Genomic DNA, 116,424 nt, shown 5'->3' with positions numbered 1-116,424 from the left:
TCTTCCAGGATATTTTATATTTTTTGGTTTTACATTTAAGTCTTTATTGTGAGTTGATTTTTGTATATGGTATAAGAAAGGGTCCAACTTCAGTCTTCTGCATATGGCTAGCCAGTTATCCCAGCACAATTTATTGAATAGGGATTCTTTTCCCCATTGCTTGTTTTTGTCAGCTTTGTCAAAGATCAGATGGTTGTAGCTGTCTGGCCTTATTTCTGGCCTCTCTATTATGTTCCATTGGACTATGTGCCTGTTTTTTTTACCAGTTCCATGCTGTTTTGGTTACTGTAGCCCTGTAGTATAGTTTGAAGTCAGGTAGCATGATGCCTCCAGCTTTGTTCTTTTTGCTTAGGATTACCTTGACTATTCAGGCACTCTTTTGGTTCCATATGAATTTTTAAATAGTTTTTTCTAGTCCTGTGAAGAATTTCATTGGTAGTTTGATAGGAATAGCATTGAATCTACACATTGCTTTGGGCAGTATAGCCATTTTAATGATATTGATTCTTCCTATCCATGAGCATGGAATGTTTTTCCATTTGTTTGTGTCATCACTGATTTGTTTGAGCAGTGTTTTGTAATTCTCATTGTAGGGGTCTTTCACCTTCCTGGTGAGCTGTATTCCTAGGTATTCTATTCTTTTTGTGGTGATTGTGAATGGGATTGCCTTCCTGATTTGGCTTTCAGCTTGTCTGCTGTTGGTGTACAGAAATGCTAGTGATTTTTATACATTGATTTTGTATTGTGAAACTTTGCTGAAGTCGTCTATCAGCTGAAGGAGCTTTTGGGCTGAGACCATGGGGTTATCTAGGTATAGAATTATGTCATCTGCAAACAGGGATAGTTTGACTTCCTCTCTTCCTATTTGAATGCCTTTGTTTCTTTCTCTTGCCTGATTGCTCTGTCTAGGACTTTCAATACTATGTTGAATAGGAGTGGTGAAGGTGAGCATCCTTGTTTCGTGCTTGTTTTCCAGGGGAATGCTCCCAGCATTTGCCCATTGACTATGATGTTGGCTGTGGGTTTTTCATGGATGGCTCTTATTGTTTTGAGGCATGTTCCTTTGATGCCTAGTTTATGGAGAATTTTTAACGTGAAGCATGTTGAATTTTATCAAAAGCCTTTTCTGCATCTATTGAGATAATAATGTGGCTTTTGTCTTTAGTTATGTTTATTTGATGAATCACATTTATTAATTTATGTATGTCGAATCAACCTTGCATTCCAGAGATGGTGCCTACTTCATCCTGGTGGATTAGCTGTTTGATGTGTTGCTGGATTTGGTTTGCAAGTATCTGTTGAGGATTTTTGCATTGATATTTATCAAAGATATTGGTCCTAAAGTTTTCTTTTTTGCTGTGTCTCTGCCAGGTTTTGGTATGAGGATAATGATGGCCTCATAGAGTGAGTTGGGGAGGCCTCCTTCCTCAATTTTTTGGAATAGTTTCAGTAGGAATAGAACCAGCTCTCCATTTTACATCTGGTAGAATTTGGCTGTGAATTCTTCTGGTCCTGGGCTTTTTTTAGTTGGTAGGCTATTTATTACTGACTCAATTTTGGAGCTCATTATTGGTCTGTTCAGGGAATCCATTTCTTCCTGGTTCTGTCTTGGGAGGGTGTATATGTCCAGAAACTGATCCTTCTCTTTTAGGTTTTCTAGTTTGTGTGCATAGAGGTATTTATAGTCATTTCTGATGTTTATTTTTATTTCTGTAGGGTCAGTGGTAACATCTCTTTCATTATTTCTAATGTATGTTTATTTGGGTCTTCTCTCTTTTCTTCTTTATTAATCTAGCTCTAGTGACCTATCTATCTTATTAATTTTTTCAACAAAGCAACTCAGATTTGTTGATCTTTTGAATGGCTTTTCCTGTCTTGATTTCCTTCAATTCAGCTCTGGTTTTGGTTATTTCTTGTTTTTGGCTAGCTTTAGGGCTGATTTGTTCTTGCTTCTCTAATTCTTTCAGTTGTGATGTTAGGTTAACTTGAGATCTTTCTAACTTTGATGTGGCCATTTAGTGCTGTGAATTTCCCTATTAACACTGCCTTAGCTGTGTCCCAGAGATTCTGGTATGTTGCATCTTTGTTCTTATTAGTTTCAAAGAACTTCTTGATTTCTGCCTTAATTTCATTATTCACCCAAAAGTCATTCAGCAGCATATAAGAAAAACCATAGAAAGTACCCAAAATATATAAATACAGACATAAGCAAATGGAAAATTGCATCACATTTTAAGTAGAAAAAAATATTATTAACATCAGTTGTGCTTAAGGTAATTTATTAATTTAATTTTGCTTCAATACAGATACAATTAGGTATTAGAGGTAGGCATGTTATTGGGGAAAAAAAATCTTATAGAGGCAAACACAAATAAGCCAAGAAATTTCTAAGGAAAAAAAATAATATTGGCCATCCCTGTGAGACATCTTGATTGATGAAAACACTGATAGAACATTGGAACTAAAAATTCAGACACAGACCAACGTTAAACGACAGAAATTTATTGCTCACCGTTGTTGAGGCCGGAAAGTTCAAAATCAATGCATCAGCAAATTTGGTGTCTGACGAGAGCCCTATTTCTCATAGATGATAGCTTCTAGGTGTGTCCTCACATGGCAGGAGGGGCAAGGGCACTCCCTTCAACCTCCTGCACAAGGACACTAATTCCATTAATGAAGATGGTGCCCTCCTGGCTTATTCTCTTCCCCAAAGATCCCATACCTCATACTGTTACATGGGGGGGATAAGTTTCCATATATAAATTTAGAGATTTGGGAAGACAAATATTCAGACCACAGCAAAGAGTTAATAAGCAATAAAAATTACAGTGGAGATGACATTCATTAATACTTGGAGTTTGGGAATTTGATGTTCCTATCACAAAGGTTAAAACAACAATGTATTCTTTACAACCTGTAACAAAATGAAGCTCCAATAAAAGGTAAATCTGTATAGCAAAAAAAAAAAAAATCAGTTTTGGTAAGGTTAATGCTAACGGGTTGTACCAGGAATTTTGAGGTTTCTGAGGATAGGCAGGGCCCCAGAGTTCCCTCCTATGACATTTTTCCTGAAGTTTCTCACACTCTTCCTCAAACTGAAAGTGAATAAAATATTTTCTGTTTTATTATTTAAGAAATTAAACAAAAAGAAGGCCAGTTATGCATGATACTCAAACAATTATTCGGTCAATAGTTCTCTGTTGAGGAAGGGCACAGAACCTCACACCCACAGACACATGATGTTTTATGAGACAGGAGACATCTCCCTGAGCCAGAGCCCCACCTTTTACAGCTGACCAGAGGTTTCCACAAGCATGCACTGCTCTGCAGCCCTGCCACAGAGGCTTAACCCTGAGAATCTGACCTCAGAAGGTAACTGATTACCATGTGCCACAACACTGTGCTCTACAGAGATTCTGCCCTCTCTTTATTTTTATATTTTTAGTTTTTGTGGGTACACAGTAGGTGTATATATTTATGGGTTACATGAGAGATTTTGATACAGGCATGCAATATGTAATAATCACACCAGGATAAATGAGGTATCCATCCCCTCAAGCATTTATCCTTCCTGTTACCGGCAATCCAATTATACTCTTTTAGTTGTTTTTAAATGTACAATTAACCTTTTTTTTACTATTGTCACCCTGTGGTGCTAGCAAATAAGATTAGGTCTTATTCATTCTATGTTTTGTACGCATTAACCCTCCCCACTTCCATCCCCATCCCTCCACTACTCTCCCCAGCTTCTGGTAACCATCATTCTACTCTCTGTCTCCATGAGTTCAATTGTTTCCATTTTTAGCTGCCACAAATAAGTGAGAAAATGTGGTTTGTCTTTCTGTGCCTGGCTTATTTCATTTAACATAATGATCTCCAGTTCCATCCATTTTCTTGCAAATGGCAGGATCTCATATTTCATGGCTAAATAGTATTCCAATGTGTATATGTACCACATTTTCTTTATCCATTTATCTGTTGATGGACATTTAGGTTGTTTCCAAATCTTGACTATTGTGAATAGTGTTGCAATAAACGTGGCAGTGCAAATATCTCTTCAATATACTGATTTCCTTTCTTTGGGGTATATTCCTAGGAGTAGGGTTGCTGGATCATAAAGTAGCTCTATTTTTAGTTTTTTGAGGATCCTCCAAACTGTTCTCCATAGTGGCTGTACTAATTTACATTTCCACCAACAGTGTACAAGTATTCCCTTTTCTCCACATCCTCACCAGCATTTGAATTCTGTCTTTTTTTCTTTTTTTTTTTTTTTTTGAGATGGAGTCTCACGCTGTCACCCAGGCTGGAGTGTAATGGTGCTATCTCTGCTTACTGCAACCGCTGCCTCCTGAATTCAAGTGATTGTTTTCAGTTTGCAGCCCCAAAGATGATGTCCTCATTCAAATAGTCCGTAGTTTTCAATATGGAAGACCAAACAGCTAGAAAGTAGTCAATGACACAAAACTCTTGAGTTCTGACCACTGAGTGGAGTGACCACTCCTGCTTCAAGTTCCACATGGCTGGCACTGAGGTTAAACAGCCACAGCAGCCCAGTGGAACCTTGAAGTGTCATTTTTCCCTAACCCATTAGAAAACTAGGACTAGGCATTTAGTAAATACTCAGTGAAATGTGTGTTGTGGGGGAGGGTCCCATAGAGCCAGCAGCATTGCTTTGGACAATGGAGGGGGGCAAAAAATTCCCACCAAAGACGAATCCTAATTTTTCCTTTAGAGCTGTTTCTGTTCCAGTCCAATTTCCTTCTAGATTATGTTATTTCTATTTACCAAGTGGCATTCTGAGATCATTTATAGAGTTCAAATTGACCCATCTCAAAATTGAAATATAAAGCTATATTTCAGGAAATATAAAGCTATATTTCAGGAAATATAAAGCTATATTTCAGGAAATATAGTACCTTTCAGGAAAGGTCCCAGCCCTAAGTTTGGCAGGAGCCCCTGACTTTAAGCAAGCTCAAAGCTGATTAGAAATCAGTGTAACTAGTAGTGTTATGGTTGCTATGAGTTCAAAATCCCAAAGAATAAAAATACAAAAATTAGCTGGGTATGGTGGCGTGTGCCTGTAATCCCAACTACTCGGGAGGCTGAGGCAGGAGAATCGCTGAGGTGGAGGTTGCAGTGGGTCGAGATCATGCCACTGCACTCCAGCCTGGGTGACAGAGCGAGACTCTGTCTCACAAAAAAAAAAAAAAAAAGAAAAAAGAAAAGAACAGAAGAAAGAAAGGGAAGGGACGTGAAGGGAAGGGAAAGAAAGAAAAGAAAAAGAAAAAGAAAAGAAAGAAAAGAAAGGAAAGAAAAGAAAGGAAAGAAAAAACATCTCTGCCCAGGAAGGGAGGGGCAGCTCAGGCTCCTAACCTAGGCAAGAGGGTGCACCAAATGCCTGAAAATATGCCCGGGCAAGGAGCAGAGAAACCAACACTGCAACAAGGCCTTTGCAAGGAAGGGAGAGGTGGCTCAAGCTCTTAATCTGGGGGAGTGAGTATGCCAGAAGCCAAGAGACAAGTCCGTCTATGAGCAGAGAGAGTGCCGCTGCATCATGTTCTCTGCATGGGAACGGACAGGCAGCCCAGAACTCACAACCCAGGTGAGAGGGTGCACCAAATGCCTGCAGACATGCCTCGGCCAAGAGCAGAGAAGATGCCTCTGCACCAAGCTCTTCGCACAGGAAGGGAGTGGTGGCCCATGCTCCCGATCCAGGTGAGCAGGAGTGGGCTCTGTCTCCCTCCCCGTCCTCAGAACCAGCTGGACTCACTCCCCTGACTGACCAAGGGGGCAGGCTGGGGCGCCCAGAAATGCCATACATAGACTGGTCCCAGGTTGCAAAGCCACCTCTGGCCATAAATATCACCACCTGAGAGCAACCATGGCTTCAGCAAATCTCCTCCCTTTCCAGTCCTGTAATGAAAGAAAGCGCGATTCCGGTGCCTATAGCGGAAGTACACGCCACACTTGCTGCTCAATTCGGCCTATGGAGGTCCTTCTCCTGCTCCAGAACAAGTGCTTTAATCTTTCTCACCAGAGACCTAAACACCTGCGGCAGCTGCTGCTGCCCAGCCACCAAACAATGACTGCCTTGACATGAGCCAGAATTGAAAATGGCATCCTCCTCTTGGTCCTAGGTCTGGGAAAATGCCTGCAGCTTTTCCCAGTGCCTTTCCCTCTCAGAGTCTCCCAACCTCTCCCCAAATTCGCTCCAGGGCTTGGGAGAAACAAGATGCTCTTCCATGTCCTGGGTTCCATATATCCCCGGTGAAAACGTGAGTTACTGAGACACTCTGTCCCTTCACATACTAGGGATTCACTCACTTTTCTCAGATGAATGCCACCACCCAAGCTGCTTGCCCACCTTCCCTTCCCCAGGATCTGAAGTTATCTATGCTTCTCTGGTGAACTCTCATGTTCCTGCTCGAATAAAAGCTCAGTGTTCATCTCTATGGACTATTTTGCTATTTCCGACATGGAAGACAAAAAAACAACTAGTGTTCCTAATAGCCCCATCATGAATACTACTCATATGCATTTACAGTGGCATGATTAAATTCATTGCTTGATGTTCAGGTGATGCCATTACTTTAGAGGGCAAAAACCTCAACCAACCTAATAATTCTATCACCTACCTAATGAATGAACCACAATAACATACAGATAAGTTTCCAAACATGTGGAATTCAAAATCTACATACGAAATAAGTTACACTATATGATTTCATATATATAAGCTACAAAACAGGTGAAAGTACAGGTAAGCTATACTGTTAGGAGTCAGAGTCGTGGTTACTCCTAGAGGTAGTGACTGGGAAGGGCACAAGGAGGTGGCTGGGGTCTGACGATGTTCTGTTTTGCAACCTAAGACATGCATACAGAGTTGGGTTCAGTTTGTTAAAATTTCATTTAGTTGTGCACTTATGGCCTGTGCAAGTATTCCAACTTTTTTAAAAAATACATATCAATTAAAACACAAAGACAGAACATAAATGGATTAGTGATTTTTGTTGTTGTTGTTTGAGACAGGGTTTCTGAGACAGAGTGAAACACACAGAGCGAACACACAGCCTTGGCCTCTTGGGCTCAAGTGATCCTCCTACCTCAGCCTCCTGAGTAGCTGGGACTTCAGGCATGTGGCACCATGCCTGGCTAAGTTTTTAATTTTTTGTAGAGACTAGGTCTCGCTGTGTTGCCCAGGCTGGTCTCAAACTCCCTAGCTGAAGCAATCCTCCTGCCTCGGCCTCCCAAAGTGCTGGGATTACAAGCGTGAGCCACCTCACCTGACTTGATTAGTAATTTAATGCCTTAATGTTGTCAAAGTGGAGGTTGAAACTATTAAATAACTTTATACCATGATTAATATATATTAATATTATATTATTAAATTATAGTATATCTATATATTAATATAGATTAATAACCTCTGTGTTAAAAACTAAGATATGCTTGTATATAACTCCTAAATAACAGATATTAACTGTGATTTTTAAAAATCTATATATAACATAGAAGACGTTAAAATTGGAAGAATCAGAAAAGATGATGGGTATTCAGAAGAATACAGAAAGTTGGTATATCCAATGCCAAATATAGCCTTTAAAATATTAAACATAAATAGCTAAATTATTCCTGTCAAAGTCAAATATTATTTGACTATATTCAATTGGATATTCCTTCAAGAGATACAACTAAAACATAAAAATAATCTTTATATATATTTATGTTTTAGTTATATCTCTTGAAAGAGTAGAAAAATTAGAAGATATATGTAATTTTAACCAATTAAAATTAAAGCAGAAAAATTAAAGGTACATTATATATGATTTTAACCAATTAATCAGTGAGGATGGTGATATATCAGATAAAAAAGACAGTACAGTTAAAGTAGTTTAACATTGTTATAATTAATATTATTTTTACATTTCTTAAAGCATAATTTTCCAATATTATTGCTTGATGAATAACAAACATAGTCTGATTATCCCCACACAGTTAGACATATGTAGGTGTTTTTCTGTATGTATCACCAATCCCTTGCAACGTCAGTTTCACAACTGTGCTTATAATTCTGTGGGGGATGAGTAAACAACTGAACATTGTGCAAAAATACACAACATACATATATATGATAAAATTAGCGGATTTTGTATTCTGTGTCAGGCAAATCAGAACCTGGAGACACCAGAGTCACAGTTGATGGAAACAAAAATGCTGAGAGCTGGGGAACACACAGCACTCAGGGCAGAAATGTTCACCAGCCACTGCCCAAGAGGATTAAAAAGAGCTAAAAATTGACAAAAGGAAAAGAGAATGTAAAAGCATACATAGATGCTCCCCAGGACCAGGATGGCTTAGGTGACTCTGGACTCAGGGGAGAACCTGAACAGCCAGTGGGTCCCATGAATGTGTTGGACCTGCAGCTTGTGCTGGCACAGGATGAAAACCACGGAGCCTCTGGCCCAAGCCGTGATTCCCAAATCCAAAACATCAAGGAATCAGAACAGCACTGCACACAGTGAGTGGGCAATTTTGACATGAATCATGGCATAACAGTAGCCATTATCTGTTTTCCTTGTGATGGCTACATTGAGTTATAGCCAGACACATAAAGAGGAAAATTATTTATTAGTGTGTTTAGGATCCAGCACGAGAGAATCAAGTGTCCAATGAGCTTGGGAACTATTATTCTAAGCTCTGCCCTACTGGAGTTCCTGGGGAAATAGCGATGGCCTGGAAGACACTCAGGAGGCAAGTGCTGCCAGGAGGAACACCCCTGCCCAGTCTCTGAAGGAAGAATAGAAGTTCACATGAAAAATCGTTGAAGTTGTTCAAACCAAAGATATCATTGTCTGCCAGATTTCTTTAGAGGGAATGACCAAAGAGTTGGGTACAATCAGGTGCGTGAGAATCAAATCTGTGCACCTTAACCTGCACCCAGTGAGGAAAAGGGAGACATAATGATAAAGAAGAGTTTCCCAGGCTTTGCAGAGTCAAATATGTCAGTCTGTCTTCGCTAAACAATCCATCGTGGTTGAGTATCATTGAGCAAAGTGATTCCTGCACCTGCAGATTATTCAGGTGATTATGACATGACCTCTAAGACAGGGTGTTCCAGAGAAACAAAACCAATTTAAATTGTTTAAATTTAAATAACTCAAATCATTGAGTTAATAAATTAATTTAACTTACTTTAAATACATACACGCAATTTATTTAAGTATAGATATTAATACTTAATAAATGTTTATTCGTTTTAAGAAATTGGCTCATGTAACTATAGAGGCTGAGAATTCCCATTATCTGCTGCCTTCAAGTCAGAAATGCGGGACACCCAATGGTGTCGCTTGAAGGTTTGAGAACCAGGAGTGCTGAGGGCAATAGAAGATCCCTTCAGGAGTCGCCCCAGGTAAGAGACCCCAAAGAGTGACCTCACTTCCTTGACAATAGACCCCAACAGAACTTGGAACACTGGAAACCAGGCACCCACATTCTAGAAACAGTCTCTCCCCAGCTCACTTGGCTGAAGATACTAAAGAGAACTAGATGTTATCTAGTGTTATCCTGCTGATCCCAATTTCCTATAGTTCTGGCACCAGAAAATCCTGAATGATAGGTTTTTCTGAAGCTGCTGACATCGGGTCAGCCCTCAACACCATCACCTTTGGCCATGTTCAGGAGGTACTCAAAGGTAACACTGGCAGCCAAGAGCAGACCAATCAATGTCTGGCCACCACCCTAATCGCACCTGGACAGTCACACCCCACCTCCCTATGTGTGTTCGTGCAGTGGGGGTGATGTCATGTGGGTCTAGCCTGTCCTGAGCAGAACCAGGTGTTGGGTTGTCAGAAACCCAGTGACCCATCACATTCACTCCTCAGATCATGGCTCAAAAGTCTGCAGAGCAGAGACAAGAGATTGACAAAGAGGTGTTGATGAGGTCATGTATTCCATTTCCCTAGGTGAAAGGCAGGTGCACCACACTGTGAACAAGGACTAGTGCTGGACTGGAGTGAGTGCAGGAGCAAAAGGTTCTCTAAGCTGGGCACAATGGCTCACGCCTGTAATCCCAGCACTTTGGGAGGCCGAGGCGGGCGGGTCACCTGAGGTCGGGAGTTTGAGACCAGCCTGGCTAATGTGGTGAAACCCTGTCTCTACTAAAAATACAAAAAAATTAGCCAGGCATGGTGGCGGGTGCCTGTAATCCCAGCTACTTGGGAGGCTGAAGCAGGAGAATTGCTTGAACTCGGGAAGCAGAAGTTGCAGTGAGCTGAGACCGAGCCATTGCACTCCAGCCTGGGCAACAAGAAAGAAAATCCATCTCAAAAAAAAAAAAAAAGTTCTCTAATCCAGAGCCTGGAGGGGGCTGGGGAAGGCCTTCTGCTGAGACACTACTGTAAATAGCTTTATTCCATACACACACACACTCACACCCACGCACACGTGGGTGAAAAAATATGTAAACCTTGATATATAGATGTAGATGTAGATATTAATTCTATTAGTTCTGTTTCTCTGTCTTCTTGAGTATGGCCATCCTAGTGGGTGTGAACTAACACTTCGTTGTGGTTTTGATTTGAATTTCCCTAATGAATAAGAATTCTGAATATCTTTTCACGTGCTCATTAGCCATTTATGTTTTATTCTTATATCCTCATGTGTTCTTATCACCAATAATTAAAACATTCTCTGGTAAAATATTTTTCTAAGTTAATTTACTTATAAAAATTACAAAGGCATGAAGTGATTTACTCAATGAATGCTGTTATCTCATTTAATTTTTCATGTCATATTATGAGCTGATTGTCTCATTGGCATGTCCTGTATTTCTGAAATGAATCCTTCTCAATCATTTTGTGTACCCGTATATTAATTATACATGCAAATCCATGACTTACACTTGCTTAGTTTTAAGTTTTGACATAATGTATGTATTAGGTATCTTATTATTTAACAGAAATCACTTTTTCCTCTAAGTTTTCTAATTTATTAGCATAAAGTTGTTTGTCTTAGAATGTAGACTTTTTAAACATCTCCATGAAGTTTTAAATACTGTTTTTTTAATATTAAGTATATCTTTTCACATTTTTATTAACATTGCAGTAAGCTCTATTTTATCATTAATTTTTTTATATCCCATGTAATACTTATTCCAAATTTTTTACTTACATTATACTTTATGATAACACATTATTTAGGCTAAGCTTCTTTTATTTTTTTGAGACAGTGTCTTGCTCTGTCGGCCAGGCTGGAGAGCAGTGGTGCGATCTGGGCTCACTGCAACCTCCACTTCCTGGGTTCAAGCGATTCTCCTGTCTCAGCCTCCCAAGTGGCTGGGATTACAGGTGCCTACCACCATGCCTGGCTAATTTTTGTATTTTTTGTAGAGATGGCATTTCACCCTGTTGGCCAGGCTGGTCTCAAACTCCTGACCTCAGGTAATCCGCCCACCTCAGCCTCCAAAATTGCTGGTATTACAGGCATGAGCCACCTCTCCTGACCAAGCTGAAGCTTCTTTTTTTAATTTAATTTCAGAGTTTGACATCAAAAACACATATTGTCAGGCATCTTCTATTGCAGTATTTGAATTTGCAGCCATCTAATTTTCTCTACTTTTGAACAAATACAGTGCACAACTTGAATATGAAGAATTTTTATTGTCTTTTCATCTGAAAAGTTCTAAATATTAATTAGGAATATTGCTCAGTTTTTAGGTTTAGTATTTTAAATTGCTTCATAAACTATTTCAAAATATTATTATTTAATAGTAGCAAGGTTAATCTCTACGATTAAAATATTTTACATTCGTTAAGGCTCCCTCTGTGATTACACTATTTCAGTCATTCCATACTGCTGAGTAATGTGATACATAGCCCAGGTTCGATATATGTCCATTGGACGAAACTTCTGCATTGTATTTTTCAAATATTTGAATTTTCAAGACATGTTACCTGCTTTACCTAACAGTAATGAGAAAATATCTGTGGAAATTTTTCGCTTCAGCCACATGATTAGCCTGTTTGTATTATGATAGTTTCAAATTGGCTCCTTTGAATATTTCAAGGCAGCAATTACCACCAACTCGCTAGAAAAATGGAAGCACAAGCCTCCCCAGAGTCCCTGGCGTTGGCTCCTCCAAGGACAGTGACTGGTTCCGCCAGATTCACTTCCCAGAGGTCACCCTGATGCCTATTTCTTCTGAACAGGCTAATTGGGATTATTGCTAATACCGCATATTCTACCCTCACAGGGTCCTAAAAACTAGGCAGTTTTCTTGATGAGTCTCATATTCATCAGCTGTGAGTCGAATTCTAATGAAAATCTCTTTCTAGAGTCCTGTGCTCATTTCGCTCCACCCAGACCACTACGTCCATTTTTACCTTAAAATATTTGAAATGGATGACTCTCCTCCCACAAAAAATTCACAGATTTCACAGAACTAACTTTCTTTTTAGAATTTAAGGTAAAATGCCACCCACCGTGGAAGCAGCTGGGTGAGGAGCGCAGCTGCAGTCCTGGGGGACAGGAGCGCAGAGCCAGTTAGAGAGGGGCTGCGGCCAAGCGGGAGGCCCAGACAAGGCGACCAAAGGGCCAGTTTTCAGTGTATGAATCTTTGAGTGAAGCCTCAGCCCAAATGAGAAGAAATCTGCAAACAATAACTACTGACAGTGAGTCTGCAGAGTCATCTGAATGCATAACATGGAATGTTTTCAAACCAGAAGTAGCAGAATGTGTGACTCCATTGATGAGGAGTGACTACCGGCTATAGGCCCTGGGTCAAGACAATTTTTATACCTTCCTGGTGATTCAGAAAGGTGTCTCTGTAAAACCAGAAGCAAAGAAAGGAAACAATCTGAATTTTCTTTTTTTTTTTTTTTTTTTGAGACGGAGTCTTGCTCTGTCGCCCAGGCTGGGATGCAGTGGTATGATCTTGACTCACTGCAACCTCCACTTCCCAGGTTCAAGCGAATTTTCTGTCTCAGCCTTCTGAGTATCTGGGATTACAGATGCCCACCACGTCACCTGACTAATTTTTGTATTTTAGTAGAGACGGATTTTCGCCATGTTGGCCAGGCTGGTCTCAAACTCCTGACCTCAAGTGATCTGACCGCCGCGGCCTCCCAAAGTGCTGAGATTATAGGCGTGAGCCACCACACCCAGCCATTATTGCAAATTTCTATATTTTCTCTGTCCAATCTTCTGTAATTTATTTTGTCCTGTTATTACAGGAAAGGGGTCCCGATCCAGACCCCGAGAGAGGTTTCTTGGATATCACACAAGAAAGAATTCAGGGTGAGTCCACAGTGTAAAGCAAAAGCAAGTTCATTAAGAAAGCAAGTTTATTAAGGAAGTTTATTATGGTAAAAGGACAACTACTCCTTAGACCGAGCAGGGCATTCCTGAGAGTAAGAGGAGGAAGGCGTCAGCCCTAGGTACAATGTTTGTATACGTACAGGATAAAAAAAGATCTTGGGGAGATGTGCTCTGCTACAAGGACTTGTGATAAAGGATTAATTTTCTTAATTACTATATTTTGCAAGAATCAATATTATTATCTTTAAAGCAAAATTAGGAATGCCTTTGTTCTCCAGATATCAGCATATCCGGACACTCCCAAGTCTGGATCTGTTTAGTAAACATTATTTGTTCCCTTAACCATGAACATGTAGAGGCCAGCCTCATTTTCCTAGCCCTCACTCAAAATGGAGTCACTCTGGTTTGAACGCCTCTGACGCTGTGCTTGTGTTTCTTTTATTTTGAATTACAAAAAAGAAGTATGATGGCAGCTCATTCACCCTTTCGTGATTATTCCAGTGAGACGTTACTGTTCTGCTCTGGAGAAGATACTGTCAGATAATGTCCCGCATTTCCATCAGCTGGCATGCATGCCTTTGGACTTGGACAGGGTTCTTTGGATTGTAGCTGAATTTTCAATGTTTAGTCAATATGGATCTGATCTCTGCATGATCTTTTTTGTGAATGCCAACACCATTTTGTAACTTTTTTCCATTCTAAACATTTTTCTTTTCACTGCCAACCCTCTGCCTTGTGATTGTATGGGAAATCAAGGACCTGCTATTATTTGTTAATTTGCCATCATTTATGTATATATTGAAAGGTACGAAACCCACAAGCACAATGATCATTTTTATTTGTTTGAAACTTCAGCAGAATAGATATCTGCATGCTTTATGAAGTTGTTTCGACAGCAGCCCCTGGGATGCCAGAAATTAGCATTTCTTTGCTGCCATGGGCTGATGATACTGCTGCCATTAGAGAAAATTTAGCTGTGGCACCAAGTCACAGCATTTTCATAGAAAAAAATTATTTGTAGCTTATTTTAGAAGTAGGAACATTTGGTCTATTCGACTAGACTTGCAATTTTAAAAAAAGTTTGCATTCATTAAAGAAAAAATGAATTTAAGGTAAAATGACAAAACCTGGTCTTTAACATCCTGAAGAATCTGATACATTATTTTCCCTCCAACTCCATCCCAGGCCTGGTAGTAGAACTGCTATTTTTCCTTCTTACCTTTTAGAAAAGTATGCATCTAGATTTTATTCAAAAATAGAAGAAAAAATAGTAGAATCATATAAATAGCAAAAATTTGAAACTCAAAATATTAAGCATAAATTACAAAAACATATAAACAACAGAATATGTGGGATAAATACCAAATTTGATACAATTACTCTGGATTAAAAGGCTGAACGTTCAGGTGAAGGAGCAGAGAATGCTCCTTCAAAACCAAAAGAGAGAAAATCTTCGTATAAGAAGCGTGAACATAGGATCTACACATCAGAAAAATTATAGAAGGACAGAATTATTTTTAAATAATCAAAAACTAGTCTCATTAAAATAAAGTATAATCATCAAGGACAAAAAGAAAATTCTACAACTTGAAAATGGGAAAAAAATGAAGATTAATTCAAAACAGAAAAGGGCGTGAACTATGACTTTCTTCTCACTTTCTTCATTGATCATCACTTAAAGCTTCTTTATTTCATTAAACTTTTCTTACACTGTTGTGCCCAGTTAATTCCATGACATTCTTTATTAATTGGTTTAAAGTTGCATTGTTACAAATTATTAGAGGCCCATATTTAATGAATAATTTGCCTCTAAACTTCTCCATTGCAACATTAACAAAATGAAAATTATGAAAGCACTTTGAAAAACATTTCATCTGTAACTGTCGTTTATGATACATGAAAAATCCTTGAAGGGCAAAGACAGATTCTGAGTCTTACACACACTTTGCAATTGACTGCCAATTGTGGTGCTTAACCTTCTGCAGGAAGAAATCAACAAATGGCCATTCATTGTACAGTAAGAAGACAATCCACATAAGTCGAAAAACTATCTGATCAGCTTAGGAAACTGTGGATTCCTTCCACAGCAAGCAGAGCCCAGCCTGGGTATCCTGGGATGGCTGCTCATGAGCACAAAGGGGCTGACCGTGGGAAAACAGGCAGTGATCAGTGCCGAGGTGTTCAACAGCCACCAACTGGGATTAGGAAAAAGACGTGTAAAGATGGAGGAGAGCGAGTAAAATAACACAAGGTGCTCACCAGGACCAGGACACTTTGAGTGACTCTGGACTCAGAGGAGGATCTGGGGGAGAGGTTGGTCCCATGAATGTGCTGCACCTGCTGCTTGCGCCTGTGCAGGATAAAAACCATGGAGCCACTGGCCAAGGCCATGAGCCCCAAACACAAAACATCAAGGGATGATAACAAGACAATATGTAATGACTGTAGAATTCTGCTCCTACCTCTTCCAGAACAATACTTATAATCATTTGTCTTTGTGCTATTTATGCTGTTCCACTTGCCAGTCACATGTAGAGGAACAGTAATATTTACCAGCGTGTTCAGAATCCAGCACAGGACCAGGATGTTGAAGGACCCCATGTATCTGGGAGCATGTAGTTTAAGCTGCGCCCACCTGAATTCGCTGGGGCTGCTGGTGATGACCTGTAAGACACTCAGGAGGCAGGTGTTGCCAATGCACACAGCCCTGCCCACTCTGTGAACATAAAACACAAGTTTGCATCCAATATCACTGAGGGAATCTTTCAACCCAAAAGCAGCCATTGTTTGTGGGATTCCTTTAGAGAGTATATAACCAAGGAGTTGGCTATGGTCAGATGCTTGAGAATCAGATGTGTGGACCATAACATACCTCTGGTGAAACAAAAGAAACTATAGTGGTAAAGAAGAAAGAAATTCCCCAGGAATCCGACCATGATCTGAGATAAGATCATGCCTATTGCAAAATCCCTGGAGGCCATTTGTCATTTTTCAGTGTCTGATAATTACATTCAAAGTGAGAGAACACTGTGTGGAAACATAAAGTCTGTTTGACTTTTGCAAATAAAATCCACTATTGTCCACTTATGGTTGTTTCCAACTCAAACATTTTCTTATTAGACCCTATTTTTTTATTTTTTTATTTTTAATACCTAGTTATTTTATATTTTATTTTATTTTATCTATTTTTGTATTTTATTTTATTTTATTTTATTTATTTTATTTTATTTTTTATTTTATTTTATTTTTAGATAGAGTCTCGCTCTGTTGCCAGGCTGGAGTGCAGTGGCATGATCTCAGCTCACTGCAAGCTCCGCCTCCCAGGTTCAAGGAATTTCCCTGCCTCAGCCTCCTGAGTAGCTGGGACTACAGGCACATGCCACCACACCCAGCTACATTTTTTTGTATTTTAGTAGAGACAGGGTTTCACCATGTTGGCCAGGATGGTCTTGATCTCCTGACCTCGTGATCCGCCCACCTTGGACTCCCAAAGTTCTGGGATTACAGGCGTAAGCCACCATCCCCGACCAGACCTTGTTTTTTAAATAAGATTTTTGCTCTAAAGAGAAGAACATATACGTCCCCACAAGAAGAGTACTATATTAGTGTTTTACATATAATTTTTACAATAATTCTGTGGTATAAGTGCTTTATTATTTCCATTTTACAGGTAAGGAGCTCTTACACAAGGAAGCTTAATGACTTTTCTAAAGTAACCTCTTTGTAAGAGGCAGAATCAAAATTGGACAATGTGTTTAATCACTGTGTGTCTTACCCTTGGACATAGCTATGCTTTTCTGATGTTTCACACATTTTGTGTTGTATATCTTGACACTTTCTTTAAACCTGGTTATAGTTTTTTCTTCATTTTTGATTGTGGCAATTTCTCATTTAAATCTAATTGCTTATTTCATGAGCAAATATCACCTATAATGATTCAGAAATCCAAGTAGAATATAGATGCACTGATTTAGTATAATCCTAAAAGAATAATCATACAAGAACAAATGAAATTTATTGAATGCTTAAATGATTTCATGTTGAAATTAAAAAAGAAGATTCTTTCTCATCTTAACCAAGAAGGATACAGAAATGACTGCTGCTAAGCAAGGCGACAAGGGACATGGGTAGGAGATAAAACATTATAAAGAGAACCAGGTTGTCATTAATTACAGAGAAATTTAGTATTTGTTTATGAATACAAAAATATCAAATGAAATTATTTCAGGCCGGGCATTGTGGCTCTCACCTGTAATCCCAACACTTTGGGAGGCCAAGGTGGGTGGATCACTTGAGGTCAGGAGTTCGAGACCAGCCTGGCCAACATGGTGAAACTCCGTCTCTACTAAAAATACAAAAATTAGCCAGGCATGGTGATGCATGCACCTGTGATCCCAGCTACTTGGGATGCGGAGGCAGGACACTCGCTTGAACCCCGGAGGCGGAGGCTGCAGTGAACCAAAATCCCACCACTGTACTCCAGCATGGGAGACAGAGAAAGACTCCATCTCAAAAAAAAAGAATAATTATTGTAATGTCAGAATTGTTACATATATCAAAATATAAGCCTATTATTTAAAAGGAAAACTCGAGGTAGGGAAAATTATTCCCTGAATTAAGTGTTACTAAGATGAGTATTGAGCCTCAGAATGGCTTTATAACATTTTTGAAGACAGAGTAAATATTACCAAATAATTTACTTCAGAAAACTACTGAAGTCCATGACTTTTGTTCTAATATGAAAACCTAAGGTCATCAAGATACCTTTCCTTGACCGCTCCTCCCCTGACTTCATGAAAGAATATGGGCTTTTCATCATTCTCAGAGACCAGATGTTTCCTGTCACCACACATCACAGTCTCCATTAGGTACTTTATATGTCCAGAGTAGGTTAAAGCCCTACGTTTAATACTTCCTCCCCTTGCAGGTGCTCTCTCATAGATCAAAATGTAACACACCCACCAGGTGCTTCCCTGCTGCTGGGCTGTGGAACCCAGTGACTGTCAGGACAGCCAGCGAGTGTGTGGAGGGTGGTGGCCAGGTCCGAGATACGGGCTCGGGATCCTGTGACCTCACCGCCCCACAGAACTGCAATTATACATTACCTGTGGCAACAATGACAGTACACACTTGGGGAATTGAAAATATTTTTGAAAAACTTTGTCCCAGTTACAATTACCTGTTTTGGGTAATTGACAACTTCCCTGCAGCACCTCCAGAGAGATGACAGTGCCTGGAGAGGCTCTGCTTTTCCATGATCCTTTGAGGCAGACAGGGGCTCTCCTGGAGGGAGCAGAAAATGCAGAGTCTGAGACAGAAGGGGATGACAGTGAAGCACGGTGGGTGCTGGATTCTGTGCCTCCTGGGATGTGTTTTTGCTGAAACTCTCATTTTCTTTTACTCCCCAAATTATTTAAGTGAACAATCATTCAACTATAAATAGACAAATGGGATCACACAAGTAACTTGAGAAGGATTTGTCAACAGATTACAGTGCCAGGAAGAATGTGAGGATCAACATTGGCAAAAGAGAGACATCTGTGTAATTCAATGCAAGTTGATACGCACATGTAGATTGCATATATACATATGTGTGTGTGTGTGTTTGGAATATATGTTTTATCAAAATGTGACTCAATAGAGATAGACTCTAAACTGAGCAATATTCATAGAAGAAACAAATACATTTAATAAGGAATTTCCTCACACACACAAGCACCAAGTTTATGTAGTTGAGAGGGAAATTCTACCGATAAAGTAATCAATAAACTAATGCTACTTAAACTACTCGAGTTATAGAGAAGTCAGTCTTTCCTGAAATCGTTTTTAGGAAGGGTATATAAAGGTGACACCAGAATCTTGCCTAGATTTAGCCATATAGAATACTATAGACAAGGCCGGGCGCGGTGGCTCATGCCTGTAATCCCAGCACTTTGGGGGGCCGAGGCGGGTGGATCACGAGGTCAGGAAATCAAGACCATCCTGGCTAACACGGTGAAACCCCGTCTCTACTAAAAATACAAAAAATTATCCAGTTGTGGTGGCGGGCGCCTGTAGTCCCAGCAACTTGGGAGGCTGAGGCAGGAGAATGGCATGAACCCGGGAGGCGGAGCTTGCAGTGAGCGCCACTGCACTCCAGCCTGGGCAAGAGTGAGACTCCGTTTCAAAAAAAAAAAAAAAAAGAGTACTATAGACAAACAGGACATATACATTTAAGAGTAAAAATATTAAATATTAGAAACCATTGCATCAGTATATTGCTGCATAATTAATCACCGTTTATGTTTCAAAGGGAAGTATGACTCAATATTAAGAAATTCATTGATGAAATTAATCACATTAATAGAATGAATGAGAATGTCATGTGACTATGTTCATCAATGCAAAAAAATTGGCAGAATTCTACAGAAAATTATGTTTAATAAATTTAGTAAGAAATTGGTGTAAAAGATTTCTGAAAAACATGAAAATAGACTTATACAAATGAAAAATAATGACACCAAATATTTGGGTAAGAAAATTCAATAATATTGAGAAGTCAATAATCTTTGAAGAAATGTGTATGTTGAGTTTGACCCAAATGTAATACCATGGGCTTGTGTTCTGAAGATCTTAAAAATGTATTGCTATGAAAAATAAACAAAAAATTCCATGGACAATATGAAATTAGAAAAAAAAAAAAAGGCCAGGCACAATGGCTCATGCCTGTAATCCCAACACTCTGGGAGGCTGACATGGGCAGATCACCTGAGGTCAGGAGTTCAAGACCAGCCTGTCCAACATGGTGAAACCCCATCTCTGCTAAAAATAAAAAATTAGCCAGGTATGGTGGCACATGCCTGTAGTCCCAGCTACTTGGGAGGCTGAGGCAGGAGAATCACTTGAACCCTGGAGGCGAAGGTTTCAGTGAGCCAAGATCACGTTGCTGCACTCCAGCCTGGGCAACAGAGAGAAACTCCGTCTCAAAAAAAAAAAACAAAAACAAAAACAAAAGAGTGAATTCACCCTGTTATAAATTGTTAAAATGTGGGAATTAAAATAGCGTACTGTTGATTCATGAATAGAAATAGAAATGAGCGGAATAGAAGTTTTAAGACAGAATAAAATATATGAAAATGTCACTGATAAGACAGCAGTGACAAAAGTAGAAATGTGGACTTGGGGTGTCTGAGCCTTTGTCTCCCCATGTGTTTTGTTGCACAAACAGAGATGGTGTTTCCACAAGTGGAGGGAGGATATTCAACCTTTGAATAGAGTAGCTTTGGCTATTGTCTGATGAATAGCATTTTTCCTGGCTCAGTATACATTGTAACCTGTTCTAAGAGCCCACAGCCTGTTTTCTGGTGAGCTGAGATGTGGCTGCCTTCAGTAATACTTTATTGCCTACATCTGACCCACTTTCTCCGGGTCCCTTAAAAACAGTCACATACTGTTTTAGTAATTCCTTCAGTTGATGATGTGTGTGGCCTGAAACTATCTGAGGACCCCTCCTATCCAGGCCCACAGGGGATAACAGTCTGTGAACAGTCCAGGGAAAGACCCACTGCTTGGAGATGCTGGAACAGGCTACCCCAATGTGTTTTACTCTTCACCTATACTCCAAATTGGCACAAGCAGAAGTTGCCACAGTCCATTAGAAGGGAAAAAAACAAATTTGGAAAGAATAAACATCCTTGGTTATGAGACACAAAGATGATCTTCAGAAGATATGCTAAAATGAAACAAATAGATGGTCTATGCCTTGAGTGAAACTTTATTTGTGAGAAATTTTCTCCAAATAATGAAGAAATTTGTGGAACACACCAAAAGGCAGAACCAGAAGAAAGGCTGAGGATGACCAGAAGTACCAGCAACCTTGGAATGTGCTGCCAGTTGTCACCTAGGTAGCTAATATATGTAATTAAAACTGCTAGATATAACAAAAACAATTATGTATCTAGAGTGTATAAAAAGCAAAGTATGTTTTGGGTGAATATAGTTGTAAAGGCATGAAATGTGTGTTTTTAGAGAAAAAGCAATTTTGTCTAGTTAAATGTTACTTAAAGATTGTTTCAAATTGAAGAAATAAAAAAAGATAAAGCAGTGAATATAAAAAGTTGTAAAGAAAAAGAGAATAGCCGGGCATGGTAGTTCATGCCTGTAATCCCAGCACTTTGGGAGGCCGAGGCGGGCAGATCACCTAAGGTCAAGAATTGGAGATCAGCCTGACCAACATGGTGAAACCCCGTATCTACTAAAAATACAAAATTAGCCGGGAGTGGTGGTGCATGCCTGTAATCCCAGCTACTTGGGAGGCTGAGGCAGGAGAATTGCTTGAACCCAAGAGGCAGAGCTTGCAGTGAGCTGAGATCGTGCCATTGCACTCCAGCCTAGGTGACAAGAGCAAAACTCCATCTCAAAAAAGAAAACGAGAATAGAAAAAATTGTGAGAGATTGTAAAAGGTTATGAAAAACCGTAGTCAAAAGCTGACTGAGATTGGAAGAATTTGTTATATGTTTATTTGTTTATGATTTATTTGTATATTATTATTTGTTTATATGTTGTTAGTTTATTATTAAAGTTAGCTTTGTATTGGTAACACACTAATATAAAAGATTTTTTCTTTTGAACAACACTTTCATGTAACATTAGTAAGAGACAATAAAATATTTTTGCATACTCTTCTAATAATCTGCAAAAAAAAAAAAGATGGCACAAGACAGGGATGCCCTCTCTCACCACTCCTATTCAACATAGTGTTGGAAGTTCTGGCCAGGGCAATTAGGCAGGAGAAGGAAATAAAGGGTATTCAATTAGGAAAAGAGGAAGTCAAATTGTCCCTGTTTGCAGATGACATGATTGTATATCTTGAAAACCCCATCATCTCAGCCCAAAATCTCCTTAAGCTGATAAGCAACTTCAGCAAAGTCTCAGGATGCAAAATCAATGTACAAAAATCACAAGCATTCTTATACACCAATAACAGACAAACAGAGAGCCAAATCATGAGTGAACTCCCATTCACAATGGCTTCAAAGAGAATAAAATACCTAGGAATCCAACTTACAAGGGATGTGAAGGACCTCTTCAAGGAGAACTACAAACCACTGCTCAATGAAATAAAAGAGAATACAAACAAATGGAAGAACATTCCTTGCTCATGGGTAGGAAGAATCAATATCGTGAAAATGGCCATACTGCCCAAGGTAATTTATAGATTCAATGCCATCCCCATCAAGCTACCAATGACTTTCTTCACAGAATTGGAAAAAACTACTTTAAAGTTCATATGGAACCAAAAAAGAGCCTGCATCACCAAGTCAATCCTAAGCCAAAAGAACAAAGCTGGAGGCATCACGCCACCTGACTTCAAACTATACTGCAAGGCTACAGTAACCAAAACAGCATGGTACTGGTACTGAAACAGAAATATAGATCAATGGAACAGAACAGAGCCCTCAGAAATAATGCTGCATATCTACAACCATCTGATCTTTGACAAATCTGACAAAAACAAGAAATGGGGAAAGGATTCCCTGTTTAATAAATGGTGCTGGGAAAACTGGCTAGCCATATGTAGAAAGCTGAAACTGGATCACTTCCTTACACCTTATACAAAAATTAATTCAAGATGGATTAAAGACTTAAATGTTAGACCTAAAACCATAAAAACCCTAGAAGAAAACCTAGGCAATACCATTCAGGACATAGGCATGGGCAAGGACTTCATGTCTAAAACACCAAAAGCAATGGCAACAAAAACCAAAATTGACAAATGGGATCTAATTAAACTAAAGAGCTTCTGCACAGCAAAAGAAACTACCATGAGAGTGAACAGGCAACCTACAAAATGGGAGAAAATTTTCACAACCTACTCATCTGGCAAAGGGCTAATATCCAGAATCTACAATGAACTCAAACAAATTTACAAGAAAAAAACAAACAGCCCCATCAAAAAGTGGGTGAAGGATATGAACAGACACTTCTCAAAAGAAGACATTTATGCAGCCAAAAAACACATGAAAAAATGCTCATCATCACTGGCCATCAGAGAAATGCAAATCAAAACCACAATGAGATACCATCTCACACCAGTTAGAATGCCAATCATTAAAAAGTCGGGAAACAACAGGTGCTGGAGAGGATGTGGAGAAATAGGAACACTTTTACACTGTTGGTGGGACTGTAAACTAGTTCAACCATTGTGGAAGTCAGTGTGGCAATTCTCAGGGATCTAGAACTAGAAATACCATTTGACCCTGCCATCCCATTACTGGGTGTATACCCGAAGGATTATAAATCATACTGCTATAAAGACACATGCACACGTATGTTTATTGTGGCACTATTCACAATAGCAAAGACTTGGAACCAACCCAGATGTCCAACAACGATAGACTGGATTAAGAAAATGTGGCACATATACACCATGGAATACTATGCAGCCATAAAAAATTATGAGTTCGTGTCCTTTGTAAGGACATGGATGAAACTGGAAACTCATTCTCAGCAAACTATCGCAAGGACAAAAAACCAAACACTGCATGTTCTCACTCATAGGTGGGAATTGAACAATGAGAACATATGGACACAGGAAGGGGAACATCACACTCTGGGGACTGTTGTGGGGTGGGGGAAGGGGGGAGGGATAGCATTAGGAGATATACCTAGTGCTAAATGACGAGTTAATGGGTGCAGCACACCAACATGGCACATGTATACATATGTAACAAACCTGCACATTGTGCACATGTACCCTAAAACTTAAAGTATAATAATAATAAAATTTAAAAAAAAATTGCAAGGTTGTCAATCCCTACCCTCTTCTTCTCTTGCCTCCTTTTTTTTTTCCCTCCTTTTCCTGCAAATTGTGCATTTACCCTGTTTGGAAAAGTTTAAGTCTTTGCCAATCATGATCAGCTTAGATTGTGTAGTCCAACCGCAGCCAACAGGCAGAAGGACACAGAAACAGGAACTGCTTTAGGGATACAAATCCCTTCTCTCCTTTGTTCGGTGTGCTCTTGCAATTGTGATGGATGTAAGCAGCACCCTTCTGCAGAAGTAAAGTTGCCTTGCTGAGAAAAAAAAAAAAAGGAAGGAAGGAAGAAAGAGGAGAGACAGATTCTGTCTCATGCTGTCTTTATTAGGTCTTTCAACTGTTCAGAAAACTGAGTCTCCTCTCTATTAAAAACAGGTTTCTGCTTTTTAAAACCTTTTAATTATCACTTTGTCTAAATGGAATGACTATTATTTTACAGTGACCTGTTATTCTATTTTGACCTAGTGTTTTAAACCTTTAATATATTTCACATCCTTCCCAAAAATCACATTTTAAATTTAAAGTTAAGTCTTTTGGACCTTAAATTAACTCTGGGATGTTATAGAAGTTCCTTGAAGCATCCAAAAGAGAGATAATAAAGAGGCTTATTTGCTATTTTAAATTATGTGGAAAACTTTATCTAATAAGATATAATGTTTAACCTTATTCTAGTTATATTTTATGGATATATTATTAATATATGTCCCAAATTTGTATGAGATTTCTAAACTTCTGATTCCTAACATATGTTTTGGTAGTTTATAAGTCATAATTGTGGTTACTATGTAAAATAATTGTAGGCCACAGAAATAATCGAATTTTCTTATCTATTGTGTCTTTACGACTATTTTAAGTCATTTTGACAGCTAATAGCTTAAGCCTTATGAACTTTCTGAAAAGTCTTCACAAGCCAGTAAAATCTTAGAATATATAGTGTCTTCAAGGAGGTTCATGGGAGGATAGAAAGGACCCTGATACGCACTCTTGAATACAAGTTTCTGATAATTTTAGAGTCATTTCATTTGGACCAGACAAGAAGTCCCAGAACTCTAATGAAGAGATTTGACTACGTTATAAAACTGCTAACCCAAGCAGGAAGAGAATTAATTGAATATCAAGGAAATACTTTGCCAGATTTTCATATTAAATCAGCCAGTATTGAAATCATTTACTTACACAATTTGAATGAACTTCATGATCTAAGTCAAATGGTAACCTACTTAATAAACAGTGCAATATACTTCCTTTGGGGAAACAAAAGTGGCATTTAAGAGAATATGAATTCAGTGTTAAGTGTGGACTCATGGAGAGCGTGGACAGCTGCCCAGTCTTTCCTGAGTCCTTAAAGCTTCCCTTATTATAGCTCTACACTCCAGGACTATTCCATGGAAGAAATAAAATAATCCAAAACAAATATATATGTCCAATGTTTGATATGTTAAACCCATAATCCTGAGAAAACAATCAAAACTTTAGATACATTTCTGCTACCTTTGGGCCATTTGAACACTTATAGAGGAATGTCATTCAATTGTCATTTTCAATGTGTGTTTTCCGGCTGTATAAAGGGTTTTCCATGAAAGAAGGCTGATGCTACAACAGTAGCAAAAAGGTCCATAGGAAATGTGTTTCTCTCATGGGACATTTCTGGAGAAATCTCTAGTGATAGAAGTACTCATTTCACTGGACAGGTTGTAGAACAGATAAGCTATTACTGAGCCAATAGCACTAGTCAGAGCTAACTGAATTAATTGGATTGCCTTGGTCACAGATATTGCAGATTAATGACAATCAGATCCACTTCCATTGGAAAACATAAGTTGACCCCTTATGAAATACTCACTGGAAGGCCTGTGCCCCTAATAATAGAACCTCATGTATCTTTCATTCCTAAACTCTGATATGACTAAATGCTGCAAAACTTTAATGTATTATGCCAGACTGTTTTCACCAGGCAAAGGAAACTTCCGTGAGCCACTGGCTGAGGACAATCAAGCCCTTCACAATCTAAAACCTAGACATTGGGTCTTCTGAAAACATCAGAGAAAGGCTGTCTTTGCCACCAGTCTGTAACAAAACTTGGGACCTTGAATCTTGGCTCCATAATCTCACAACTCAGAAGAACACTTCTTGGAGCTGCACACCCAGTAGAGAACTAAGGTAAAGCTAACCAGGGAAGTTTCTCTCCAGAAGCAGATGATATTGTAGATGTGGACAGCTTTCTCAAGATCATAGATCAAGACTTCTCTGCTATCAGAAGACTCTTGCCTCTGTTAATTTTTTCCTTCCTTATGCTTCTATGAACATTAGGACTGTAAAAGGGGCTTTGTGTAAACTCATATGGCATACTGTTATTTGTGGGATTTTTTTTTTTTTTTTTTGAGATGGAGTCTCACTCTGTCACCCAGGCTGGAGTGCAGTGGCGCAATCTCGGCTCACTGCAACCTCTGCCTCCTGGGTTCACGCCATTCTCCTGCTTCAGCCTCCTGAGTAGCTGGGACTACAGGTGCCCGCCACCACGCCCGGCTAATTTTTTGTATTTTTTTTAGTAGAGATGGGGTTTCACCGTGTTAGCCAGGATGGTCTCGATCTCTTGACCTCGTGATCCACCCACCTCAGCCTCCCAAAGTGCTGGGATTACAGGCATGAGCCACCGTGCCTGGCTATTTGTGGGATATTTTGTTTTCTGTTGTGTTTTCTCTTTTTTTGAGATAGAGTCCCACTCTGTCACACACGGTGGAGTGCAGTGGTGCGATCTTGGCTCACTGCAACCTCTACCTCCCAGTTTCAAGCGATTCTCTGGCCTCAGCCTTCCAAACAGCTGGGATTACAGGGGCACACCACCATGCCCAGCTAATTTTTGTATTTTTAGTAGAGACAGGCTTTCACCATGTTGGTCAGGCTGGTCTCGAACTCCTGACCTTGCAATCCAACAGCCTCGGCCTCCCAAAGTGCTGGGATTACAGACGTGAGCCACCGCACTCAGCCTTGTTTTGTATTTGAGACAGAGTCTTGCTCTGTTGCCCAGGCTGGAGTTACAGTGGCGTGATCTCGGCTCACTACAACCTCTGACATCTGGGTTCAAGCAATTCTCCTGCCTCAACCTCCCAAGTAGCTGGGATTACAGGCACCCACCACCACACCCAGCTGATTTTTTGTATTTTCAGTAGAGACAGGGTTTCACCATGTTGGCCAGGCTGGTCTCAAACTCCTGACCTCAGGTGATCCACCCGCCTCAGCCTCCCAAAGTGCTGGGACTACAGGCCTGAGCCACTGCACACAGCCTATTTGTGGGGTATTTTGAAGCCAATTTTATACATGGGCAACCTTATGCCTTGAGGGATAAAAGATAAAGGGCCAATGTGGATGAGGAATTTTAATGGTAGCTTTGTTGCTCTGTAATCAGTCAGAGACAGAACGTTGGTTCACTTCTGTTAACCTACAGCATAGGGTGAAGAGAATATTGCCAGGAGGCCTTCACCCTTGTCAATGGGCATCATTTCTTAGGTCTCTTTTTCTATGGTTTGGAGTAAATATAAATGAGGCAATGATTAGACCTTTGTCCCTCATAGTGGGCTCTGTAGCAGCTTCTACTGCAAAGGCTTTTGTTGTACAGCAGTCTTCTTCAAGTTCCCTTGCTATAGTTGTGCTAGATAATAGAATAACTCTAGATGACCCAATAGCTGAACACGGAAGAATCTGCACATGGTTGAATACATAGGTATTAGAGAGATTTAGTTGTAGGGAATTAACAAACAGCCTGCTGGGTTAAAACAAGTACTCTATCTAGCTCACTCCTTGATCTATTTTATTTTAATTGGTTTGGTTTGGACCCTGGCTAAGGAGCATACTCCAAACTCTTGGTATTATCCTCTGGATACTCACAACAGTAGTCTCCCAAGTATTCTGTATTCTCTCAAAAGTATTAAATGTTTGTGTGCAGTCATCTATGGAATGGCAAATGATCTCTTTGACTGGAATGACAAAAACTCAAAGAAATGTATGATTGTTGTTTGAAATGCTTGTTCCCTGGTGCTATAAAGAAATAACACTTGAACATAAATTTAATTTACTCAGCAAGGCCATTTTTACTTCCTGCAGAAAGGGTACACTTGCCAGCAGTTTTGCCATGAGAGTACACTGAACAAAGGAGACAGGGTTATTTATAACCTGATGTGTCCACCCTACTGCTGTTTCTGGTTTCCATTGGCTGGAATGGGGCCTTACATTCTGTATTTGTCCCAATTGGCTAGCAAATTAGAACTTTTTAGAAGAGGCAAAGGCAGAGGAGAACAAAGGAAGGAGGAAGTAACTTGGGGAATACTGAGAAAGGTAAAAACACCTTCAAATAAGGAAGAGGAACAGGTTATGACCTAATGCTTGGTTGAACCAGTATAAGCATGCCAGGGCAAATATTTAGGCTAAATTGTGGGAGCTAAGAACATAAAGTACATTGATTTCTTTATCATGGCTAGCAGATATTTAAGAATGTTAGCACAGGTCTTTGAATAAATTTTGCTTCTAAGAGAAGTTACTATTTTTTCCTAATTAAATGGGGAGGAAAATCTTTGAAGAGGAACTTCTACTTTACTTTTTACAATCATGAAAACACACAATCTATGAATGATTTGCTGAGACCAGAAGCCCAACATGATAGTAACTCAGAGTAGCAATAAAGCCCTAAGTTTTGGTCACACACAAAATTGAGAGGTTGACCAAAAGAGGAGATTGTTAAATTAAGTTTAGCCTAAAGCTGTCTTCTTATATATTTTAAGTTTGGCCTAAAAAGTTCTCTCTACCTAGTTAACTGTAACTTACCTGGATGTATAGACAGACTATGGCCTGCTCTTGTACCAATCGTTGAGCTTTGTCCTATCAAAGACGGCCAATTGTTCACATCATGTTCAAATAAGATAAATGCCAAGCTATACCCAAAGCAGCTGTTTCTGCACCTCACTTCTGTACTTTTTTCTGTATGTCACTTTCTTGATTCTGTCCATAAATCCTCTCTGACCACACAGCAGCATGGAGTTTTTCTGAACCTATTCTGGTTAAGGGAGCTGCCTGGTTTTCAAGTCATTCTTTGCTCAATTAAATCCTGTTCAACTTAATTTGCCTAAAGTTTTTTTTAAAAACAAGACCACAATGAACATGAGCTTGGAATACCTTAGGTGGGAGGAACATGGTAGGTGATGTTGTTGGGAGGATGAGGTGAGGCCAGAATGGGGTTTTAGGGCCAGAGAGGGACCTGTCTGTGAGGCTGATGAGGGTGCTATTAGTTACTGTGCCTGTTATATGGGGACAGGGTTATTACCCCTACCAAACATAAGAAAAGAGGAAAAGCAGGAGGAAAAGCCAAGTACATGGCTTCTATTCTTCATTCTTACACTGTCCAGAATAACCAGCAATGTCCGGTGAAGAAGTGGCTCAAGTGCACACAGCAGTCTTCTAAATACTGACCAAAACAAATTAGGTTTAAAAATCATCTACATTTTTCTCCATCACAAAGTTTTTATCAAGTTAATTTTTAAAATTGTGTTTGATTTTTAAAAACCTTTTAAATATATAAACATTACTTTCAAAATTCTGGTTGGTTAAATGCCAAGACCAGCTCAGTCAGGGAGACCCTAACCCAGTGGTGTTAGAGGAATTAAAGACACACACACAGAAATATAGCATGTGGAGTGGGAAATCAGGGGACTCACAGCCTTCAGAGCTGACAGCCCTGAACAGAGATTTACCCACATATTTATTGACAGCAAGCCAGTGATAAACATTGTTCCTATAGATTATAGATTAACTAAAAGTATTCCTTATCGGAAACAAAGGGATGGGCTGAAACAAAGGGAAAGGCTCTGGCTAGTTATCTGCAGCAGGAACATGTCCTTAAGGCACAGATCACTCATGCCATTGTTTGTGGTTTAGGAATGACTTTAAGCGGTTTTCCACCCTGGATGGGCCAGGTGGTCCTTGCCTTTATTCTGGTGAACCCACAACCTTCAGCATGGGCGTCATGGCCATCACAAACAAATCACAGTGCTGCAGATTTTGTTTATGGCCACTTTTGGGGCCAGTTTATGGCCAGATTTGGGGGATGTCCCCAGCATTTTCCCCTTCTTGTTTTTGCAGGGCAATAAAAGCAAAGATGGCTTTATCACGGTGAGCTACTTCTCGCAGGAGTCAGGATCCACATCTGCAGACTACACAAAGACAAACAACACAGATTAAAAGCACAATCACCATTGAAATCACAGAGCCTCCAAGTGTCTTTATCTATTTTAATGGGTTAATAGCTGCTAATCCATCTGCAGCTCCTTAGAGCACTCCAGTTCCTGGCATTAAGGTCAGGTGTGCCTGGGATGCTTTAAATATTTGTTCTTTTAATTTTGCAATATCCAAAGACAAATTTGTAGAGTGTCCTTCTAGATGCTTTTTATTCTTTCCCAAATTTTGATCTTACTAAGAACCATTAATAGTTTCCACAAATCCTTATGTTTAGCTCCTATAGCGGGCCATATCGTTTGAGGTTGAGGTGCCACTATACTGCCATGTTTCCATATAATAGGAACTCTTGCTGTACTTCTTACCATTTCTACCATCTGACCATTTTGTTTAGACCAGTTGAACATAGTGTGGCCATGGCACACTATGCTCCAACACTATGCTCCAATCCAGTGATCATAACATTGGAGTAATATTTCTAGAGTGGGGGCAACACAAAGTATATCATCCATATAATGAATAATGTAACACTGTGAAAATTTTTTACAAGTAGGTTCAGTTGCTTGCCCTACATAAGCCTGGCAAAATTTTGGACTGTTTAACATGCCTTATGGCAACACTTTCCAGTGAAAATGCTTAGCAGGCTGCAGGTTGTTAACTGCAGGAATCATAAATGCAAATCGTCCACAGTCTTGCTCAGCTAAAGGAATAGTAAAGAAACAGCCTTTTAAATCTATAACTATTAAAGACCAATTTTTTGGAATCGTAGCAGAAGAAGGCATTCCTGGCTGTAATGCTCCCATAGTTTGTATAGCTGAATTAATGGCGCTTAAGTCAGTTAACATTCTCCATTTACCTGATTTTTTCTTAATTACAAAAACTGGAGAATTCCAAGGGGAAAATGTTGGAGCTATGTGTCCTTTTTCTAATTGTTCAGTAACTAAGCCCTCTAAAGCCTCCAGTTTCTCTTAGCAGCCATTGTTCTATCCAAATTGGCTTATCTGTTAACCATTTTAAAGGTATAGGTTCTGGAGGCTTAACAATGGCCGCCATCAAAAATGATATCCTAAACCTTGGTGGGAACTTTGTCTTTCTGCTTGAAGTGGTTCCTTCAAATCTTGCAAATTTTTTACTAGTCCCATAGCAGGGACATACCCCATTTCATGCATCATATGTTGACTTTGAGGGCTGTATAATTGCTCTGGAATTAGAACTTGTGCTCCCCATTGTTGTAATAAATCTCTCCCCCATAAATTTATAGGTACAGAAGTTATAATTTGTTCAATAGTCCCAGGTAGTCCATCAGGCCCCTCACAATGCAAAATATAACTACTTTGATATACTTCAGGGGCTTCACCAAATCCAACTATGTTAAATTTAGCGAGTTGAATTGGCCACACGGATGGCCAGTGCTGCAGAGAAATGATTGAAATGTCCACTCCAGTATCTATCAAACCTTTAAATTTCTTTCCTTGGATAGTTATTTCACAGGTAGGATGTTTATCAGTAATTTGATCCACCTAATAAGCTGCTTTGCCTTGTTTATTTGTGCTTCCAAATCCTTCTGCCCATTTAATTTCACTTTTCCTCATTTCTACATATGGCACAATCGGGAGTTGTGCTATACACTCTCCTGGCTCTGCTTTCCAGGGAACAGAAGTAGATATAACAATTTGAATTTCCCCATTGTAATCTGAATCAATGACTCCTGTTTGTACTTGCACTCCTTTTAAATTTAAACTAGACTTGCCTAGAAGTAATCCTGTCATCCCTGCTGGCAAGGGTCCACAGACCCCTGTTGGAACTTTTTGTAGGGATTCCCCAGGCAGAAGGCTCACAGCTTTTGTGCAGCATAAATCTACTGCGGCACTCCCGGCTGTGGCAGGTGACAGACATTGTACAGGTGTTAGGGAATGGCCTGAGCTGGAAATTCCCCAGTTTGGAACGGGGCCCAGGACCAGCCCCTCATGCCTTTTTCCGAAGTTAAAAGGAAAAGGCTCAAATGTAGCTGTAATATCTCCCTGTTGATCTGGGGGGTGTATTCTAACAGGGAACTGCCAAGCCTCTATATCACTCTCTCATCTAGCTTTCTGAATTCCTGCCTGAATAGAACTGAGAGCAGTCGCTCAAGGTGCTGCTCGAACAGTCACTGGGGCAACTACTTTTCACCCAGTGCCCACCAGAAAAGAGAGATCTGGGGGGTCAGGCCACTCTTTTTCTTCAAAATAATGAGGGGGTGTAGAAGGGCAGGGATGAACCTCTCTCTCCTTTGCTGCTTTAGCTTTAGCTGGCAAACAAACCTGCTCTGTCATCTCTTCTGATACTTCGTTATACTTTCCTTCCTCCTCATCATGAGTGTTCCAAGGTGGAACAAACCAGAGCCCACACTTGTCCCATTGTTACCCTGATGCTTCCAAGCTCCCCTTCTTACTCACCATGGGGATTGCTTAAGAGTACTCGGGTGTCCTCCAACTTAGTTCCACGTTCTCCAACCCTCGCTCCAGTGATCCTTCGACCTGCGTTCGAGTCCCCACATTGGGTGCCACTTGCCAAGACCAGCTTGGTCAGGGAGACCCTAACCCAGCAGCGCTAGAGGAATTAAAGACACACACCCACAAATATAGCATGTGGAGTGGGAAATCAGGGGACTCACAGCCTTCAGAGCTGAGAGCCCTGAACAGAGGGTTACCCAAATATTTATTGACAGCAAGCCAGTGATAAGCATTGTTTCTATAGATTATAGATTAACTAAAAGTATTCCATACGCAAATAAAGGGATGGGCCGAAACAAAGGGATGGGCTCTGGCTAGTTATCTGCAGCAGGAACATGTCCTTAAGGCACAGATCACTCATGCCATTGTTTGTGGTTTAGGAATGCCTTTAAGCAGTTTCCCACCCTGGGTGGACCAGGTGTTCCTCGCCCTCATTCCGGTGAACCCACAACCTTCAGCATGGGTGTCATGGCCATCACGAACATGTCACAGTGCTGCAGAAATTTTGTTTATGGTCGGTTTGGGGGCCAGTTTATGGCCAGATTTGGGGGCCTATCCTCAGCAGTTAAACAATTATGTGAAGTTCACAAAGTATAGGGGAAGTTCCAAGAAAGTGCCAGAGCCGGAGCTACTCCTAGAGTGTGCTTTGGGGCTGCTGTCTCATCCTCAGGGTGTCCCCAAATCCTCCAGCCTGGACGCTGCCTCCAGGGTCCACCCTTGTGGGAGTTCCTACTGAGACCTCCCTCACCAGAGCCCAAAAAGAGCCAAGCCAAGCTCAGCCGGCAGTGGCTGCTCACCCCGGATTATCTGTCTGCTCTGCCGTCAGGTACACCACTGCTGCCTACTCTCAACCAAGTCTACCCTACAAAGAGACATGGGTGGCACATGCCCGATCATGCCTTTGGGAACAACTCCCCTTCATCTCACCTGTCTCCAGGTCCCCACATCCCTTGAAGCTTGGTTTCCTTGATCAGGATTAGGGGTTTTCAGTGTGGCAGGGACTCTTGATAGTTGCAGAATGGCATCTATGAGGCCAAACCATGTCTGAATTGACACTCCATATACCTACATACTGGCCATGTGGTTTGGCAACTTTGTGAGCCTCAGTTTCCAAGTGAGTAATATCCCTGTAATTAAAAGTTCTCACAACTTAAAGTTCTTGTTAATTGTCCATGTCACGATTACAGGCTAAATTATGGTTCTATTCAGCTGACCATGAGATGAGGAGATCATCCTTGACTATCGTGGTAGGTGCAACAAAATCACAAGCGTCGTTAGAAGTGAAAGGATGCAGGATAGAGTCAGCCTGATGTGATGTGAGAAAGACTGGACCTGGTGGTCATCGCTGGCTTTTGAGCTGGAAAGGGACCAGGAGTGAAAGAATGTGGGTTCTTCTATAGACTAGAAGAGGAAAGAAAAAGAACTCTTTTCCAGAGACTCCAAGGGGAACACAGCCTAGAGGACAACTTAATTTTAGCCTAGTGAGTCTAATTTCAGATTTCTGATCTCTAAGTCCATAAGATCATAAATTTGTTTATTTATTTATTTTGAGACAAGGTCTTGCTCTATCACCCAGGCTGGAGTGCAGTGGTGTGATCTTGGCTAACTGCAACCTCTGCCTCCCAAGTTCAAGCAACTTTCCCACCTCTGCCTCCGGAGTAGGTGGGACTACAGGCGCCCACCACCACACCTGACTAATTTTTGTATTTTTAGTACAGATGGGGTTTTACCATGTTGGCCAGGCTGGTCTTGAACTCCTGGCCTCAGGTGATCTCCCTGCCACGGCCTCCCAAAGTGCTGGGATTACAGGCGTGAGCCATCCGCCCAGACCATAAGGTAATAAATTGATGATGTTTTAAGCCACCAAGTTTGTGGTCATATCATGGGAAACCACCTCACAGATAATGGAAAGATGTTCACCTTCACTTACCATGAAAGTCATGGAAAAAAATAGCTCATCTTTTTTTTTTCTTTTTTGCCTACTAGGTTAGCATTAATTAAAGAATTTTAAAAACGAATTAAAAAAAAAAAACTTAATATCCTTGAGCCAGTCAGTGGAAAAAAAATGATACCATGGTTCCTTACTGGAGAAAGAAAAAAAAATTAGCTCAAACACTTAAGGTGGTAATTTGGAAATACACGTAACTATTTTACTTTACTACAAGTCAGAGGACTTGTCCTCTGACCCAATATACTAATGGCTAGAAATGTACAGTCCTCTATTTCCCAAAGTCTGCCAAACAACATGTACAGAATTTTTTTAAAGCAGCTTTATTGAGGTAAAATGGAATACCAATAACCGCATATATTCAACGTGCAAAATGTGATGAAGTTGAATACCTCTTGAAGCCATCACCAGAATCAACAGCGTGACCTTCCCATGACCCCCAGAGGTGTCCTCAGGCTCCGGAATCGGAATCTCCTTAATTTGCATCGGGCGGTTGGGGGTGTGCGGCCCTCCCGGAAAGCGCAGCCCGGGGCACCCAGGAAGGGAGGGCAGCGCGCCGGCATCCCCGCGGGGCGGCAGTGGAGGAGCGGGGGTCTGGGCGGGTCCGAGCCAGCGCGGCCCCGGGGCGTGTCCCAGTCTGTGCAGCGCTGGTGCGCCCGGCGGCTGCGGGCTGGTTGTGTCTGTCGCCAGTTCCTCTTGCGGGAACTTGGGGGCGGCTGGGCAAGGGGTGGCTCCACAGGCGGCTGGTCCCAGGTGAGCTGCGGCCGGAGCTCCTGGGGCACCCGGGGCTGTCCGGGGACGGGGCCTGGGCCGTGGGTACCTCATGACCTCCGAGGGGACACGCCGGGGGCGCGGCCTGGGCCCGGCTGCTCCTGGGCTCTGGCCAGGAAGTCACAGAGTGGGAACTCCCGAGAGTCGCTGGCCCTGGTGACAGCGTCCTGGCTGCAGGACTTTGGGGCGATGGGCTCTGGGGGCGCCTTGGGGCGCGGCCCGGGGCATGCTGGAGTTCCCACAGATCAGTTAAAGGGCGGCCGGGAGGCATCGAGTTCCGTGAATTGTACAGTTCACTTAAATTGTCACATAACGTCACGTCTTCGCTCCTTTGCTCTCAAATGGATACCCCCCCACACACACACACACACACCCTTGTTTTTCTTATACAGGGGTGTGCTTCTGAGGTGGAAGTGTTTGCAGCTTTGCTTTGGCAAACCTTCTGAACCTGACCTTCCTAGTGGGATTGCACTCACATCTAGGAACAGAAAACCAGGCCTAGGGAGGCCACGCTTCCTTCCAGGAGCGGCCCCGCAGCCCCCACCTTGCCTTGGGACAGCAGCCTTTGCGCAGCCTTGGGAGCCCAGAAAGGCCACAGCCGCAGGACAGGATGGCAGCCCAGGAATGCGCTCGTCTTGCTCTCAAATCCTGGGACTTCGCCTACCCATTGTAATCTTGACATCGTTGTATTTTACCATCTAGATTTTTGAAACTCTTGTTTTTGGACTTCAAAGGGTTTTTTTAATCAAACCAAAAAATTTTAAATAGATTTGATAAAAATCTTGTGATGGAAAATGGCATGATAATTCTCAACCCTAATGGACTTCTGGCCCTGTTTAGAAGAGGATGTGCGCACCTGAGTCACTCCTAGCCAGGCTCACTAACTGCCCAGGACCGCCGGCGACAAGGGAAGGAAGGCATACACTTGGCTCCCTGCTCCCTTTAGAAAAATGACACTGAGAAGCAAAGTCCTCTGCCTTGCAGACTTTGAGACTCAGATATTATTATTATTATCATTATTATTATTATTATTATTATTGAGATGGAGCCTCTCTTTGGGCTCACTGCAACCTCTGCCTCCTGTGCTCAAGCGATACTTTTGCCTCAGCCTCCTGAGTAACGGGGATTTTAGGCACAAGCCACCACGCCCAGCTAATTCTTGTATTTTTAGTAGAGACAGGGTTTCACCATGTTGATCAGGCTGGTCTCAAATTCCTGACCTCAAATGATCCACACACCTCCGCTTCCCAAAGTGCTGGGATTACAGGTGTGAGTTACCATGCCCGGCGAGGCTCAGATTTTAATAACAGAATTTCCATGGCTGGATGATGTCACACAGGACTTACTTTTAAACTTTGTTGGAAAAAAATTAATATGAGTCCTATAAGTAAAACAGAGCCCTAAAGGAGCAGGTCCACACTCCTGTTGTTTTGGCTCTGGAGTATGACGGTTGCTACCAATGATAGCTACACAGACATTTGAAGGTTTTGCCTTCTTTTAGGTAAACTCAAGGAAGATGATCTGTAAATGATCAATGTCACACTTCTGCTTCTTTAGTGGAACTTAGGCAGATAGCAGTGGGAGCTCCAGGAGAGAATTCCGCGTGGTTATTTATACTCCTCTTGTCTAAATCACCCCACTACCTTCTGGAGGCACCACAACAGCCTCTCTACTGGTTCCCTGATGCTATCTGCATCTACAATCTGTTTCCTTACTGTAGCCAGATCAGGTTTTTTTAACATGATATTTCGTTGTTTAGAACTGTTCCGCAGTTTTTGTTGATGAATAAATTCCAACATACCCTGGCTTTAGAATAGCTTAACAGTTAGGAGTGGGGAGTGGGGGGCTCAGAAATCAGGGCATCTGAGCAGATCCCATGTTCACTGAGCTGTGTGAGAAGTCACGTTACTTCTCGTTGTTTGCCTCTTCAGTTTGTCTAACTAAAAAAAAAAAAAAAAAGAAAAAGAAAAAGAAAAAAAAAAACAGGAAAATCACAAATTTCCCAATCCATTTCTTTCTTTTTTTCTTTTCTTTTTTTGTTTTGTTTTGTTTTGAGATGCCCAAGCTGAAGTGCAGTGACGCTTGGTCACCCAGGCTGGAGTGTAGTGGTGCAATCTCAGCTCACTGCTCCAACCTCCGCCTCAGGGGTTCCAGCGATTCTCCTGCCTCAGTCTCCTGAGTAGCTGGGATTTAAAACACCCACCAATACACCTAGCTAATTTTTGTATTTTTAGTAGACATGGAGTTTCACTATGTTCGCCAGGCTGGTCTTGAACTCCTGACCTCAGGTGATCCCCCGCCTCGTTCTCTCAAAGTGCTGGGATAACAGGCAGAGCAACCACGCCTGGCTATTGATACATTTCTTAATACAAGCTCCTCATTCTGCTATTTTGATATATTAAACATCCAGCAATAAATTTCTAGGTTCGTAAATCTACAAAAATAAAATTAAACCTATTGCTGAAGACAAATTTTGTATTGCAGTTTTATAAGCTTTCATTCCCTCTCCACTTGCAGGTAAATGCTATTTAGTGGCACGAAGACATTTCGCTTCTGTAAAAGGTATTAGAAACAATATAGCAGTAATAGAATTTATAACTACAAAACTGTGCACTCTTAAGATTGAAAATGCAAGCACATCTGTCCCAAAACATTTGTAATGAATAATGTGTCAACAAAAAATATAGTCATTATAGTCAACTCAATTTATACATTAAAGTCTTTTTTTGTTTGTTTTTGGGGGTTTTTTTGAGATGGAGTTTCGCTCTTGTTTCCCAGCCTGGAGTGCAATGACACAGTCTCAGCTCACTGCAACCTCCACCTCCTGGGTTCAAGCGATTCTCCTGCCTCAGCCTCCCAAGTAGCTGGGATTACAGGTGCCTGCCACCAAGCCTGGCTAATTTTTTGTATTTTTTTTTTTAATAGAGACAGGGTTTCACCATGTTAGCCAGGCTGGTCTTGAACTCCTGACCTCAGATGACCCACCTGCCTCAGCCTCCCAAAGTGCTGGGATTACAGGCGTGAGCCACTGTGCCCAGCCTAATTTATACACTAAAGTCTTTTATATTTTAATTTTGGCCACTAACTCCATTATGTGACACTCCTGTTTGGTTTGTTTTGTTTATGGTATCAGCAAAAACTCTTAAGTTGTAAGAGGGAAGAAAGTGTAAAAAAAAAACAAAATATTCATGAAAAGTGTAATTAATTCTCATGAGTGCACAAACTCTGGAGGTTACGATAGAAGTTTTATATGGAAAATCCAATCAATACAGTAATTTTCAAGGTTGAGAGAGGGGATGCTCACGGACAGATGGGCCTCTGACATCTGTAGAATCTTTAATTTGGTTCATCTACCTTCAGAAAACCTTTCACAAAAACATGACATTTGCTATAGAAAGATCAAGTAGTTTATTCCCTCACACATACAAAAATAGGAAACTGAGGCTTACAGAAGCTAGATTACTTACCTTGAAAAAATATATATATACATATATACATGTTTTTTTTTGAGCTGGAGTCTCGCTCCGTTTCCCAGGCTGGAGTGCAGTGGCAGGATCACGGCTCACTGCAACCTCTGCCTCCCAGGTTCAAGCAATTCTCCTGCCTCAGCCTCCAGAGTAGCTGGGACTACAGGTGTGTGCCACCACACCCAGCTGATTTTTTTTGTATTTTTACTAGAGACGGGGTTTCACTATGTTGGCCAGGATGGTCTCGATCTCCTGAACTGGTGATCCACCCGCCTCGGCCTCCCAAAGTACCGAGATTACAGGTGTGAGCCACGGCGCCTAGCCAATTTTTGTATTTTTTGTAGAGATGGGGTTTCCCTGTGTTGCCCAGGCTGGTCTCTTAGAACTCCTGGACTCTTTAGCCCAGCATGGTGGTACGCACCTGCAGTCCCAGCTACTTGGGAGGCTGAGGCAGGAGAATCACTTGAGCCTGGGAGGCGGAGGCTGCAGTGAGCTGAGATTGCACCACTGCACTCCAGCCTGGGCAACAGAGCAAGACTCCATCTAAAAAAAAAAAAAAAAACTCCTGGGTTCAAGTGATCCTCCCACCTCAGCCTCCCACATCGCTGGGACCACACGCACACACCACCACACCTGGCTAACTTTTGTATTTTTTGTAGAGACAGGGTTTCTCTATGTTGCCCAGGCTGGTCTCTTAGGACTCTTGGACTCAAGTGATCCTCCCACCTCGGCCTCCCAGTGTACTGGAATTACAGGCATGAGCTACTGCATTATTAATATATAAATGCATCAAACAAATGTATCGGGGATTCCAGTGGATTCTAAGTGGACTTGGACATGTTGGGATGTGCCCAGAACACTAGTGGGCACGGGCCGCTCATCTGCATTTGCAGGAGAACTGAAAAATATCCAGAGGGCAAAACCCTTTAGGAGCTACAAGAAGCAGGCCCTAGAGGAGAGTAAGGCAAGTGAGGCATGCAGGGCACAACATTTAAGGAGGCCCCACTCTCAGGAGCTGACCCTGCACTTTCACAAGCCTGGGAGAGAGGGCTTTGTTAAATTTCCCACTGATTCCTCTTTTGTCTCACCAAGTCACAGCCCTGGTAAGAAGCCAGAAGTGGCGGGGCTTGGTGGCTTATGCCTGTAATCCCAACACTTTGGGAGGCTGAGGCAGGCGGATCATCTGAGGTCAGGAGTTTGAGACCAGCCTGGCCAACATGGTGAAACTCTTGTCTCTACTAAAAATACCAAAATTAGTCGGGCGTGGTGGTGGGTGCCTGTAATCCCAGCTACTTGGGATGCTGAGGCAGGAGAATCGCTTGAACCTGGGAGGCGGAGGCTGCAGTGAGCCGAGATCGCACCACTGCATTCCAGCGTAGATGACAGAGCAAGACTCCATCTCAAAAAAAAAGAAGCCAGATGTGTCCAGCTTGTTCCAGTGGTCAGAACTGGAGCACAGAGTTTTATCATAAGAACATGTTGCAGCTACTAATAGGAGTAAAAAGAAAGAATTTACTACAATGATGTAGCAGACATTTGTAATGCAATGTGAGTATTTTGTTGTACAGATGGGGGTGGGGTGTCTTGCTATGTTGCCCAGGCTGGTCTCAAATGCCTGACCTCAAGTGATCCTCTCAACTCAGCCTCCCAAAGTGCTGGGACTACAGGTGTGAGCAAATTGCTGAGTCTTGATGAGGGTAAGGGTCATGTTCCAGGGTCAAAGTCCAGCTGAGAGTCATCGTGAGGATCAGAGTGGGGGTCAGTGTCAGAGTGAGGATAAGGAGTGTGAGGCAAACATTCAAAGCCTGGGTCAGGGCGAGGGTCAGAGTCAGTTTCAGGGTCAGAGTTCATCACAGAGTGAGAAAGACTTAGTGCCAGCGTCAGGCTGAGTGTGTAGTTCAGGCTCAGCATAAGTTTCAGATTCACAGCAGGTTCAAGGACATGGTGAAGGTATGGATAAGGGTCCTTATAAAGTCAGGGTGAGGTCAGGATCAAGGAGACCATAAGGGTCAAGTCAGGGTCAGCGGAAAGTAAGCAGCAGAGTCAGGGTCAGGTAAGGGTCAGATTTATGGTCATGATGAGGGTTATGGTGACATTAAGATTCCAGGCCAGGGGAGGGTCAAGTTGAGTGCCACTGTAGGGTTAGCTTCAATGTTCGGTTGGGATTAAGGGTGAGGCTAAAACTGAAGGCAAAAGTGAGGGTCCGGGTCAAGTACAGAATCATGGTCAGGGTGAGAACGAGATAGAGTGTGTAAATGACAGTCAGGATCAGGGTCGGGTGAGTGTCACAGTCAGATGCAAGGTGAGAGTGAGCACCAGGGTAAGGCTCGGGTGTGAAGGAGGGGGTGGTGTCAGAACGAGAGCAAGGTCAGAGTCAAGGTGAGAGTGTATGCTTCAGGGTTAAGAGTCATGGTTAAAGGCCAGGTGCAGTGGCTCACACCTGTAGTCCCAGTGCTTTGGGAGGCTAAGGTGGGAGGCTTGCTTGAGGCCAGGGGTTCAAGACCAGCCTGGACAACATGTGAGACCCCATCTCTACAAAAAATACAAAAAAAAAAAAAAATAGCCAGGCATAGTGGCATGCACCTGTGGTCCCAGCTACTCAGGAGGCTGAGGTAGGAGGATCGCTTGAGCTCTGGAGGTCAAAGCTGCTGTGAGCCATGCTGGCACCACTGCACTACAGCCTGGGCGACAGAGCAAGACCCTGCCTCTTTTTTTTAAAAAAAAAGTCATAATCATAATCACTGTCTAGGTCAAGTTGAGGATCAAGGGTCAGGGTCATAGTGAGGGTCAGAGTCAACATCATGCTTAGGGAAGGGTCAGTGAAGGTCAATTTCAGGGTAAGGGTCAGGGTAGGATTCAGGTTGAGGGTCAGAGACAGGGTGAAAGTTAGGATCAGGTAAAGTTAAGGGTCCAATTCAGCATCAGGATCAGTATAAGAATGAGAATGAAAGGCAATGTCAGTGTGAGAGTCAGGGTCATTGTGAGGGCAAGGTGTCCATTATGATCAGGGGCAAGATGAGGCTAGAAGTGAGGCTCAATTTCAGGGTCAGCTCTAGGTCAGGTTCAATATGAGGGTGAGGACAAGGGCAGGGTTATGGCTATAATGTTTTACCATTTATTTACAATCTTATTTCTAGTATTAATTCAGATACTGCTAAGCAAAGGAAGGTTATTCTTGCTAATTCTAATTTATTTTCCTTCAGGAACAGTAATGGATTTGGGGCACTCACTGCTTTAGTTATTTTATTTTTATTATTATGAACCATCAGGTTCATATCACCATCTCTGAAAAATCAAAATATCCCCAATTTTACTTCTTGTAGGTTTACAACCAGTCACTTTGTTGATAGCAATATGAGAGCAGAAAGTGCAGGTAACAGATTTTTCTATCTTAAAAATATTTTTTGCAGCTTCTCAATTGCACAAGCTTATGGAATGGTGGGAATGGAGTTTCAATGTTGAACTTCCCAGTAAGAATCTTTTCTACCTTATACCTATAATTGGTCATTTTCCTTTGAGCACCTGAGAGGTGCTTAGCTCAGCAGCTCCCATAGCTGGATAGTTATAAAGGTATGGAAAGTTCCTCTTCATGAATTGAGCCAAAGCGGCTTCTGACATTCTTTTCAGCTAAGCTGAAAGACAAACACAGTGGTCCCTCCGTATCTGTGGGCTCCGCATCTGTGGATTCAACCAACCAAGGATGGAAAATATTTGGGGAGAAAAATGGATGGTTGCCTCTGTACTGAACATGTACAGGCTTTTTTTCTTGTCGTTACTCCCTAAATAATACAGTGTAACAACTATTTGCATAGCATTGACGTTGCAGTCGGTATTGTAAGTAATCTAGCCATGATGTGAAGTCCACGAGAGGATGTGCGTGGGTTACACGCAAACATTTCGCCATTCTGCATAAGGCACCGGAGCGTTGTGCTGTGCGCTCTCCTAGCGTCCCCCAGTCACTGTCCTCCACCCACACACACACCAGGCCAGGTCTCTCTTGCAAAGGTGAGGCTGCCGACTACTGTCCCGCCTGAGCAGGCCCTGGTCCCCATTCACAGACTGAGATTTCCTGAGAGGTGCCGTGGAGAAGGCCCCAGACTCTGCCTGGACCACCGACCCAACCCAGAGGTGCTCGCCGCCTGCTTCCCTGGGAGGCGCCACTCTCCCAAGCTGGGTCTAGGGCCGACCACACCCCAGGGTTGGAAGCACCGCTGGGGACACTGAGCAGGTTCCCCTTCCACCCTGATCCAGGCTGCAGAGACCCACAAAATAACAGTCGGTTCGCAGGTCCCAGAGGAAAGCCTGCTGGAGGTTGGAACGAGGAGCAATCCCTCTGGGCCCCAAACTTTCCCCGCGTTAGAGAGAACACCGAGAAGGTCCTAAGCGGCGCCCTCCAGCTCCCCGCGCGCACCCTGAGCCGCGTCTGATTGGTGTGCGGCGCCTCCTAGTCGCGCCCCCGCCCCGCCCACCCCGGCCCCCAGGGTACCCCCGCCCCCCGCCCCGCCCCGGCCCCCGCCCCCGCTCCGCACCCCGGGAACCCCCTCCCCCTGCGCGCCCCCTCCCCGCGCACCCCCCCGACGGCCCTCCCCTCTGCGCGTGGAGGCTTTTCCTGGAGACTGCGCCGCGGGTCTAACACCCCATTTTTAAAAAGCTCTTGAGTCTGGCCCTGCCCTGGTTCCGCCCAGAGCCCTAAAATAAAGAGGCTTCGAGTCTGGAGGTCTGGGAGAAAGGGAGCTAGACCGGGAATTGATCTGAGAAGCTTGGGGTGGAGGGAAGGCGGGCTCCTCTGCTTCCCATTCCTGGCATCTGCGCCCAGGGATGTTGGAGCCAAAGGGAAGGGGCTTCCCCGCCTGAAATATAAGGGGCGCGCTGAAGGGTTCCCAGGATCCCTTCCAACTCTAAATTCCTCCGGTGCTTGGGGCTCCGGGGAGGTATTTTGCGGTAGTCAGAGTCCGAAGATCCTAGAATGTTGTTTGAGCTGGGGCTAAGGACAGGGGATTGAAAAGTCGAGGCGGTGGATCTGGCGCAGGATGAACAAGACTGGGAGACTTCCAACAGTTTCCTCCTCGACAAGCATGTCACAGGACAATGTCTGGAGGACTTCTATCCCCCTTTCTTGTTTCTGCCATCCCCTCCCCCGCGCCTCCGCACTCTCTCTAGTCCCGCCTTCCTGGCCCTCGTTCAGCCTGTTTTAGTTTAGAATCGCTGCCCAGTGGACACTCAAGGCTGCTAACCTCTGCTGTAAGGAATTAAGCTTCCAAGAGCATATCTAAGAAGGAGGGCGGAAGGAAAGGGAGCGACTGCCTCCACATGTCAGGACAGACCATGAAAGAGAAGCCAGGAAGTCCAACAAAACCAGTACTGGTCTTTATTGAGGTGTCAGGGTAGAGTGGCAGGAGCACAGCCTGAGGACATGAAGGTCAGAGTTTCTCAGAGAGGAGGGTCTGGGTCCCTGAGCTAGGAGGAGGGCAGTGGGTGACTCGGGAGCTCATGAGACTTCAGGAAGTCCCTGTACTTGGCCAGGAAAGGGTTGGCCAGAGTGTTCAGCTCTTGTCGAAGCTCCTGCAGAGCCTTGTCTCGCTCTTGGGGCTCCCCTGTCACCTGCTGCCTGTAATAGTTGATGTAGAAGTTCATCCAGTCCTCCACCACAGTCACCATGTCTTCTTCAGAGATGAGAGGATCATTGAAGACCTGGGGGGTTGCGGAGAGGCAGTTGGCAAGGGAGAATGTGGTCAGCAATGGGATTCGGGAATACCAGAATAGTGCCACAGCACCAACTCTCACATCCTCTTTCCTCTGCATTGTATCCCGTGTCTCTCATTGTTTCCATCAACTCCACCATTACTTCATCAGCTCCAATTATCCTCTGTTTTCTGCCCTCATCCTCCACTTCCCCGGCACCCCCCAGTCTCCAGGCCAGTCCTTTGAAACGGAAAGCCTGGACTCACCTGCTGATTCAGCAGAACACTGAACTCCTTCAGTCCTGCGGAAATGAGATCCTTATTGGCCTTAAGAAGAGCCATCTGCCTGGGGAGAGAAAAGGGTAGAATTTACATATCCGTTTCCCTCCTCACTGGGTATTTCCCCCAGCCCGCTCCCTTCCCTTAAAAATCCCTCCTGCCCTGCAGGGCCACCACCTTTCCAAAACCTTTCACATCCTGCCCTGCTCTGAGGTCACGATTTTCCCAGGTTGGGCTCACCTTCAGGTCTAACAGGCTGTGTATGTCTCACCCACACTCTTGAGGGTGCGTGAATCTCTCTGTGCCAAGCTATAGACGTAGGCAAGGAGTCGAGTGTCAGCCTAAGATAGAAACGCCCTGCATCTAGGTCCTGAAGGAGGGTGATAGGTCATTCTGGGGAGGAGAAGAAGGGAGAGGCTTCCCTGAAGGTAGAAAGATAACAAGGCCAAAAAAAAAAAAAAAAAAAAAAAACCGATAAATGAGGAAACCCAGGAAATGCAAGAATGCAAGAGCCAAACCAGGGACATGTCCTTGCCTTTTGCCCCATATCTCAGTATCCAGGCTCGAAATGCTATGGAAATTGACGTTTACTGAGCCCTATTACACGACAGAGTCTTTTGTGTAATCACAATGATGTGATCGCAATGATTCTCCCAATTCGGAGATGATATATTAATAGCAGCTTGCATTACATTTATTCATTTGTGCCAAGCACTGTTTCAAACATGTATAAAATATTTATCCTATAAAATTTCTTTTTAGACACATTTTGCAGATAAGCCACCTGTAAGCATGTCGACGGAACTCCACCACGCTGCACTCCACAAGAATGGAGATAAATAGCCAGGTGTGGTGTCGAGCACCTGTAGTCTCAGCTACTTGGGAGGCAGAGGCACAAGAATCGCTTGAACCCAGGAGGCAGAGGTTGCAGTGAGCCAAGATCACACCACAGCACTCCAGCCTGGGTGACAGGGCGAGACTCCGTCTCAAAAAAAAAAAAAAAGAATGGGGATGCATTTGTCTTGTTCACTACCCTGTCAACAGGTACCCAATAAAGCAGAAATACTCTTTTTCTTCTTTTTAAATATTTTTCCTGGTATTTTCCATTTTCAGTAGATGTTTCTCAAATTTCAAAATCACTATATACTAATTGAAATAATTAAAACAATACAAAAACGTACACTGTAAAACTGAATCATTTTTGCCCCCTCCAAAGTAACCAGCATTAAACATTGTATATTTCCTGTCACTTTTTTATTCCATTCAAAACCCAACATTCACAGGTGCCTATACACTCATAAAGCTTTGTTGATTTGCCTTTTCGGTTGTAGCATTTTTTTAATTAATATACAGCAAAACTGACTTCCTTTTGGTGTACAGTATATTAAATTTGTTTTGTTTGTTTTTGAGAAGGAGTCTCCCTCTGTGGCCCAGGCTGGAGTGCAGTGATGCAATCTCAGCTCACTGCAAACTTTGCCTCCCAGGTTGAGGAGATTCTCCTGCCTCAGCCTCCCAAGTAGCTGGGATTACAGGCATACACCACCACGCCTAGCTAATTTTTGTATTTTAGTAGAGATGGGGTTTCACCATGTTGGCCAGGCTAGTCTCGAACTCCTGATCTCAAGTGATCCACCCACCTCGGCCTCCCAAAGTGCTGGGATTACAGGTGTGAGCCACCGCATCTGGCCTAGTTTATTAATTTTATAATAGATTTGTGTAACTACAAACGCAGTTAAGATACAGAATGTTTCCATCACCCAAAAACCACTCCTTCACGTTACCCTTTTGTAGCCACCCCTACCCTCACCCATAACTTCTGGCAACCACTTATCTGTTCATCACTACAGTTAAGCCTTTTTCAGGATGTCATATAAATGGAATCAGACAGTATGTAACCTTTGAGACTGGCTTTTTTTGGTCAGCATGATGTTCTTGAGCTCCATCCAAGTTGTTGCAAGTGTCAGTGCACACATTGCATTGTATGGATGCACTGTAGTTTGTTCATTCAGCCATGGAAGGACATCTAGATTGTTTGCACTTTGGGGCAAGTGTGAATAGAGTTGCTATAAACATTTGTATACAGGTTTCCATGTGAACGTGTTTTCATTTATATAGGGTGGAAAGTACGTGTTACCAGCCAGGTGCGGTGGCTCACGTCTGTGATCCCAGCACTTTGGGAGGTCAAGGCAGGCGGATCACTTGAGGTCAGGAGTTCAAGACCATCCTGGCCAACATGGCGAAACCCCATCTCTACAAAAATACAAAAATTAGCCAGACATGGTGGCATGTACCTGTAATCCCAGCTACTTGGGAGGCTGAGGCAAGAGAATCGCTTGAACCCAGGAGGCAGAGGCTGCAGTGAGCCAAGATCACGCCACTGCACTCCAGCCTGGGTGACAGAGTGAGACCTTGTCTCTAAATAAATAAATAAATAAATAAATAAATTTATTATCTTACAGACTTAGAGATCAGAAATCTAAAATGAGACTCACTAGGCTAAAATTAAGTTGTCCTCTAGGCTGTGTTCCCCTTGGAATCTCTGAAAAAGAGTTCTTTTTCTTTCCTCTTCTAGTCTATAGAAGAACCCACATTCTTTCACTCCTGATCCCTTTCCAGCTTGAAAGCCAGCAATGACTACCAGGTCCAGTCTTTCTCACATAACACCAGACCGACTCTCTCCTGCATCCTTTCACTTCGAAATAATTTTTCTTAAATATTTCTTTAAAAATAATTCATTACCAGATGGGAAAGATCAAGATCCCAATGCCCTTCCAAAGCTCATTAAGGAAAAGTTTTATGAAGGCCTCTGGTACATGCCAGGAAACTCAAAAGACATGGCGCTGCCTCAGATGGCTTAGAAGACCATGCTGCCAAGAACACATCTAGCATTGAAGCCACGCACAGTGGCTCATGCTTGTGAGAGGCAGAGATGGGAGGATCGTCTGAGCCCAGGGGTTCAAGACCAGCCTGGGCAATATAGTGAGACCCCATCTCTTAAAAAACAAAAAAAAGGAAAAAAAATCTAATTTTGTTCATTCCTCAAAATTTCCTGGCACAGTTGGAACTAATCTAAGTACCTGGACTATAATGAATTGCAGAGTAAAATTAGTGAGATGTAGTGAAGAATTGAAGTCTCTTCCCTCAACCCAGTGTCTTGAGAATAGCAGGGGAAACTGATTCCCTTTCAGCATGCTAGATAAGTCAATAAAGGAAGGGTTGAACGTGAGATTACAAAAACACATTTGCTAAAGAATTGTAGAAAACCAGGATCACAAACTCATTCCGCAACAGAAAAATAAAGCACTGTTGATTTACAGTGGAATTCACTACTGGTGATGTCTCTTAAATTAAGAAACCTAATAGGAACTCCCTCATCGAGGAAGGCTCTGCTTCAGTTGAACAAGAAATTAGCCAGAGGGAGGAAAAGAGAACTGTTTGGACTTCCAGGAAGGCCTCTCCTTCTACCGAGAGGACTGCAATGAAGACCTCAACCATCAGGGAAAAAAGAGCCTTCTCCAGAAATCTGATTGGAATTGATGACACAAATCCCACTCTCAGTCAACGCAAAACCCTGACTTGCTCATGGCAGTACCAGGTTAGAGTCAGGGCAAAAAGGTTGTAGATTTCGTGTTATATAGTTTGGCCCATGGTTTCCCCTGTGAACATTTTGGGAGGGAGGTGAGAGCTGAACTCGTTAGGTGGAACCTTGGTCTTATTTCCTGGAGATGTGACATTTTGGGGGCCTGTTCCTGCTGTGACTGGAAGAGCAATCAGGACCTGCAGCCTCCAGAGGGTCCCAGGGCTGGGGAGGAGACATGGGCCTTGCGCATCTGAAGGTCAGCGTCTTGGCAGCGTGGCTACTCGCAAGAGGGAGGAGCTCGCTCTGGATCCATTCGATAGAGACTTGTCCCTTCCCCCTCTTCTGCCCCGCCCCTGGGCCACTTTCCTGTCCCCTGACTCCTACTTGACTTAGTTTTCACTAATTGGAGCTTAGCTCAGAAAATGGAGGGGGCTGAAGTTATGGGTTATGGGAGGGGGAATTTAAGTTTGGGAAGACAGAGGCTCCCTTGATTGGCACTACCAGCCACATCTGCAGCCACATGAGGGTCCCAATGCTGGGGCAGGGGGCAGTGAGACTGGCCAGCAACCTGAGTCCCCTGGGGACTCACAGACACCTGCCCCACACATTCCAAGGGTGCTGAGGGAGACCCAGCCGAGATCAGCTGTGCTCCTGGGTAGGTGAGAGCAGGCCCTGCAGGGGGCCCAGCTCACCCAGGAAGGATGCCCAGAGTGGCTGAGTGTGCATCTCCCTCTTCTGCCTCTCCTTTTCCGCTGCAAGCAAGACTGGGGGTCAGGAGTTACAGCTGCCAGAGTCCAGAACGGGCCCCTCCTCCCCAGCAATGTGGGTGGGGTCAGGGGCTCAGGTCAAATTCAGGGAAAATCTTCAAGCCACATGGTGTAGAGCCAAAGCTAAAGAGGCCACCCTAATAATAGACAGCAGCAGCCCCTTACAGACATGCTCAGACTCATAGGGTCTCAGAATGCAATTCTCCACAGTAGAAAGGACATCTGCCCTGACAGAAGACTGCCCTCCTAGATAAACGGGGGTCATCTGGCCCATTATTTAAAGGTAGACCTGTATGTTCAGATTATGTTAGTGGAATAAAATTCATGACATGAACATTTTCTTTGGAAGGAAACATCCTTTAAATGGCTCCTGGAGCATGAAACATCCTCTGGCACTTCCTTGAGGCCATGTACGTCATGACTGCTAAAATTATGGTGAGAACCAAGTCTTATTTTCCTACAGGTAAATAGAACAAATGGAGACAAAGGCCTGGGCAGCCCCACTGCATGTTTCAGGAGGAAAAGTAATGTCAGCTAGGGATTAGACTTTCAGATATTCTTTCCTTTAATTGTCTTCAAATTCTTTCATCCAATCCTTCTAAAGAATCTTTGTGTATACTCCCACACAAGTTTTGTAGACATTTATTTTTGCCTCACACATTTAAATTATAGCAAAGGCTTTTAATCGTGACAGGATCCAAACACATTTAAACAAACCACACATCACTCTTGAATGTGTCCAACACAATGTTAATGGGGTGGTGATTTGGCCCTGACCACTATATATTTTTTTAAAAACCAAACAAGTTTTTCCTTAGCAGCTGGGAGTTTTACAACATGACTTTTACTTCTTGAACTTGTATTTCTATTCCACTATCCCCACTTAAATTTATCCTAAGATAACTCACATGCTTTTGTGCTTGCGAGTATTTTGTTCACTCCCATTCTACTTACTTGCAACTTCTCTCATGTGCTGTGTCTTTCTATCTGTTGGTCTCTCTGTCTCACTCTCTCTCTGTATAGATACATGGATAGATAGCTCTGACATATATATTCAAGAGGAAATGTATATATATATATAACATATTAGACACATATTTAGTAAAATGCAGTTTACCAAAGTGAATGTTTCAAATTTTAATAAATGTTTGTGAAACAGAAATTCCAATTGTATTGGAAATAAATCCTCTAATCAGATGGAGGGCATAGAATTGAGGGAATTGTTGAAAGGTCCCTATTCTGATGGTCTGGGACAACGCCCCTTGTAAATTTCAGGCAGGTGAGATTGGCAATTGGGAGAAGGAAGGAAGCGTGAGAAGGGCCCAGGGGCAGGGACTCCCCTGGACACAGTTTCCGGGTCTAGTTGATTTTGAGAATGAGTGAGTATGGACTTCAAAGATCTGGAATTTGATTCTCTAAAACTTCCCAGGACCGCATACCCATTGGAAGGGTTCTTCCAGCTCATCTCGGGACCATGGTGCTCTGACTACAGGGGTCTCTGAAATACCTGGATTAGTAGGAGACAGCTGAATTCTCACGACTGCTTCTGCTTTGGGGAACTCCACCCCACACTGCAGAGCAGAGAAGAGTGAAAAAGTTAGATAACGTGGAGTGTCAATTCAGACATGGTTTGGCCTCAGAGATGCCATTCTGCAACAGTCAGGAGTCCCCGCCACACTGAAAACCCCTAATCCTGATCAAGGAACCAAGCTTCAAGGGATGTGGGGAGCTGGAGACAGGTGAGATGCAGGGGGGTTGTTACGAAAGGCATAATTGGGCATGCGCCGCTGACGTCTCTTGGTGTAGACTTGGTTGAGAGTAGACAGCAGTGGTGTAACTGACAGCAGAGCAGACAGATCATCCGGGGTGAGCAACCACTGCTGGCTGAGCTTGGGTTGGCTCTTTCTGGGCTCTGGTGAGGGGGGTCTCAGTGGGAAACCCCATAAGGGTGGACCCTGGAGGCAGCATCCAGGCTGGAGGATTTGGGGGCATCTTGGAGACAAACTGAGCTGGGGTTCCCACAGGAACCAGTTAAGGTGCGGGCTGGGCTGGCAGCTGGATCTGTGAATTGTACAAGGGACCCTGTTTGGTCACTGAAAAGAAAGGCCTCACCCCCTTTGCTTTCAAAGTGATTCCCCACCCCTCTTATTTGTAGTATTCAGGGGCATGCTTATGAGGTTGAAGAGTTTGTAAATGTGCTTTGCAAATCATTTGAAACTGACCTTCTTATAGCGACTGTACTTAACATCTAGTATGGAAAATAGGACCTATGAGACACCTTCTTTCCATCCAGAGGAGCAGATTTGAAGGTCCCCTATTTCTCTTACACAGCAGCAACTGCGTGTTTGAAAGGTCAGCCCCGTGCGTGACCTATGTAGCTTAGAAAGACTGTAGCATCCTGAGGACAGGACAGCAGCCCCGAAGCTCGCTCTGGGAGTAACTCTGGCTCTGACACTTCATTGGAACTTCCCCTATATTTCGTGAACTTGACATAGTTGTTTTGCCAACCAGAATTTTGAAACTAATGTTTATATACTTTAAAAGGTTTTTTGTTTGTTTGCTTGTTTGTTTTGAGACGTAGTCTCACTCTGTCACCCAGGCTGGAGTGCAGTGGCGCAATCTTGGCTCACGGCAACCTCCACCTCCCAGGTTCAAGCGATTCTCCGGCCTCGGCCTCCTGAGTATCTGGGATTACAGGCACCTGCCACCACGCCTGGCTATTTTTTGTATTTTTAGTAGAGACAGGGTTTCACCATGTTGGCCAGGCTGGTCTCCAACTCCTGACCTCAAGAAATTCACCCACCTTGGCCTCCCAAAGTGCTGGGATTACATGCATAAGCCACTGCACTAGGCCTTAAAAACATTTCTTTAACCAACCAAAACTTTTTAAATTGACTTGATAAAAATTCTGTAGTGGAAAAAGATGTATATTAGTATTTAGAAGACCGCTCTGTGCACCTGAACCCTCCTCATTGGACGTGGCTGGCTACTCTGAACACTGTGAGAATGAAGGACAGAAGCCATATACTTGGCTTTTGGCTCTTTGTGGAAATATAAAAAGTAGGAGGGAAATACCTCCTGCTTGTGTTTTAAGAACTTTTCCCCTTCTCTCATGTTTGATAGGGGTAATAACCCTGTTCCCGTATAACAGGCCCGGTTACTAACAGCACCCTCATCAGCCTCTCACACAAGTCCCTCTTTAGCCCTCAAACCCCATTCTGGCCTCACCTCATCCTCCCAAAAACATCACCTACCATGTTCCTCACACCTAAGGTATTCCAAGCTCTTGTTCACCTTGGTAATGTTAAAAAAATAAATAAATAAATAAGTAAAAAATAAAAAAATACTTTAGGGAAATTAAGTTGAACAGGATTTAACTGAACAAAGAATGACTTGCAAACCAGGCAGCTCCCTTAACCAGAATGGTTCAGAAAAACTCCATGCTGCTGTGTGGTCAGAGAGGGTTTATGGACAGAATCAAGAAAGTGACATACAGAAAATGGTACAGAAGTGGGATACAGAAACAGTTGCATTGGTTACAACTGGCATTTATCTTATTTGAACATGGTTTGAACAATTGGCCAAAGCTCAGTGATGGGTACAAGTTTATACATACATAGTCTGTTCATACACTGTTCCAGCATCCCCGAGCAGTTGGTCTCTCCCTGGACTGTTCACAGACTGTTATCACCTGTGGGCTTGGATAGGAGGGGTTCCCAGATAGTCTCACACCAGGCAAGTCACCAACTGAAGGAATTACTAAAACAGTATGTGACTGTGTTTAAGGTACCCAGAGAAAGTGGGTCAGATGCAGGAGATAAAGTGTTACTGAAGGCAGCCACATCTCAGCTCACCAGAAAACAGGCTGTGGGCTCTTAGAACAGGTTACAGTGTGTATCGTGCCCGTAAAAATGTTATCCATCAGACAATAGCCATAGCTTCTCTATTCAAAGGCTGAATACCCTCCCTGCACTTGTGGAAACACCATCTCTGTGGCAACAAAACACATGAGGAGACAAAGGCTCAGCTACATATTTATGGGCTATGGTCTCCAGTGAGACACCCCAAATCCACATTTCTACTTTTGTCACTGCTGTCTTATTGTAATTAAAATTGTAAAATATTTTCACATATTTTATTCTATTTTAAAATTTATATTCCACTCATTTCTATTTCTATTCATGAATCAACAGTACACTATTTTAATTCCCATGTTTTTTTTTTTTTTTTTTTTTCCTATGGAGTCTTGCTTTGTCACCCAGGCTGGATTGCAGTGGCCTGATCTCGACTCACTGCAACCTCTGCCTCCCGGGTACAAGCAATTCTCCTGCCTCAGCCTCCTGAGTAGCTGGGATTACAGGTGCCCACCAAGACCTGGCTAATTTTTGTATTTTTGTTAGAGACAGGGTTTCACAATGTTGGTCAGGGTGGTCTCAAACAGTTGACCTCAGGTGATCTGCCTGCCTTAGCCTCCCAAAGTGCTGGCATTACAGGTGTGAGCCACCGTGCCAGATCCCCATGTTTTAATAATACATGACAAGGGAAGTCACTCTTTTTTTTTTTCATTTCAAATTGTTCATGGATTTTTTTTTGTTTACTTTACATAGCAATACATTTTGTAAATCTTCAGAACTCAAGTACATGGTATTATATTTTGGTCAAACTCAACATATAAATTTATTCAAAGATTATTGACTTCTCAATATTGTTGAATTTTCCTACCCAAACATTTGGTGTCATTATTTTTCATTTGTAAAGTCTATTCTCATGTTCTTCAGAAATCTTTTTACACCAATTTCTTACTAAATTTATTAAACATAATTTTCTGTAGAATTCTGCCAATTTTTTTGCATTGATGAACATAGTCACATGACATTCTCATTCATTCTATTAATGTGATTAATTTCATCAATGAATTTCTTAATATTGAACCATACTTACCTTTATAACATAAAGGGCGATTGATTGTGCATTAATATATTGATGCAATAGTTTCTAATATTTAATATTTTACTCTTAAATGTATATGTCACCAGGCACTGTGGTTCATGCCTGTAATCCCAGCACTTTGGGAGGCTGAGGGGGGCAGATCACCTGAGGTCAAGAGTTCAAGACCAACCTGACCAACATGGAGAAACCCTGTCTCTACTAAAAATATAAAATTAGCTGGGCATGATGGCACATGCCTCTAATCCCAGCTACTCGGGAAGCTGAGGCAGGAGAATCACTTAAACCTGGGAGGCAGAGGTTGTGGTGAGCCGTGATCGCGCCATTGTACTCCAGCCTGGGCAACAAGAGCAAAACTCTGTCTCAAAAAAAAAAAAAGAAGAAAAAAGTATATGTCTTATTGCCTATAGTATTCTATATGGCTAAATCTAGGCAAGGTTCTGGTATCACCTTTATATGGCTAAATCTAGGCAAGGTTCTGGTATCACCTTTATATACCCTTCCTAAAAACTATTTTAGGAAAGATTTACCTCTCTATAACTCTTGAGTAGTTTAACTAGCATTAGTTTATTGATTACTTTATCGGTAGAATTTCCCTCTCAACTACATAAACTTGGTGCTTGTGTGTGTGGGAGGGGAAGTTCCTTGTTAAATGTCTTTGTTTCTTCTATTAATATTGCTCAGTTTAGAGTTGAACTCTATTGTTACATTTTGATAAAACATATATTCAAAACACACACACACACATACATATGCAATCTACGTGTGCATATCAACTTGCATTGAATTACACAGATGTCTCTATTTTGTTTGTCAATATTGAACCTCACGTTCTTCCTGGCACTGTAATCTGTTGACAAATCCTTCTCAAGTTACCATTTATCTATTTATAATTCAATGATTGTTCATTTAAAGAATTTGGGGAGTAACAGAAAATTGGAGTTTCAACAAAAACACATCCCAGGAGGCACAGAATCCAGCACCCACTGTGCTTCACTGTCATCCCCTTCTGTCTCAGACTCTGCATTTTCTGTTCTCTCCAGGAGAGCCCCCATCTGCCTCAAAGGATCATGGAAAAGCAGAGCCTCTCCAGGCACTGCCATCTCTCTGGAGGTGCTGCAGGGAAGTTGTCATTGTCTTTGGTAATTGTAACTGGGACAAAGTTTTTCAAAAATTATTGGGGGAAATTCAGCCCCAATATTTCACATAGGTTCTTTTCTATTTTCCCTAAATGTCGGCCAGTCTGAGAAATAAAGGGAAAGAGTACAAAAGAGAGAAACTTTAAAGCTGGGTGTCCGGGGGAGACATCACAAGTCAGCAGGTTCTGTGATGCCCCTCAAGCCACAAAACCAGCAAGTTTTTATTAGCAATTTTCAAAAGGGGAGGGAGTGTACAAATAGGGTGTGGGTCACAGAGCTCACATGCTTCACAAGGTAATAGAATATCACAAGGCAAATGGAGGCAGGGCGAGATTACAGGACCACAAGACTGGGGCGAAATTAAAATTGCTAATGAAGTTTTGGGCACGCATTGTCATTGATAACATCTTTTAGGAAACAGGGTTTGAAAGCAGACAACCGGTCTGACCAAAATTTATTAGGCAGGAATTTCCTCATCCTAATAAGCCTGGGAGTACTACCAGAGACCGGGGCTTATTTCATCCCTCCACTACGACCGTAAAAGATAGCCGTCCCCAAAGTGGTCATTTCAGAGGCCTCCCCTCAGGGACACATTCTCTTTCTCAGGGATGTTCCTTGCTGAGAAAAAGAATTCAGCGATATTTCTCCCATTTGCTTTTGAAAGAAGAGAAATGTGGCTCTGTTCCACCTGGCTCACCAGCAGTCAGAGTTTAAGGTTATTTCTCTTGTTCCCAGAACATTGCTGTTATCCTGTTCTTTTTTCAAGGTGCCCAGATTTCATATTGTTCAAACACACATGCTCTACAAACAATTTGTACGGTTAACACAATCATCACAAGGTCCTGAGGCGACATACATCCTCCTCAGCTTACAAAGATGATGGGATTGAGAGATTAAAGTAAAGACAGGCATAGGAAATCACAAGGGTATTGATTGGGGAAGTGATAAGTGTCCATGAAATCTTCACAATTTATGTTCAGAGACTGCAGTAAAGACAGGTGTAAGAAATTATAAAAGTATTAATTTGGGGAACTAATAAATGTCCATGAAATCTTCACAATTTATGTTCTTCTGCTGTGGCTTCAGATGATCCCTCCATTCGGGGTCCCTGACTTCCCGCAACAAAAAATATTTTCAATTCCCCAAGTGTGTACTGTCATTGCTGCCCCAGGTGAAAGTATAATTGTAGTTCTGTGGGGAGGTGAGGTCACGGGATCCTGAGCCCATATCTCTGACCTGGCCACCTCCCTCCATACACTTGCTGGCCGTCCTAACAGTCACTGAGTTTCACAGCCAGGCAACAGGGAGGCACCTGGTGGGTGTGTTACATTTTGGTCTATGAGGGATCACCTGCAAGGGGAGGAAGTGTATCAGGAGGTGGGGTAAATGCTCTAGTCTGGAAAGGGGACTTCAATGGGCCAGAAACTGACCAGTGCCAAGGCCATGTGGGGAAAGGAAATAATTGCTGGGTCATGGGCTAAGTTGTAGAAAAGGAGCTAAATTCTAAGAACATGAGCCAGTCCCAAACTGCGGCTCATTTATGTCATTGTTGGTTTTTGATGCAAGAGGCCAAAAATCTGTTTTTTTTTGTTTTGTTTTATTTGAGACAGGGTGTGGCCCTGTCACCTAGGGTACAGAGGGACAATCTCAGCTTGCTGCAACCTCCACCTACCAGGTTCAAAGGTTTCTTGTGTCTCACCCTCCTGAGCAGCCGGGATTACATGCATGCACCAACATGCCTAGCTAATATTTTTTGTATTTTTCATGGGGAAATACAAAATGATTTCACCATTTTGCCCTGGTTGGTCTCGAACTCCTGACCTCAAGAGAGCCGCCCACCTCAGCCTCCCAAAGTGCAGGGATTATAGGCCTGAGCTACCGTGCCTGGCCCCAAAAATCTGTTTTTGTTGATCTTTCTTGTCTAAGATCTCCTTACCCATAAAATGGGAATAATGGGTTTTTTTTTAAAGTTTTGTAGTTTAATTTGGAAATTAATTCACTAGTTGTTCTATCAATTCCACAAGAGTCAGAAACATTTTCAGGATGAGTGGAAGCATTTCTACAATTCCTTCATGCCTGTGATAATGTATAAGATGTAGCTGATTAAATTATCTTACTTTTTCAAAAGTATTAAATATAAGGCTTTAACCTACCCTGGACATACAAAGTACCTAATGGAGACTGTGATGGGTGGTGACAGGAAACATCTGGTCTCTGAGAATGATGAAAAGCCCATATTCTTTCTTGAAGTCAGGGGATGAGCGGTCAAGGTATCTTGATGACCTTAGGTTTTCATATTAGAACAAAAATCATGGACTTCAGTAGTTTTCTTAAGTAAATTATTTGATAATATTTACTCTGCCTTGAAAAATGTCCTAAAGCCATTCTTCGGCTCAATACTCATCTTAGTAACACTTAATTCAGTGAATAATTTTCTGTACCTCGAGTTTTCCTTTTACATAATAGACTTGTGTTTTAATATATCTAACAATTCTGACATTGAAATAATTTTTTTTTTTTTTTTTTGAGATAGAGTCTTGTTCTGTCACCCAGGCTGGAGTGCAGTGGCATGATCTCGGCTCACTGCAGCCTCTGCCTCCCGGGTCACGTGATTCTCCTGCCTCAGCCTCCCAAGTAGCTGGGCCCACAGGTATGCGTACCACCACGTCCAGCTAATTTCTGTATTTTTAGTAGAGACGGAGTTTCACCATGTTGGCCAGGCTGGTCTCGAACTCCTGACCTCAGGTGATCCACCTGCCTCGATCACCCGAAGTGCAGGGATTACAGACATGAGCCACCATACCCAGCCTCCTCATCTCTATTTTTTAAAAAATAAAAATTTATTCTTTCCACAAATAGGTATTTGGACCCTACCTTGTGCCAGGCACTGATACAAAGCCCTGGAAATAGATTAGTGCTCCTGGATGTTATGATCGTTAGGGGAAGCGACAGGATGAGTGGCAGGGGTGAGGTTCAAGAGATCAGGCAGGGCCGGGTCTGCAGAACTTTGTTTGCTCTGACAAAAAGTTCGGGTTTTATTTTCAAGTATGAAGAAAAGCCATTGAAGGGTTTGGAGGAGAATGTTGCAATCTCCTTCCATAAAAGTAATGATAAGCCACTGTGAGGTGTTTTTGTTGTTGTTGTTTTTGAGACAGAGTCTCATTCTGTCACCCAGGCTGGAGGGCAGCAGGACAATTTCGGCTCACTGCAACCTCTGCCCCCCAGGTTCAAGCGATTCTCCTGCCTCAGCCTTCCAAGTAGCTGGGATTACAGGCTAGCACCACCATGCCTGGCTAATTTTTGTATTTTCAGTAGAGATGGGGTTTCACCATGTTGGCCAGGCTGGCTCAAACTCCTGACCTCAATTGATCCACTCACCTCAACCTCCCAAAGTGCTGGGATTACAGGCATGAGCCACTGTACCCAGTTCACTGAGAGGTTGTAAACCAGAGAGTTGGAAGCTGTGTGGAGAGTGACTACAGGAGGCAGGATTGGAAGAGGGGAAATCAACTAGGGGAAAGTCAAGGGGCTGAAAGCTTGGAGTATTCTGCCCCGTGCTTGATATACCGGTGATCTTTGAACAACACGGGTTTGAACTGGGCAGGTCCACTTATAATGTAGATTTCTTTCAACCAAATACAGATCAAAAATATAGTAATGGCTGGAAGTGGTAGCATGCACCTGTAATTCTAGCTACTCAGGCAGTGAGATGGTAGGATCACTTGAGCCCAGGAGGTCAAGGCTGCAGTGAGCCATGGTCACACCCCTGCACCCAGCCTGGGTGACAGAGTGAAACTATCTCCAAAAAGAGGAAAGGAAGAAGGGAGAAAGGGAGGAAGGGAGGACAGGAGGAAGGAAGGAAGGGAAAAAGAAGGGAAGGAGGAAAGGAAGGGAGGGAGGGAGGGAGGAAAGGAAAAGAAGGGAGGGAGGGAGGGGAGAACAGAGCAAGAAGAAAAGAAAGGATACCAACATTTTTTCTTATTCAGTTAAATAATAAAAGGAAAAGGAAAGAAAGAAAATACAGCAGGCCGGGTGCAGTGGCTCATGCCTATAATCCCAGCACTTTGGGAGGCCAAGGCGAGCGGATCATGTGGGGTCAGGAGTTCGCGACCAGCCTGGCTAACATGATGAAACTCCGTCTCTACTAAAAATACAAAAATTAGCCGGGCATGGTGGCACGTGCCCATAATCCCGGCTACTTGGGAGGCTGAGGTAGGAGAATCGCTTGAACACAGGAGGCAGAGGTTGCAGTGAGCTGAGATTGTGCCACTGCACTCCAGCCTGGGCAACAAGAGCGAAACTCCATCTAAAAAAAAAAAAAAAAAAAAGCAAATAAGTAACAGAGGGTTGCAAAAGCCACATATATGCAGAGCCAACTGCAAGACGAGTGTGTGCAGGTTTTTGTATACTCCAGAGTCCTGGAACCAATTCCCCAACTATAACAAGAGACAGTTGCACTGTCAAATGACAGGATTTAGGCGCAGGCTCTCAAGAGACCTCATGAGAGAGAAATGTTACAGGCTGAAATAATGAGGGTCATGATCAACTCAGTATACCACTGGAGGCTGTATGAGTAAACAACAAACTGTTTCTCATAAATGCAGAATGTTGGCAAACTGACAAACTGCGTCTGCCAACCAGAAGGAATGCTGAGGGCAGTCATGCCCCAAGCACAGCGTTTCTTGCAATTAGGTACATCTGAAGCCTGTTAATAATAATATGAACCTGTTATCAGTTAAGCAGCTGACCCATCATTACCTCCTCCTCCCTGCTCTTGCTACCCAATAAATACGAAGGGCTGTGGAAGCTCAAGGGCTGCCTTTGCTCACTAGAAGCAGGGAGCTCTCTTCTTCTTCCCCTGGACCCTTCCTTTTTGCTTTAAGTTTTCATTTTCTTTGTTCATCCCTTCATTCAGTCTTGTAATGACGGTGTCAAAGAGTAACAGTTATAACTGTTGGCAGTAACAGTTATAATGACGGTCTCAAGTAGTAACAGTTATAATGATGGTCTCAAGTAGTAACAGTAGTAACTGTCATAATGAAGGTCTCAAGTAGTAACAGTAGTAACTGTCATAATCACGGTCTCAAGTAGTAACAATAGTAACTGTTGTAGTGATGGTCTCAAGTAGTAACAGTAACTGTCATAATGATGGTCTCAAGTAGTAACAGTAATAACTGTCATAGTGAAGGTCTCAAGTAGTAACAGTAGTAACTGTCATAGTGAAGGTCTCAAGTAGTAACAGTAGTAACTGTCATAGTGACAGTCTCAAGTAGTCAGTAGTAATTGTCGTAGTGAAGGTCTCAAATAGTAACAGTAGTAACTATTGTAATGAGGGTCTCAAGTAGTGATGGTGGCAGTCAGCCATAGAGAACGGGGAACTATCACTCATCTCTTTGTCAAGCCACCTATCTGCACATTCGGGTCACAGGGAAGTGTATGATGGGTCCTTGCCCTCAGGCACTTACAGTCCACTTGGGAAGACAGGACATCTGTACCTAACAAAAGCAAATACAAACTGGCTCCAGACAGCATAGGCTAAGAGTTAAGTAAATGCTACAACAAACAGGGGCTGTCATAGTCTCTGAGTAGGGAGAGGTCAAGGTGGACAATGGTGAGCAGTAGAGCTGCAGTGGGTTCATAAATAATGTGACCATATATTCCCACTTGCCCGAGACAGCTTCACTGCAGACCTGTTTTCCCGCAGACCTGTTTTCCCAACACAATTATTACCAGTGCTTCCTTTAATGACCCTCTCAAAAGTCCTGGTTTGCACAATAAATTATATAGTGACACTAGTCATGAGGGCCACCTGCCTCACTTGGAGCCAAGGGCCTCACATTTGAACACTTGACATTATCTCTGAATAAGAACCAACACTTAAACAGTATGTACTATGTGTTAAATACTTTAAGAGTTTTGCACATACGAAATGACCTTTTTTTTTTTTTAGACAGAGTCTTGCTCTGTCGCCCAGGCTGGAGTGCAGTGGCGCAATCTCGGCTCACTGCAACCCCCACCTCCCAGGTTCAAGCAATTCTCCTGCCTCAGCCTCCCGAGTAGCTGGGACTATAGGCACATATCACCACACCTGGCTCATTTTTGTATTTTTAGTAGAGACGGGGTTTCACCATGTTGGCCAGGATGGTCTTGATCTCTTGACCTCGTGATCTGCCCACCTCGGCCTCCCAAAGTGCTGGGATTACAGGCATGAGCCACTGCGCCCGGCCAAGACATGACTCTTAATTCTCGTTCCAACTCTGTGTGGTAGGTACTAGTATTATTTCCATTTTACCATTACCATTTCGTCTTTCAAAAGAAAAACTGAAAGACAGAGAGATATGTAACTTGCCCAAGATCTCACAGCTAAAATCCTGGACAGAACCTACATTCACAGTAAGGCCCTCTGATGGAATTCATAGACATTTGCCCCAGAGTCCTATCCACTCACAGAAGCTAACCTTTCAAATGTAACACAATGCTTGATCTTTCACTGTACCAGGAAACTCAAAATTATTTTGAAAGGATAATTTATTGACAGTGTTATGAACTAAATGGAAAATAAGAATTAAACATTAAATTTCTGCCAGGCACAGTTCATGCCTATAAGCCCAGCACTTTGGGAAGCTGAGGTGGGCAGATCACTTGAGCCCAGGAGTTTGAGACCAGCCTAGGCAGCATGGCAAAACCCTGTCTCTACAAAAATAAAATACAAAAATTAGCTAGCCATGGTGGCACACGCCTGTGGTCTCAGCTACTCAGGAGGCTGAGGCAGATCGCTTGAACCCTGGAAGTTGAGGCTGTAGTGAGACTGTAGTGTGATCGCACCACTGCACTCTCTGGGTGACAGAGAACCTGTCTTTTAAAAAAAATTAAATTTATTCAACTACTCTCCAAAGTGCCACTCCAATATATACCAATATATTCTTTAATCTCAAGAGCTTTGGGAGGCCGAGGTGGGAGGATCACTTGAGGCCAGGAGTTGGAGACCAGCCTGGGCAACATAGTGAGATCCCATCTCTACAGAAAATTTTAAAAGTTAGCCAGGCATGGTTGTGCATGCCTGTAGTCCCAGCTACTTGGGAGGCTGAGGCAAGAGGATCACTTGAGCCCAGGAGTTTGAGGCTGCAGTGAGCTATGATTGCACCACTGCACTCCAGCCTGGATGACAGAGCAAGAACCTGTCTCATTGATCAATTGATTGATTGATTGATTGATTGATTGAATAAAAAATAAATCTTAACCCTAAGGATGAAGAAGAGCTTGGCCTACAATGTCCTTCAGTTTGGCCCCTAACTCCCTAGCAGCCCTTTCCCCATGCCCCTCATGCTCTAGACTTCTGCTGCACTGGCCTTTGTTGGATGTTAGGTACCACGCTCCCGCCGCACTCAGGACATGCTGCTCCTTCTTTCCAGAAAATTATTTTCCCATCATAATCAAGTTAACTCTTACTCTAGATCTCAGCTAAATACACACTTCCTCAAAAAAAAAGTTTCCCAGCTGGCCTCAGCAGCTCATGCCTATAATCCCAGCATTTTGGAAGACCGAGGCGGGAGGCCTGGGCAACACAGGGAGACCCCATCTTAAATTTTTGTTAAAAAGTTTCCCTTGGCCGGGCACAGTGGCTCATGCCTGTAATCCCAGCACTTTGGGAGGCGAGGCGAGCAGATGAGTTGAGGCCAGGAGTTCAAGACCAGCCTGGCCAACATGGCGAAACCCCGTCTCTACTAAAAATACAAAAATTAGCTGGGTGTGGTGGTGAAGGCTTGTAACCGCAGCTACTCGGGAGGGTGAGGAACGTAAATCACTTGAACCCAGGAGGTGGAGGTTGCAGTGAGCCAAGACTGTGCCACTGCACTCCAGCCTGGGTGACAGAGGGAGACTCTATCTCAAAAAAAAAAGTTTCCCTTGATTCCACTGTTTAGCTCAATTCTCCTTCTAAAAGTCCTCATATTAAATAACATGTACCCCTCTACAGCAATTGAAATAGTTCCAACTTTGCATTTATTTGTATGATTTGATCAATATCCTTCCCTAATATACGTTCCAGAAGACCAAGACCCTTGTTTGTTTTTGCTCACTATCCCAATGAGCACATAATAGGTAGCAACAGATATTTGTAGAAGAAACTGGCAAACCATTGGTAAAAAAGAGATAACAAACACGGAGTTAATGACAACTACACGGTTCAAGCGATTTTCTTGCCTCCGCCTCCCGGGTAGCTGGGATTATGGCCACGCCACCCCCACGCCCAGCTAATTTTTGTATTTTTAGTAGAGATGGGGTTTCAGTTGGCCAGGCTGGTCTTGAACTCCTGACCTCAAGTGATCCACCTGCCTCGACCTCCCAAAGTGCTGGAATTACAGGCCTGAGCCACCATGCCCAGCCCGAAGATCACTTTTGAAGCCAGGTGTTTGAGAGCAGCCTGGGCAACACAGGGAGGCCCTGCCTTTATTTAAATAAATATGTTTTTAAAGTACTTAGTCTTCAAACCTTGTTTTATTTTTGTCCTCTATTCAAACCAGTACCTGAATTTAGACAACATTACAGAAATGTTGTGTTTAGGCCATTTGTATTTTGAAACCCGAAATTTAAAAAAAAAAAAAGAAAAGAAAAGAAGTGTTCAAGTTTATCTCAGTCTGAGACTGTGTTTGTGTGAGATAAGGAAGTGGGGTAGAAGGGCCTTCCAGGGTTAAGTCCACGAGGAAGGTGACGGTTTGGGAGAATCTGAAGTTTCAAGTAAGGAGTTGTCGGTTGGGATCAAACTGTGCGGATCCAAGAATGCCAGGCTAAGAAACCAGGATATTTTATTTTCTGATAAAAAGAGGATGGTTTTTTGGCAAATTTCTGCTTCGGAGTGAATATGCTGCACTAGATGGGAAGGAGAAGAGGAGAAATGGAAAGAAGAAAAGGTGAGTTCCAAGGACAGAAACACTCCCTCTTTGGACTCTCCCCAATTTCATGGACTCTCTCCCGCAAAAAACACACAAGAACTTCCTGCCTTGTTTCCTTGTTTTGTGACATCATTGCAATCTCTTGATTTTTTTCATCCCTCGGATTCCTTAGCGTCCTTCAAAAGTAATGCTCCTGCAGTCTCACAAAAGGCCGAAGGATGGAGAATTTCTAGTCCAGGCCAGGGACATTCAGAAGAGAAAAAAAAAAAAAAGAACAACAAAAAAAAACCCAAGCAGCTTCACAGGGCCTCATCTGGTCCAATTTCTTCTCATGATGCATTCATTCACTCATAAATATCTTTTGAGCACCTACTATGTGTTGGGTAGATCTAGGGATAAAATCAGGGTTAAAAATACAGTCGCTGGTCTCACAGCAAAAAAGGCACCTGAGGCCCAGAGAGGGCCACTGACTTGCCCAAAGTCACACAGCTAAAACTTCTGTGGCCGAACCGCGTCTCGAACACAACCGGCGGAGGCCCACGGCGCCTGCAGCCCAGCTGCAGAATGCTACAAAGCAGCAGGGGCCGGTGCCGGGGTGCCCGAAGCGGCGCTGAGGCCGGAGAGCGCGTCAGTTTCCTAACTGCGCGGCGGACGCCGGGGCCTGCGCCTGTTCGTGAAGGATGTCCCTCCGCAGCCGCCGTAGCCCAGCCGGAAGTGCTGCCTGTCCTGTCCACCGTGCGGCAGGGGCGGGGCTGGGACCAAGAAGCTCGGCATGGCTGACGACGCGGGTTTGGAGACCTCGCTGTGTTCCGAGCAGTTCGGCTCCGGGGAGGCACGGGGCTGCCGCGTCGCCGCGGACGGTAGCCTGCAGTGGGAGGTCGGGGGCTGGCGCTGGTGGGGGCTCTCCAGGGCCTTCACGGTCAAACCTGAAGGACGAGATTCGGGCGAAGTGGGGGCTCCCGGGGCCCCCTCGCCGCCCCTCTCCGGGCTCCAGGCCGTGTTCCTGCCGCAGGGCTTCCCTGATAGCGTCAGCCCGGACTACTTGCCCTACCAGCTGTGGGATTCCGTGCAGGTCAGCTCGGTCGTCTGGGGCAGGGGACAGTGCAGGCCACCCCTCCCTCCCCAATAATGGACGGGTGACTGAGACTCGGAGCCGGGGAGGGGGCGTCTGACATGCCTCATACACCAAGAACAAGAACAGATGAAGGCACTTAGACCGCCACGCTCCTACGCCCGCTTCTCACCCTACTTGTTTTCTTCTCCAGGCCTTTGCTTCCAGCCTCTCCGGCTCCCTAGCCACCCAGGCAGTCTTGCTGGGCATAGGGGTGGGGAACGCAAAAGCCACTGTTTCAGCTGCCACGGCCACCTGGCTCGTGAAAGGTGAGCTGCACCCCTGGAGCCTCACGTATTGCTGCTCTCAGCCCTGCCTTCGCTGGGCTCTTATGTGTGTGTATGTATGGACTCGTGCCCCATTAGGTAGAATTCAGGCAGGTCTCCCCAGTTATTAGAGCGGTGCTTTGTAACCCAGTCTTCTCACATCTGGAAGACCCTCATCCCACTCACCAGCCTAGCAGCCGCACACCATTCCCCACACAGACTTCTGAGTCTCAATCATCTGGATCCCAAATCCCGTCCCCAACCCTTTATCCCTATTCTCTTTGTGGAAGATTGCATAAGAATGCAATTGACTGAATAAAACTGCCAGCTGCCCAGGATAGGGGAAATTGGTGAGCTCCAGAAAAAAAAGATATAGTTGGTCCTGAGAAGGAGAGAGGAGAGCCTGGAAAGAATGGAAGGTATTGTGTATGTTCTGGGATACCAGATGATGCGGTAAATAATAGAGTGACTATCTGCTGAATGTGTACAGCTTTTAAAAAATTGTTTAAGTAAAAAAAAAATACAGTTTGGTACCGTACCACCCAGAGAGGGAAATAGAACAGAAAAGGGAAATTGTTACATGTTCTACACGAGGAGGCCCCATGGCTTTTGCCACTGTCCTTTGTCTTTCACTACTGCTCCCAGGGGATATTTATTAGGCTGGTGCAAAAGTAATTGCGGGGTTTCTTTGTCGTTAGTGCCATTAAAGGTAATGGAAAACCCGCAATTACATTTGCACCAACCTAATAAATCAGATCTAAGGAAAAGCGCTTTCCATTCGTAGCATCAGTCTGGCCACATCCCTTGTGAGCCTCTCTGGATTTTTTTGAGAAAACAGGAGCCTCCTGTTTACACCTTTACCATTAAGACTGAGAAAACTGGGCCGGGCACGGTGGCTCACACCTTTAATCCTCGTACTTTGGGAGGCTGAGGCAGGCTGGGCAACATAGGGAGACCCCCATCTCTATTTTTTTTTTTTTTTTTTTTTGTAAGACTTGTAGTCTCACCGTCACCCAGGCTGGAATGCAGGAGTGCAGTGGCACAGTCTCAGCTCACTGCAGCCTCCTCCTCCCGGGTTCAAGCGATTCTCGTGCCTCAGCCTCCCAAGTAGCTGGGATTACAGGCATGTGCCACCCTGCCCCGCTAATTTTTTGTATTTTTAGTAGAGACAGAGTTTCACCATGTTGGCCAGGCTGGTCTCGAACTCCTGACCTCGGGTGATCCATTCGCCTCAGCTTCCCAAAGTGTTGGGATTATAGGCGTGAGCCACTGCGCCCGGCTTGTTGGCCATATTTTTGGAATGCATTTGGAGCTTGCGTCAGTAGTTGCTGTTTTCATGTGATGTCACCAACATGTTGCCTATACAGATTGAATATCCCTTATCCAAAATGCTTGCAACCAGAAGTGTTTTGGATTTCGGAATTGTTTTTGGATTTTGGAATATTTTCATGTATATAATGAGATTTGTTGGGGATGAGACTCAAGTCTAAACATGAAATTCGTTTATGTTTCATATATACTTTATACACATACCTTAAAGGCAGTTTTATACAATATTTTCAATAGTGTACATGAAACAAAGTTTGTGTTCATTGATCCATCAGAAAGCAAAGATATCACTGTCTCAGCCACACATGGACAATCTGGTTGGTTAACATCCCCATCGTTCCTTCCTGACTCTGAATGTTTATGCTACCAAGAAGCAGTCAGTTTCTTATACCTATTCACACATAAGTACTTAACAGTATAAAACATGATATACCACTAATACAGTGAGAAATTGTGTGTTCAGGGTAACTAAGCAGCACAGCAGGTCACCAGAACACCTGTATCAGCTTCTGAACCATAGCAGCAGCAACAAAAACGGCAGGCTCTCAGTCTTCAGCTGTTTCGATGAAAAGGTTACCAGACACCATATTTTATTTTTTTAAGGTGAGAAGAAACATTAGAAGCAGTTGAAGGACAGGAAGCGGGTCCTCTAGGGATGAGGAAGTGTTCTACTGGGTGGCTTTTTAAAATGTTTCCTCCAGAGTCATTTGCCTCATTAACTCTGGTTTCTATCTTAGAAGTCTCTCTTGGATTCTATAAACTGCCTGATTTCTTGTTCTGTTATGAATGTATGCTGCTCTAGTGCCTCAATAATCCCCTCCCACATCCTCACCGTGCTGTCTATAGGCACTTTTTCTGTAGTGTTAACAACATCCTCTTCATTGTCACTGTTACCATGATTGCCTTGATTCAGAACTGAAGGAGCCCAGCTCTTCCACACCTGTGAGTATTTCTCATCAGGTGGGATGAGAGACTGAGAAAAGAAATAAGACACAGAGACAAAGTATAGAGAAAGAACAGTGGGCCCAGAGGACCGGCACCAGCACCAGCACCGGTCTCTGAATTCCCTCAGTATTTATTGATTACTATTTTCACTATCTCAGCAAGGGTGATAGTGGGGAGAAGGTCAGCAGGAAAACGTGAGCAAAAGAATCTGTCACAAATAGGTTCAAGGGAAGGTACTGTGCCCGGATGTGCATGTAGGCCAGATTTATGCTTCTCTCCACCTGAACATCTCAGTGTAGCACAGTAGCAGAGCAGCCTTGCCACCAGCATATCTCGCCTAATCCTCCTCAGCACAGACCCTTTACGGGTGTCAGGCTGGGGGACAGTCAGGTCTTTCCCTTCCCATGAGGCCACATCTCAGGCTGTCTCAGTGGGGGGAAGCCTTGGACAATATCCAGGCTTTCTTGGGCAGAGGTCCCTGTGGCTTTCCACAGTGCATTGTGCCCCTGGTTAATCGAGAATGGAGAATGGCAATGACTTTTACCAAGCATACTGCCTGTAAACATATTGTTAACAAGGCACATCCTGCACCGCCCTAGATCCCTTAAACCTTTATTCCATACAGCACATTTCTGTGAGCACAGGGTTGGGGTTAAAGTTACAGATTAACAGCATCTCAAGGCAAAACAATTTTCTTAGTACAGATCAAAATGGAGTTTCTTATGTCCTCCTTTTCTACATACACACAGTAATGGTCTGATCTCTTTCTTTTCCCTACAAGAACAGTTTGTGCTATTTCACCATCGGCTTTTTCTACTGGTGGCATCGTGTCTGCACTCCCAAAAGCTGCGGGTTTTGGAGCATTTCAGATTTTTAGGTTTTTGAATTAGGAATGCTTAACCTTGGCCTGGCGTGGTGGCTCATCTCTGTAATCCCAGCACTTTGGGATTGGGGGGCCAAGGTGGGCGGATCAGTTGAGGTCAGATGCTCAAGACCAGCCTAGCCAACATGGTAAAACACCATCTGTACTAAAAATACAAAGATTAGCCAGGCATGGTGGCACATGCCTGGAATCCCAGCTATTCGGGAAGCAGCGGCAGGAAAATCACTTGAACCCAGGAAATGGAGGTTGCACTGAACCAAGATAGTGCCACTGCACTCCAGCCTGGGCAACAGAGCAGTATCCTGTCTGAAACAAAAAAGGAACGCTCAACCTTTAGCTCAGACAAGTTATTAAGAAAAATCAAGATCACTTTAAAATATGGAAAAAAAAAAAAAAAAAGGCCAGGTGCGGTGGCTCACGCCTATAATCCCAGCACTTTGGGAGGCCAAGGCAGATGGATCACTTGAGGTCAGGAGTTGGACACCACCCTGGCCAACATGGTTTAACCCCATCTCTAACAAAAAACTCAAAAATTGGCCAGGTGTGGTGGCAGGCACCTGTAGTCCAGCCTGGACGACAGACTGAGACCCTGTCTCAAAGAAAAAGGATGAAAAATCTACTTAAAAGGCTTGTTATTAGCCAGGTGCAGTGGCTCACGCCTATGATCCCAGCACTTTGGGAGGCTGAGGCAGGCGGATCACCTGAGGTCAGGAGTTCGAGACCAGCCTGACCAACATGGAGAAACCCCCTCTCTACTAATAATACAAAATTAGCCGGGCATGGTTGTGCGCGCCTGTAATCCCAGCTACTCAGGAGGCTAAGGTAGGAGAATCACTTGAACCTGATAGGCGGAGGTTGTGGTGAGCCAAGATCGCGCCATTGCACTCCAGCCTGGGCAACAAGAGCGAAACTCCATCTAAAAAAATAAATAAATAAAGGCTTGTTATTGATAGTAAAGGAAGCTCTCAGGATTTTACAAGCTCATTTGCATCAAACATGGGAAATTTCTGTGCAGAGCTTCATATGAGAAACTTACTTGGAATTTTTTGATGTGTCATTTTCAGTTACCTATCTCAGTGGAACATGATGCTAATTGTCATGAGTAGCAATAGTAATAAAACTTGTTGCTAATATTTTCACAATCTACCTTAAGCCACACATTTTGTACGGTTACATGTAATATGTGTCTTGATCTCTGCAGCAGCCATATTAGTTAGCTGCCATTATTCATTTTTTAGATGGAAAAACAGAGACAAAAGTGTGTTTAAGTAACTTGTCCAAGGTCACTTAGGGCCATGATTTTGACCCAGGCAGACTTATTCCTGTGTTCCACTCTTAACTACTACACTCTTTTGCCAGCTAAGAATTTCAAGTGGAGCCAAGTACAATTTGTGGTCAGCTGATTCCTTATTAGGACTCAGATGTTTCTAGATCTTACAGCTTGGCCAATTGTAAATGAGGAGGGAAAAAAAGCAAGTGGGAGTTAAGTTTTCTATTCTAGTGGACAGTATTGACTCAGATGCTGGGGAGTATGTATATCATTTGTCCTGTAAATGCCTCTGATGATCCATGGAAAGGTAGAATAGGCTCCCTTTCTGTCAGGTGGTCCAAGGAGGACATACACCTGAGTGGATACAAGTGTGTAGCCAAAGGGAAGAAAAATAGAGTCTGGGCCGGGCACAGTGGCTCACGCCAATAATCCCAACACTTTGGGAGGCCGAGGCGGGCGGATCACCTGAGGTCAGGAGTTTGAAACTGGCCTGGCCAACATGGTGAAACCCCATCTCTACTAAAAATACAAAAATTAGCCAGGTGTGGTGGCTGGCACAATGATGATTTTGCCAAGAATATAATGCACTTGAAGGGAATAGGTTAAAGTGAGTGATGGGAGGCCCGTAAAACCACCTTGTTAGGCGTTACTTCCAGAGTCAGGACAGAAATGGAGAAACAAAGCAGGCCAGATGGCAGTAGCTTGGACCCATGCTTTCCTTCAGTGAGGTAGCCCCAGCTGATGCTGGCCGTGAGGGAGGGCAGCCCCAGTGTGGCCATGTCTTCAGGTTCTTCCAGAGAAGCTGGAAATCCATATTTTCTTGTAAAATGCCTCAATTTTATTCACCATTCTAATGGGAGCCTCAGTGAAAGGGAATGATCCCTCCCAAAGTCTCAGGATCATTGTGAAGATGAAAAGGCATAGGTATTTCAGGTGTGCACCAGAGCGCTTACTGATTTCCCTCAAGTCCAGGGTGGGCAAGCATGACTCAGTGCCCAAGAAGGCTCTGGAAAGGGGAGAATGCATCTGTTCTCAGTGGAGAATGGGAGGGCTGGCCCGTGTCATTGCATTTATGTTTTGTGGGAAGCTCCCAGCCCTCATTCCCATAACGTAGTGTCCTTTCTCCTACATCCCCACCTCAGGGTCAGTGCCCTCAAGCTCAGACAAGTCCGAATCCTCTCCGCATGGTATCTGTCCTCTCCCATGTCCACTGTATGAGTCCCTCCCAGGTGTCTCGTTCTAAAATATTCTTGCCAGGCTTAATGGGTGCTACTCTCTGCATAATGGATGGTCCAAATTGACAAACTTTTTCTGTAAAGGGCCAGATCTTAATGCTTTGCAGGCTTTATACTCTTAGTTGCAGCAACTCAGTTCTGCCATTGTCTTGCAAAAACAGCTATAGACAATCTGTAAACAAATGGGCATGGCTGCATTCCAGTAATACTTTATTTCCAAAACCAGGGAGTAGAAACAGTTTACTGATCCCTGGTCTAAATCAGTGTTTTCTATACTGATTGTTATCTGCTCTTTGGCTGGATTTTGACCCTGGAATCATCATGGTCACTGTGGTCATGAAGTACCTAGCAGAGAGAGTTGGGTAGCCAGAAAGCATTTGTTGTGCAAACGAAGGTCCCACTGATTCCAGAGACTTCTCTTACTCTGCCCAGCCTAAGGAGGCCTGTCCCTCTGCCGTGCAACCCCAGCTGCAGTTCAAATCTTTTTTTTTTTTTCCTGAGACTGGGTCTTGCTCTGTCATCCAGGCTGGAGTGCAGTGATAATGATCATAGCTCACTGCAGCGTTGATATCCTGAGTTCAAGCCATCCTTCCGCCTCAGCCTCCCAAGTAGCTGGGACTACAGGCATGCCACCATGCCTGGCTAATTTCTTTCCTACTTTTTGTAGAGATGGGGTCTTGCTGTGTTGCCCAGGCTGGTCTTGAACTCAAGGCCTCAAGCGGTCCCTGGGCCCAAACCCCCTGTAATCCCAAAGTGCTGGGATTATAGGCCTGAGCCACCATACCTGGCCCAAATCCTTTTATTTATTTATCCCATAATAACCATCTGTGAGCCAACTGCCCAGCCTAAGAGCTAGAATAGGTTAGCAATAACCTTTGAATTTCCACTTAAGATTTCCTGCTTTTTTGAATAGTTTTACCAAATGGGTAATATTCCTAAGTGCTATATTGTTTAGTTTTAATTTTAGAGCTTTACAAACTGTGCTGTATGTGGTCTTCATGGGTTATTTTCATGCAAGAGTTTAATAGTAGTATTCATCTATGAATGAATGCCTCTGGGTGAATATACTAGAATTTATGTATTCTGTCAGTCAACATTTGCATTATTCCCAGGTTTTTTGCTGTTATGAACAATTCTGCAAAGAACATTTCTTGTCCATGTCTCCTAGGGGACATATTGAGGAACTGCTATTTGTAGGCACTTCTGACCCCATTATGCAACTATGACTATCTACAACTTCTAGTACCAGGCTGAGTTCCCAAAGGCAGTGACTCAATGAATTGGCCAATTCAGTGCCAGGGTCTGCCAAGCCCCACAGCTCCCACGCCTCTTCCTTGCTCCTTACCTGTGCCTTCTCTCCCCCAGATTCAACTGGCATGCTGGGCCGCATCGTCTTTGCCTGGTGGAAAGGGTGAGTTTGTCTTCCCGGCCAGCAACTCTGGCAACTCTTCCCAGTGGTGGTAGTAATGATAGTAATAGTATTGCCATTAATTGTGGCTGTAAGGGTTCCATGAGATGATCTATGCAAAGTGCTTAATGCCCGTGGCATCGTACATAATGGCTCAGTAAACACTAGCTACCATTAACAGCTGTAACTGTGCCCCCTGAGCCTCTGTATGTTGTCTCTAATCCTTATAGCAACTCTGTAGGATGGGATTGGATGTGTACATTTCATAAATGTGAAATATACCTGCATGAGGGAAGTTACCTGCCCAAACCATACAGCTTATAACTAGCGAGATGGGATTTGAACCTGAAGCCTGTGCTTTCCATGGTATTGGGCAGTTCACTGGGCTGAACCCTCAACCAGGCCATGTGTTCAGGATCTCGTTATGTGTGTCTGATACCTCTCCCAAGAATGTTCCCATTCGCTCCAGGAGATCTCAAACTGAGACTCGGGCCTAATGCTGCAAATCCTGAGCTGGGCTGGGGCTGCAGTATCTCCTGCCACTGGGACCCTAGAGAAGTCGTTTCCAAGTGTTTGTGCACAGGGCAGGGAGTCACTGTCTGACGAAAAGGGCAGGTGAGGTAGCCATCCATGGTGTTGTGTAACAGAAGTACCCTAGGCCTGAATGTCGGAGCCCGGCTCTCTTAGCCTTTTCCCCAACTCTGCGTGTGATCCAGGGAAATCATATCCCCTATCAGGGCTAGTTGTTTGTAACATGCAGGGTTACACACTCAATGTGATGTTTACTAGTCCAAAACATGCTCACTGGGTACCCTCACTCTAAAGCAAGAAGAAGAACGGAGAGAGGCAGAGGAACCCAGGAAGAGCCTCCCTCCAAGGACGGACAGAGGCTGGGGAGCAGCCACGAGACAATCAGGGTTTTTCCTTGGTAAATCGTGAGTTCATAAGCAGGAGACACTAGGTGATCAGTCAGTCACTGAAGGTCCTCCCAGCTAATGGTGGCATTTTAGGTAGCAGTGACCGGCTGTGGGGACAGATGTCTGTCTGGGGGTGTGGGTTTTCCTGAGCTCTTCAGACTTTACTGTGGTCCAAGACTCCCCACACTGCCCATAGGATGTGTTTCTCCTTAAGTCCAAATTACAACAACCTCTCCTCCCCAACAGGAGCAAACTGGACTGCAATGCCAAGCAGTGGAGGTGAGGAGGGGCGGGGACAGGGGAGGGGAGTCTTCCATTATGAAAGTCTCCTACCTCTGACCTCTAACCTCTGATCCCTCCCCAGGCTTTTTGCGGACATCCTCAATGACGTAGCCATGTTCCTTGAGATTATGGCTCCTGTATACCCAATCTGTTTCACCATGACCGTCTCCACCAGCAACCTGGCCAAGGTAGCCACTTGTGGGGGTACCCATCTGTCTAAGACACCTGCCTTGGTAGTGTGTGAGTTTACCTGGGCTCTGTGTTCAAGCCACTTCAAGAAGAATAAGAAAGTTCAGATGTTTCTACTTGAACCCAACCATCCTTTCTGACCCTCCTCCAGCCAGACAGCGTCTAGTGCCCCAGAAAGTGTAAGGCAATGTCTAGAGCCACAGGACTGGGGAGGGAGCTCCGAGCTGAGAACTAGAAGGGGTTGTCCAATGTTGACATTTTGGGACCAGCTTCCTTGACTTCCCTTTGGTTCTTTCAGTACAGTATTTATTGAGTGCCTACTGCATATTTAGCATAGAATGTGGGCCCCCCGTCTTTGAAAGGAAGCCACACATAATTGCACCAGTGTTTGTGGAATTATAGGTACAGGTATTCCAAATGAGAAAGGTAGGTAGGGGCCTGCAAGAGGCTGAGGCGGGGATTCCAGCTTGGTCAGGGAGTGTACGAAGAGCTCCTCCGAGCCTGGGTCCTGAAGATGGAGTTTAAGGTGCAGGGCGGGTGTTCCGGGCAAAAGAAACAGCACAGCTTAAGGTCTGGAGGCGAGGTGGAGATGGAGCACAGACCGTACAGTGAGCTGGGGGACACGCGGGGCTCAGGCACACTCTTCCTCCACGCCGAGCTGTTGCCCGCACAACCCTTGCAGGTTGGTCTCATCCAAATGAGGACACTGAGGCCTGGCGTGGTTCAGTAAAGAGCATATCCTGTCAGAGTTAAGTCCCTGGCCCAGAGGAGAAACTCAAGAAAAAGGAAGACCCATTCCAGGGCCCGTGTGTCAACTTAAAATCACGTTAGGGCCGTGTTTCTCCATAAGTACTAGCATTTGGGGTACAACGGTTCCTTGTGGTAGAGGACATTTAGCTTCCCTAGTTGTAGGCCTAAATGCTACAAGCACCCCTAAACAGGGTAGGAAACTCCAGAGAAAAGCATGGCTGTAGCTGTGGACCGAGGGTTGTGCCATCTGGCTTTTGCTTCAAACTCTGCCTTTGGGACTTCAGTCTTTTCATCTGTCCAGCACGGGAATGGAACAGGGCCATGAGCTTCCCTCTTAGGACCCCTCTCTAGAGTTCCCCTCTCCACAACCTCCATCTCCAGCTGCACCAAGAGAAGCCAGCCTGGCTGTCATCTATGCTGCCGCCACCACCACTGCCACCTCCTCCTCCTCTTCCCCCTTTCCCTTATCTGTCACCTTCAGCTGAACCTTCAGTTCCGTTATTTTTCCCTCCTCAAAATCTCCAGTCCATTCTCTCCTCTGTCTTCCTGTCACCACCTCTCACTGCTGAAAGAGCACCGTTGCTTCCCAGGTAGTCTCCCTGCCGCTCCCCTCTCAGAGCAGCCCAGTGATCCTTTCAAAGAGGAAAGCAATCAGGTCACTCTGCTGTTCCATTGCTCTTAGGGAAAGACCTTCACCAGGCTTGCCAGGCTCTGCGTGGTCAGGTCCCTGCCAGCCACTTCGCCCTCACTTTGTCCCTCGTTCCTCTGGCCTTTGAACAGACTGTTCCTCTGCCTGCATATTAACTTGTTTATTTGTTTATTATCTGTTGATCTATATGCACCATGAGGGCAGGGCCTGGGTCTGACTTGTATCACAGCACCTAAGTCTATGTCTGGCATCTAAAAGAGCCCTCAGCCAGGGGCGGTGGCTCACGCCTGTAATCCCAGCACTTTGGGAGGTTGGCATGGGAAGATCTCTTGAGCCCAGGAGTTCCAGGCCCGCCTGGGCAACACAGGGAAACTCTGTCTCTATTCAAAAACTAAGGATAAATAAAAATAGTAATAAGTAAAAGAGCTTTGATGAACTCAGGATGATTGTGGGTGACCAGTGACCCTCCTTGATGAGCTTTATCCTGCGATCTCAGAGGGAGAGATCTGGGCGCCCTGGGAGGTCAGGGCCATCAGTGTAGGTTCCGACAGCTTTAACTGGGGCAGGAGGAGAGTAGAGGAATTACAGGAGGCAGATGTAAGCATGAAGCTGGAAACCAGCCTGAGCCTCCCGCCAGTAATGGGGAGGGTATAGCCCAAGCAGGAGCTGGAGGGCTGGGAGTTCTGGGCTGAGAATGATCTTTGGGCCTCCACCTTGGGGAAGAAAATTGAGCTTCTGTGAGGCCAGTCCCCAAGGTGGTAGTGGCAGGTGGGACTCCACTTTCCTAGAACATCACAGGGAAGTTGAGCCTAGGGGGCATCAAGGTGAGAACTAGATATCAAGGACAGCATTCAGAGTTTGGCTGGGGCCAGGTTTTCTCCAGCTGGTCTGAGTGCCTGTGTTACCAGGACACATGTCTCTGCCAACCTTCTCTCTTCCCCTCCCCACCCAGTGCATCGTGAGTGTTGCTGGTGGGGCCACTCGGGCTGCCCTGACCGTGCACCAGGCTCGGAGGAACAACATGGCTGACGTGTCAGCCAAGGACAGCAGCCAGGTGAGTGCCAGAGCTGGAGGGAGGGCGTGGAGTGGGGTGGGAAGGGGAGAGAAGCCACTTGAGTGCCCTGGAGGGCCCAGGAACACACAGGAAGAAGTGTGGATGCTCCCTGCTGACTCAAGACACCCAGGCAGGAGTGTCTTGGGCTCTGGTGGCAGCAAGTCCGAGCTGATCTCAGGCCCTGCCCACCACCTGTGTGGCTGAGAGCAAGCCCTCAGCCTTGCCCTCTTCAGACCCCACCGTGCAAGCTGGATGTTCTGATCGCATGAGGCCCCACATGTCAAGGCAATTGGCAAGTCAGAGTTACCCAACATGTGGGGTTGCTGGGTCACTGGCTGGGGCCTCCACTCAGCAGTTTAGCAGGCCTGCTGGCCCAGCCCCCCTACCCACCCCAGGGAGCCTGGAGTTGGGGTAGGGACACCCCTAAGGCTGAACTCTGCATGGATTAGACCTCTACAAACCCCGTGCTGAGTGCTTACGTGCACTGCATCACTTAACTCTCACGCCTGTCATCCTAGCACTTTGGGAGGCCGAGGTGGGAGGATCACTTGAGGCCAGGAGTTTGAAACCAGCCTGGGCAACCCAGTGAGACCCCATCTCTACATAATATATAAAAGAAACTTTAGCTAGGTGTGGTGGTGCACACCTGTAGTCCCAGCCTCGAGCTCAGGAGGTGGAGGCTGCGGTGAGCTATGATCACCCCACTGCACTCCAGCCCAGGTGACAGAGCAAGACCCTGTCTCAAAAACAAACAAACTCTCACACCAACCTTTTGAGGTAGTTACTACTTTATCCCTAGTTTACAGATGAGGGAATTAAGGCCCAGGGAAGTCCCAGAAGTGTGAGATGGTTTTCTTTGACACCGAAGCAATTTAGAAACTGCTGTTCTATGCATTCCTACTTTCTGGCCTTCTCTTCCATTGTTTGGCTCAATAATCTTAACCCAAGCTAATATTTATTAAGCACTAACCATGTGCCAGTATTTCGTTTCTGGGAACTCTTTAAATTCTCACAGTGGGCATGTGTAGTAAATGCTCACGGTTGCCTTAGTACAGATGAAGAAATAAAGCATGGAGAGGTCCCAGCTCCCTGGGGACCCCTGGGGAAGTCCCTTCTCCCAGGATGCTTGAGCTCATTCCACCCATTGTCTCTTCCGAACCTAAGTCCACAGGCTGTTAAGGAGCAAGAAGGAAGCACAGCACAGGCCCCTCACCGCAAGACTCCCAGCTCCATGCCTGGTGTCCCTCTCCTGTTCTCTCGATGGCCCCCAGCCCTACCCCTAACCCCAAGCCGTTTTTCCCAAGACCCCAGGGCTTCCTCGGTCCACAGAGCCAGGGACGTATCCAGGACTAACCTGGGAATGTGTCAGTCCCGCAGCAGACCCCAGCTTTCTGCCAGTGCAGCTTTGCTGTCACTGGATGTGGCCACTGGAAATTACTCTTCTCACCTGGGAGAGAGGAGCTCCTGAACTCCCCAGGTCCCTGGTCCCCAGTTTCCTGCCACACCCACAGCGTTTATTCCCACAGCATATGCCCTTCCCAGGAGGGCTGCGTGAGAACAGCTCTCCCTGGGAGCCCAGTAGTCAGGGGCACCAATCCAGACTCCTCCCTCATGATGAGTTGGGGGCAGGTAGCCTGGGGTCTCTTCCCCTAGGGTGATCTCAATCCAGCCATCAGAGTGTTCTCCTAACATTGATAAACAAGGGAAGAGGTGTGGGTCTTGTTCCTTTTCTTCCCGGATGGTTCCTTGACCCCTTTGCAAATCTATCTGCCAGTTATTGCATACCAAAGGAGCTTGGTGGGAGGGGAGCAGTCAACTTTTTAAAAGCAGTAAATAAAAGTTATTCCAGCTCATGCCTGTTATCCCAGCACTTTGGGAAGCTGAGGTGGGGATTGCTTGTGCCCAGGAGTTCAAGATCAGCCTGGGCAATATAGCAAGACCCATCTTTACCAAAAAATGCAGTAATAATTAGCAGAGGCGTGGTGGTAGGATCACTTGAGCTCAGGAGTTTCAGGTGGCTATGAGTTATGATTGCACCACTGCACTCCAGCCTGGGTGACAGAGTGAGACCCTAGCTCTTTAAAAAAAAAAAAAAGTACACATTAGTGGGTACCTGAGTGTGGGTCTATTCTGGTGACTTGCAAGACAAAGAAGATGTGTTCAACGGTATTCCAAGGGCACCTACCTGGGCAAAAAAGCAACTGATACACATATATGTATTCAGACAGGGTATCACTGTGTCTCCCAGGCTGGAGTACAGTGGTGCAATCATGGTTTAATTTTTTTTTTCTTTTTTGGAAACAGTCTTGCTCAGTTGCCCAGGCTGGAGTGAAGTGGCATGATCTCAGCTCACTGCAACCTCCACCTCCTGGGCTCAAGCATTTCAGCCTCCTGAGTAGCTGGGACTACAGGCAAGCGCCACCATACCCGGCTAGTTTTTTGTATTTTTACAAAAATACAATGGGTCTCACCATGTTGCCCAGGCTGGTCTTGAACTGCTGAGCTCAGGGAATCTGCCCACATCGGCCTCCCAGATTGCTAGGATTACAGGTGCGAGCCACTATGCCCCACCAACTTTTTAATTTTTTTGTAGAAATAGGGTCCCACTATGTTGCCCAGGCTGGTCTCAAGCTCCTGGACTCAAGTGATCTGCCCACCTCAGCCTCCCAAAGTGCTGGTACTACAGGTGTGAGCCACCTCGAGCTGGCATCTTTTAAATGACATTTCACCCACCAAAAACTAAAAATTTACCCACATTGCAGTAGGGAGCCCTGGGAGGTTGTGGAGCAGGGAGGATGGGGTGAAAGGCACTCAGGGGCACTCAGTCTGGCCTGGAGGGGCACCTTCCAACTCCTACTCCCTCTGCCATTTTCCAGGAGACGCTGGTGAACCTGGTGGGGCTCTTGGTCAGCCTCCTGATGCTCCCTCTGGTGTCAGGTTGCCCTGGGTAAGCCGGAAGCAGGGTGAGCAGGAGAGCCCCAGCTGGGCCTCTGCCCACTTCAGCTACCTCACTGTCTCACCCCAGCTTCAGCCTTGGATGTTTCTTCTTCCTCACTGCCCTCCACATCTACGCCAACTACCGCGCGGTCCGAGCCCTGGTCATGGAGACCTTGAACGAAGGCCGGCTCCGGCTGGTCCTGAAGCACTACCTTCAGAGGGGAGAGGTACTCAACCCAACTGCAGCCAATCGCATGGAGCCGCTGTGGACAGGTGACCCTGCCCCTGGTCTCGGGTCCTGTGTCTCAGCCTCTCCCACTGCCTAGGCGTCCTGACCCCAGCTTCCCACAGGTTTCTGGCCAGCTCCGTCTCTATCCCTGGGGGTCCCTTTACACCGCTTGGTCTCCAGGTGAGTGGCCTAGCGTCTCCTGCTCATCACCACTGCCACCCACACTCCCCGCACACACCTCTCACTCCGATTACACACTGGCCTCCCTGGCAAGGCCCTACCTCTCTGTCCTGGGTTCTTCATTGCTGCTGAACAGACATGGGGTTGGTGTGGGTGTGTGAGGAAGGAAAGGGTGTATAACATGAAGCAGATGTAAGAGATGTGTTTGATGGGTGAAGGAAGGATGGGCAGATGGGGAAGTTGGATGACTGGATACAGGAAGAAAGGATGGATTTGGTGTATGTGGGTAATGGCTGAGGGAGAGAGGAAGCGAGGGGACCTGAGTGAAGCCTGGATCGTTTCAGTTCACTGTGGGTGGCTGTTCAGTGGCTGGTTGGACGTGCCTGCCTTTGCTGTCCTCCACCCCCACTGCACTGTCCTCTCCCCCACAGTGTCTTTGAGCTGCAGCAGCTGGTTGAGGGGCACCAAGAACCCTACCTCCTCTGCTGGGACCAGTCACGAAGTGAGTGTGCCTCATTCTCCCGGCCTAAGACGCACCCTCCCGGGTCAGCCTCTCATCCCTCCAACCCAGGGCCCCGAGCTCTGGGCAGTTTGGAGGCTGCCTGTTCTGGGGGTTGCTCTAGACCGTTCAAATTACAGCTGCATGCCCCAGTGAAATTCACTTCACCACTTTGTAAAACAGAGCTAACAGTACCTGCCTTATTCCCTGTGGTGTTTTTATGAGGGTCAAATAATGTGACTGCAAAGCTACGTTGCAGCACTCTTAGGAAGGCTATGACCTTTGCTGTCCCTGGGAAACCACCCTTCTGTCCATCCTGGGTTGCCTCTTCGGTAAACAAGTCCTTGAGTGTGTTGGTCTGCTGGTTGAGTGTGAAAAGGTGCTTATTCTCACTAGCCATTAAAGAAATGCAAAATAGACCCAGCCCAGTGAGCTACTGTGAAATTGTATTTGGAAATTGGTCAGTTTGGCCCGAACATTGGGGAGCAACAGGAGATGAATTGGAAAGGAAAGGGTGAGGTGCTGGCCTTCCATGCCAGGCCAAGGTCTCAGGGCAGACAGGGGAAGCAGGGTGATGGGATAGAAGGGGTTTGGGAGGTGGCCCTTTCCTGATACCAGTCTGTCTCTGGGTCCCTCCAGACCAGGTACAGGTAGTTCTGAACCAGAAGGCAGGCCCCAAGACCATCCTAAGGGCCGCCACACATGGGCTGATGCTTGGGGCCCTGCAGGGAGATGGACCCCTTCCAGCAGAGCTGGAGGAGCTGAGGAACCGGGTGCAGGCAGGTAAGTGCCTCACGATCTAGACTGCTGATGCCTCAGGGTGGGGAGGAGAGAGGACAAACTCTGTCCTGCTGGAGGACACAGAGCTTCTGGTTCTGCACCCCCGTACCCAGGTCCTAAGAAAGAGAGCTGGGTCATCGTCAAGGAGACACACGAAGTGTTGGACATGCTGTTCCCAAAGTTCTTGAAAGGTAACATCCCTCAGCCCATGGCTGCTTGGCCCCTGAAGCCTTGTCCCTGGGGGCCCCGCCTTCCCCCACTCCCACCCTTCCCCCTGAAAGGTAAAAGACTTGGGTTCTTGGGCCTGGTACAGAGGCTAACACCTATGATTCTAGCGCCTTGGGAGGCCTAAGTGGGCAGATTGCTTGAGACCCTGCCTGGGCAACATGGCAAAACCTTGTCTCTACAAAAAAAAATACAAAAATTAGCCACGTGTGGTTCTGCTCTTGTGGTTGCAGCTACTCAGGAGGCTGAGGTGGGAGGATCACCTGAACTGGGGGAGGTCGAGGCTACAGTGAGCCATGATTGTACCAGCCTGGGTGACAGAGCAAGACCCTCTCTCAAAAAAAAAAAAAAAAAAAAGACTGCTGGGCACAGTGGCTCACACCTGTAATCCCAGCACTTTGGGAGGCCAAGGCAGGCAGATACTTGAGCTCAGGAGTTCAAGGCCAGCCTGGGCAACATGGTGAAACCCTGTCTCTACCAAAAATATAAAAAAATTAGCTGTGCATAGTGATGCACGCCTGTGGGACTGTCAGGAGGCTGAGATGGGAGGATCACTTGAGCCTAGGAGGCAGAGGTTGCAGTGAGCCCAGATTGTGCCACTGTACCCCAGCCTGGGTGACAGAGACCCCATCTCAAAAAAAAAAAAAAAAAAAAAAGGGTTCTCCCTGCAATCCTAAGTTTGGGACTCAGTTGCTCAGTTTCCCTGTTTATAGGACGGAGAGCTTAGAATGGTCTTTGAAGTGCTATCAGTGTAGACAGTCTGTGTAATCCCAGTTGGCAGGTAGGAAATGGGAGGATGGAGCGGGGAGGCCCTCACATTGGCTGATGAGGATGTTTTGTCTGGCGCCTGTTCCATCCCAGCGTTCTTCTGTGTGCCATTTCAATGAATTCTTGCCGCAGCCAGGTGTGGTTTCAGCCTCATTTTATGCCATACTCACCCAGCAGAGGCAGTGGGAGCCCCAGTAGTGCACAAAGCCTGCACCCAGCCTGTGCCTCTCCTTACCCTTGTCCCCAGCATTCCCGGCAGCACCCCATGATCTTTCCCCAGGACTGCAGGATGCCGGCTGGAAGACCGAGAAGCACCAGCTAGAGGTGGATGAGTGGAGGGCCACATGGCTTCTGTCTCCCGAAAAGAAGGTCTTGTGAGCAGCCGAGACAAATGCCCAAGCCCAGGGCAGGAACCTGGAGCAAGGACACTTTGGCCACAGCAGGACGGGGAAAGGCAGCTTTATTTTTCCTTAGGGCAACTGCAGCGGGTGGGCCAGGCCCTCATGGGAAGTGACTGCCAATCAGATGCAGTGGGCCCCAGGCAGAGGAAGGCCGGGAGAAGGGGAGCCAGGACCTTCTAACCCCACTGCCCCTTCCCCTTTTCTGGGGAGCACCGCAGGCTCCTCACCCCCACTTCCTGTGAGGCTGTGGCTTATGGTATCCAACACAGTTGGTCTTAGGCATAGAAGCCCCAGAGGAACACAGCCACTGCCATCATGAGCAGGGCATTGAGGTTGACCACACGGGCCCAGCTCGGGTCCTCGCTGATGTCCTCCAGCCGCCTGGCTGCTGCCGCTGCCTCCTCCTGGGCAAGGGGCGGAGGACTGCCCACCCCACCTCTGCTCATTCCACAAAACCAGAGCAGGCACTGGCGGAAGAGGCTTGGGGCTGGGGCCTGGGGCTCTGAGGGAAATTGAGGCCCTGTAGTTAGTTTGCGGGAACTCAGCTCCTCCAGCCCCACCTCCCGGCATGGTGCCCTACCATTCGTCTCCATGGCACGCTCTGGGCACCCATTCTGTACAGGGAGTGAGGAGCCTTCCTGCTCATCAGCATCCAGGTCCTCCCGTTCCTCCTTGCTGTGCCGGAGACTGAAGACCAGGCGGTGGAGCTGGGGAGGGTGGGAGCACGGACGAGGTGGGAGTTCTGTCCCCCTACGCCCAGCTCCTAAAGTCTTGCACACCAGCTCGTCACTGCCTGCCCTACCCACCTCTGTCCAGTCTACACACCCAGCCCAGGCTCAACTCATGCCAACTCCACCCTACATGGCTGCCCTGTGCCCTCGGGATAAACCCCGAGCCCCTGAGCTTGTGTTTTAAGCCGTTGGCCTTGCTCCCCCAGCTTTATCAGCTCAGGTCTGTCTACACCCAGATGGTAGCGCTTGTGACACTGGCCTGGCAGTCCTGCTCACAGTGTTCTGTGCCTGTATGCTCCCACCCTTTCCTCCTGCTGCTGCGGAAATCCGGCTATCCTTCTACACCCAGATCTCTTGTCCTGTCCTCACCCCACCCTGCCACCATCAGCCCTGCCGGGAGCCACCTGCCCTTTGGCAACAAAACCAAACCTTTTTTTGGGCGTTCAAGATGGTATTGTGCCCCACAAGTCAGATACTGTGTTTTGAGTCCCAAAGGCCATGCCAAGGATTGGCTTTGGGAGGCTTTAATCACCAACCCATCAACATCAAGCCTCCCCCAGGCCGGTTCAAATAAATGTATTTAAATAAAAATTCTTGCTCTGCAATTGCAACTGCAGCTGGACCGCTAGCCCATTCCCAACCCTCAGTCTAGAAATTCAGGTCCTCCCCGCTGGGCACTCCAGGAAGCAGAGGGCAGGTGCTGCGTCCCACAGTGCTTGCTTGGGGTACCGGGCCACTCACGTGCTTGCGGGGGATGGGCGCGGTGCACAGGGAGACCATGAGGGTGAGGAGGCCAGAGCAGAAGAACAGCACGATGGCAAAGTAGAGGTAGTGCACGCCGCAGAGGAAAGCCGGGCACGCCGAGGGCTGCACACAGCTGCCCGAGCCGAAGGAGAACTCGGGAATCAGGCGTGCCAGGCCCATCAGCAGGCCCCCGATGAGTCCCCAGAAGGCGCCCTAAGAAGGAAACAGGTCAGCCTGTTCAGGATGTGCAAGCCCAGCCTTGCCGTCACCACGCGCGTGCCGCTCACCTGCTCGTTAACGCGCGGCACGAAGAGCGCCAGCACGAAGACGGCGGACACGGGCGGAGCCAGGTAGCTGGAGACTGCCTGGATGTAATCGAAGAGCTGCCCGCCCTGTGCCGCCTGCACCACGGGAAGCCAGGCCACCGACACTACCACGATGAACACCACCCAGAGCCTGCGGCGGAGACCGTTGGATCGAACCCGGACCCTAGGCTCCTCTGCAGGTGCGCAAGCCCCCGCCCCGGGCTGATCCGTTGGGGAGGAGGGGAGCCCAGGTCGCACCGTCCCACCAGCAGCAGCTCGCGGTCGCCGGCGCGTGGCCGCAGGCGCGTGTAGATGTCCATGGTGAAGAGCGTGCTGCTGCTGTTGAAGATGGAGGCCAGCGAGGACATGAGCGCGGCCAGCATGACCGCCAGCATGAGTCCGCGCAGTCCTGTGGGTCGACGGCAGCCGTGAGGCTGGGGCCACTGGGGGTCCAGGGCGGCTGCAGCTGCACGAGGGACGACCCCTCCCAGCAGCGGGCTCCGCAGCGAGCTTGCGCCTGTGGCCCGGGGCTGCCCTCACCGTTGGGCATGAGCTTCACGACGAGCCGCGGGTAGGCGATGTTGGAGCAGCCCACTTCCGTGCCGCACACGTGCCTGCACACCTCAGGCACCACGCACGCCACCTCGTCTGCCAGAGAGAGGCCACCGCGCGGCTAGGACGGGGCCTGGTCTGGGAATCCCAGGAGGTGGGGACTGGGAATCCTAGCAGAGTAGGCGTGCGACCCCCGGAGGGAGGCGGGACTCTGCGCCCAAACTCCTGAGTCTTAGGAAGGTGACGGAACTGGGCGACGGGCGCCCGGTCGCTGGCACAGGAAAGGGGCGGGGCGGGGACGCGGACGTTACCTGGGTACAGAATGCGGCTGATCATGCCTGGCATGACCATGAGAAACATGGGCGTCAGCTTCAGGTACCCACACAGGATGCAGCCTGCCTTGATGTGGGTCAGGCTCTTCCCGGCCAGGCAGCGCTGCACGATGACCTACGGGAGGGGCGTTCAGCTGCCCGCTTGCGGGCCTCCCCTTGGCCCAGCCCCGCGCCCCGTTCCGCTCTAATATGTGCCCCGCCTCTGGCTCGTGAGTGCCCCAAGTTCAGCTGCACGCTTGGAGCAGATGGAGCCTTCTGTCTGGTTCAGCACCAACCTGAGGGGTTCCCGCCCCTCAGACCGCGCCTTAGACCGTTGTGGGGAAGGCGGGGAAGGACTCAGGTTCCGCCCGTCTCGGCTCCGCCCCGGCCTCACTGCGGGCGCAGCCCTATACCCGCACCTGGTCGCTGCACCAGTACCAGCCCGAGACGATCGTGAGTCCCAGGAGCAGCGCAGGCCACGGCAGATCCCCGGTCACGGGGTGCCGGAGCAGGTGGTAGGAGTCGGGCCGGGGTCGATAGCAGAAGCTGGAGATGTTTCCCACGGCTGGATCCTCGGACACCGTCAGCGAAGTCGCTGCTCCCAGGTATTTGTCGAAGAGACCCGAATACCCGCCCACCTCGTGGAAGGCTGCCGGGCAAGGCCGTCAGGGGACCCTCCTTAGGACCCTCAGACCGGAGACGCGCAACGGCCCCGCCCGCAGGCCGAGAGCTCCGCGACCACGCCCTCCGCGCCCCTCCCTGGTAGGCGAGCCCCTACCGTAACCCATGAGGATGCAGGCGCCCCCCAGAATGACGAAGGTCTGTACCGTGTCCGTGTACATCAGCGCGGCCAGCCCTCCTGCAACAGGCCGGGGTCAGGGGACAGCCCAGTTGTTTATGTTACAGGCTGGCCTTAGCAATAAGGTGTCTTTGTGGGAATTTGAAAGAGTTCTCCTTCCTGGAGAATAAATTTCAAAACGATAGCCTATTCTCGGGGCTCATGCACGCAGGCACCAACAAGCAGGGCCTGGCGGGCAGAGTGTGGCTGAGTTTTAGGGCCAGGCGCCTACTTGCAGGACCCCCACTAGCAGCCCCCTCTAGGCCCCAGTTTTGTTTTTGTTTTTGTTTTTGAGATGGAGTCTTGCCCTGTAGCCCAGGCTGGAGTGCAATGGTGGATCTCAGCTGGCTGCAACCTCCGCCTCCCCAGTTCAAGCAATTCTCCTGCCTCAGCCTCCCGAGTAGCTGGGATTACAGGCGCGGGCCACATCCAGCTAATTTTTTGTATCTTTAGTAGAGACGGGGTTTCACCATGTTGGCCAGGCTGGTCTCAAACTCCTGACCGCGTGATCCGCCTGCCTCGGCCTCCCAAAGTGCTGGGATTACAGGCGTGAGCCACCGCTCCCAGCCGGCCCCATTTTTTTCTGCGTCATCATAGGAGAGGGTGATTCTCTAAGGTCCAATACTCAGTTCTGTTCCTTCTGGAGGTGGGTCCCCTCAAGCGGGCCTTGGCACCAAGCCCTGCCCACTCTGGTCCGCATCTGACCTCAGGCCCCACCCCAGGTCCCTCTGAACCATACTGGGTTTGGCCAGAGGTCTTGGAGACTCATCAGGTGCACTCTCCCAAGTGTTCAAAGCAGGCAAGAGCTGCTAAATCTTCCTTTTCTCACAGTCCTCACTCAAGCCCAGCATGGCTTTCTCTCTGAACTTCCAGTCAAAATCCAAGAGACAGTGGAAAGAGAGGAAGCCTTTGCTCTCCAAAGATTTAGTTCCTTCTCCTGCTTGGACCACACCACACTTCCAGACCTCTCCAGCTTGCTTTCCTCTGGCGGCTCCCTAAACCCTGGCCACAGCTGGCAGCAGTGTCCCAGGCCCACTCCCTTTCCTAAGCCCTTGCTGGCACCTGTCACCGTGTAAATCATGGTGATGCCCAGAAGCGCGATGACGGAGGCGTAGATGTTCCAGCCCAGAGCCTGCTGGATGAATACAGCTCCGGAGAACATGTCCACCTTGGGGGAGGAGCAAGTGCCAGGTCAGGACCCAGGGCAGTGTCCCCAGCCCACCTCCTGCCCAGGCCATGCCCTACTAGCCTCAAAGCTTCCCTCCATTTTTCCAGGTCCCAGCACTGGACCCGGCTGGTGCCCTGGAGACATTCATTGCAGGCTCTGCCTCCATCATCATAACCCTCGCAGTGGTTTCTCCTAGGTCTCACGCCCTCCAGGGTTCTCTAGAGACCCCACTCGAGCCCCGCCCTTCTAGGGCCCAGTCGCATCTGCCACAGGCACTCACTGAGATCTTGGTGAAGATGTACAGGAAAAGGGAGAGCACAGACAGGTAGAGGCGGATGCGGCGGCCGCCGAAGCGCTTGCGCAGGTACTGTGGCATCGTGATGACCCCCGCTGTCAGGTATACAGGTGCAAACAGCCAGCCCAGTAGTAGCACCACGAAGAGCGCCTACGGGGGTCAGTACTGCCGCTGAGGATGGCTTTGCCCTCATCCCTGAGGATCTGACCTCTTCGTGAAGGTGCTACTCCAAGCAAGTGGCCCTGGGAAGGGCCACATCTGGGGCCCAGAGGACAATTGCAGGCGATGGCTCTGGGGCCCTGGGCACCAAGGAACAGAGCTGACACCCTCCTGGGCTCTTAACTGGAGCCCTCCTTGTCTCCCCAGACTATCACTTCTGGCCTGTTTTTCCCAATGTTGTCCCTATGATCATCTAGGTATGAACCCCAGCATAGACCCCTCAGACTGACCCGAGCCAAAGCCACCCAAACCTTGTGTCCCTCAAAGATCAGCTCAGCAGTCTCCTCCTCCAGGAAGCCCTGAGCTCAAAGCCCAATCTCCCCTCCAACAGGAGCCTCAGTCCCAGAGCTTTGTCTCTGCTCCTCACTTCTGCAAAGGGCTTTAACTTGGCCCCAAATTCCTCACAGACCACAGCTTCAGAGCACATCTGAGCAGGTGCTTCCCTGGCTTTGAGGCTGCTCACCCCACTCAGAGAGGAATAAATGGAAGCCCCCAGAGGCAGTGGCTGGTGCAGGCTGGCTCACATGGCAAGTCAGGAGCAGGACCAACAGTGGTCACCCCTGCACCCCTCTGCTTCCTGGCTGGATGTATGACCTCCACTCCCAGCCCAGCCACACCCCACAGTTGGGAAGTCCCACTGCCAGTCTCATTCCCCCTTTCCTGGAGTTTCCCCAAGGTGTGACCCTTCCAGGTGTTCTCACTGGGGGTGGGGTTATTGGAAAAATGAGGGCCTCACATTCCACTCGAATCCAGCAACAGCCAAGCCACTTGCAGCGCCAGTCCCTGCCAGGCCCACAAAGTGGCCACTGCCGATGTTGCTGGCGAAGAGAGAGGCCCCAACCTGGGTGGCCAGAAGAGGGAGTGAGCAGGGCTGCTTCTCCAGGCCCCTCCCGTTCCCAGCCCAGCCCATCTCACCGGCCACCACACCATGCTGCGTCCTGCCAGGAAGTAGCCGCCCACAGTGCCTCTGTTGGTTCTGCACATGGACTGGGAGACAGAGGCGGGGGAGACCTGGGTTTGGGGCACAGCCTTGGACCTCATCAGCCACCTCAACACATTCCTCAGCCTTGTTTCTGGCTGAAGATTAACGAGCCAAGTTTCCCTGATCGTTTGCACTCCCACCCCCAACTCCTCCCAGACACTCAGGGCAATCCAGGCTCTAATCCCAGTGTCCAATTCCCCCAGTTTTTTCACATATTATTTCTTTTTCTTTCTTTTTTTTTTTTTTTTTTTTCGTTTTTTGAGACAGAGTCTTGCTCTTGTTGCCCAGGCTGGAATGCAGTGGTGTGATTTCGGCTCACTGCAACCTCCACCTCCCAGGTTCAAGCAATTCTCATGCCTCAGCCTCCAAAGTAGCTGGGATTATAGGCACGCGCCACTACACCCAGCTTTGTGTGTGTGTGTATGGGTGTGGGTGTGTGTGTGTGTGTATGTGTGTATTTTAGTAGAGACAGGGTTTCACCATGTTGGCCAGGCTGGTCTTGAACTCCTGGCCTCAAGCAATTCACCTGCCTCGGCCTCCCGAAGTACTGAGGCATGAACCACCGCACCCAGCCCCACATCTGTCTTTCTTTTTAGAGACAAGGTCTCGCTCTGTCTCCTAGGCTGGAGTGCAGTGACATGATCATAGTTCACTGCAGCCTTGAACTCCTGGGCTCAAGCAATCTTCCCACCTTGGCCTCCGAGTAGTTGTGACTACAGGCAAACACACCACCATGCCTGACTAATTTTTCCTTTCTTTCTTTTTTTTCTTTTTTCTTTTTCAGAAACAAGGTCTCATCCAGGCACAGTGGCTGACACCTGTAACCCCAGCACTTTGGGAGGCAGAGGCAGAAGGATTGCTTGAGCCTAAGAGTTCAAGACTAGCCTGGGCAACATGGTGAGACCCCTCTCTATTTAAAAGTAAATAATTTTCAAAATAAATTTTTTAAATAAAAAAGAGATGTGGTTTCACCATGTTGGCCAGTCTGGTCTCAAACTCCTGGCCTCAGTGATCCCCCTGCCTTGGCCTCCCAAAGTGCTGGGATTACAGGTGTGAGCCGCTTGTCCCATCCCAACTCCCCAGGATTTATTGTGTGTAGATTTGGCTTGACCTTCCTGGGGACTTTGAATATTTTCTGCTGGTCAGCCACAATGCGGTCAGGGGAATGAGACCCCATTTAGAATGTCGACCCTGATGAAAATCCATGGACCCCTTCAGCTAGCATAGTCCCAAAGTGGGAAGACAAGGAAGGAATGTTGGCTGGGCCTCCCTGAGAACCTCCAAAGACCTGCTTGCCCCCAGGCCTAGGTTTCTCCTTCAAAGATCCAAGCATCATTCTCCCACCTAGGGTCCCCCTGAGACTTTTCCCCCAGGCCCCCGAAGCCAGCAGCCACCAGCAGCACACCCCCCAACTTCTCACCCACAAGCCAACGCCAATGACCAGCAGGAAATATGCAGCAATGACTAGGATGTCGGCAGGATTGTCAATCAGGGCTCTCTGGGCCCCCAGCTCTGGTGCCGAGCCTGCCTCTGTGTGCTCCTCCATTCTCCCCAGGATCTGCCCCATCCAGGAACCAGCCCCTGGATTCCCCCAGGGGAAGGATTAATGGTTACCTCAGGGGCACTGAGCCGACAAGTCCCCCAGGTCTCGTTCCCGCTCCCCAGCTTTGTTTAGCTGAATCAGGTCATATCAAGGCTGAAGGCTGGTCCTGGGGAGCTGGGCCCTTCTAAGTTCAAGAGCACTCCTTCCTGGGCCTTAGCCTCCGCCCTCTCCCCTGTGCTCCAGGCTCAAAATCACCTCTTTTACTCCCAAAAAATGCATCGCTTCCTTCTTAGCTAAGCCAACACGCCTGGATTTAACTAATCCAGAGGAATCATTTTCAAATCCAAGTCTGACAGGGTCACTCGCCCTCCTGAGGAACCCTCCATAGCTCTTAGTACAAGCTCTTCAGCCTGATTTCCAACCCTGGCCATGCCCCAGTTCCCGCTCATCCTTCCCCCTGCTTCTGCAAACCAAATCTACAGGAAATCAGAAATCCTTTCCCACTCCTTTAACCTACCCAGCCCAGATTTTTGCTTTTTGCTTTTTTTGACCAGATATTTTTATCCCCACCAAATCCTTGCACAAACTGTGTCTTCTGTTTAGAGCACTTCCCTGTCTCCCAAATGGCCAACTCCTACTCAGCTTTCAGTACCCAGTCTGTGTCACCTCTTCAAAAACTTCTCTGACATTTCTGATGCAGTTCTGAGCACACTGTGTGGCCCTTGCCTGGGTCCAGGTCTGTCTTCCCAACAAACTAGAGTCTCCTCAAGAGCAGGACTGGCTGGGTGTGGGGGCTCATGCCTGTAATCCTAGCACTTTGGGAGGCTGCAGCGGGAGGATCACTTGAGCTCAGGAGTTTGAAACCAGCCTGGGCAGCGGAGTGAGACCTTGTCTCTTAAAAAATAAATAAATAAAAATTAAGAAGAGCAGGACTGATCTGATTCATCCCTGGAGTCTCATTGCTCAGCACAGGACTGGATTCAAGAAGGGAGAGGCTGGTTAATATCTGTATGTCTACCTTTCTAGAAGAATTGACCAGACTTGGATGTCAGGAGACAGTCGAAGGAATGTCCTGCCTGATTATGGCAGCGATGGTCATCCTGGAGATGGAGAACAGAGAAAAATGCTTTGAGTGTTTGGATATGATATGACAGTGTTTGGATATGATATGACAGAGTGTTTGAGTGTTTGGATATGATATGACAGAGTTTGGATGAAGGAGTACCTTAGTTTGTGTTCCTCTAAAAGGAGACCCTGAGATGAGAATTTGTGTGCAACAACTTTCCTGAGGAGGTGATTCCAGTATGGACTGTGAAGGTGTAGGGAAGAGAAATGCAACAAGGAGAAAAGCCAACAAAGCATGTGTTTCTTTGTTTTGAGACAGGGTCTTGCTGTGTCGCCAAGGCTGGAGTACAGTGGTGTGATCACAGCTCACTGCAGCCTCGACCTCCTGGGCTCAAGGGATCCTCCCACCTCAGCTTCCCAAATAGCTGGAACCACAGGCACGCCACAACACTCGGCTAATTTTTGTATTTTTTATAGAGATGGGGTTTCACTATGTTGCCCAGGCTGGTCTCAAAATCCTGAGCCAAACTGCCTCAGTCTCCCAAAGTGCTGGGATTACAGGTGTGAGCCACCACGCCTGGCGTAAGGGTGTGTCATTTATCAGGTTACCACCAAGAGCAGTTGGAGCCTCATCCCAAAAAGGACACTCTGAGACACTGTGAAGAACACCCCATAGCAATGTTCCTTTAGGGGCAAGGTGGTTGCGGTATTTATTACCTGATTTGTGTCTGTCACTGGCTAAAAGCTGCAGAAATGCCCACACACACTTCAGGCCTGCTGAGAACAGGGAGCACACTCCCTCCTCCCAAGAGCAGCCTCAGACAAGAAACTCCAGGAGGAGCTGCAAGTCAGGGTGTCTGGAAACTGTCACAGTATATGACTTCCAAGGTGGGTCATGCAGGTATATGGGCGGGGCACCCACGGTGTCTGCTTCAGGGGGTGATGAGTTTAAAGTGCCTGAGAGAAATCCAGTGCCAAGTGTCAGAGGACACGTGTGTGTTACAGACACTTCAGATAAGGTCCCTTCACCACGGCCGTCAAAGGCCTTCATGATGTGACATCTCCTTCCTCTTTGGCCACCCCATTGCTGGCTCCAGTCCAGCCACAGTGGCCTTCTTTCTTCCAAGGCATCAGACTCTCTCCTCCCTGGCCTTTGCACGTGCTTCCTGTCTGCCGGGAATACTGTCCTTGGCGCCTTGCACAGCCGGCTCCTTCTCCATGTTCGGCTCTCAGCTGAGACCTTACATTTTACTACCTGGTGAAAGTAATCTCTTCCCCACCTCCCCAACTTAGTTCTCTATTTCGTCCGTTGTACTCTCTCTCTTCCCTTCCTTCCTGGTTCCTTCCTTCATTAACAAACACGTATGGAGACTGGCTATGTACTGGACCTGTTCTAGACACCAGGGAGAAAATGGTCAGCAAAACAAATGCACTGCCTGCTCTCGGGAGCTTCTGTTCCAGTTGCAGAATCAGATAGAAGCCAGAAACAATAAGGGCCAGGCGCGGTGGCTCATGCCTGTAATCCCAGCATTTTTAGAGGCTGAGACAGGGGAATCATCTGAGGTCAGGAGTTCGAGACCAGCCTGGCCAACATAGTGAAACTCCGTCTTTACTAAAAATATAAAAATTAGGGCTGGGTGCAGTGGCTCACGCCTGTAATCCCAGCAGTTTGGGAGGCCAAGGCGGGCAGATCACCTGAGGTCAGGAGTTCGAAATCAGCTCGACCAACATGGAGAAACCCTATCTCTACTGAAAATACAAAATTAGCCGGGTGTGGTGGTCCATGCCTCTAATCCCAGATACTCAGGAGGCTGAAGCAGGAGTATCGCTTGAACCCAGGAGGCGGAGGTTGCAGTGAGCTGAGATCATGCCATTGCACTCCAGCCTGGGCAACAAGAGCGAAACTCCATCTCAAAAAAAAAAAAAAAAAAAAAAGCCAGGCGTGGTGGCACAAGCCTGTAATCCCAGCTACTCAGGAGGCTGAGGCAAGAGAATCTCTTGAACCCAGAGGTTCAACCTCAGGAGGCAGAAGTTGCAGTGAGCCCAGATGGCACCACTGCACCCCAGCCTGGGCAACAGAGCGAGACTCTGTCTCAAAAAAACAAAAACAAAAACTACTTGCAAGAGCACTGCGTGCTAGGAAGGAACTAGGGAGGCGCCGTGGCATGGAAACCAGGGAAGCCTTGGCTTTAGCTAGGCCGTCGGGAAGGTACCGCTCCTTCATCACGCATGTCACCTTTGTACTTGGCTGTCATCTGTCTCCGCTACTAGACTTCAGCTCCCTGAAAGCAAGGGTCATAGCTGCTTGGTTCCCCATTGTCTCCCCAGAGCCTGGCATAGGAGTGCTCAATAAATATTTGGTGAATGAATGAATGCCAATTTGGGCATCCTCAAGATAGGGAGGTGGTTACGGGCTGGGGTTGGGGGGACATTCTTTGGGGAGAATATGTGGAAGGGGAAGAGCAGGAGACCTGGGAAGACCATGGGAGAGGAGCCTTAGAGAGGAAGAGATCTGGGGGCCTGGGAGAGGCTGGGGCCAAGGACGCCTCACCTTTTCCTCATGCCCATACATGCTCCCTGCGGCTTCTAGCTCTTCCTGATGAGCTGGAAAGGGCTCTGAGGACCTATCATTTCCAGCACCAGAGGTCCCTAGAGTCTAGACCCAGGCGGCCACCCTGGGACTTGGGGACTCAGATGGAACCTGAACTTCTTCACACCTGAAACCCTTGGCTCCATCTTCCACACCTGAAAACCCCTGGCCCCATCCTTCTGTGCTAGGACTTGGCTCAGGTCCTGGGTGTCAGTTACTCCAGGAAGCATCCCTTGACTCCCAGTCTGGGTTAAGAAGCCACCTTCTGGCTTCTACAGCCCCCAGTGCTTCCGTCAGTCACAACCTGGCCACACCAAGTGTCATCCTCTGTCCAAGTATCTGCCTCCTCAGCCTGGGGCTCTCCAGGGCAGTGAACCTGACTCATCTCTGGACCCAGCACCACCCAGCACAGGGCTAGGCCGGGAGAAGCCTCAGGTGGTGGCAGATAGGCCAGCAGGGACAGCAAGTAATGGCTCTGAATGTGCTGATTGTTCTGCCTTGACTGGGACACCTGGGGGTGGGAGTGAGAAAGGGTTAAGCTGAGGCCATAACTACATGAAACATTCAGGTGATCCAAGATGTTGTGGGTCAATAGTAAGAGGGAAGCTGTCCCTTAGTGCCCAGAACCAAAAGGTGAGCCCAGCTGGCACTCTGGATAGAGCTCCATCCCTCAAGGCCCTTTAATAGGGGAAAAAATCTGGGAACCAAAGGCAGTGCAGAAGGGGAGCAGATTAAGTTCTTTCTCTCTCCTTCCTTCCTTCTTTCTTTCTCTTTCTTTCTTCCTTTCTTTTCTTTCTTTTTTTTTTTTTTTTTTTGAGACAGAGTCTTACTCTGTTGCCCAGGCTGGAGTGCAGTGGCGCCATCTCGGCTCACTGCAACCTCTGCCTCCTGAGTTCAATTGATTCTCCTGCCTCAGCCTCCAGAGAAGCTGGGATTACAAGCGTGTGCCACCATGCCCAGCTAATTTTTGTATTTGTAGTAGAGACGGGGTTTCACCATGTTGGCCAGGCTAGTCTCAAACTCCTGGCCTCAAGTGATTCACCCGCCCTGGCCTCCCAAAGTGCCAGGATTACAGACATGAACCACTGTAAGCGCTTATTTCAAGAATAAAGGGAAGGGCGGGCACAGTGGCTCACACCTGCAATCCCAGTACTTTGGGAGGCCAAGGCGGGAGGATCGCTCAAGACCAGGAGTTCGAGGTTGCAGTGAGCTATGGCACCACTGTACTCCAGCCTGGGCGACAAACTGAGACCTCATCTGTTAGGACGAAACAAAACAAAATATAGAACTGAAGAAGGAGTAATGAGGGCGGGAAGATTCAGTGGGGCCCCAGTTGGAGCTCTTGTCCTGGCTCTGCCACTATCTGTAGAGTCCTGCGCGGGGCGCCACCCTTTCCAGCTTCAGGCTCATCTGATACTTGAAGTAGGAAGTGCAGGAGTGGCTACCTGCAAGGGCTGAGGCTGCAGGTCCCGCTGCGGCCACAGGGCAGTGGCCTAGAGACGGAAGGGGACAGAGCCAGCGCGGGGGCGGGGCGTCAGGGCCAGGCTCCTGCGCGCATTCAGAGACAGCACCAGGGAGAGGTGGAATGCGTGTGTTTATGTAGGTAGAAAAAGTGCACAGAACAGTGAGGGTGCAGGGAGCAAGGACGTCCTGGCCTGGCCTCCGATTCGCTGGAATTGCAAGGACCCTCCCCCAGTCAGGGGGCTCCCTCAAGGGTGGGAATAGAGTGGAGGCCCGCACGGGAGCTCTCGTGTGTGTGCGATCCACTTTGTGGGCGTGTGGGTTTAGGTCTGGCTGGGCCTTTTCCGAACTTGACCCTTGAGGACTCATAGTACCTTAGGGGCGGGGCTCTCCAGTGGGTGGGGCCTCACGCTCTGAGAGCAAGGCCTCGGGGTCTGGAGGACCCGGCTTTTCCGGGAGGGCGCGGTCTCCGGGGGAGAGGGCGAGCCGAGCGGGCTGTCAGCCGAAGAGCTTCAGGAAGCAGGGCTGGCAGTAGGGCTTGCCGGCGCGCTCCTGGAAGGAGCCCTTGGTGAGCGGGCGCAGGCAGAAGGTGCATGTGAAGTGGTCCGGGTGGAAGCGGCGACCCAGGGCCGACACGCAGCGGCCGGTCACGGGGAGGCCACACGTGGCGCACAGCGAGCCGCGCCGTGCATGGAAGTGGTTCTCGCACAACGGGCGGCCCTCGTGCTCGAAAAAGCTGCCTCCCGAGAAGGGGGCGAAGCATTCCTGGGGAAGGGAGGCCGCGAAAGAGGACAGACAGGTCAGCGGCCACTGCCAGACAACGCGCGTTACTAGCGGATAACGCCCTGGGACCCCGCAGCCCGCCCTAGACGCGAAGAATCCCGTCCAGTGGGACCCTGCCCGGAAAACTCGCCCCACCAGGGGCTCCTAGCAGCGCCTCCCGTGACCCGCCCCCCCCAAGGCCCCGCCCCCTGCCCTGCACCCTTGACCCGCCCCTCCAACGCCCCGCCCCACAGCCCTGTACCCTTGACCCGCCCCTCCAACGCCCCGCCCCGCAGCTCGCACCCTGCAGACGAAACAGTCCGGGTGCCAGAGCGCGCTGAGCGCCGAGATGTAGTTATCCAGGATGGGGCCCTGGCAGCCCTGGCAGCGCGGGGCGAACAGCTGCAGGAAGTCCCGGCGGCAGTAGGGGCGGCCCTCGCGCTCGTGGAAACCTAGGAGAGGGAACCGAGTGGGCTGAAAGCAAAGTGTGCGGGTGGGACGGGGGACCCACAAGACCTGAGATCTGGGGCCGAAGAAGGGGCAGTTCGAGGGAGCCTTGGGGAAGGAGGAGCCGGGTCTGGGGCGGGACAGAGCAGGAGGGCTCGGGTCTGTGTGGGAGAGGGCAGGGCCAGAAGAGAGCAGAAGGAAAACCATGGCCTTGAGGACTCCGGAGGTCGGAGGGGCTGGGGCGAGACGTCGAGGGGACCCGCAGCTTTTAAGATGGGAGTCGAGTTCACTCTCACCCTCATCTCCGAAGGGCTCCCCGCAACTGACGCAGCAGAAATGCTCTGGGTGCCAGTGAGTGCCCAAGGCGGTCACCATCTTCTGCAGGGAGGGAGAGGGCACTCAGCGCGGCCTCCGTGCCTTTGCGCCTTCCTCTCCCGCGCAGAACCCGGGTGACTGGACTAAGGCATGCGTGAGGGGAGGGGGAGAAGATCTAACTAGGAACGTGGGAGTCAGAAAGGAAGAGTGGAGTCCAAGGGGCCGTGGACATTGCCAAGGGGAAGGGGTGGGGTGGGATATAGCGGGTGGGGCGGGACCCATGCGGTGGAGGCCCGTCCCACAGCTCTCCGGGTGAGATAGGGCGGGCTCGGTGCGGCCGGGCGGGGCTCACGTGTCGGATGGGCTGGTTGCAGAAGCCACATCTTGGCGAGAAGCGCTCAAAGTAGCACTCGGGGCAGAAGGGAGCTCCATCCTTCTCGAAGAAGCTGCTGCCTCCCAGGGCGGTGGAACAGCCTCCGCAAACGAAGTGCTCGGGGTGCCAGGCGCGTCCCAGAGCCGTCACCACCTGCGAGTGGGAGGTGAGGCGGGTCAGAGCGGCTCTGACAGCCACATGCCCAGTGAGGCAAGATTTACGCGGCGCTTTTCGAGTCCTCTCTGAGCGATCAGAATAAAGAATCCAGTGTTCGAGATCACGCAGCCTGTAAGCGATGGAGATCTAGCCCCCGTCTTCCAGCTGCGCTCCAGGATTGACCTATACATGAGGCACAGCAGGCACAGCGCCTGGAGCCCACAATACATTTAGGGGCCCATAAAAACGATTTAATTTTTTTAAAATCAGAATAAGATCAGGCTGGGTGGCTCGTGCCTCTAATCCTAGCATTTGGGAGGCTGAGGTGGGAGGATTACTTGAGCCCAGGAGTTTGAGACCAGCCTGGGCAACATGGCGAAACCCCGTCTCTACAATAAATAAATAAAATTAGCCGGGCGAGGTGGCGGGCGCCTATAGTCCCAGCTACTCGGGAGGCTGAGCTGGGAGGATCGCTTGAGCCCAGGAGGTCGAGGCTGCAGTGAGCCACAATCGCACCACTGCACTCCAGCTTGGGTCACAAGAGTGAGACTTCACCTCAAAATAAATAAGAGGGAGGAAGTGAAAAATCCGTTTTTAAAAATTCAGAATAAAAAAATGAACTAGAAGAAAATGCTCTAATATACAATAATAACATACCCATCTTTACACCAACACAGGCATAAAAATCTATTTATTTTAATGGACGAAGGGACTCATGAAGATGAAAGTGCCTATGATCCACAAAAGTCACAATGCCACCCTCCTTTGCTGAGATGGGCAATTCTGGGCTGGGAGTCAGGTACTTGATCTAGCTGGGGGCACTAGGTTAACCCCTAGGCACAGCTGTTGTCAATCACATCTGCTCAGTCAATAAGACAAGGACCAGTGAACCCAGTCCAGACTCTGACGGAGGAAGAGACAGACTTTGTAGATGCCTGAGAGATGGTGGGTGGAGCCACAGAGTGTTTTGTGAAGATCGGATGAGATGAGGGTTTGTAAAGGAGCTGGCACAGTGCCTGGCACACAGTAGGACCACAATAAATGGTGACATGGTTGGAATTTTCACCCTACCACTAACCTGCTGTGTGGTTCAGAGCTTCAGTTTCCTCATCCATAAAACATAAGTAATAATGATACCCACTTCCCAGATTAACTTACTAAAAGCGAACAGCATAAAGCCCGGCTCTCACTAGAGATGGGTCTGTAACAGGTCTCTGCCTCCCTTCTCACAAGGCTCCACTTACTTGCCCAGCAATAGTTTTATTGCAGGAGCCACAGAGGCCCTTGGCCTGGGTGGGAACACCCCGGCGGCTGAGGTCGGACTGCAGCAGCCCCAGCATGGTGTCTAGGCTGCCCTTGCCAGTCGGCTCTGGTGGGGATGGGGAGCCCTCGTTTGTGGAGCTTGCCACCGGTGGCTGGGTTGGCCCAGAGCCTGGAAGCTGCAGCGGGGAGGACATGAGAATTGAGTCAGCAAGGCAGCAGATGTGGAATTGTCTAGAAGGGGTTGGGGAGCCACAAATGGACACTGGCCCACTGCCCAACTCACATGGTTTTGAACACGGAAGTCAGAGAGCGAGGCCATCAGTCTATCCAGCTCCAGAGTGGCTGAGGTGGCAGAAGGCTTTGGGAGGCCAGGAGATGGGCTGGAAGGGCTGTGAAGAACATGCTTGTGTCATCTCAGAGCCTCCCAGAGCAATGCTCCCTCTAGTGACTCAGACATCCAGGACTTATCTCCTCTCAGCCCTGACAACGACGCCAAACTCACAGGCTGGGTCTTTTCTTGTCTTCAGACTGGTCCTCCTTCTGCTCTCCTGAAGCCACCTTGCTAGATGGGAACTGAGACATGATTTCATCTGGAGAGAGGAGAGGAGGACACTACATATGGGGCCATACTCAATGCACCCTCCCACTTGAGGCTTTAGGTCCCTTTAACTGCCACTCTGGGAAGTGTATTCCTCTTAGTCTCTGCCCCACCCTTCCCTCCCCTGCTCCCATCCCCTTCCCTTCCCTGCCCCCATCGCATCAAGGCCTCTCTCAGTCACCCTGGTACCTGTGATGTTGAACTGGGTGGCATTAAGTTCCTGAAGCAACCGATCTAGCTCACAGAGCCCAGTACCCAAGACACCGCTGGAAGAGGAGAATGGAGGGGCCGCCGGGGCTGCAGGCTTTGGGGACCGAGGCTTGCATACCGTGCTGGGAAGCAGAGTGGGAGCCTGGGTTCAGGGGTGGGGAATCCAAGCCTCCTCACCTGAGACTCAGTTGGCCCCCTATGCCCTGGTTGCCAGGCCCCTCACCTGTACAGGTGGTCCTTGTCCCCCGAGGCTCCTGAAGACTCCCCAGACCCTGTCTACAGAGCGGAGACGCACAGGTGGGATGACAGGCCTGCACTCTGCGCCACTCAGGCTGAGATCCCCATAGACCAGGCCGAGCCTGGCCCTAGTGGCTGCCCCAGTCCCCAACATCCGATCTCACCTGTGGCTGGTGGCCATAGGATGGGGGAGGGGTGAGAGGCTCCGCAGGGCGCTCTTTGGGAGCCCCTGGCCTTGGCATGTGCGAGGTGGTAGTCTCCAGGTCAGAGAGCAGGGCATCTGCAGGAAGAGGCCATCAGGGAGAGAGACAGGGGTCACGGTTAGATCAGAAGATAAGGTTCCCAGTGGACAGTACTGGAGAAGGACAGAAGCCAGTATTAAGAGAAGAGGTCACAGGGCCAGAGCCAGGCAGAGCACTGCTCCAAGGGTAGCAAGGAATATTTATGACCAGAATATCCCAGTTGCTCATGCCTGGAGCCAAGCACAAACCCAGCCTCCTGATTATTTTATTCTCCCCATCTTCTCTGATGCAGTCAAAATGGGCTCTTCACCCAAGCCAAATTTGGCTCCCCTCCAAATTGCTCCATTGGCCCAGTGCCTGGCCCCAAGCTTTCTGATTGGACGCTCTCTCTTCCATGCTCGTTAACTCCTCCCTCTACCTACACAGGCCCCGCCTAGCCTGGCCACTCCCAGGCCCCTGAGTCCCGCCCTGCGCTCCTCACTGGTGCTTCGCTGGGACCTGCCTTCTGATTGGCTGCTTCTCTGCGGTACAGCGTCAGTTACCCCTACCGAGCAGCGCCCTCTACCGCCAGGGGCCGGAAGCCCCTGTCTCCCGTGGAGCGCACAGCCTTCCAGCCCCAGGCTTCGCAGGGACGACGAGATACCTGGGTCCCCCTTCCGGACAAGACACCTCTCTCCATCCCTGCATCCCCAGATCCGGGTCTTTTGAGCCCTTTCACTTCCAGAACCCAGAAGTCCTGCCCTCAGTCTTCGTCTCTGAGCACCCGCGTGAAACCCTGAAGGCTTCGCGGGCGCCTAGGCACTCCTGAGCTACTATTCTCTTCCTTGCCTCAAGGACCTGACCCTCATCGTGCTCAGGAGCCCTTAACTCCTCCTCTCCCAAAACTCTGGTGCAGGCAGACCCGCTTTTTTTCTCCAAAACTTGATGCCAGACTTTCCCGTGCCCTCTACTTTCCCGGTCCCCGGGCCGAGGCCTCTTTAACCCCTCCCTCCCCAGAGCCCCGCGCCCGGGCGCCCGCGGGCGCCGCACCTCCCGTTCCATCTGCCGCAGCCTGGGATGGAGGAGCAGAGCGAGGGAAGAAGGGAGGGAGCGGCCGGCCCAGGAAAGGCAGGAAGGGAGAGGCAGGAAGGGGGACGTGGAGTTGGAAAGGAGGCGCGGGCAGAGGCGAAAAGCAGAAGTAAGAAGACAGGGATGGGGAGATGCGGGAGAGCGACGGCGGGGAGGCAGCTCTGGGCAGCGGTGAGGGGCCACGGACCCGGGGATCCGGCCCCACTCACCCAGGTCCTCCATGGCGGGGCGCGGGCCGGTGGCGCGGGGCGAACAGGGCGGGGGCCGTGTCCGGTGGGGGCGGGGGGCGGGGGACGTCCGGGAGCTGGAAGCCCGGCCGTGACCATGTAAGGAAGCCGGGACCCGCTGGGATGGGGATGGGGGGGCGATGAACGGGGGAACCCGAGGTGGGGGCGTGGAAAGGAGGGAGCGCCCCGGCCCACCCGAGCCCAGCCCGCCGGCCTGCCGCGCAGGCGGCCACACCCCAGCCTTGGCCTCAGCTGCAGGGAGCCCCAGGAGGCCAGAGCCAGAGAGAAGTGGCTTCTCCAGACCAAGCCCCAGAGCCGCTCCCTAGGGAGACTTACAGACACGGACTGAGGCCCCCAAGCAGACACCCCTCAAAGCCAGCGCCTGAGTCCTAGACAAGAGCCTCCCTCCCACCCATGCCATTCCTGGGAGACTTGTCCCAGACGGAATTTTTGGATTGGTAGCAGGAGTGATGTTCTAAGGCTCAGTTAGACCTCAGGTTCAGAGACCTTCCCATCAGAGACCCTGACAGATAAATAGAGGCCCCAAGAGGCATACATACCAGACACAAAGAAATCTGAAGGACGGGGACAGACACAGTGAACCCACCCACAGACTCTACACTAGGACCTTCCCTCCAAGACTTGGTCATAGACACACGTAAACTCGAACCCGGGCGCAAGCCCCTTGCAAATTCGGGGAAAACACTCCCAGGCAACCAACCCCCAGCCAGCCTGCAAGACAAAGCCCTTCCTCAACACTGAGGTGGCCCAGGCCTGCTCTGAAACAGCCCTTTCCCAAGTTACTGATGAACGCAGAGCAGAAAGCAAGACACAGTCTCCAGCCACAAAGTAGCAAGGCTGGACTGAGACCCTGAGAAAGGAGGTGGAAATGAGAGGCCCTAGAGGTAATTATGGACAGACAACTGTGCTGCAGCCACTCTTCTGGACAGATCTGAGCACTGGACTGTGGGTCTCAACCCAGCAGCAAATCGGAACAACGTGGGGAGCTTTCTAAAATGCCAGCCGGGCATGGTGCCTCACACCTATAATCCCAGCACTTTGGGAGGTCAAGGCGGGCAGGTCACTTGAGGTCAGGAGTTCGAGACCAGCCTGGCCAACATGACGAAACCCCGTCTCTACTAAAAATACAAAATTAGCCGTGCGTGGTGGTGGGAGCCTGTAATTCCAGCTACTTGGGAGGCTGAGACAGGAGAATTGCTTGAAGCCTGGAGGCAGAGGCTGCAGTGAGCTGAGATTGTGCCACTGAACTCCTGAGCGACAGAGGAGACCCTGTGTCAAGAATAAAAAAGAAAAAGAAAAGAAATGGGCAAACAACCTGAATAGACAGTTCAAAGAAGTTATATAAATAGCCAATGATTACATGAAAAGATCCTCAACATCATTTGTCCCCAGAGAAATGCAAATCAAAACTACAATGAGATGCCACATCATACCTATTAGGATGGCAATAACAAAAAAGACAGGTAATTAGGCAAGGAGCAGTGGCTCACGCCTGTAATCCTAACACTTTGGAAGGCCGAGGTGGGTGGATCACCTGAGGTCAGGAGTTCGAGACCAGCCTGGCTAACATGGTGAAAACAGTCTCTACTAAAAACACACAAAAAATTAGCCAGACATGGTGGTGGGCACCTGTAGTCCCAGCTACTTGGGAGACTGAGGCAGGAGAATCCCTTGAACCTGGCAGGTGGAGGCTGCAGTGAGCTGAGATCGCACCACTGCACTCCAGCCTGGGCGACAGAGTGAGACTCCATCTCAAATAATAATAATAATAATAATAATAATAATAATAATAATATTTTAAAGGCCAAGCTCGGTGGTTCACCCCTGTAATCCCAGCACTTTGGGAGGCCGAGGCTGGAGGATCACCTGAGGTCAGGAGTTCGAGACCAGCCTGGTTATCTTGGCTAAACCCCGTCTCTACTAAAAATACAAAAATTAGCTGAGTGTGGTGGCAGACACCTATAATCCCAGCTACTCGGGAGGCTGAGGCAGGAGAATCACTTGAACTCGGGAGGCAGAGGTTGCAGTGAGCAGAGATCGTGTTAGCCTGGCTGAGATGGTGAAACCCAGTCTCTGCTAAAAACACAAAAAAAAATTAGCTGGGCAAGGTGGTGGGCATCTGTATTTCCAGCTACTTGGGAGGGTGAGGCGGAAGAATCCCTTGAACCTGGCAGGTGGAGGCTGCAGTGAGCTGAGATCGTGCCACTGCACTCCAGCCTGGGCAACAGAGCAAGACTCCATCTCAAATAATAATAATAATATTTTAAAGGCCAGGCTCAGTGGTTCACGCCTGTATTCCCAGCACTCTGGGAGGCCGAGGCGGGCGGATCACCTGAGGTCGGGAGTTCAAGACTAGCCTAGTTAAGTTGGCGAAACCCCGTCTCTACTAAAAATACAAAAATTAGCTGGGTGTGGTGGCAGGCACCTGTAATCCCAGCTACTCGGGAGGCTGAGGCAGGAGAATCACTTGAACTCGGGAGGCAGAGGTTGCAGTGAGCAGAGATTGTGCCACTGCACTCCAGCCTGGTGACAGAGTGAGATTCTGACTCAAAAAAAAAAAAAAAAAAAAAAAGAAAAGCTGAAAAGAAAGAGGTAGTTAGCAAGTTTTTGTGAGAATGTGGAGAGATTGGAACCCTCACACATGGCTGGTTGGAATGTAAAATCATTCACTAACTTTGGAAAATGGTCTGGCAGTTTCCTCAGATGTTTAAACATAGAGTTATATGATCCAGCAATTTCCCTTCTAGATATGTAACCAAGAGAAATAAAAGCATATTCCACAAAAACCTTGTACGTGAATATTCATAGCAGCATTATTCATAATAGCCCCAGAGTGGAAACAACCCAAATGTCCGTCAACTGATGATTGAAGAAATGAAAGTGGCATATCCATGTCTTAGTCTGTTTTGTGCTGCATCATAGAATGCCCAAGGCTGGATAATTTATAAAGAATAGAAATATCCTTCTTTCAGTTCTAGAGGATGGGAAGTCGAAGGTCAAGGGCCCTGCATCTGGTGAGGGCTTTCTTTCTGCCTCATCCCACAGCAGAAAGCGGAAGGGCAAGACAGTGCAAGAGAGGGGGTGGGGTGGGGTGGGGGCAGAACCCATCCATTTATCTATCAGCTGTCCACTCCCTTGATAACTAATCTACTCATGCAATAATGCCATTAATCCATTCATGAGGGAAGAGCCCACATAACCTAATCACTTCTTAAAGTTCCCACCTCTCAACAGTTGCATTGGAGGTTAAGTTTCCAACACATCAACTCTGGGGGACATGTTCAAACCATAGCAATGCATAAAGTGAAACTGTATTATTCCTAATAAAAAGAAATGAGATGCTACAGTGTGGATGAACCTTGATAACATTATGCTATATGAAAGAAGCCAGACACGAAAGATCACACATTGTATGATTCCATTTATATGACATGTCCAGAACAGGTCATCTGTAGAGATACGATGTAGATTAGTGATTACCTAGGGTTGGGGGAAAGGGAGTGTTATGGACTGAATGTTTGTGTCTCTCCCATATTTATATATCAAATTTAACCCTCAGTGTGACAATATTTGAAGACACGGCCTGACTGGGCGCAGTGGCTCATGCCTGTAATCCCAGCACTTTGGGAGGCCAAGGCAGGCAGATCAACTGAGGTCAGGAGTTCGAGACCAGCCTGGCCAACATGGTGAAACCCCATCTCTACTAAAAATACAAAAAAAGTTAGCCTGGCATGGTGGCACCTGTAATCCCAGCTACTTGGGAGGCTGAGGCACGAGAATTGCTTGAACCAGAGAGGCGGAGGCTGCAATGAGCCGATATTGCACCACCACACTGCAGCCTGGGTGACAGAACAAGATTCCAAAAATAAAAATAAAATAAAATAAAATACCGATGCCCAGTCCAATGTGAGCAAAAAGGCCCCAGGCATCAATAGTTTTTCAAAGCTCACTGCTTGGTTCTAATGCATAGCCTGAAAACCAGAGACCTGGACCAACACTCACAGAGGCTCAGAGACAGCAAGTGCCAACCTCAGCGGCCCAGAAGCAGACCTTGGCAGGCACAGTGCAGCTCTCCCCAAAATCAGGCTGCCACTGAGGAGTCAAAAATCTGCAAGCCAATTATTAAAAAGTAAAAAAGCAACAGATGTTGGCATGAATGTGGAGAAAGGGGGGAATGTTGGTGGGAATGTAAATTAGCTCAACCTCTATGGAAAACAGCATGGAGATTTCTCAAAGACCTACAACTAGAACTATCATTTGACCCAGAAATCCCACTACCAAGTATCTACCCACAGGAAAAGAAATCATGTAAAAGCTGGACTCGTTGTGTTCATTGCAGTACTATTCACAATAGCAAACTCATGGGCCCAACCTAAGTATCCATCAATGGTTGACTGAATAAAGAAAATGTTGGCTGGCACAGTGGCTCGTGCCTATAAATCACAGCACTTTAGGAGTCTGAGGCAGGAGGACTGCTTGAACTTAGGATTTTGAGACCAGCCTGGGCAACATAGCAAGACCCTGTCTCTTAAAAAAAAAAAAGGAAAATGTGGTACATATACACCATGGAATAGTACACAGCCTTAAAAAATGAAATAATGTCCTTTGCAGGAACATGAATGGAGCTGGAAGCCATTATCCTAAGTAAACTAACTCAGACACAGAAAACCAAATACTGCATGTTCTCCGTTATAAGTGGGAGCTAAGCAATGGGTACACAGGGGCATGAAGATGGAAACAGACACTGGGGACTCCAAAAGGGGGGCGGGTGGGTGCGGGGCAAGGGCTGGAAAATTACCTAGTGGGTATAGTGTTCACTCTTTGGGTAATGGGTTCACTAGAAACCCAATCCTCCCCAGTACACAATATACCCATGTAACAAACATGCACGTGCCCCCTGAATCTAAAGCAAAATAATAGTCAAAAAAAAAAGATCTGGAAGCCAGGTGATGGAGACCCTGCCTTGGAGACCAAAGCAATGTGAGCCTTTCCCTCTCCTCAACGCCAGCACAGGTCTTTGTCTGTCTCTGGGCATGACTAAGACAAGGCTCGAGATTCCCTCCACAGCAGGTCTTCCCTCAGACAGACAGCAGTAGGACACGTGGCCCAGGAGATGAAAAGGGAGCCAAAGAATGGGGGACAAAGATGGGCAACAGTCAGTAATGCAAAGGCTTTCAACACATCATCAGACTAACGGCATTCCCTCAGCACAACCCTTTCAGCCCCGAGCAAGGTCTGTGTGTCCAGTTGGGTTGCTATGTCAGAGCAGTGAGGCCCTGACAGCAGGAAGCAGGCTTCCCCTGGGGCCCAAAACCACATCCTAAGCAGCAGCCTGGGAACTCAACCCTGTCCCAGTACTTATTAAACTGTTACATGCAAGGGTGGTCTGTGTCCAGACACAAAGACCTGAACAAGACCCTGCCTGGTGGGCGAAGAAACAGAAGCAGACACACCACACAACACAGGTATCCAACTCCAAAGTGTTTAATCTCAATTCCAGAGGTCTGGGCCAGGCCAGGCACCTGGGGCTCTGGGCTGTTCTGCTTCTCTGGGCCCTACGCCCAGACCCTAGCCTTGGCTTCTCGCTCCCGGGTCTTTAGATCGTCATCTTGGGGTCCGGTTCCATGTTCTCACCACTCCTCCATGACGACTCCTTCTGCTCAGCGTCCTTCCTTGCCAGTCTCAGGGAGGCTCCTTCACAGCCAATTCATCCTTGGGTCCCCTTCCCAGGGGACGTCAACAGTCTAGGCAGGGACCCTTGCCCCCAACTCAATCCCCATCACCACGGCCAGCAAAGCCTCCGTCAGGGGCCCTGCCTCTTCACCTGCTGCCTCCACAAGCCCCACCAGGGCCAGACCCCGCTTCCTCGGGCACTGCTCTGACCCCAGTGTCCAGCGGGCACAGTGGGCAGACAGCCGGGGCCGGCCCAGGCGGAACACCTCACCCACTGACTCCGGGCCACCCTGGGGTCCCAGGTGGATGCGGCCCACAGCCTCTTCCAGCTCCTCCTCCAGCCCAGGCAGTAGGAAACGGCCAGCGGCCTCCAGTGCCTCCTCGGCCTCTGAGCCCAGCAGGGGCTGGCCTGGTGGGGGCACGGGCCCCAGGGCAGCCCCACACCCCCGACAACCATGCAAATGATGCAGGACAGGCCAGGCTGCGCCGGGCGACAGGCCTCGCAGGGGCACCAGGTCCATCTGGGCTTCTGCAAAGCTGCCTGACAGCAGGGCCCGGAAGAAAGGGGAGGCGGTGGCTGAGGCCGCTCGCTGGGCAGGGAGCTGGAGGCCTGAGTCCAGCAGGAAGTGCAGGTCGGGAGCTGGGACAGGGGCTGGGCCCAGCAGAGGTTCATACAGGCAAGGGGAGGGTGAGTCTAGGTCCATGGGGACTGCCTGTGGGACAGCTGGGCTCACAGTGGGAGACACCAGGTCTTGGAGGCAGGAAAGGGAGTCCGCGGCAAAGAAGAGGAAGAGCGGGTGTGGGGCCGGCCGGGTCAGCGCCGCAAGGAGGAGCCGGAGGCCACCCTGCTCCAGAAGCAGCCGGCGCCACAGAGAGGGCTTCCTACAGAGAAGAGAGGGCCTTTCAGAAGGTGGGAAACGGGCCTGGGAAACACAGCACTCCTCCCCCAACCCCGCAAGGCACCCACTTCCCACTCACCGACAGATGAAGGGCAGAGTCAGCGCGCAGGCCACTCGGTCCTCAGGGCTCCCAGAGAGCAGCAGGTGCGTGAGGGCCCCAACCCCGAAGGGCGACTCGGCCTGAACCGTCAGGTTCTGCAGTAGCCTCTCCCCTGTGAGTGGAAAGCTTGTCAGGCTGGGAGCTGGAGTGTAAGACAGGTGGGGTGAGTGAGACAGGGCTCTGGGCCTGTGAGAGGTGAAACCTCTGGGTGAGAAGTCAGAGCACTGAAGAGGCAGTGCTGGGCTCGGGACGCTGGGAACCTGAGGTCCAGGACGAGGACAGAAGGTGGGACGGTCAGGGTGTAAGTCTGGGCCCCTGAAGCAGCCTGTGGTCAGGGCACAGCAGACAGGGCAGTCCCTGGCAGTGCTGGGGGTGGTGGTGAGGCTGGAGTTCACAGGTCAGCGTGCTGGTGGGGAGCAGTCAGGACAGCGCTGAACCAATGGCAGAGCCAGGAAAGAAGCACAGATCAGCCCAGATCCTGGGCGCAGGGCTGCATCTGGAGTTAGGGTATCTGGGCCCCAGGGCTAGGGCAGAGGACACAGCAGAACTCTGCCTGTGGGCCCATGGAAGAACTGGAACGCCCTGCTCCCTACCCCACTCTGGTGACGGGCTGTCTGGAGGACGGGCTTGGGAGGACAGGTGAGTGGGAAGGTGAGGTTCTGGGCCCACGGAAGCCACGGGGGAGGATGGAGACTCACATGGGGGCAAGGAGACGGGTGGGTGTGGGAACTCACCCAGCTCTCGGTGCCGGCTGTGGAGAGTGGGCCGGGCACGTGGTGCCGGCCAATCGTCAGGCGCCACCCCCAGCACCAGCCAGGCCCGCAGCAGCGCTGCGCCATAACTGCGCACGAAGGCCTCGAGGCAGGCAGGGTTGCAGGTGAGGCGTGACAGGATGCGCAGTGCACGTGGGCTGGGCGGGCCCGGTGCGCCGGTCACATAGGTCAGCAGGCCGTACAGCGCCGGGCCGGTCACGAGTGCCCCACTTGGGTCAGGGGCCTGGGAAAAGCGCGACAGCAGCAGCAGGGCTGGCCCTTCGCGTCCCCAAGGCTCCTCGATGGCGGCGGCGGGGCTGCGGCCCGGAGTGCGTTGGGTGCGTGGTGCCCGCAGCGAGGTCGGGGTGGGGGCGGGGCTGGCCGGCTCCATGGGCTCCGGCGGACACTGCTCAGGAGACCAGTCGGGGGAGATGTCATCAGGGCCCGTGGCATAGCCCTCGGAGATCAGCCACGACCTGTGGAGGGCAGAAAGGGAAGGAGACTGAACCCAGAGCCAAGGTGAAGGGGCAGAGTCCAAGAGGCGTGAGGCAGCTTTTTTTTTTTTTTTTTTAAAGAAACGTGGTATCCCTCTATAGCCCAGGCTGGAATGCAGTTGTGGGATCCTGGCTCACTGCAGCCTTGAACTCTTGAGCTCAAGTGATCCTCCCACCTCAGCCTCCCAAGTAGCTGGCACTACAGGTGTATGCCACCACACTCAGCTAATTTTTTAAATGTTTTGTAGAGATGGGTCTCGCTATGTTGCCCAGGCTGGTCTCGAACTGCTGTGCTCAAGCAATCCTCCCGCCTTGGCCTCCCAAGGTGCTAGGATTACAGGCGTGAGCCACTGCATGAGCTAAAAGCTGTCTTGGAGGGAGGTAAAGCCAGGGGAGAGGAGGAGGGCAGAGAAAGGGGAGAAACGGAAGTGAGAGGGGGATAGGACTAAAACCTCATTCAGTAATTACCGAGGCCTGTCATGTGCCAAGCCGTTCTTTAGGTGCTGGGTAGAAGCACTGAACATGTCCCCCTGGAGTTTATGTTCCAGTGAGAAGAAGCAGACAAGAAGTAAGAGTACCATGAGTTATGTTAGTGTGGGGCTAGTGTAGAGCACACAGGTCATGGAGAAAATAAAAAGGAAATAGGAAGCGCTGGGGGCTGGGCATGGTGGCTCACATCTGTAATCCCTACACTTTGGGAGGCTGAGCCAGGAGGGTCACTGGAAGCCAAGAGTTCAAGAACAGCCTGGGCAACAAAGCGAGATCCCCAACTCTAATGTTTAAAAAAAAAATAAAGAGTTCCTCAGCTTTCCTGTGATGCTTCAGCTCATGAGTGATGGTAACAGAGTAAGAACTTGGACTCCAGAGCCCACCATCTTAACCAGCGTATATCCCACCTCCCAATGAACTTGTCTGGGGCCCAAAGTTCAAAGGTGCTGGCATGGAACCAAGGTTAAAAGGTAGATCCAGCCAGTGCAGTGGTTCACGCCTGTAATCCCAGGACTTTGGGAGGCTGAGGCGGGTGGATCATCTGAGGTCAGGAGTTCGAGACCAGGCTGGCCAACATGGTGAAACCTTGTCTCTATTAAAAATACAAAAATTAACTGGGAGTGGTGGCCGGCACCTGTAATCCCAGCTACTCAGGAGGCTGAGGCAGGAGAACTGCTTGAACCAAGGAGGTGGAGGTTGCAGTGAGTGGAGATGGCACCACTGCATTCCAGCCTAGGCGACAGAGTGAGACCCTGTCTCAAAAAAAAAAAAGGTAGACCCAGGGGAGTGGAGTGTGTTAAATAGGAACTGGCAGGTGGTCGTGTGGGAATCAGGAGTCTGGGTTATAAGTCTTATTCAGACAGAATGGGGGCAGAGATAGTGAAGACGACCAAGACAGACACAAACCCCACATCACCGCACTGCTCACCCTCCCAAGCCCTGAGACAGGGACTCACCTGAGGCTCCGGAAGCTTCCACCCTGTGCCCGCTCAGGGGTCCTCTCCTCAGGGAAGTCCCAGGAAGCAGCTTCTCTTCCCTCTTCTTCCTCCTCACCAGCCTCACCACACAGCTGCCCAGCCAGGAGAGGCACAAGTCCCAGAGCCTGCAGCCGGCCCAGGGCCCCAGTGTCATACAGAAACCCCACAAGGGCAGCCACAATACGAGGGTGCCATGCGCTTGCACGAGGGTCCCGCAGCAGGCCCATCAGTAGATCCAAGCCACCAGCATCCCGCAGTCGGGCCCGGTTGATGGCCTCACGACACAGGAGACACACAGCCCGCACCAGGGGCTGCTGGGAGGTTGGGCTAGCTCCATTAGGACCCCGGCGCTGCCGGAGCTCATCTACCAGCACCTCCACGCCACCAGCATTGCCCAGTGCAGGCCGAATCAGGCCCTGGGCACACAGGTTGGCGAGGATCAGAATGGTTCCCTCGCGTACTGCCCGCTTGGGGTGGGAAGCCAGGCTGACGAGTGGGCCCAATCCCCCACCCAGACTTAGCTGCTCAGCACAGGCCCGGGAGCAGCCTCGGCTGAGTTCTAGGAGGGCACGGACGAGGGCTAAGGTCAGTGCAGCATCTGGGGCAGTGGCCAGGAGCTCGGCCAGCGGGCGCACTGCTCCCTGCTGTGCCAGGGCCAGGCGGTGCTGGGGTGAGTCTGCCAGGTTACGGAGGGCACGCACCACGCTCTGTAGGCACTGCGAGTCCTGGCAGGCTGTCAGGCTCTCCACAAGCAGGGGAACAGCACCTGAGGGCAGGAAAGGGGAGCACAGAGGGTGAACAAGGACAGACACTCAAGCCTTTCTTCTGCCCCAAGCCCTAGCAGACCCCAACCTCACAGCCTCTCACCAGCACAGTGGATGTCCCCACAGCTCTCAGGTTCCATGGCTAAGTTCCCCAGGGCACGGGCCGTTCGGTTCTGGATGCTGTCTGTCTTCATGCACTGAAGAATGGTCACTGCAAGGACAGTTTGGGCTTGTGAGGGTTCTACCCCTTACTGTCTCTCTCCTCAATAACCTGGAGAACGTGGCCTGAGAGGGCCTGGAAGGCTTTCAGAAGAGGCTAATGGTCAGCAGGGCACAGTGGCTCAAGCCTGTAATCCTAGCACTTTGGGGGACCAAGGTGGGTGGGTCACTTGAGGTCAGGAGTTCAAGACCAGCCTGGCCAACGGGGCCAAACCCCATCTCTACTAAAAATACAAAAATTATCTGGACATGGTGGTATGCGCCTGTAATCCCAGCTACCCAGGAGGCTGTGGCAGAATTGCTTGAACCCAGGAGGCAGAGGTTGCAGTAAGCTGAGATCGTGTCACTGCACTCCAGCCTGGATGACAGAGCAAGACTTCATCTCAAAAAAATAAAAAGAAAGAGGCTAACACTTGGGCTGGGTCTGGAGGGGTACACAGGAAGGTATTTGCCAGAAGCACGGTGGATGGGGGTGTGAGAAGGCATTTCAGGTTTGGAAGTAGCCTTTCCAAAGGCCCAGAGGTAAGATGCAGTGTCTGTGAAAGGCTTCAAATGTCAGGCCAAGGGGTCAGGACTTGAATGTGAAGGCACTGGGGGCCACACAAGGGTTTTATGAAGGGGAGTGACATGATACAATCCTGGCATCCATAGGGAGAATGCATTACGGGGGAAAGAATAGGAAGGGGGGAGTCAAAAGGCTGTCATAATAGTCCAAGCATGAAAAGACAATAGCTTGAACCAACCCAGCTACTGGCATCACACAGCACAGAGATACCAGTCTCTGGGCACACAATGGAAGTAGGAAGAGAGAGAAGCAGATAAATTCAGAAGATATTTAAAATGAAAAATAGTAGCTGAATGATGGGGGTTATTTAATAACCAAGGCTCTTGTCAAACATATACGGTCCAGATACATTTTATGTAAATTTTAAATATATTAATGCTTCCCTTTATCCGAAAAGTTAAGATGTCATCAAAACTAGCATAATTTCGTGGAAGGCGGGTAGTGACATGTAAACTGCTTTCACACATTGCCACTAGGAGGCACCAATTTAGCTGGTAAACAGAAAAGCTTATGTTTTGCTAGGATTTGTTCTTACTGTGCTGGTTTTAATTATTTTTATTTATTTTTTCCTGCTTCCTAAGCGACTACTGTTTTGTTTGGTTTTCTAAGATACGAGGTCTTGTTACGTTGCCCAGGCTGGAATGCAGTGGCTATTCACAGGCACAGTCATTGTTCACTGCAGCCTCGACCTCCTAGGCTCAAGGGATCCTCCCACCTCAGCCTCCCAAATAGCTGGAACTACACGCATGTACCACTGCACCCAGCTTATGCTAGTTTTTAATAACTTGAAATACGTGTCATGCTTAGAATATTTGCATATTCATGCTATATTTGTACTTCGTTTTCTCCCCACTCTGATTTTTTGAGGTAGCTATTATTGCCCCATTTTACAAGGAATCCTAGCCTCGGAGGGGTTAGGTGACTTCTTTTGCAGAACTCTCTTTCTGAACCACTACATCTTCCAGCTCATCAGTGGGGCTTCAGAACCTTGCACAGGGCCGGACACATAGTGGGCACTGAATGTCTGCTATGAACATCATAATTGGACGATAAGAATCATCTGAAAAAATCACCAAATAACTCTGGCCTCCGCTAGTCCAGCTTCGAAAGAAGTCCTCAACAACCAATTCCTAGATAATGGCTATAATTATCTGGTCTGGGAGGGCTCTCTCTCATCTATAGAGAGTGCAGTGACGTCACGGGGCACAACAGATTGAGAAACAGGAGCGATGCGCCATCACAAAGCACGTTATTCCGGGATGTGACACAAAGAACTCCAGACTGCCCGGGTCCAGACAGCAAGGGAGTTGCAAACCTCATCTTTCTAGGAAACGGGGGCGGAGCACTTACCCAAAGGGAGTATGCCTCCGAGTCTGCGCACTTCGGACCGGCACGCCCCTTCCGTACAGCAATCGGCTAGGATGCTGAGCGCCAAGTCCAGCGTCTTGCGCAGGCGCACTGGCGGCGTAGGAATAGACGACGACACAGCGGAGGGGGCGGGGCCCGACTCGGGGGCGGGGCTAGAAGCTGCCGACGCGGCCGACGAGGGGGCGGAGCCGGGGCCTGCCTGGGACGGGGCGGAACCCGCTGCAGCCGCTCGCCGTAGCAGCGCGAGTAGGGGGCGGAGCCCGCCGCGTGCCCGGAAGCGCTCTATTCCCCCCGCTGCCTTGATGTGGCGCGTGCGGAGGGCTAGGAGCGCGCGGCTCAGGGGTGTCTCGTTGGTCGCTGGGTCCTTTTCCCCACCCAGAGCCTCCCCGGCCGCCGCCGCGAGCTGCGCGAGGCAGAACGAGAGCGAGTCCGTGAGGGTTGGCTTCGCAGCCGCCATCTTGGCTCGGGCCTCAGACTCCGCCCCGCTTCTCGCCGCTGATCCCAGGGAGCGGAACTGGAAGACAGGGGAATCGTCGGGCACCGCCTCGCTGACGCTGTTTAAATAGCGCCACCGCAGCGATGCAAGTCGGAAGTTGTAGTTCTCCACCCCGGAAGTCTGTCCTTGCACAGGAGGTGCGGCGGTACCTTAATCGCTGCCCAACCTGGGACGTGCGGGGGGTGCATGAGGGAGATGTGGTCCGCGCCCAGCTTCTCACGCCTACCTCGGGAAGCGCTGGAAACTCTTCCAGGGCCCTCCAGGTGGACCGGGGCCTCCGAACAGCCCAGACGTCCGACCACGGAGCCTTCGTGCCGTGCTCCGCCTCCGGCGTGCACTCGGCGGGGACCGCCTTTCCTCCTCTAGGCTCGCTTCGCTGCCCCCCAGCGGTGGTGCGGCCCGTCCTCGGGACGGACTCCGAGAACCCCTAGTCAGGCCGAAAGTGCGGGGTCCTGACCGCACCGCAGATGGGGAGCCCTCGCTCGGTCAGAGGAAGAAGAGGGTTAAACCTACCGAGAACGTTCGCTGCCGCTTCCTAGAGTGACGGGCTTGTGGAATTTTCCGTTTCCGGAGCTGGACCCCGGTGTCCCGAGTGTCCTCCGCTCTGGACGTGCTCGTGAGCTCAGGAGCTGGCATCTAGGAAACGGGGCGTTCTTCACCCGCAGTGCAGTCGGCCGCGCCAGAAGAGGCGAGGGAGAATCCGGACGGGGCGGGGCGGCGGGGGAGCGGGACATTCGCATCCCGGGGAGCCCCGAGGTCACCCCTGGATTGCGAGGTGGCTCCGTCTGAGCAGCCCTTCCTGGTGTGGCCGGGGCAGCTGCCCGCCCGGAAAATGGTCAGGCTCTAGCCCTGCGGAGGAAGAAGACTGCCAAGAGCAACCGTCTACAAGCCCCAAAACCTGCGAGTGCCGGAAGTGTGGGCTGACCACAGCCTGCCTCCCCGGCTTCATTCACCACCAAGGCAGCCACTCTGGTGACAAGCCTTACCGTTGTCCGGGTTATGGCAGAAGCTTCCGATGCGGCTCTGATCTGGTTAAGCGCCACTGGGTATGCACCGATGAAAAGCCGTACTCCTGCCCCGAGTGTGACCATCGCTTCAGCCCTATACTTGTGCCTGGTGTGGTAAGGCTTTCAGCATCAGCTCCAACCTGATCCAGCACCAGCGCGCACACACCGCTAAAAGCCTTATCGCTGAGGGGACTGCGGCAAGAGTCTCAGCCTTAGCTCCAACCTGTTGCAGCACCTGCGCTCCACATGGGTGAGAAGGCCTCTAAGTGCCTTGTTTGTAGTTAAGAGTTTTGTGCACAGTTGGAATCTGCTGCGGCACCAGCACAGTCATAAAGTCCGGAAACCTGATGCTTGGTGGTGAGTGTGGCCAGAGCTTCGGCCAGAGCTCCCACCTGCCCATCCACTAGACGGCCCACAGCAGCGAGAAGCCCTGCGTCTGCCTGCAGTGTGGCAAGGCCATAGCGCAAAGCTCCAACCTGGGCCAGCACCAGCGGACGCACCAGGGCGGCAGCCTCTGCAAATAGCCCTGGCTTCAATTTTAGCTGAAACTTCAGCTCTGACTTTGGTTCGGACCTCAAGGAAATGGAAGGAACCACGATCTCTAAGCAGACCTCCTCTACTCCCTTGGGGCTGTTGATTTTAGAGCTAATGATGGGATTCGGTTGGGGCGAGGGGGTCTCCACATCTTTTTGCCCAACCCTTTGCTAAGTCAGGGAACCCCAGTCTGGGCTGGGCATGGTGGCTCATGCCTGTAATCCCAGCACTTTGGGAGGCCAAGGTTAGCGGATCACTGGAGGCCAGGAGTTCGAGACCAGCCTGGCCAACATATTGAAACCCTGTCTCTACTAAAAAAAAAAAAAAAAAAAAAGCCAGGCGTGTTGGCTCTCGCCTGTAATCCCAGCTACTCGGGAGGCTGAGGGAGGAGACTCACTTGAACCCCGGGAGGCGGAGGCTGCAGTGAGCGAAGATCGTGCCACTGCACTCCAGCCTGGGCGACAGAGACTGTCTCAAAAAAATAACAAATTTAAAAATTTTTTAACAAAGGAGTCCCAGTCTGGAAGAATCAGAACACTAGATCTGTGATCACTGCCTTCAAAGAGCCCAGCCAGCTGAGAGGGCTTAGGTTCTTTGAAGTTGGAAAGACAGAACCTCGACCAGCTGAAGGGAGAGTTTTGGAATGGCGGGAGCTGTCCAGCGTGGACCCAGCTGCCTGCAGATCTGGCAGTAGCTGACACAATCCCTTCACAGGCCTAGGGAGTGATGGGGTTAATCACACCTAGAACAACAGCTACCT

General features: G+C 47.8%; 5 protein-coding genes, 1 long non-coding RNA gene and 2 pseudogenes across 24 annotated transcripts; 2 read left to right on the top strand and 6 right to left on the bottom strand.

Moving 5' to 3' along the window:
* Window positions 8,160-9,045, bottom strand: PONPYGV1R-PS1886 (vomeronasal 1 receptor ponPygV1R-ps1886 pseudogene; annotated as a pseudogene).
* LOC129050742 (uncharacterized) lies at window positions 9,409-30,363 on the top strand. 2 transcript variants are annotated; one of them, XR_008514478.2, is made up of 4 exons: window positions 9,409-9,691; window positions 13,230-13,293; window positions 26,054-26,273; window positions 30,243-30,363. It is a non-coding gene; the product is annotated as an uncharacterized LOC129050742 (long non-coding RNA). The 2 variants fall into 2 exon arrangements; XR_008514477.2 differs by lacking the exon at window positions 13,230-13,293 and having other exon boundaries at window positions 9,424-9,691.
* On the bottom strand, window positions 15,362-16,295 carry PONPYGV1R-PS1885 (vomeronasal 1 receptor ponPygV1R-ps1885 pseudogene; annotated as a pseudogene).
* A 13,995-nt stretch (window positions 30,364-44,358) lies between the features above and the next one.
* Window positions 44,359-60,413, bottom strand: AHSP (alpha hemoglobin stabilizing protein). Of its 10 annotated transcripts, none has more exons than XM_054533806.2 (4): window positions 60,165-60,413; window positions 57,560-57,689; window positions 44,962-45,040; window positions 44,359-44,704 (listed from the first exon to the last, which is right to left on the bottom strand). In XM_054533806.2, the coding sequence occupies exons 2-4, from the start codon at window positions 57,640-57,642 to the stop codon at window positions 44,471-44,473; spliced, it is 396 nt and encodes a 131-aa protein (XP_054389781.1). In that variant the 5' UTR covers window positions 57,643-57,689; window positions 60,165-60,413; the 3' UTR covers window positions 44,359-44,470. The 10 variants fall into 10 exon arrangements, with proteins under 10 accessions (XP_054389781.1, XP_054389782.1, XP_054389786.1 ...); XM_054533807.2 differs by having other exon boundaries at window positions 60,236-60,413; XM_054533811.1 differs by lacking the exon at window positions 57,560-57,689 and adding an exon at window positions 45,214-45,395 and having other exon boundaries at window positions 44,962-45,036; window positions 60,236-60,412.
* Window positions 60,414-65,034: 4,621 nt separating this feature from the next.
* Window positions 65,035-83,946, top strand: RUSF1 (RUS family member 1). Of its 2 annotated transcripts, NM_001132661.1 has the most exon segments (13): window positions 65,055-65,369; window positions 65,563-65,677; window positions 72,702-72,747; window positions 73,908-73,940; window positions 74,026-74,131; window positions 76,484-76,585; window positions 79,462-79,532; window positions 79,611-79,795; window positions 79,874-79,931; window positions 80,363-80,433; window positions 81,070-81,213; window positions 81,324-81,401; window positions 82,484-83,946. In NM_001132661.1, coding segments are annotated over 13 exon segments (1,407 nt in total). In that variant the 5' UTR covers window positions 65,055-65,069; the 3' UTR covers window positions 82,582-83,946.
* On the bottom strand, window positions 82,631-91,220 carry SLC5A2 (solute carrier family 5 member 2). 2 transcript variants are annotated; one of them, XM_054533033.2, is made up of 14 exons: window positions 90,170-91,220; window positions 88,683-88,754; window positions 88,504-88,608; window positions 87,534-87,698; window positions 87,148-87,253; window positions 86,026-86,106; window positions 85,667-85,896; window positions 85,248-85,383; window positions 84,925-85,032; window positions 84,643-84,793; window positions 84,367-84,535; window positions 84,077-84,292; window positions 83,185-83,311; window positions 82,631-83,106 (listed from the first exon to the last, which is right to left on the bottom strand). In XM_054533033.2, the coding sequence occupies exons 1-14, from the start codon at window positions 90,314-90,316 to the stop codon at window positions 82,880-82,882; spliced, it is 2,040 nt and encodes a 679-aa protein (XP_054389008.1). In that variant the 5' UTR covers window positions 90,317-91,220; the 3' UTR covers window positions 82,631-82,879.
* A 4,304-nt stretch (window positions 91,221-95,524) lies between these two features.
* Window positions 95,525-101,740, bottom strand: TGFB1I1 (transforming growth factor beta 1 induced transcript 1). Of its 3 annotated transcripts, none has more exons than XM_002834028.6 (11): window positions 101,289-101,740; window positions 99,934-100,049; window positions 99,756-99,808; window positions 99,512-99,654; window positions 99,227-99,314; window positions 99,008-99,113; window positions 98,706-98,900; window positions 97,285-97,458; window positions 96,914-96,995; window positions 96,474-96,622; window positions 95,525-96,173 (listed from the first exon to the last, which is right to left on the bottom strand). In XM_002834028.6, the coding sequence occupies exons 1-11, from the start codon at window positions 101,299-101,301 to the stop codon at window positions 95,907-95,909; spliced, it is 1,386 nt and encodes a 461-aa protein (XP_002834074.1). In that variant the 5' UTR covers window positions 101,302-101,740; the 3' UTR covers window positions 95,525-95,906. The 3 variants fall into 3 exon arrangements, with proteins under 3 accessions (XP_002834074.1, XP_003780113.2, XP_009234688.1); XM_003780065.5 differs by having other exon boundaries at window positions 101,267-101,426; XM_009236413.3 differs by lacking the exon at window positions 101,289-101,740 and adding an exon at window positions 101,041-101,284.
* Window positions 101,741-106,793: 5,053 nt separating this feature from the next.
* Window positions 106,794-115,971, bottom strand: ARMC5 (armadillo repeat containing 5). 5 transcript variants are annotated; one of them, XM_063717263.1, is made up of 8 exons: window positions 114,637-115,971; window positions 113,610-114,141; window positions 111,579-111,686; window positions 111,413-111,477; window positions 110,691-110,836; window positions 108,734-109,227; window positions 107,979-108,111; window positions 106,794-107,882 (listed from the first exon to the last, which is right to left on the bottom strand). In XM_063717263.1, exons 1-8 carry the CDS (start codon window positions 114,757-114,759, stop codon window positions 107,072-107,074), a joined length of 2,412 nt encoding a protein of 803 aa, XP_063573333.1. In that variant the 5' UTR covers window positions 114,760-115,971; the 3' UTR covers window positions 106,794-107,071. The 5 variants fall into 5 exon arrangements, with proteins under 5 accessions (XP_063573333.1, XP_063573334.1, XP_024089759.1 ...); XM_063717264.1 differs by having other exon boundaries at window positions 114,350-115,970; XM_024233991.2 differs by having other exon boundaries at window positions 110,691-111,477; window positions 114,637-114,759; window positions 115,110-115,214.
* Between the last annotated feature and the right edge of the window lie 453 nt (window positions 115,972-116,424).

Source organism: Pongo abelii, chromosome 18 (assembly GCF_028885655.2).
Source record: "Pongo abelii isolate AG06213 chromosome 18, NHGRI_mPonAbe1-v2.0_pri, whole genome shotgun sequence".
In the NCBI taxonomy this organism is placed as follows: domain Eukaryota; kingdom Metazoa; phylum Chordata; class Mammalia; order Primates; family Hominidae; genus Pongo; species Pongo abelii.
Note: the sequence above shows the minus strand (reverse complement) of the source record. Positions and strands in the feature narration are given on the sequence as shown.

Coding starts and splice junctions, on each gene's coding strand:
- AHSP (XM_054533806.2), bottom strand. CDS start 57,642: ATGGGCTTTTCATCATTCTCAGAGACCAGATGTTTCCTGTCACCACCC. Junction 45,041..57,559: donor AGGTACTTTGTATGTCCAGG/GTAGGTTAAAGC, acceptor TTCTCTCCCCAG/GCAGATGGCTCTTCTTAAGG. Junction 44,705..44,961: donor GTGTTCTGCTGAATCAGCAG/GTGAGTCCAGGC, acceptor GCAACCCCCCAG/GTCTTCAATGATCCTCTCAT.
- RUSF1 (XM_009236409.3), top strand. CDS start 65,070: ATGGCTGACGACGCGGGTTTGGAGACCTCGCTGTGTTCCGAGCAGTTC. Junction 74,132..76,483: donor CCACCAGCAACCTGGCCAAG/GTAGCCACTTGT, acceptor CTCCCCACCCAG/TGCATCGTGAGTGTTGCTGG. Junction 81,214..81,323: donor GAGGAACCGGGTGCAGGCAG/GTAAGTGCCTCA, acceptor CCCCGTACCCAG/GTCCTAAGAAAGAGAGCTGG.
- SLC5A2 (XM_054533033.2), bottom strand. CDS start 90,316: ATGGGGCAGATCCTGGGGAGAATGGAGGAGCACACAGAGGCAGGCTCG. Junction 84,794..84,924: donor CGTGAAGCTCATGCCCAACG/GTGAGGGCAGCC, acceptor GTCGACCCACAG/GACTGCGCGGACTCATGCTG. Junction 84,536..84,642: donor GAGCTGCTGCTGGTGGGACG/GTGCGACCTGGG, acceptor TCTCCGCCGCAG/GCTCTGGGTGGTGTTCATCG.
- TGFB1I1 (XM_003780065.5), bottom strand. CDS start 101,405: ATGGTCACGGCCGGGCTTCCAGCTCCCGGACGTCCCCCGCCCCCCGCC. Junction 96,996..97,284: donor GCAACCAGCCCATCCGACAC/GTGAGCCCCGCC, acceptor CCCTCCCTGCAG/AAGATGGTGACCGCCTTGGG. Junction 96,174..96,473: donor CGGACTGTTTCGTCTGCAGG/GTGCGAGCTGCG, acceptor TCCCTTCCCCAG/GAATGCTTCGCCCCCTTCTC.
- ARMC5 (XM_024233991.2), bottom strand. CDS start 115,214: ATGGTCACACTCGGGGCAGGAGTACGGCTTTTCATCGGTGCATACCCA. Junction 114,142..114,636: donor AGCGGCAGCGAACGTTCTCG/GTAGGTTTAACC, acceptor CCTGTCTTCCAG/TTCCGCTCCCTGGGATCAGC. Junction 109,228..110,690: donor GGAAGCTTCCGGAGCCTCAG/GTGAGTCCCTGT, acceptor TGCCCTCCACAG/GTCGTGGCTGATCTCCGAGG.